This window comes from Salmo salar, chromosome ssa14 (assembly GCF_905237065.1).
Source record: "Salmo salar chromosome ssa14, Ssal_v3.1, whole genome shotgun sequence".
Taxonomy (NCBI): Eukaryota; Metazoa; Chordata; class Actinopteri; order Salmoniformes; family Salmonidae; genus Salmo; species Salmo salar.
The window spans coordinates 49,676,872-49,821,050 of NC_059455.1; the positions used below are offsets into that span (position 1 = coordinate 49,676,872).

The window sequence follows — 144,179 nt, forward strand, 5'->3', positions numbered from 1 at the left end:
TCACACACACACACGGTCGTTTGTTCACACACACACACACACACACACGGTCGTTTTGTTCACACACACACACGGTCGTTTTGTTCACACACACACACGGTCGTTTGTTCACACACACACACACGGTCGTTTGTTCACACACACACACGGTCGTTTGTTCACACACACACACGGTCGCTTTGTTCACACACACACACGGTCGTTTGTTCACACACACACACACACGGTCGTTTTGTTCACACACACACGGTCGCTTTGTTCACACACACACACACACACGGTCGCTTTGTTCACACACACACAACGGTCGTTTTGTTCACACACACACGGTCGTTTGTTCACACACACACACACGGTCGTTTGTTCACACACACACACACGGTCGTTTGTTCACACACACACGGTCGTTTTGTTCACACACACACACACGGTCGTTTTGTTCACACACACACACACACACACGGTCGTTTTGTTCACACACACACACGGTCGTTTGTTCACACACACACACGGTCGTTTTGTTCACACACACGGTCGTTTGTTCACACACACACGGGCGTTTTGTTCACACACACACACACACACGGTCGTTTGTTCACACACACACACACACGGTCGTTTTGTTCACACACACACACGGTCGTTTTGTTCACACACACACACGGTCGCTTTGTTCACACACACACACACACACACACGGTCGTTTGTTCACACACACACACGGTCGTTTTGTTCACACACACACACACGGTCGTTTTGTTCACACACACACACACGGTCGTTTGTTCACACACACACACGGTCGCTTTGTTCACACACACACACGGTCGTTTGTTCACACACACACACGGTCGTTTGTTCACACACACACACACGGTCGTTTGTTCACACACACACACGGTCGTTTGTTCACACACACACACACACACGGTCGTTTTGTTCACACACACACACACACGGTCGTTTTGTTCACACACACACACACACACGGTCGTTTGTTCACACACACACACACAGTTTTGTTCACACACACACACGGTCGTTTGTTCACACACACACACACGGTCGTTTGTTCACACACACACACGGTCGTTTGTTCACACACACACACACGGTCGTTTGTTCACACACACACACGGTCGCTTTGTTCACACACACACACGGTCGTTTGTTCACACACACACACGGTCGTTTTGTTCACACACACACACACGGTCGTTTGTTCACACACACACACGGTCGTTTGTTCACACACACACGGCACACACACACGGTCGTTTGTTCACACACACACACGGTCGTTTTGTTCACACACACACACACACGGTCGTTTTGTTCACACACACACAGGTCGTTTTGTTCACACACACACACACACACGGTCGTTTTGTTCACACACACACAGGTCGTTTGTTCACACACACACACACACACACACACGGTCGTTTTGTTCACACACACACGGTCGCTTTGTTCCACACACACACACACGGTCGTTTTGTTCACACACACGGTCGTTTTGTTCACACACACACACACGGTCGTTTTGTTCACACACACACACACGGTCGTTTGTTCACACACACACACACACACACACGGTCGTTTTGTTCACACACACACACAGGGTCGTTTGTTCACACACACACACACGGTCGTTTTGTTCACACACACACACGGTCGTTTTGTTCACACACACACACACACGGTCGTTTTGTTCACACACACACACACGGTCGTTTTGTTCACACACACACACGGTCGTTTGTTCACACACACACACACACGGTCGTTTGTTACACACACACACGGTCGTTTGTTCACACACACACACGGTCGTTTTGTTCACACACACACACGGTCGTTTTGTTACACACACACACGGTCGTTTGTTCACACACACACACGGTCGTTTTGTTCACACACACACACGGTCGTTTGTTCACACACACACACACACACGGTCGTTTTGTTCACACACACACACACGGTCGTTTTGTTCACACACACACACGGTCGTTTTGTTCACACACACACACAGGTCGTTTGTTCACACACACACACACACACACGGTCGTTTGTTCACACACACACACACACACGGTCGTTTGTTCACACACACACACGGTCGTTTTGTTCACACACACACACACACACACGGTCGTTTGTTCACACACACGGTCGTTTGTTCACACACACACACACACGGTCGTTTTGTTCACACACACACACACACACACACACACACACACACACGGTCGTTTTGTTCACACACACACGGCGTTTGTTCACACACACACGGTCGTTTGTTCACACACACACACACACGGTCGTTTTGTTCACACACACACACGGTCGTTTTGTTCACACACACACACACACACACACGGTCGTTTTGTTCACACACACACACGGTCGCTTTGTTCACACACACACACGGTCGTTTTGTTCACACACACACACACACACACACACACACGGTCGTTTTGTTCACACACACACGGTCGTTTTGTTCCACACACACACACACGGTCGTTTGTTCACACACACACACACGGTCGTTTTGTTCACACACACACACACGGTCGTTTGTTCACACACACACACGGTCGTTTGTTCACACACACACGGTCGTTTGTTCACACACACACACGGTCGTTTTGTTCACACACACACACGGTCGTTTGTTCACACACACACACGGTCGTTTGTTCACACACACACACACGGTCGTTTGTTCACACACACACACACGGTCGTTTGTTCACACACACACACGGTCGTTTTGTTCACACACACACACACACACACACGGTCGTTTGTACACACACACACACACGGTCGTTTGTTCACACACACACACGGTCGTTTGTTCACACACACACACCGGTCGTTTGTTCACACACACACGGTCGTTTTGTTCACACACACACACACACACGGTCGTTTGTTCACACACACACACACGGTCGTTTGTTCACACACACACACACGGTCGTTTGTTCACACACACACACACGGTCGTTTTGTTCACACACACACACGGTCGTTTGTCACACACACACACGGTCGTTTGTTCACACACACACACACACACGGTCGCTTTGTTCACACACACACACGGCGTTGTCACACACACACGGCGTTTGTTCACACACACACGGTCGTTTGTTCACACACACACGGTCGTTTGTTCACACACACACACACACGGGTCGTTTGTTCACACACACGCACACACACGGTCGTTTGTTCACACACACACACACACGGTCGTTTGTTCACACACACACGGTCGTTGTCACACACACACACACGGTCGTTTGTTCACACACACACACGGCGTTTGTTCACACACACACACACACGGTCGTTTTGTTCACACACACACACACACACACACACACACGGTCGTTTTGTTCACACACACACACGGTCGTTTGTTCACACACACACACACACACACACACGGTCGTTTGTTCACACACACAGGTCGCTTTGTTCACACACACACACGGTCGTTTGTTCACACACACACACGGTCGTTTTGTTCACACACACACACACGGTCGTTTGTTCACACACACACGGTCGTTTTGTTCACACACACACACACACACACGGTCGTTTTGTTCACACACACACACACGGTCGTTTTGTTCCACACACACACACACGGTCGTTTTGTTCACCACACACACACACACACACACACACACACGGTCGTTTTGTTCACCACACACACACACACGGTCGTTTTGTTCACACACACACACGGTCGTTTTGTTCACACACACACACGGTCGTTTTGTTCACACACACACGGTCGCTTTGTTCACACACACACACACACGGTCGTTTGTTACACACACACACGGTCGTTTGTTCACACACACACGGTCGTTGTCACACACACACACGGTCGTTTGCACACACACACACACGGTCGCTTTGTTCCACACACACACACACGGTCGTTTTGTCACACACACACACACGGTCGTTTGTTCACACACACACACACACACACGGACGTTTGTTCACACACACACACACACACACGGTCGTTTTGTTCACACACACACACACACACGGTCGTTTTGTTCACACACACACACGGCGTTTGTTCACACACACACACACGGTCGTTTGTTCACACACACACACACGGTCGTTTGTTCACACACACACGGTCGTTTTGTTCACACACACACACACGGTCGTTTGTTCACACACACACGGTCGTTTGTTCACACACACACGGTCGTTTGTTCACACACACCACACACACACACACACGGTCGTTTTGTTCACACACACACACGGTCGTTTTGTTCACACACACACACACGGTCGTTTGTTCACACACACACACACGGTCGTTTGTTCACACACACACACACGGTCGTTTGTTCACACACACACACAGGTCGTTTTGTTCACACACACACACACGGTCGTTTGTTCACACACACACACGGTCGTTGTGTTCACACACACCGACACACACACACACACGGTCGTTTTGTTCCCACACACACACACACACACACGGTCGTTTGTTCCACACACACACACGGTCGTTTGTTCCACACACACACACACGGTCGTTTGTTCACACACACACACACACGGTCGTTTTGTTCACACACACACACGGTCGTTTGTTCACACACACACACGGTCGTTTGTTCACACACACACACACACACGGTCGCTTTGTTCACACACACGGTCGTTTGTCACACACACAGGTCGTTTTGTTCACACACACACACGGTCGTTTTGTTCACACACACACCCACACACGGTCGTTTTGTTCACACACACACGGTCGTTTGTTCACACACACACACGGTCGCTGACCACACACACACACACACGGTCGTTTTGTTCACACACACACACGGGTTGTTCACACACACACGGTCGTTGTTCACACACACACACGGTCGTTTGTTCACACACACACACACACGGTCGCTTTGTTCACACACACCCACACACACACGGGTTTGTCACACACACACGGCGACACACACACACACACGGTCGTTTGTTCACACACACACACGGTCGTTTGTCACCACACACACACACACGGTCGTTTGTTCACACACACACACGGTCGTTTTGTTCACACACACACACACGGTCGTTTGTCACACACACACGGTCGCTTTGTTCACACACACACACACGGTCGCTTTGTTCACACACACACACACACGGTCGTTTGTTCACACACACACACACGGTCGTTTGTTCACACACACACGGTCGTTTTGTTCACACACACGGTCGTTTTGTTCACACACACACACACGGTCGCTTTGTTCACACACACACACGGTCGTTTGTTCACACACACACACGGTCGTTTTGTTCACACACACACACACGGTCGTTGTTCACACACACACACACGGTCGTTTGTTCACACACACACGGGTCGTTTTGTTCACACACACACACACACGGTCGCTTTGTTCACACACACACACACACACGGTCGTTTGTTCACACACGTCACACACACACGGTCGTTTGTTCACACTCACACACACACACGGTCGTTTGTTCACACACACACACGGTCGTTTGTTCACACACACACGGTCGTTTGTTCACACACACACACGGTCGTTTGTTCACACACACACACGGTCGTTTTGTTCACACACACACGGTCGTTTTGTTCACACACACACCACACACGGTCGTTTGTTCACACACACACACACACACGGTCGTTTTGTTCACACACACACGGTCGGTTTGTTCACACACACACACACGGTCGCTTTGTTCAGCACACACACACACACACACGGTCGTTTGTTCACACACACACACACGGTCGTTTTGTTCACACACACACACACACGGTCGTTTTGTCCACACACACACGGTCGTTTGTTCACACACCACACACACACACGGTCGCTTTGTTCACACACACACACACCACACACACGGTCGCTTTGTTCCACACACACACACGGTCGTTTTGTTCACACACACACAACGGTCGTTTTGTTCACACACACACACGGTCGTTTGTTCACACACACACACACGGTCGCTTTGTTCACACACACACACACGGTCGTTTGTCCCACACACACACACACACACACACACGGTCGTTTGTTACACACACACACGGTCGCTTGGTTCACACACACACACGGTCGTTTTGTTCACACACACACACGGTCGTTTTGTTCACACACACACACACGGCGCGCCACACACACACACACGGTCGTTTGTTCCACACACACACACACGGTCGTTTTGTTCACACACACACACCACACACACACACACACGGTCGTTTTGTTCACACACACACGGGTCGTGTTCACACACACACGGTCGTTTTGTTCACACACACACACACGGTCGCTTTGTTCCACACACACACGGTCGTTTTGTTCACACACACACACACACGGTCGTTTTGTTCACACACACACGGGTCGTTTGTTCACACACACACACCCCGGTCACACACACACACGGTCGTTGTCACACACACACACGGTCGTTTTGTTCACACACACACACACACGGTGCGCCACACACACACACGGTCGTTTGTTCACACACACACACACACGCACACACACGCGACACACCACACACACACAGGTCGTTTGCACACACACACGGTCGTTTTGTTCACACACACACACACACACACACACGGTCGTTTTGTTCCACACACACACGGTCGTTTTGTTCACACACACACGCACACACACACGGTCGCTTTGTTCACACACACACACACGGTCGCTTTGTACACACACACACACACACGCGTTTGCACACACACACACGGTCGTTTTGTTCAACACACACACGGTCGTTTGTTCACACACACACACGGTCGTTTGTTCACACACACACACGGTCGTTTTGTTCACACACACAGCCACACACGGTCGCTTTGTTCACACAACACACACACACGGTCGCTTTGTTCACACACACACGGTCTGCACACACACACACGGTCGTTTGTTCCACACACACACACACGGTCGGCCACACACACACACGGTCGTTTTGTTCCACACACACACGGTCGCTTTGTTCACACACACACACACACACGGTCGTTTGTTCCACACACACACACACACGGTCGTTTTGCTCACACACACACACGCACACACACACACACGGTCGTTGTTCACACACACACACCGTGTCACACAACACACGGTCGTTTGTTACCACACACACACACGGTCGTTTGTTCACACGCACACACACACACGGTCGTTTTGTTCACACACACACGGTCGCTTTGTTCACACACACACGGTCGTTTGTTCCACACACACACACGGTCGTTTGTTCACACACACACGGTCGTTTGTTCACACACACACACACGGTCGTTTGTTCCACACACACACACACACACACGGTCGTTTGTTCCACACACACACACGGTCGCTTTGTTCACACACACACACACACACGGCGTTTTGTTCACACACACACACGGTCAGCTGTGCTCACACACACACACGGGCACACACACACACGGTCGCTGTACACACACACACGGTCGTTTGTCACACACACACACACGGTCGTTTGTTCACACACACACACACACACACACGGTCGCTTTGTTCCACACACACACACACGGCCACACACACACGGTCGTTTGTCACACACACACGGTCGTTTGTTCACACACACACACGGTCGTTGTCCACACACACACACGGTCGTTTTTGTTCACACACACAACGGTCGTTTTGTCACACACACACACACACACGGTCGTTTGTTCACACACCACACACACACACGGTCGTTTTGTTCACCCACACACACACACACGGTCGTTTTGTTCACACACACACACGGCGTCACACACCACACACACACGGTCGCTTTGTTCACACACACACACGGTCGTTTGTTCACACACACACACACGGTCGTTTGTTCACACACACACCACACACACACGGTCGGTTTGTCCACACACACACACACACGGTCGTTTGTTCACACACACACGGTCGTTTGTTCACACACACACACACGGTCGTTTCACACACACACACGGTCGTTTGTTCACACACACACGGTCGTTTGTTCACACACACACACAGCGTTGTTCACACACACACACGGTGCTTTGTTCACACACAACACACACACACGGTCGTTTGTTCACACACACACACACGGTCGTTTTGTTCACACACACACACGGTCGTTGTCACACACACACACACACACACGGTCGCTTTGTTCACACACACACACGTTCACACACACACACGGTCGCGTCAACACACACACGTCGTTGCACACACACACGGTCGTTTTGTTCCACACACACACACACACACGGTCGCTTTGTCCCACACACACACACACGGTCGCTTTGTTCACACACACACGGTGTCACACACCACACACACACGGTCGTTTTGTTCACACACACACACGGGTCGCTTTGTTCACACACACACACACGGTCGCTTTGTTCACACACACCACAACACACGGTCACACACACCGGCTGGCCACACACACACACGGTCGTTTGACACACACACACACACACGGTCGTTTTGCTCACACACACACACGGTCGCTTTGTTCACACACACACACACACACGGTCGTTTGCCACACACACACACGGTCGTTTGTCACACACACACACACACGGTCTTGGCACACACACACGGTCGCTTGTTACACACACACACGGTCGTTTTGTTCACACACACACACACACGCGTGTTCACACACACACACGGTCGCTTTGTTCACACACACACACACACGGTCGCTTTGTTCACACACACACACAGGTCGTTTTGCCACACACACACGGTCGTTTTGTTCACACACACACACACACGGTCGTTTTGTTCACACACACACACACACACGCGTTGCACACACACACACACGGTCGCTTTGTCACACACACACACGGTCGTGCACACACGGTCTTGTTCACACACACACACGGTCGTTTTGTCACACACACACACACACACGCGTTTGTTCACACACACACACGGTCGCTTTGTTCACACACACACACGGTCGCTTTGTTCCACACACACACACACGGTCGTTCCCACACACACACACACGGTCGGTTTGTTCACCACACACACACACGGTCGTTTGTTCACACACACACACACACCGTTGTCACACACACACGGTCGCTTTGTTCACACACACACACACACACACGGTCGTTTGTTCACACACACACGGCGCTTTGTCCACACACACACACGGTCGTTTGTTCACACACACACACGGTCGTTTGTTCACACACACACACCACACACACACGTCGTTTGGTCACACACACACAGGTCGCTTTTGTCACACACACACACGGTCGCTTTGTTCACACACCCACACACACACACACGGTCGCTTTGTTCCACACACACACACGGTCGCTTTGTCCACACACACACACACGGTCCACACACACACACACACGGTCGCTGTTCACACACACACACGGTCGCTTTGTTCACACACACACACGGTCGTTTGCCCACACACCACACACACGGTCGTTTGTTCACACACGCACACACACACACGGTGTTTTGCACACCACACACACACACGGTCGGTTTGTTCACACACCCACACACACACACGGCGGCACACACACACACACGGTGTTTGTTCACACACACACTCGCACACACACACACGGTCGTTGTTCACACACACACGGGTTTGTTCACACACACACACACTTTGTTCACACACACACACGGTCGTTTGTTCACACACACACACACGCACACACACACACCACACACACACGGTCGTTTGTTCACACACACACACACACGGTCGCTTTTGTTCACACAGGTGCCCACACACACACACGGTCGTTTGTTCAACACACACACGGTCGCTTTGTTCACACACACACAAGCTCACACACACACGGTCGGGACACACACACACACGGTCGCTTTCTCACACACACACACACACACACGGTCGTTTGTTCAACACACACACACACACGGTCGTTTGTCACACACACGGTCGCTGTGCACACACACACACACGGTCGTTTGTTCACACACACACGGTCGCCTTTGTTCACACACACACGGGCTCACACACACACGGCGTTGTCCACACACACACACACACGGTCGTTGTCCACACCCGCCACACACACACACACGGTCGCTTTTGTTCACACACAGCGCCACACACACACACACACACGGTCGTTTTGTTCACACACACACACAGTGTGTTCACACACACACACGGCGTTGTCACACACACACACGGTCGTTTGTCCACACACACACGGTCGTTTGTTCACACACACACACACACCACCGGCGTGCACACCACACACACACGGTCGCTTTGTTCCCACACACACACACGGTCGTTGTTCCACACAACACGCTTTGTTCCACACACACACACACGGTCGTTTTGTTCACAACACACACACACACGGCGGTTCCCACACACACACACGGTCGTTTGCTCACACACACACGGTCGCTTTGTTCCACACACACACACACGGTCGTTTGTTCCACACACACACACACACACGGTCGCTTTGTTCACACACACACACGGTCGTTTGTTCCACACACACACACACGGTCGTTTGTTCACACACACACACGGTCGCTTTGTTCACCACACACACACGGTCGTTTGTCCACACACACACACACACGGTCGTTTTGTTCCACACACACACACGGTCGTTTGTTCACACACACACCGGCGTTGCACACACACACACGGTCGCTTTGCCCACACACACACACGGTCGTGCCCACACACACACGTCGGGTTCACACACACACACACGGTCTTTGCACACACACACACACACACACGGTCGTTTGTTCACACACACACACACACACACACGGTCGGACACACACACGGCGTTTTGTTCACACACACACACACACGGTCGTTGGTTCACACAACACACACGGTCGCTTTGTTCACACACACGCACACACACACATCGCTTTGTTCACACACACACACGGTCGCTTGTCACACACACACACCGACACACACACACGGTCGCTTTGTTCACACACACACACACGGGTTGTTTCACCACACACACAACACAACGGTCGCTTTGTACACACACACACGGTCGTTTTGTTCACACACACACACACGGTCGCTTTGTTCACACACACGACACACACACACACGGCGCTTTGTCACACACACCGGTCCACACACACACACGGTCGTTTGACACACACACGGTCGTTGCACACACACACACCGTCCACACACACACGGTCGTTTTGTTCCACACACACACACACGGTCGCTTTGTTCACACACAAACGGTCGTTTGTTCACACACACACACACGGTCGCTTTGCACACACACACGGTCGTTTTGTTCACACACACACAACGGTCGTTGTTCACACACACACACGGTCGTGGTTCACACACACACACACTCGTGTCACACACACACGTCGTTTTGTTCCACACACACACACGGTCGTTTGTTCACACACACACACACGGTCGCTTGGTCACACACACACACACACACACGGCGTTCACACACACACACACGGTCGTTGCTCACACACACACACACACACGTCGTTGTTCACACACACACACACACACACGGTCGTTTGTTCACACACAGGTCGTTTTGTTCACACACACACACACACGGTCGTTTTGTTCACACACACACACACACACACGGTCGCTTGCACACACACACACACGGTCGTTGTTCACACACACACCCCACACACACACGGCGTTTCACACACACACACACGTCGTTTGTCACACACACACACACACACGGTCACACACACACACGGTCGTTGTTCACACACACACACACACACGTCGTTTCACACACACACACCGGTCGTTTGTCACACACACACGGTCGTTTTGTTCACACACACAACGGTCGCTTTGTTCACACACACACACGGTCGTTTGTTCACACACCAACACACACGGTCGTTTGTTCACACACACACACGGTCGCGTTTGTTCACACACACACGTGTTTGTTCACACACAGTGTTGCCACACACACACACACACGGTCGTTTTGTTCACACACACACACACACGGTCGCTTTGTCACACACACACTCACACACACACACGGTCGTTTGTTACACACACACCGTTGTTCACACACACACACGGTCGCTTGTTCACACACACACACACACACGGTCGTTTTGTCACACACACACGGTCGTTTGTCACCCCGCCACACACACACACGGCGTTGTTCACACACACACACACACGGTCGTTTGTTCCACACACACACACGTGTCCACACACACACGTTTGTTCACACACACACGGTCGTTTGTTCACACAACACACACGGTCGCTTTGTTCACACACACACACACGCAAACGGTTTGTCCACACACACACACACACACACGGTCGCTTTGTCCACAACACACACACACACGGTCGTGTTCACACAACACACACGGTCGTTGATCACACACACACACATCGGTGCACACACACACACGGTCGTTTGTTCACACACACACCGCGACACACACACACGTCGTTTTGTCACACACACACACACTCGTTTGTTCCCACACACACACACACGGTCGTTTTGTTCACACACACACGGTGTTTACACACACACACACGGGTCACACACACACACACACACGGTCGTTTTGTTCCCACACACACACACACGGCGTTTTGTTCCACACACACACACACACGGTATCACACACACACACGGTCGGTCACACACACAACACACACATTTGTTCACACACACACACACGTCGTTGTTCACACACCACACACACACACACGGTCGTTTCACACACACACACACGGTCGTTGTGCCCACACACACACACGGTCGTTTTGCTCACACACACTTGTCACACACACACGGTCGTTGTGCACACACACACCACCCCATGCCACACACACACGGTCGCTTGGTCACACACACACGCGCCACACACACACACGGTCGTTTTGTTCACACACACACGGTCGTTTGTTCACACACACACACACGGTCGTTGTTCACCACACACACACACACGGCGTTTGTTCACACACACACACCACACGGTCGTTTGTTCACACACACAGTTTGTCACACACACACGGTCGTGTGGTCACACACACACACACACACACGGTCGTTTTGTTCACACACACACACACGGTCGTTTTTGTTCACACACACACACGGTCGCGAAATGCACACACACACGGTCGTTTTGTTCACACACACACCGTCGTTTGTCCACACACACACACACACGGTCGTTTTGTTCACACACACACCACACACACACACGGTCGTTTTGTTCACACACAACACACACACACACGGTCGTTGTTCCACACACACACGGTCGTTTGTTCACACACACACCACACACACACGGTCGCTTTGTTCACACACACACGGTCGCCACACACACACACGGTCGTTTGTTCACACACACACACACGGTCGCTTTGTTCACACACACACACACGGTCGGTACACACACACACACGGTCGTTTGTTCACACACACGCACACACACACACACACACGGTCGTTTTGTCCACACACACACACGGCGTTGGTCACACACACACACGGTCGTTTTGTTCAACACACACACACACACACGGTCGCTTGTCACACACACACGGTCGCTTTGTTCACACACACACACGGCCGCTTTGTCACACACACACACGGGCACACACCGGTCGTTTTGTTCACACACACACCACGGTCGTTTTGTTCACACACACACACACACACACACACACACACACACACACGTCGTTTGTTCACACACACACACACGGTCGTTTTGCACACACACACACGGTCGTTGTGCACACACACACACACACACGGTCGTTTGTCACACACACACACGGTCGTTTGTTCACACACACACACACAGGTCGTTTTGTTCACACACACACGGTCGCTTTGTTCACACACACACACACCGGCGTTTTGTTCACACACACACACACGGTCGTTTGTCACACACACACGGTCGTTTTGTTCACACACACACGGTCGCTTTGTTCCACACACACACGAACTTGTCACACACACACACACACGGTCGTTTGTTCACACACACACACAGTCGTTTGTTCACACACACACACACACACACGGTCGTTGTCACACACACACACACACACGGTCGTTTGTTCACACACACACGGCGTTTTGCACACACACACACACACAACACCACGGCACGCACAACACGCGTTTGTTCACACACACACCGGTCGTTTGTTCACACACACCACACACACACGGTCGTTTTGTCCACACACACACACACCGTCGTTTGTTCACACACACCCACACACACACGGTCGTTTGTTCAACACCACACACACACACGGTCGTTTGTTCACACACACACACGGTCGTTTTGTTCCACACACACACACGGTCGTTTTGTTCACACACACCCCGTCGTTTTGTCACACACACACACACAGGTCCAAGGTCGTTTTGTTCACACACACACACCACACACACACACACGTGGTCCACACCACACACACGCGTTTGTCACCACACACACACACGGTCGTTTGTTCACACACACAGCTTCACACACACACACACACACGGTCGTTTGTTCCACACACACGGGGTTCACACACACACACACACACACACACACACGTGTGTTCACACACACACAGGTCGTTTGTTCACACACACACGGTCGTTTTGTCACACACACACAGGTCGTTTGTTCACACACACACACGACACACACACGGCGTTTTGTCACACACACACACACAGTGTTTGTCACACACACAAGCACACACACACGGCACACACACACACGGTCGCTTGTTCACACACACAGTCGTTTGTCACACACACACACGGTCGCTTTGTTCACACACACACACACACACACACACACACACACACGGTCGCTTTGCACACACACACACGGTCGTTTTGTTCACACACACACACACGGTCGTTTTGTTCACACACACACGGTCGTTTTTGTCACACACACACACACACGGTCGGTCACGGCACACACACAGGTTGTTCACACACACACGTCGCTTTTGTTCACACACACACACACACACACGGTCGTTGTTCACACACACACACGGTCGCCTTGTTCACACACACACACACGGTCGTTTTGTTCCACACACACACACACGGTCGTTGTCACACACACACACACGGTTCACGGCGTTTGTCACACACACACACACACACACGTGTCACACACACACGTCGTTTGTTCACACACACACACACGGTCGTTTGTTCACACACAAACACAACACACACACACACGGTCGTTTTGTTCACACACACACACACACACGGTCGTTTTGTTCACACACACACACACACGGCGGGCCCCCACACACACACACACGGTCGCTTTGGTCACACACACACGCGTTTTGTTCACACACAACACACACGGTCGCTTTGTTCACACACACACGGTCGTTTGTTCACACACACACACACACACGGTCGTTTGTTCACACACACACACACAACGGTCGTTTGTTCAACACACACACACACACCGTTTCACACACCACACACACGGTCGTTTTGTTCACACACACACACGGTCGTTTTGTCACACACACACGGTCGCTTTTGTTCCACACACACACGGTCGTTTTGTTCACACACACACACACACACACGGTCGTTTTGTTCACACACACACACCGGTCGGGCCCACACACACACGGGTTTGTCCCACACACACACACACGGTCGTTTTGTTCACACACACACGGTTGCACACACACACGGTCGTTTTGTTCACACACACACGGTCGTTTTGCACACACACACACACCACCGGCGTTTGCACACACACACACACGGTCGTTTTGTTCACACACACACGTTGTTCACACACACACACACCGGTCGCTTTGCACACACACACACACACGGCGTTTGTTCCACACACACACACACACACGGTCGCTTTTGTCACACACACACACAGACACACACACACGGCGATCACACACACACACACGGTCGTTTTGTTCACACACACACACGGTCGTTTGTACACACACACACACACGGTCGTTTGTTCACACACACACACACACACGGGTCGGCCACACACACACACGGTCGTTTTGTTCACACACACACACAACGGTGTTTTGTTCACACACACACACACGGTCGTTTTGTACACACACACACACACGGTCGTTTTGTTCACACACACGGTCGTTTGTGCACACACACACACACACGGTCGTTTTGTTCACACACACACACACACACACACGGTCGTTTGTTCACACACACACACGGTCGTTTTGTTCACACACACACGGTCGTTGTGTTCACACACACACACAAACACACCACACACAACAGGTCGTTTTGTCACACCACACACACACACGGTCGTTTTGCTCACACACACACACGGTTACACACACACACTCGCTTTGTTCACACACACACACGTCGTTTTGTCCACACACACAGGCGCACACACACACACACACACACGGTCGTTTTGTTCACACACACACCACACACACACACGGTCGTTTGTTCACACACACACACACACACGGCGTTTGTTACAACACACACACAGGTCGTTTTGTTCACACACACACACACGGCGTTTGTTCACACACACACACGCCGTCACACACACACACGGCGTGTTCCCACACACACACACACACACACACGGTCGTTTGTTCACACACACACACACGGTCGTTTGTTCACACACACACACACGGTCGTTTTGTCACACACACACACGGTCGTTTTGTTCACACACACACACACACACACACAGTCGTTTGTTCACACACCACACACACACGGTCGTTTTGTTCACACACACACACACGGGAGCACACACACACACGGTCGTTTTGTTACACACACACACACACGGTCGTTTTGTTCACACACACACACACACGGTCGCTTTGTTCACACACACACCACACACACGGGTTTCACACACACACGGGCACACACACACACACGGTCGCTTTGTTCACACACACACACACGGTCGTTTGCACACACACGGTCGGTCACACACACACACACACACGGTCGTTTGTCACACACACACCGGTCACACACACACACACGGTCGGACACACACACACGGTCGCTTTGTTCACACACACACACACACACGGTCGTTTGTTCACACACACACACACACACACACACACACACACGGTCGTTTTGTTCACACACACACACACACACACGGTCGTTTGCCACACACACGCACGGTCGTTTTGTTCACACACACCACGGTCGTTTTGTTCACACACCACACACACACGGTCGTTTTGTTCCACACACACACACACACGGTCGTTTGTTCACACACACACCGGTCGTTTTGTTCACACACACACACGGCGTTTGTTCACACACACACGGCGGTCACACACACACACAACACGGTCGTTTTGTTCACACACACACGGTCGTTTTGTTCCACACACACACACACACGGCGTTTTGTCACACACACACACGGTCGTTTGTTCACACACACACACGACACACACCACACACAGGTTGTTCACACACACACACGGGTCGTTTTGTTCCACACACACACACACACACGGTCGTTTTGTTCACACACACACACACGGTCGTTTTGTTCCACACACACACACGGTCGTTTTGTTACACACACACACACACACACGGTCGCTTTGTTCACACACACACACACGGTCGTTTTGTTCACACACACACACACGGTCGTTTTGTTCACACACACACACAGCGCTTTGTTCACACACACACACACACGTCGCTTTGTCACACACACACACACACGGCGGCCACACACACACACACACGGTCGTTTTGTTCACACACACACACAGGCTTTGTTCACACACCCACACACGGTCGTTTTGTTCCCACACACACACACACGGTCGTTTGTTCACACACACACGGCACACACACACACGGTCGTTTTGTCCACACACACACACCGGTCGTTTGTTCACACACACACACACACACACACGGTCGTTTTGTTCACACACACACACAGGTCGGTTTGTTCACACACACACACACACACACACACGGTCGCTTTGTTCACACACACAGCGTCGTTTTGCTCACACACACACACGGTCGTTTGTTCACACACACACACACCGCTGTTCACACACACACAGGTCGTTTGTTCACACACACAGCGTCACACACACGGTCGTTTTGTTCACACACACCACACACACACGGTCGTTTTGTTCACACACACACCGTCGCACACACACACACACACGGTCGTTTTGTTCACACACACAGGTCGTTGTTCACACACACACACACACACGGTCGCTTTGTTCCACACACACACACACGGTCGTTTTGTTCACACACACACACACACACACACACCACGGTACACACACACACGGTCGGTTTGTTCACACACACACACACACGGTCGTTTGACACACACACACACCGGTCGTTTTGTTCACACACACACACACGGTCGTTTTGTTCACACACACACACGGTCGTGCACACACACACACGGCCACACACACACACGGTCGCTTTTGTTCACACACACACCCCACGGTCGTTTTGTTCACACCACACACACACACACACACACACACGGTCGTTTTGTTCACACACACACAGGCGTTTTGTCCAACACACACACACACACGGTCGTTTTGCACACACACACACGGTCGTTTGTTCACACACACACACACGGTCGCTTTTGTTCACACACACACACACACACACAGGTCGTTTTGTTCACACACACAGTCGTTTGTTCACACACACACACACGGTCGTTTGTTACACACACACACGGTCGTTTTGTTCACACACACACACAAACCAGGTCGTTTTGCTCACACACACACGGTCGTTTTGTTCACACACACACGCACGCTCGTCACCACACACACACACACGTCGCACACACACACACGGTCGTTTTGTTCACACACACACAGGCGTTTTGTCCCACACACACACGGCGGGCACACACACACACGGTCGTTTTGTTCACACACACACACACACACGGGTCGTTGTCACACACACACACACACACGGTCGTTGCACACAGACACACACACACACGGTCGTTTTGTTCACACACACACGGTCGTTTTGTTCACACACACACACACACACACGGTCGTTTTGTTCACACACACACACGGGTTGTTCACACACACACACGGTGTTTGTTCACACACACACACACGGTCGTTTTGTTCAACACACACACACACACACGGTCGTTTGGTTCACACACACACACGGTCGTTTTGTTCACACACACACACACGGTCGTGTTCACACACACACACACACACACACGGTCGTTTTGTTCACACCCACACACACACACACACGGTCGTTGTTCACACACACGGTCGTTTTGTTCACACACACACACACACACGCGCACACACACACGGCGTTTGTTCACACACACACACACACACGGTCGTTTTGTTCACACACACACACACACACACGGTCGTTTGTTCACACACAGGTGTTTGTTCACACACACACACACACACGGTCGTTTTGTTCACACACAACGGTTCACACACACACACACACACACACACACGGTCGTTTTGTTCACACACACACACACACACCACACACACACACGTTGGTCACACACACAGTCGTTTGTTCCGCACACACACACACGGTCGTTTTGTTACACACACACACACGGTCGTTTGTTCCACACACACACACGGTCGTGGCACACACACACACACCACCTTTGTTCCACACACACACACGGTCGTTTGTCACACACACACACACACGGTCGTTTTGTTCACACACACACACACACACCGGTCGTTTGACCGCGTCACACACACACACACGGTCGTTTTGTCCACACACACACACACACACACGGTCGCTTTGTTCACACACACACACACACACACGGTCGTTTGTTACACACACACACACGGTCGTTTTGTTCACACACACACAGCACACACACACACACACACACGGTCGTTTTGTTCACACACACACGGTCGCTTTGTTCACACACACACACACACGGTCGTTTTGTTCACACACACACGGTCGTTTTGTTCACACACACACGGTCGCTTTGTCACACACACACAGACCCACACACACACACACACGGTCGTTTTGTTCACACACACACGGTCGTTTTTGTTCACACACACACACACGGTCGTTTTGTTCCACACACACACGGTCGTTTGTTAACACACACACACACGGTCGTTTTGTCCACACACACACACACACCGGTCGTTTTGTTCACACACACACACACACACACACACACACGGTCGTTTTGTTCCCACACACACACACACGGCGTTTGTCACACACACGGCGGCACACACACACGGTCGTTTTGTTCACACACACCACACACGGTCGTTCACCACACACACACACACGGTCGTTTTGTTCACACACACACACCACACACACACACACACACACGGTCGTTTGTTCACACACACACACACAACACACACACGGTCGTTTTGTTACACACACACACACACGGCGTTGTTCACACACACACAACGGCGTTTGTTCACACACACACGGTCGTTTTGTTCACACACACACACACACGGTCGTTTGTTCACACACACACGGTCGTTTTGTTCCACACACACACACACACAGGTCGTTTTGTTCACACACACACACACACACGGTGTTTGTTCACACACACACACGGTCGTTTTGTTCACACACACACACGGTCGTTTGTTCACACACACACACGGCGCTTGCCACACACACACACACACACACACGGCGTTGTTCACACACACCACAGGCGTGACACACACACACACACGGTCGCTTTGCACCACACACACACACACACACACACGGTCGTTTTGTTCACACACACACACACACACACACACGGTCGTTTTGTTCACACACACACACGGTCGTTTTGTTCACACACACACACACACACACGGCGTGCCACACACACCGGTGTCACACACACACGGTCGTTTTGTTCACACACACACACACGGTCGTTTTGTTCACACACACACACACACCAACGGTCGCTTTGTTCACACACACACACACACGGTCGCGTTTTGTTCACACACACACACCACACACACACACACGGTCGTTTTGTTCACACACACACACACACACGGCACACACACACGGCGTTTTGTCACACACACACAGTCGGCACACACACACACGGTCGTTTTGTTACCACACACACACACACGGTCGTTTTGTTCACACACACACACACGGTCGTTTTGTTCACACACACACACGGTCGCTTCGCACACACACACACGGTCGCTTGAACACACACACACACACACCGCGTGCACACACACACACACACACACACGGTCGCTTTGCTCACACACACACACACACACACGGTCGTTTTGTTCACACACACACACACACGGTCGTTTTGTACACACACACACACACGGTCGTTTTGTTCACACACACACACACACACACACACACACACACACACGGTCGTTTTGTTCACACACACACACGGTGGACACACACACACGGTCGTTTTGTTACACACACACACACACGGTCGTTTTGTTCCACACACACACACAAGGTCGTTTTGTTCACACACACACACACGGTCGTTTTGTTCACCACACACACACACACGGGTCGTTTTGTTCACACACACACACACACACACACACGGTCGTTTGTCACACACACACACGGTCGCTTTGTTCACACACACCACACACACGGTCGTTTGTCCACCTCACACACACACGGTCGTTTTGTTCACACACACACACACACACCGCTTTTCACACACACACACGGTCGCTTTGTTCACACACACACGGTCGCTTTTGTTCAACACACACACACACACGGTCGGTTTGTTTCACACACACACACACACACACACGACACACACAGTCGTTTGTTCACACACACACACACACACGGTCGTTTTGTTCACACACACACAGGCACACACACACACGGTCGTTTTGTTCACACACAACGGTCGTTTGTTCACACACACACACACGGGTTTGTCACACACACACACACACGGTCGTTTTGTTCACACACACACACACACACGGTCGTTTTGTTCACACACACACACGGCTCACACAAACGTCTGCCACACACACACACACGGTCGTTTGTTCACACACACACACACACAAAACGGGGCACAGTCGTTTTGTTCACACACACACACACACACACAGGTCGTTTTGTTCAAACACACACACACACACGGTCGTTTTGTTCACACACACACACACACGGTCGTTTGTTCACACACAGCCACACACACACACACACACACGGTCGTTTTGTTCACACACACACACAGGTCGTTTTGTTCACACACACACACACACAACACGGTCGTTTGTTCACACACACACGGTCGTTTGTTCACACACACACACACGGTCGCTTTGTTCACACACACACACACGGTCGTTTTGTCACACACACACACTCGTTGTCACACACACACACACGGTCGTTTTGTTCACACACCACAAACACACGGCGTGTCCTCACACACACACACACGGTCGTTTTGTTCACACACACAGGTGTGTGTTCACAACACACAACGGTGTTTTGTTCACACACACACACACGGTGTTTTGTTCCACACACACACACACGGTCGCGTTGTCACACACACACACACACACACACACACACGGTCGTTTTGTTCACACACACACACACACACGGTCGTTTTGTTCACACACACACACAACACGGTCGTTTTGTTCACACACACACACACACACACAAACACACACGGTCGTTTGTTCACACACACGGTCGTGTTACACACACACACACACACGGTCGTTTGTTCACACACACACACACACACACACACACACGGTCGTTTTGTTTCACACACACAGGGCCACACACACACACACGGTCGTTTGTTCACACACACACGGCGGCACACACACACACACACACACGGTTTGTTCACACACACACACACACGGTCGTTTTGTTCACACACACACACACACGGTCGTTTTGTTCACACACACACACACACACACCAGGGTGCCACACACACGGTCGGTTTGTTCACACACACACACACGGTCGTTTGTTCACACACACACGGTCGTTTTGTTCACACACACACACACACGCCGTTGCCCGCACACACACACACGGTCGTTTTGTTCACACACACACACACACCACACACACACACGGTCGTTTGTTCACACACACACACACACACACGGCGTTTTGTTCACACACACACACGGTCGTTTTGTTCACACACACACACACACACGCGCGTGCCACACACACACACACACACGGTCGTTTTGGTTCACACACACACACGGTCGTTTTGTTCACACACACACACACACGGTCGTTTGTTCACACACACACACGACACACACACACGGGTCGTTTTGTTCACACACACACACGGTCGTTTTGTTCACACACACACACACACACACACGGTCGTTTTGTTCACACACACACACACACACACACACACACACACACGGTCGTTTTGTTCCACACACACACACAGGTCGTTTTGTTCACACACACACACACACACGGTCGTTTTGTTCACACACACACACACACACCGTCGTTTGTTCACACACACACCGTGTACACACACACGGTCGTTTTGTTCCCACACACACACACACGTCGTTTGTTCACACACACACACACACACGGTCGTTTTGTTCAGACACACACACACGGTCGTTTTGTTCACACACACACACACACACGTCGCTGTTCACACACACACACACGGTCGTTTGTTCACACACACACGGTCGTTTGTTCACACACACACACACACACGGTCGTTTTGTTCACCACACACACACACGGTCGTTTTGTTCACACACACACACACACACACACACACACGGTCGTTTTGTTCCACACACACACACACACACACGGTCGTTTTGTTCACACACACACACGGTCGTTTTGTTCACACACACACACGGTCGTTTGTTCACACACACATCACACACACACACGGTCGTTTTGTTCACACACACACACACACACACGGTCGGTTTGTTCCACCACACACACGGTCGTTTTGTTCACACACACACACGGTCGTTTTGTTCACACACACACACACACACACACACACACGGCGTTTGTTACACACACACACACGGTCGTTTTGTTCCCACACAACACGGTCGTTTTGTTCACACACACACACACACACACACGGGTCGTTTTGTTCCACACACACACACGGTCGTTTTGTTCACACACACACACACACACACACAGGTCGTTTGTTCACACACACACACACACGGTCGTTTTGTTCACACACACACGGGCACACACACACACACACGGTCGTTTTGTTCACACACACACACACACACACACACACGGTCGTTTTGTTCACACACACACACACGGTCGTTTTGTTCACACACACACACACACGGTCGTTTTGTTCACACACACACACACACACACACACACACACACACGGTCGTTTTGTCACACACCACACACACACACACGGTCGTTTGTTCACACACACGGTCGTTTTGTTCACACACACACACACACGTCGTTTTGTTCACACACACACACACCGTTTGTTCACACACACACACACACACGGTCGTTTTGTTCACACACACACACACACACACACACACACGGTCGTTTTGTTCACACACACACGGTCGTTTTGTTCACACACACACACACACGGTCGTTTTGTTCACACACACACACACGGGCGTTTTGTTCACACACACACGGTCGTTTTGTTCACACACACACACGGTCGTTTTGTTCACACACACACACACACACACACACACACACGGTCGTTTTGTTCACACACACACACGGTCGTTTTGTTCACACACACACACACACGGTCGTGTCACACACACACACACGGTCGTTTTGTTCACACACACACACGGTCGGTTCACACACACACACACACACACACACACACACACACACGAGTCGTTTGTTCACACACACACACACACACGGTCGTTTGTTCACACACACACACGGTCGTTTTGTTCACACACACACACACACACACGGTCGTTTTGTTCACACACACACACGTTCACACACACGGGACACACACACACACACCGTCGTTTTGTTCACACACACACACGGCCGCTTTGCACACACACACACGGTCGTTGCACACACACACACACACGCACACAACACGGTCGTTTTGTTCACACACACCACACACAAGCACCACACACACACACACACGGTCGTTTTGTTCACACACACACACACGGTCGTTTTGTTCACACACACACACAGTCGTTTGTTCACACACACACACGGTCGTTTTGTTCACACACACACACACACACGGTCGTTTGTTCACACACACACACACACACACGGTCGTTTGTTCACACACACACACACACACACACACGGTCGTTTTGTTCACACACACACACGGTTGCTTTGTTCACACACACACACACGGTCGTTTTGTTCACACACACAGCTCACACACACGGTCGTTGTTCACACACACACACTGTTCACACACACACACGGTCGTTTGTTCACACACGGTCACACACACACGGTCGTTTTGTTCCACACACACACACACACACGGTCGTTTTTGTTCACACACACACACACGGTCGTTTTGTTCACACACACACACACACACGGTCGTTTTGTTCACACACACACACACACACACACACACGGTCGTTTGTTCACACACACAGCACACACACACACACGGTCGTTTTGTCACACACACACACACACACGGTCGTTTTGTTCACACACCACACACACACACGGTCGTTTTGTTCACACACACACCCACACACACACACGGTCGTTGTTCACACACACACGGTCGTTTTGTTCCACACAGACACACACACACGGTCGTTTTGTTCACACACACACACACACACGGTCGTTTTGTTCACACACACACGGTCGTTTGTTCACACACACACACACGGTCGTTTTGTTCACACACACACACACGGTCGTTTTGTTCCCCACACACACACACGGTGCTTGTTCACACACACACGGTTGTCACACACACACACGGTCGTTTTGTTCACACACACACACACACACGGTCGTTTTGTTCACACACACACACAGGCGTTTGTTCACACACACACACACGGTCGTTTTGTTCACACACACACACGGTCGTTTTGTTCACACACACACAGTCGTTTTGTTCACACACACACACACGTGTGCACACACACACACACACACACGGTCGTTTTGTCACACACACACACACACGTCCACACACACACACACACACGGTCGTTTGTTCACACACACACACACACACACACGGTCGTTTTGTTCACACACACACACACACGGTCGTTTTGTTCACACACACACCACACCGCGGCACACACACACACGGCGGTTCACACACACACACACACGGTCGTTTTGTTCACACACACACACGGTCGTTTTGTTCACACACACACACACACGGTCGTTTTGTTCACACACACACACACACACGGTCGTTTTGTTCACACACACACACCGCACACACACACACAGGTCGTTTTGTTCAAACACACACACACGGTCGTTTTGTTCACACACACACACACACACACACCCACACACACACACACACGGTCGTTTTGTTCACACACACACACACACGGTCGTTTTGTTCACACACCACACACACACCGCGCGGTGTTTGTTCACACACACACACGGTCGTTTGTCACACACACACACGGTCGTTTTGTTCACACACACACGGCGTTCACACACACACACACACACGGTCGTTTGTTCACACACACACACACACACACACACACACGGTCGTTTTGTTCACACACACACACGTCGTTTGTTACACACACACACACGGTACACACGGTCGTTTTGTTCACACACACACACAGGCGTTTGTTCCCACACACACACACACACGGTGTTTGTTCACACCAGGGTTTTGTTCACACACACACGGTCGTTTTGTTCACACACACACACACACGGTCGTTTTGTTCACCACACACACGGTCGGTCACACACACACGGGTGTCACACACACACACACAGTCGTGCACACACACACACGGTCGTTTTGTTCACACACACACACACACAACACGGTCGTTTTGTTCACACACACACACACACACGGTCGTTTTGTTCACACACACACACACACACACACACACGGTCGTTGCACACACACACACACACACACACACACGGTCGTTTTGTTCACACACACACACGGTCGTTTTGTTCACACACACACACACAGTCGTTTTGTTCCACACACACACACGGTCGTTTGTTCACACACACACCACACACACACACGGTCGTTTTGTTCACACACACACAACACACACACACACACGGTCGTTTTGTTCACACACACACACACGGTCGTTTGTTCACACACACACACACACACACACACGGTCGTTTTGTTCCACACACACACACACACGGTCGTTTGTTCACACACACACACACACGGTCGTTTTGTTCACACACACACACACGGTCGCTTTGTGCACACACACACACGGTCGTTTTGTTCACACACACACACGGTCGTTTTGTTCACACACACACACGGTCGTTTGTTCACACACACACACCCACACACACACACACGGTCGTTTTGTTCACACACACACACACACCACCACACACACACACACACACACACACGGTCGTTTTGTTCACACACACACGGTCGTTGTTCACACACACACACACGGTCGTTTTGTTCCACACACACGGTCGTTTGTTCACACACACACACGGTCGTTTTGTTCACACACACACACACGGTCACACACACACGGTCGTTTTGTTCACACACACACACGGTTGCACACACACACCACACGGTCGTTTTGTTCACACACACACACACACACGGTCGTTTTGTTCCACACACACACACACACGGTCGCTTTGTTCACACACACACACACGGTCGTTTGTTCACACACACACAGGTCGTTTGTTCACACACACACACACACTGGTCGTTTGTTCACACACACACACACACGGTCGTTTTGTTCACACACACACACCCCACACACCACACACACGGTCGTTTTGTTCACACACACACACACACGGTCGTTTTGTTCACACACACACACACGGTGTTTGTTCACACACACACACGGTCGTTTTGTTCACACACACCACACACACACACAGTCGTTTCACACACACACACACACACGGTCGTTTGTTCACACACACACACACACACACACGTCGTTTTGTTCACACACACACACACGGTCGTTTTGTTCCACACACACACACACACGGTCGTTTTGTTCACACACACACACGGTCGTTTTGTTCACACACACACACACGGTCGTTTTGTTCACACACACACACGGCGGTTCACACACACACACGGCGTTTTGTTCACACACACACACACGGTCGGTTTGTTCACACACACACACACACACGGTCGTTTGTTCACACACACACACACACACGGTCGTTTTGTTCACACACACACACACACACACGGTCACACACACACACACACACACGGTCGTTTTGTTCACACACACACACACACACGGTCGTTTTGTTCACACACACACACACGGTCGTTTTACACACACACACACGGTCGTTTTGTTCACACACACACACACACACACACACGGTCGTTTTGTTCACACACACACACACACACGGTCGTTTGTCCCCACACACACACACGGTGTTTTGTTCCCACACACACACACGGTCGTTTGCACACACACACACACGGTCGTTTTGTTCACACACACACACAAAGGTCGCTTTGTTCACACACACACACACACACGGTCGTTTGTTCACACACACACACACGGTCGTTGTCACACACACACACACGGTCGTTTGTTCACACACACACACGGTCGTTTTGTTCACACACACACACGGTCGTTTTGTTCACACACACACACACACACGGTCGTTTTGTTCACACACACACGGTCGCTTTGTTCACACACACACACGCGTGTTCACACACACACACGTTTGACACACACGGTCGTTTTGTTCACACACACACACACGGCGTTTGGTTCACACACACACACACACACACACGGTCGTTTTGTTCACACACACACACCGCGCACACACACACACACGGTCGTTGCCACACACACACACACACACGGTCGTTTTGTTCACACACACGGACACACACACAGCGGGCACACACACACACGCACACACACACACACGGTCGTTTGTTCCACACACACACACGGTCGTTTTGTTCACACACACACAGTCACACACACGTCACACACACACCACACACACACACGGTCGTTTTGTTCTCACACACACACACACCGGTCGTTTTGTTCACACACACACACACACACACGGTCGTGTTCACACACACACACGGCGGTTCACACACACACACACGGTCGCTTTGTTCACACACACACACCAGCCACACACACAAGGTCGTTTTGTTCACACACACACACACGGTCGTTTTGTTCCACACACACACACGGTCGTTTTGTTCACACACACACACGGTCGTTTGTTCACACACACACACACACGGTCGTTTTGTTCACACACACACACACAACACCACACACACACACACGGTCGTTTTGTTACACACACACACACGGTCGTTTGTTCCCACACACACACACGGTCGTTTTGTTACACACACACACGGTCGTTTTGTTCACACACACACACACACACACACACGGTCGTTTTGTTCACACACACACCGCTCACACACACACACACACACGGTCGTTTGTTCACACACACACGGTCGTTTTTCACACACACACACGGTCCTTTGTTCTCACACACACACACGGTCGCTTTTGTTCCCACACACACACACGGTCGTTTTGTTCACACACACACACACAGGTCGCTTTTGTTCACACACACACACACAGGTCGTTTTGTTCCCACACACACACACGGTCGTTTTGTTCTCACACACACACACACGGTCGTTTTGTTCACACACACACACGGTCGTTTTGTTCTCACACACACACACACGGTCGTTTGTTCACACACACACACACACGGTCGTTTTGTTCTCCACACACACACACTCACACACACACACGGTCGTTTTGTTCTCACACACACACACACACGGGTCGCTTTTGTTCTCACACACACACACACGGGTCGTTTTGTTCTCACACACACACACACGGTCGTTTTGTTCACACACACACACACACGGTCGTTTTGTTCTCCCCCACACACACACACACCGTGTCACACACACACACACGGTCGCTTTTGTTCTCACACACACACACGGTCGTTTTGTTCACACACACACGGTCGTTTGTTCACACACACACACAGGTCGTTTGTCTCACACACACACACGGTCGTTTTGTTCACACACACACACGGTCGTTTTGTTCACACACACACACACAAGTCGTTTTGTTCACACACACACACACACGGTCGTTTTGTTCACACACACACACACACACAGTCGTTTGTTCACACACACACACGGTCGTTTTGTTCACACACACAACACACACACGGTCGTTTTGTTCACACACACACGGTCGTTTTGTTCCACACACACACACACGGTCGTTTTGTTCACACACACACACGGTCGTTTTGTTCCACACACACACACACGGTCGCACACACACACACGGTCGCTTTGTTTCACACACACACACACGCGTCGTTTTGTTCCCACACACACACACGGGTCGTTTTGTTCACACACACACACACGGTCGTTCACACACACACGGTCGTTTTGTTCCACACACACACACACACACGGTCGTTTTGTTCACACACACACACACGGTCGGTTTTGTTCACACACACACACACGGTCGCTTTGTTCACACACACACACACGGTCGTTTTGTTCACACACACACACACGGTCGTTTTGTTCCACACACACACACACGGTCGTTTTGTTCTCACACACACACACACGGTCCGTTTTGTTCTCACACACACACACACACGGTCGCTCTTGTTCTCACACACACACACACGGTCGTTTTGTTCTCACACACACACACGGTCGCCTTTGTTCACACACACACACACGGTCGCTTTTGTTCACACACACACACACGGTCGCTTTTGTTCTCACACACACACACACACGGTCGCTTTTGTTCTCACACACACACACACGGTCGTTTTGTTCCACACACACACACACGGTCGTTTTGTTCTCACACACACACACACGGTCGTTTTGTTCTCCACACACACACACGGTCGTTTGTTCTCACACACACACACACACACGGTCGTTTTGTTCTCACACACACACACACACACGGTCGTTTTGTTCTCACACACACACACACGGTCGTTTTGTTCCACACACACACGGTCGTTTTGTTCTCACACACACACACACGGTCGCTTTTGTTCTCACACACACACACACGGTCGTTTGTTCTCCACACACACACACGGTCGTTTTGTTCACACACACAGCACACACACACACGGGCACACACACACGGTCGTTTTGTTCTCACACACACACACGGTCGTTTTGTTTCACACACACACACGGTCGTTTGTCACACACACACACACACACGGTCGTTTTGTTCACACACACACACGGTGGTTTGTTCACACACACACACACACGGTCGTTTTGTTCACACACACACACGGTCGTTTTGTTCACACACACACACGGGTCGTTTGTTCACACACACACACGGTCGTTTTGTTCACACACACACACACACCGTCGTTTTGTTCACACACACACACACGGTCGTTTTGTTCACACACACACACACGGTCGTTTGTTACACACACACACACGGTCGTTTTGTTCACACACACACACGGTCGTTTTCTGTTCACACACACACACACACGGTCGTTTTCCACACACACACACGGTCGTTTTGTCTCACACACACACGGTCGCTCTGTTCACACACACACACGGTCGTTCTGTTCACACACACACACGGTCGTTTTGTTCACACACACACACACACAGTCGTTTTGTTCTCACACACACACACACACACGGTCGTTTTGTTCTCACACACACACACGGTCCTTTTGTTCTCACACACACACACGGTCCTTTTGTTCTCACACACACACACGGTCGTTTTGTTCTCACACACACACACACGGTCGCTTTTGTTCTCCACACACACACACGGTCGTTTTGTTCTCCACACACACACACACGGTCGCTTTTGTTCTCACACACACACACACGGTCCTTTTGTTCTCACACACACACACACAGTCGTTTTGTTCTCACACACACACACACACGGTCGTTTTGTTCTCACACACACACACGGTCGTTTTGTTCTCACACACACACGGTCGTTTTGTTCTCACACACACACACGGTCGCTTTTGTTCACACACACACACGCGTCGTTTGTTACACACACACACACGGTCGTTTTGTTCTCACACACACACACACGGTCGTTTTGTTCTCACACACACACACACGGGTCGTTTTGTTCACACACACACACGGGTCGTTTTGTTCTCACACACACACACACGGTCGTTTTGTTCTCACACACACACACACGGTCGTTTTGTTCTCACACACACACACACGGTCGTTTTGTTCTCACACACACACACACGGTCGTTTTGTTCAACACACACACACACGGTCGTTTTGTTCTCACACACACACACACACACGGTCGTTTTGTTCTCACACACACACACGGTCGTTTTGTTCACACACACACACACGGTGTTTGTTCACACACACACACGGTCGTTTTGTTCACACACACCACACACACGGCGTTTGTCACACACACACACACGGTCGTTTTGTTCACACACACACACGGTCGTTTTGTTCACACACACACACACGGTCGTTTTGTTCACACACACACACGGTCGTTTTGTTCTCACACACACACACGGTCGTTTTGTTCACACACACACACACGGTCGTTTTGTTCACACACACACACACGGTCGTTTTGTTCACACACACGGTCGTTTTGTTCCACACACACACACGGTCGTTTTGTTTCCACACACACACACACGGTCGTTCTGTTCACACACACACACGGTCGTTTTGTTACACACACACACACACGGTCGTTTTGTTCTCACACACACACACGGCGCACACACACACACACGGTCGTTTTGTTCTCAAACACACACACACGGTCGTTTTGTTCTCACACACACACACGGTCCTTTTGTTCTCCACACACACACACGGTCGTTTTGTTCTCACACACACACACACGGTCTTGTTCCCACACACACACACACGGTCGCTTTGTTCTCACACACACACACACGCACACACACACACGGTCGTTTTGTTCTCACACACACACACGGTCGTTTTGTTCTCACACACACACACACGGTCGTTTGTTCTCACACACACACACCGTCGCTTGTTTCCACACACACACTACACGGTCGTTTTGTTCTCACACACACACACACGGTCGTTTGTTCTCACACACACACACACACACACACGGTCGTTTTGTTCTCACACACACACACACGGTGCTTTGTTCTCACACACACACACAGGTCGTTTGTTCTCACACACACACACACGGTCGTTTTGTTTCACACACACACACGGTCGTTTTGTCTCACACACACACACGGTCGTTTGTTCACACACACACACACGGTCGTTTTGTTCTCACACACACACGGTCGTTTTGTTCCCCACACACACACACACGGTCGTTTTGTTCTCACACACACACGGTCGTTTTGTTCCACACACACACACGGTCGTTGTTCTCACACACACACGGTCGTTTGTTCTCACACACACACACACGGTCGTTTTGTTCTCACACACACACACGGTCGTTTTGTTCTCACACACACACACACACACACACACACACACGGTCGTTTTGTTCTACACACACACACGGTCGTTTTGTTCACACACACACGGTCGTTTTGTTCACACACACACACGGTCGTTTTGTTCACACACACACACGGTCGTTTGTTCACACACACACACGGTCGTTTTGTTCACACACACACACACGGTCGTTTTGTTCACACACACACACACGGTCGTTTTGTTCACACACACACACGGTCGTTTTGTTCACACACACACACACGGTCGTTTGTTCACACACACACACGGTCGTTTTGTTCACACACACACACGGTCGTTTTGTTCACACACACACACACGGTCGTTTCTGTTCACACACACACACGGTCGTTCTGTTCACACACACACACACGGTCGGTTTTGTTCACACACACACACACAGTCGTTTTGTTCACACACACACGGTCGTTGTCACACACACACACACACACGGTCGTTTTGTTCTCACACACACACACGGTCGTTTGTTCTCACACACACACACGGTCCTTTTGTTCACACACACACACGGTCCTTTTGTTCTCACACACACACAGCTTCACACACAGGTCCTTTGTTCTCACACACACACACACACGGTCCTTTTGTTCTCACACACACACACACACGGTCGCTTTTGTTCTCACACACACACACACGGTCGTTTTGTTCTCACACACACACACGGTCGTTTTGTTCTCACACACACACACACGGTCGTTTTGTTCTCACACACACACGGTCGTTTTGTTCTCACACACACACACACGGTCGTTTTGTTCTCACACACACACACACACGGTCGTTTTGTTCTCACACACACACGGTCGTTTGTTCTCACACACACACACACGGTCGTTTTGTTCTCACACACACACACGGTCGTTTTGTTCCCCACACACACACACACGGTCGTTTTGTTCACACACACACACGGTCGTTTTGTTCACACACACACACGGTCGTTTTGTTCTCACACACACACACGGTCGTTTTGTTCTCACACACACACACGGTCGTGTCACACACACACACACGGTCGTTTGTTCACACACACACACGGTCTTCACACACACACACGGTCGTTTTGTTCACACACACACACGGTCGTTTTGTTCACACACACACACACGGTCGTTTTGTTCACACACACACACGGTCGTTTTGTTCACACACACACACGGTCGTTTTGTTCACACACACACGGTCGTTTTGTTCACACACACACACACGGGTCGTTTTGTTTCACACACACCCCACACACACACACGGTCGTTTTGTTCACACACACACACGGTCGCTTTTGTTCCACACACACACAGTCGTTTTGTTCACACACACACGGTCGTTCTGTTCACACACACAGACACGGTCGTTCTGTTCACACACACAGTCGTTTTGTTCACACACACACACACACACAGTCGTTTTGTTCTCACACACACACACACACACACACACGGTCGTTTTGTTCTCACACACACACACGTTCCTTTTGTTCTCACACACACAGACGGTCCTTTTGTTCTCACACACACACACGGTCCTTTTGTTCTCACACACACACACACGGTCCTTTTGTTCTCACACACACACACACACACGGTCCTTTTGTTCTCACACACACACACACACACGGTCCTTTTGTTCTCACACACACACACACGGTCCTTTTGTTCTCACACACACACACACGGTCGTTTTGTTCTCACACACACACACACGGTCGTTTTGTTCTCACACACACACACACGGTCGTTTTGTTCTCACACACACACACACGGTCGTTTTGTTCTCACACACACACACACGGTCGTTTTGTTCTCACACACACACACACGGTCGTTTTGTTCTCACACACACACACCGGTGGTTCTCACACACACACACACGGTCGTTTTGTTCTCCCACACACACACACGGTCGTTTTGTTCTCCACACACACACACACGGTCGTTTTGTTCTCACACACACACGGTCGTTTTGTTCCACACACACACACGGTCGTTTTGTTCTCACACACACACGGTCGTTTTGTTCACACACACACACACGGTCGTTTTGTTCACACACACACGGTCGTTTTGTTCACACACACACACACGTCGTTTTGTTCACACACACACACGGTCGTTTTGTTCCACACACACACACGGTCGTTTTGTTCACACACACACGGTCGTTTTGTTCCACACACACACACGGTCGTTTTGTTCACACACACACACGGTCGTTCTGTTCACACACACACACACAGTCGTTTTTTTCACACACACACACACACGGTCGTTCTGTTCACACACACACACGGTCGTTTTGTTCACACACACACACACACAGGTCGTTTTGTTCCACACACACACACACGGTCGTTTTGTTCCACACACACACGGTCGTTTTGTTCTCACACACACACGGTCGTTTTGTTCTCACACACACACACGGTCGCTTTTGTTCTCACACACACACACACGGTCGTTTTGTTCACACACACACACACACACGGTCGTTTTGTTCTCACACACACACACACACGGTCGCTTTTGTTCACACACACACACGGTCCTTTTGTTCACACACACACACACGGTCGTTTTGTTCACACACACACACACACGGTCGTTTTGTTTCACACACACACACACGGTCGTTTTGTTCTCACACACACACACGGTCGTTTTGTTTCACACACACACACACGGTCGTTTTGTTCTCACACACACACACACGGTCGTTTTGTTCACACACACACACACACACACACACGGTCGTTTTGTTCTCAACACACACACACGGTCGTTTTGTTCACACACACACACACACGGTCGTTTTGTTCACACACACACACACACACGGTCGTTTTGTCACACACACACACGGTCGTTTTGTTCACACACACACACGGTCGTTTTGTTCACACACACACACACGGTCGTTTTGTTCACACACACACACACACGGTCGTTTTGTTCACACACACACACACACACGGTCGTTTTGTTCACACACACACACGGTCGTTTTGTTCTCACACACACACACACACGGTCGTTTTGTTCACACACACACACACACGGTCGTTTTGTTCTCACACACACACACACGGTCGTTTTGTTCACACACACACACGGTCGTTTTGTTCACACACACACACAGGTCGTTTTGTTCACACACACACACACGGTCGTTTTGTTCACACACACACACGTCACACACACACGGTCGTTTTGTTCACACACACACACACGGTCGTTTTGTTCACACACACACACACACGGTCGTTTTGTTCACACACACGGTCGTTGTCACACACACCACGGTCGTTTTGTTCACACACACACACACACGGTCGTTTTGTTCACACACACACACACACACGGTCGTTTTGTTCACACACACACACACGTCGTTTTGTTCTCAACACACACACACGGTCGTTTTGTTCACACACACACACACGGTCGGTTTTGTTCACACACACACACACACACGGTCGTTTTGTTCACACACACACACACACGGTCGTTTTGTTACACACACACACACACACGGTCGTTTTGTTCTCACACACACACACGGTCGTTTTGTTCACACACACACACACGGTCGTTTTGTTCACACACACACACGGTCGTTTTGTTCACACACACACACACACGGTCGTTTTGTTCACACACACACACACACGTCGTTTTGTTCTCACACACACACACATACCCACACACACACACGGTCGTTTTGTTCACACACACACACACACGGTCGTTTTGTTCACACACACACACACGGTCGTTTTGTTCACACACACACACACACACACACGGTCGTTTTGTTCACACACACACACACACGGTCGTTTTGTTCACACACACACACGGTCGTTTTGTTCACACACACACACACACGGTCGTTTTGTTCACACACACACACACACGGTCGTTTTGTTCACACACACACACACGGTCGTTTTGTTCCACACACACACACGGTCGTTTTGTTACACACACACACACGGTCGTTTTGTTCACACACACACACACACGGTCGTTTTTTTCACACACACACACACACACGGTCGTTTTGTTACACACACACACACACGGTCGTTCTGTTCACACACACACACGGTCGTTCTGTTCACACACACACACAGTCGTTTTGTTCACACACACACACACACACAGTCGTTTTGTTCACACACACACACACACAGTCGTTTTGTTCACACACACACACACACACAGTCGTTTTGTTCACACACACACACACACACACAGTCGTTTTGTTCACACACACACACACAGTCGTTTTGTTCTCACACACACACACACACACGGTCCTTTTGTTCTCACACACACACACACGGTCCTTTTGTTCTCACACACACACACACATGGTCCTTTTGTTCTCACACACACACACACGGTCCTTTTGTTCTCACACACACACACACACGGTCCTTTTGTTCTCACACACACACACACACGGTCGTTTTGTTCTCACACACACACACACACGGTCGTTTTGTTCTCACACACACACACACGGTCGTTTTGTTCTCACACACACACACACGGTCGTTTTGTTCTCACACACACACACACGGTCGTTTTGTTCTCACACACACACACACGGTCGTTTTGTTCTCACACACACACACACACGGTCGTTTTGTTCTCACACACACACACACGGTCGTTTTGTTCTCACACACACACACACGGTCGTTTTGTTCTCACACACACACACACAGGTCGTTTTTGTTCTCACACACACACACACACACGGTCGTTTTGTTCTCACACACACACACACGGTCGTTTTGTTCTCACACACACACACGGTCGTTTTGTTCTCACACACACACACGGTCGTTTTGTTCACACACACAGTCGTTTGTTCACACACACACACGGTCGTTTTGTTCACACACACACACACACGGTCGTTTTGTTCACACACACACACGGTCGTTTTGTTCACACACACACACGGTCGTTTTGTTCACACACACACAACGGTCGTTTTGTTCACACACACACACACGGTCGTTTTGTTCACACACACACACACGGTCGTTTTGTTCACAAAACACACACACGGTCGTTTTGTTCACACACACACACGGTCGTTTTGTTCACACACACACACACAGTCGTTTTGTTCACACACACACACACACACGGTCGTTTTGTTCTCACACACACACACGGTCGTTTTGTTCTCACACACACACACGGTCGTTTTGTTCACACACACACGGTCGTTTTGTTCACACACACACACACACACAGTCGTTTTGTTCACCACACACACACACACGGTCGTTTTTTTCACACACACACACACACACACACGGTCGTTTTGTTCTCACACACACACACAGGTTCGTTTTGTTCTCACACACACACACGGTCGTTTTGTTCACACACACACACGGTCGTTTTGTTCTCACACACACACACACGGTCGTTTTGTTCTCACACACACACACACACGGTCGTTTTGTTCTCACACACACACACACGGTCGTTTTGTTCACACACACACACACACGGTCGTTTTGTTTCACACACACACACACACAGTCGTTTTGTTCACACACACACACACACACACACGGTCCTTTTGTTCTCACACACACACACGGTCGTTTTTGTCTCACACACACACACACGGTCGTTTTGTTCTCACACACACACACACGGTCGTTTTGTTCTCCACACACACACACACGGTCGTTTTGTTCTCACACACACACACGGTCGTTTTGTTCTCACACACACACACACACGGTCGTTTTGTTCTCACACACACACACACGGTCGCTTTTGTTCTCACACACACACACACACACGGTCGTTTTGTTCTCACACACACACACACGGTTGTTTTGTTCTCACACACACACACACACGGTCGTTTTGTTCTCACACACACACGGTCGTTTTGTTCTCACACACACACACACGGTCGTTTTGTTCTCCACACACACACACGGTCGTTTTGTTCTCACACACACACACACGGTCGTTTTGTTCTCACACACACACACGGTCGTTTGTTCTCACACACACACACACGGTCGTTTTGTTCTCACACACACACACACGGTCGTTTTGTTCTCACACACACACACACGGTCGTTTTTTTCACACACACACACGGTCGTTTTGTTCTCACACACACACACACGGTCGTTTTGTTCACACACACACACACGGTCGTTTTGTTCTCACACACACACACACACGGTCGTTTTGTTCACACACACACACACGGTCGTTTTGTTCACACACACACACACGGTCGTTTTGTTCCACACACACACGGTCGTTTTGTTCACACACACACACGGTCGTTTTGTTCACACACACACACACGGTCGTTTTGTTACACACACACACACAGTCGTTTTGTTCACACACACACACACGGTCGTTTTGTTCACACACACACACGGTCGTTTTGTTCACACACACACACACGGTCGTTTTGTTCTCACACACACACACACACACACGGTCGTTTTGTTCTCACACACACACACGGTCGCTTTTGTTCTCACACACACACACACGGTCGTTTTGTTCTCACACACACACGGTCGTTTTGTTCTCACACACACACACACGGTCGTTTTGTTCACACACACACACGGTCGTTTTGTTCTCACACACACACACACGGTCGCTTTTGTTCTCACACACACACACACGGTCGTTTTGTCTCACACACACACACGGTCGTTTTGTTCTCACACACACACACACGGTCCTTTTGTTCTCACACACACACACGGTCGTTTTGTTCTCACACACACACACGGTCGTTTTGTTCTCACACACACACACACGGTCCTTTTGTTCTCACACACACACACGGTCGTTTTGTTCACACACACACACGGTCGTTTTGTTCTCACACACACACACACGGTCGCTTTTGTTCTCACACACACACACACGGTCGCTTTTGTTCACACACACACACGGTCGTTTTGTTCTCACACACACACACACGGTCGTTTTGTTCTCCACACACACACACGGTCGTTTTGTTCTCACACACACACGGTCGTTTTGTTCTCACACACACACACACGGTCGTTTTGTTCTCACACACACACACACGGTCGTTTTGTTCTCACACACACACACACGGTCGTTTTGTTCTCACACACACACACGGTCGTTTTGTTCTCACACACACACACACGGTCGTTTTGTTCTCACACACACACACGGTCGTTTTGTTCACACACACACACACGGTCGTTTTGTTCTCACACACACACACGGTCGTTTTGTTCACACACACACACACGGTCGTTTTGTTCACACACACACACGGTCGTTTTGTTCACACACACACACACGGTCGTTTTGTTCACACACACACACGGTCGTTTTGTTCACACACACACACGGTCGTTTTGTTCTCACACACACACACACGGTCGTTTTGTTCACACACACACACGGTCGTTTTGTTCACACACACACACACACGGTCGTTTTGTTCACACACACACACACACACGGTCGTTTTGTTCACACACACACACGGTCGTTTTGTTCACACACACACACGGTCGTTTTGTTCACACACACACACACACGGTCGTTTTGTTCACACACACACACGGTCGTTTTGTTCACACACACACACGGTCGTTTTGTTCACACACACACACACACGGTCGTTTTGTTCACACACACACACGGTCGTTTTGTTCACACACACACACACGCCGTCGTTTTGTTCACACACACACACACACACGGTCGTTTTGTTCACACACACACACACGGTCGTTTTGTTCACACACACACACACACACACACACGGTCGTTTTGTTCCACACACACACGGTCGTTTTGTTACACACACACACACGGTCGTTTTGTTCCACACACACACACGGTCGCTTTTGTTCACACACACACACACACACGGTCGCTTTTGTTCACACACACACACACACGGTCGTTTTGTTCACACACACACACACGGTCGTTTTGTTCACACACACACACACGGTCGTTTTGTTCACACACACACACACGGTCGTTTTGTTCACACACACACACACGGTCGTTTTGTTCACACACACACACACGGTCGTTTTGTTCACACACACACACACACGGTCGTTTTGTTCACACACACACGGTCGTTTTGTTCACACACACACGGTCGTTTTGTTCACACACACACACACGGTCGTTTTGTTCACACACACACACGGACGTTTGTCACACACACACACACGGTCGTTTTGTTCACACACACACACACGGTCGTTTTGTTCACACACACACGGTCGGTTTGTTCACACACACACACACGGTCGTTTTGTTCACACACACACGGTCATTTTGTTCACACACACACACACACACACACGGTCGTTTTGTTCACACACACACACACAGGTCGTTTTGTTCACACACACACACACGGTCGTTTTGTTCACACACACACACACGGTCGTTTTGTTCCACACACACACACGGTCGTTTTGTTCTCACACACACACACACGGTCGTTTTGTTCACACACACACACACACACGGTCGTTTTGTTCCACACACACACACACGGTCGTTTTGTTCACACACACACACACACGGTCGTTTTGTTCACACACACACACGGTCGTTTGTCACACACACACACGGTCGTTTTGTTCACACACACACACACACGGTCGTTTTGTTCCACACACACACACACGGTCGTTTTGTTCACACACACACACGGTCGTTTTGTTCCACACACACACGGTCGTTTTGTTCACACACACACACACGGTCGTTTTGTTCACACACACACGGTCGTTTTGTTCACACACACACACACGGTCGTTTTGTTCACACACACACGGTCGTTTTGTTCACACACACACGGTCGTTTTGTTCACACACACACACACACACGGTCGTTTTGTTCACACACACACACACACACGGTCGTTTTGTTCACACAACACACACGGTCGTTTTGTTCACACACACACACACACGGTCGTTTTGTTCACACACACACACACGGTCGTTTTGTTCACACACACACACGGTCGTTTTGTTCACACACACACACACGGTCGTTTTGTTCACACACACACACACGGTCGTTTTGTTCACACACACACACACACGGTCGTTTTGTTCACACACACACACACGGTCGTTTTGTTCTCACACACACACACACGGTCGTTTTGTTCACACACACACACACACACAGTCGTTTTGTTCACACACACACACACACGGTCGTTTTGTTCACACACACACACACGGTCGTTTTGTTCACACACACACACACGGTCGTTTTGTTCACACACACACACGGTCGTTTTGTTCACACACACACACGGTCGTTTTGTTCACACACACACACACACACACACGGTCGTTTTGTTCACACACACACACACGGTCGTTTTGTTCACACACACACACACACACGGTCGTTTTGTTCACACACACACACACGGTCGTTTTGTTCACACACACACACACACGGTCGTTTTGTTCACACACACACACGGTCGTTTTGTTCACACACACACACACACGGTCGTTTTGTTCACACACACACACGGTCGTTTTGTTCACACACACACACACACACACACACACACACGGTCGTTTTGTTCACACACACACACACACACGGTCGTTTTGTTCACACACACACACACACGGTCGTTTTGTTCACACACACACACACACACACGGTCGTTTTGTTCACACACACACACACACGGTCGTTTTGTTCACACACACACACACACGGTCGTTTTGTTCACACACACACACATGGTCGTTTTGTTCACACACACACACACACGGTCGTTTTGTTCACACACACACACGAGTCGTTTTGTTCACACACACACACACGGTCGTTTTGTTCACACACACACACACACACGGTCGTTTTGTTCACACACACACACACGGTCGTTTTGTTCACACACACACACACACACGGTCGTTTTGTTCACACACACACACACGGTCGTTTTGTTCACACACACACACACACACGGTCGTTTTGTTCACACACACACACGGTCGTTTTGTTCACACACACACACACGGTCGTTTTGTTCACACACACACACACACACGGTCGTTTTGTTCACACACACACACACACACGGTCGTTTTGTTCACACACACACACACACGGTCGTTTTATTCACACACACACACACACGGTCGTTTTGTTCACACACACACACACACGGTCGTTTTGTTCACACACACACACACACGGTCGTTTTGTTACACACACACACACACGGTCGTTTTGTTCACACACACACACACACACACACGGTCGTTTTGTTCACACACACACACACACACGGTCGTTTTGTTCACACACACACACACACACGGTCGTTTTGTTCACACACACACACGGTCGTTTTGTTCACACACACACACACACACACGGTCGTTTTGTTCACACACGGTCGTTTTGTTCACACACACACACACACACGGTCGTTTTGTTCACACACACACACACACACGGTCGTTTTGTTCACACACACACACACACGGTCGTTTTGTTCACACACACACACACACACACGGTCGTTTTGTTCACACACACACACACACGGTCGTTTTGTTCACACACACACACACACGGTCGTTTTGTTCACACACACACACACACGGTCGTTTTGTTCACACACACACACACACACGGTCGTTTTGTTCACACACACACACACACACACGGTCGTTTTGTTCACACACACACACACACACGGTCGTTTTGTTCACACACACACACACACACACGGTCGTTTTGTTCACACACACACACACGGTCGTTTTGTTCACACACACACACACACGGTCGTTTTGTTCACACACACACACACACACACGGTCGTTTTGTTCACACACACACACACACACGGTCGTTTTGTTCACACACACACACACACACGGTCGTTTTGTTCACACACACACACACACGGTCGTTTTGTTCCACACACACACACACACACGGTCGTTTTGTTCACACACACACACACACACGGTCGTTTTGTTCACACACACACACACACGGTCGTTTTGTTCACACACACACACACACACACGGTCGTTTTGTTCACACACACACACACACACGGTCGTTTTGTTCCACACACACACACACACACGGTCGTTTTGTTCACACACACACACACACACGGTCGTTTTGTTCACACACACACACACACACGGTCGTTTTGTTACACACACACACACACACGGTCGTTTTGTTCACACACAACACACGGTCGTTTTGTTCACACACACACACACACGGTCGTTTTGTTCACACACACACACACACGGTCGTTTTGTTCACACACACACACACACGGTCGTTTTGTTCACACACACACACACACACGGTCGTTTTGTTCACACACACACACACACACACGGTCGTTTTGTTCACACACACACACACACACACGGTCGTTTTGTTCACACACACACACACACAAAGGTCGTTTTGTTCACACACACACACACACACACGGTCGTTTTGTTCACACACACACACACACACGGTCGTTTTGTTCACACACACACACACACGGTCGTTTTGTTCACACACACACACACACACGGTCGTTTTGTTCACACACACACACACACACACACGGTCGTTTTGTTCACACACACACACACACACGGTCGTTTTGTTCACACACACACACACACACGGTCGTTTTGTTCACACACACACACACACACGGTCGTTTTGTTCACACACACACACACACACGGTCGTTTTGTTCACACACACACACACACACGGTCGTTTTGTTCACACACACACACACACGGTCGTTTTGTTCACACACACACACACACGGTCGTTTTGTTCACACACACACACACACGGTCGTTTTGTTCACACACACACACACACGGTCGTTTTGTTCACACACACACACACACACGGTCGTTTTGTTCACACACACACACACACACGGTCGTTTTGTTCACACACACACACACACACGGTCGTTTTGTTCACACACACACGGTCGTTTTGTTCACACACACACACACACGGTCGTTTTGTTCACACACACACACACACACACGGTCGTTTTGTTCACACACACACACACACACACGGTCGTTTTGTTCACACACACACACACACACGGTCGTTTTGTTCACACACACACACACACACGGTCGTTTTGTTCACACACACACACACACGGTCGTTTTGTTCACACACACACACACACACACGGTCGTTTTGTTCACACACACACACACGGTCGTTTTGTTCACACACACACACACACGGTCGTTTTGTTCACACACACACACACGGTCGTTTTGTTCACACACACACACACACGGTCGTTTTGTTCCACACACACACACACACGGTCGTTTTGTTCACACACACACACACACACACACGGTCGTTTTGTTCACACACACACACACACGGTCGTTTTGTTCACACACACACACACACACGGTCGTTTTGTTCACACACACACACACACGGTCGTTTTGTTCACACACACACGGTCGTTTTGTTCACACACACACACGGTCGTTTTGTTCACACACACACACACACGGTCGTTTTGTTCCACACACACACACGGTCGTTTTGTTCACACACACACACACGGTCGTTTTGTTCACACACACACACACGGTAGTTTTGTTCACACACACACACACACACGGTCGTTTTGTTCACACACACACACACGGTCGTTTTGTTACACACACACACACACACGGTCGTTTTGTTCACACACACACACACGGTCGTTTTGTTCACACACACACACACACGGTCGTTTTGTTCACACACACACACACACGGTCGTTTTGTTCACACACACACACACACGGTCGTTTTGTTCACACACACACACGGTCGTTTTGTTCACACACACACACACACGGTCGTTTTGTTCACACACACACACACACGGTCGTTTTGTTCACACACACACACGGTCGTTTTGTTCACACACACACACACACGGTCGTTTTGTTCACACACACACGGTCGTTTTGTTCACACACACACACACACGGTCGTTTTGTTCACACACACACACACGGTCGTTTTGTTCACACACACACACACACGGTCGTTTTGTTCACACACACACACACGGTCGTTTTGTTCACACACACACACACACACGGTCGTTTTGTTCCACACACACACACACACACGGTCGTTTTGTTCACACACACACACACACACACGGTCGTTTTGTTCACACACACACACGGTCGTTTTGTTCACACACACACACACGGTCGTTTTGTTCACACACACACACACACGGTCGTTTTGTTCACACACACACACACACACACGGTCGTTTTGTTCACACACACACACACAGGTCGTTTTGTTCACACACACACACACACGGTCGTTTTGTTCACACACACACACACACACGGTCGTTTTGTTCACACACACACACACACACGGTCGTTTTGTTACACACACACACACACACGGTCGTTTTGTTCACACACACACACACACACACGGTCGTTTTGTTCACACACACACACACACACGGTCGTTTTGTTCACACACACACACACACACACGGTCGTTTTGTTCACACACACACACACACACACACACGGTCGTTTTGTTCACACACACACACACACACGGTCGTTTTGTTCACACACACACACACACACACACGGTCGTTTTGTTCACACACACACACACACACACACGGTCGTTTTGTTCACACACACACACACACACACGGTCGTTTTGTTCACACACACACACACACGGTCGTTTTGTTCACACACACACACACACACGGTCGTTTTGTTCCACACACACACACACACACGGTCGTTTTGTTCACACACACACACACACACGGTCGTTTTGTTCACACACACACACACACACGGTCGTTTTGTTCACACACACACACACACACACGGTCGTTTTGTTCACACACACACACACACACGGTCGTTTTGTTCACACACACACACACACGGTCGTTTTGTTCACACACACACACACGGTCGTTTTGTTCCACACACACACACACACGGTCGTTTTGTTCACACACACACACACGGTCGTTTTGTTCACACACACACACACACACACGGTCGTTTTGTTCACACACACACACACACGGTCGTTTTGTTCACACACACACACACACACGGTCGTTTTGTTCACACACACACACACGGTCGTTTTGTTCACACACACACACACGGTCGTTTTGTTCACACACACACACACACGGTCGTTTTGTTCACACACACACACACACGGTCGTTTTGTTCACACACACACACACGGTCGTTTTGTTCACACACACACACGGTCGTTTTGTTCACACACACACACACACACACGGTCGTTTTGTTCACACACACACACACACGGTCGTTTTGTTCACACACACACACACACGGTCGTTTTGTTCACACACACACACACGGTCGTTTTGTTCACACACACACACACGGTCGTTTTGTTCACACACACACACACACGGTCGTTTTGTTCACACACACACACACGGTCGTTTTGTTCACACACACACACACGGTCGTTTTGTTCACACACACACACGGTCGTTTTGTTCACACACACACGGTCGTTTTGTTCACACACACACGGTCGTTTTGTTCACACACACGGTCGTTTTGTTCACACACACACGGTCGTTTTGTTCACACACACGGTCGTTTTGTTCACACACACACACGGTCGTTTTGTTCACACACACACACGGTCGTTTTGTTCACACACACACGGTCGTTTTGTTCACACACACACACGGTCGTTTTGTTCACACACACACGGTCGTTTTGTTCACACACACACACGGTCGTTTTGTTCACACACACACGGTCGTTTTGTTCACACACACACGGTCGTTTTGTTCACACACACACGGTCGTTTTGTTCACACACACACGGTCGTTTTGTTCACACACACACACACAGTCGTTTCGTTGACCATTTTGAAGTAAAAATAATATATGCATTACTACAAATATCATACGTGGCGTTGAATATCTATACGTCAACCTAAAACAATATTACGATAAGTAACCGTACTAATTCTCTTCCCCGTCTCACTAACGGGAAGGAGATCTCAGCCACAAACGACAGCTTCTATTATGGGAACAGAGAGACTGTCTCTTATCCAGGGGTCAAGTGAACAAGGCCCAACAGGTCATGAGATGGCTGGCGGTGATGTTTTCATGAGACGAGGATGAGTTAATTAGCGTTTGCTCTTCAAAAGTTCCCACTAAGTCACTCGAGAACCAGACTACAGTCAATATATAAAAACACAGATCAATGCATTAGGATATAATGGAGTAAACGGCTCTGCTCCTCTTTCTCTGAGCTTGTGGTAGTTGTGGACTGGACCCTACTTTATTTTTTATTTTTTTTACAAGGAGCACTGTAGAGATTTACTACTGTGGTGGCGGTGGACTGGCGGCGGCGGTGGACTTGTCTAGTAATCCATCCATGTATGCATTTACTTGACAAAACCAACAATTGAGTCAGGTATGCATGTAGGTGGGTTAGTGGAACAATGGGATACCATCCTCAGGTGAATGACTTAAGCTTTGTTTACACAGGCAGCCCAATGCTGATCTTCTGCCAATAATTGGTATTTTTACCAATCAGATCTTTTGTCAATAACTGGACAAAAGATCAAGACTGGGCTCCTACACTTAGGAGGATTATCTCACACTGCCATCTGCCGTGCCCAAGCTGCCTCACGCTGCCATCTGCCGTGCCCAAGCCGCCATCTGCCGTGCCCAAGCCGCCTCACGCTGCCATCTGCCGTGCCCAAGCCGCCTCAAGCTGCCATCTGCCGTGCCCAAGCCGCCTCACGCTGCCATCTGCCGTGCCCAAGCCGCCTCACGCTGCCATCTGCCGTGCCCAAGCCGCCTCACGCTGCCATCTGCCGTGCCCAAGCCGCCTCACGCTAACATCTGCCACGTCCAAACCGCCTCACGCTAACATCTGCCGTGCCCAAGCCGCCTCGCTAACATCTGCCATGTCCAAACCGCCTCACGCTAACATCTGCCGTGCCCAAGCCGCCTCACGCTAACATCTGCCGTGCCCAAGCCGCCTCACGCTAACATCTGCCGTGCCCAAGCCGCCTCACGCTAACATCTGCCGTGCCCAAGCCGCCTCACGCTAACATCTGCCGTGCCCAAACCGCCTCACGCTAACATCTGCCGTGTCCAAACTGCCTCACACGGACATCTGTGGTGAAAACAAATCGATACCAAAACGGCATTATTTGTTCCTTCATAGCGTGTTTTTTAAAATAGGGAGCCTGTTTGATCAAAACTTGTTTTCTCACGGGTTTCTTGTTCCTCTGTAGCAGACATATGGTGAGCAATATGTTTGGAACATCAAATGGCAATAAATAAATAAAATACACACACACAAAAAAAAAAAAAATATCACAGTAACGAATCACAATACATATAGAAAATCAGCACCTAAGTATCGTGGTAATATCGTATAATGAGGTCCCTGGCCATTCCCAGCCCTAGCTGGTGGAAGATCATGTACTGAGTAGAAACTGAACATCACAACACTACTCTTAAAACATAGTCACTTTGTTCTTGTCTCCCATTTCCGCATTAGTCCACTTCTGAGTGAGGGTTAAAATCTGGTGTATGATATGTACGCCTTTTAATATAAATGTATGTTTTTTGATTGCAAAGCAACTTACAGTCATGAGAACATACATTTTATGTACGAGTGGTCCCGAGAATCAAACCCACCATCGTGGCATTGCAAGAGCCATGCTCGGCCAGCTGAGCTACAGCAGAGCATGGCGTATAACACCATCCTTTCCTTACAAGGCCCTGAATAGCAGTGCTTCAGGTGATTTTCTGCTATTGTAAAACATGTTATCAATTATTTCATAATCAGGTAAAGCTATAAAAAAATGTCAGTTTTACTAATGATATTGAAGGCATTAATGATAAATGAACAACCCAATTAGCCCAAAACATGGCATTATACTCATTGTGAGAGTCCAAGACGCATTGTAAGTAATTGCCATTGCTTGCCGGTCGTTACTAAAGCTTCTGATGAACTGAGATGTCAAAACTGGGACATACGTCGACTAGGTGATATGGTTGCTATTAAAACGTATGTGAATTTCTTCATATAACTGCAAGTCACTGACTGCATCAGAATCTCGAAACAAGTCAAATTGCAGTGTAATCTTGACTACAATTTTTTTTTTTTTTAAATGAAGGATAGGATCTTGATCCTTTTTTACAAGATCGAAACCGAGTGCCAATGTCTTCCCTGTGGCTCAGTTGGTAGAGCATAGTGTGTGCAACGCCAGGGTTGTGGGTTCGATTCCCATGGGGATGCCAGTACAAAAAAAATATAAAAAAAATGCATGAAATGAAATGTATGCATTCACTACTGTAAGTCGTTCTGGATAAGAGCGTCTGCTAAATGACTAAAATGTCAAATGTAAAAATGTTAACAAATGACCTGGGTCGGAGTGTAGGAGAGAGAGAGTAGGCTACTAGAAATCTTGTATTTGTTATTCCCCTCGTGTTGATCTTTGTCCAGCAGCTGCACTTGAAACTAGGAGATACTTGTGTTTAGTTCAGTGTCATTGAGTCAATGTTGTTGAGAAGGGATGATGTTTTGTGATCTAGAAGAGGAGTCGGAAAGGAACTTGGGTCTTGTGGGCCTCGTATCAAATGCCACGTCGTAGGTTGGTACTAAATATTGGGACGGCTATTACAGTAAGATAAATAAAAAAAATGCACGTAACTACTAAATACATGTAATAACATGATCATTGAAGTCAGGGTCAGAACTTATTTTAGTATATTGATGTAGCGCCATATTTGACATTCAAACCAGAATTCTGTAATTGAGCCAAATAAATGACAGTTCATGGTGTCTGCATATTTTTCAAGTAAAATATATAAGACTAGTATATAGGACTAGTTGTGGTTTTCAACATGTTTGTGATTAAGACTGAAAACCTAGGTTTCTGTAATTAAGTTCTTTATTACAGACATTTTTGCTATGCTTTTACTATTTAGGGTAGGGTTCAACACATATATTTAGTAAGAAATATGATTTTATATATAAAATTGAATTTTTAAATAAAATGTAGGCATATTTGAAACTCTATATTCATAGATTCAGTGATATCATTGCTGCCTCACTGAAAACAATAGTGTGATATTGATTCCAAACTGAATTGCACTCATTAGGCTTTACAAAATACTGCAACAGTATGGGGAGGGTAGAAATGAAATCGCCCTTGATTTGATATTTCATCATGCTTCATGGAAACAGTTCATTCTGCAACCATTGTGGCTTTAATCCTGTAAAAGGAGTTTCTTCTGCCATTGTCATGAACGAGAATGGTTTGAAGTAATTTTCAGCTATACATCTGCACTGGTGGCTTGCTTTTGCGTAGGATCTGAGTGAATATATATATATATATATATATATATATATATATATCTCTTGATACGTCCTTAACCTCTTGGGGCTAGGTGGGACGCTAGCGTGCCACCCGTGGTGCACTCCATCAACAGCAGGTGCATTTCAAGAGCGGCAAATTTGAATCCAAATAAATGTCAAAATTCAAATTTTTCAAAAATACAACTATTTTACACCATTTGAAAGATAAACATCTCCTTAATCTAACCACGTTTTACGATTTCAAAAAGGTTTTACGGCGAAAGCATAAATTTAGAGTATGTTAGGACAGTACATTTACAAGAGTTGTGTGTAATGTTTTGTCAAGTCAAAGACAGGGTCACCAAAACCATAAAACCAGCTAAAATGATGCACTAACCTTTTACAATCTCCATCAGATGACACTCCTAGGACATTATGTTAGACAATGCATGCATTTTTAGTTCTATCAAGTTCATATTTATATCCAAAAACAGCCTTTTACTATGGCATTGATGTTGAGGAAATCGTTTCCCTCCAATAACCGGCAGTCAAGTCAGCGTCACAAATTAAATAATTAAAATTAGAAAACATTGGTAAAATATTATATTGTCATTTAAAGAATTATAGATTTACATCTCTTGAACGCAATCAACTTGCCAGATTTAAAAATAACCTTACTGGGAAATCACACTTTGCAATAATCTGAGCACTGCGCCCAGAAAAATACGCGTTGCGATACAGACTAGACGTCATGTTGGGGAGATCTAAAATCGAAAATACTATGTAAATAATCCATTACCTTTGATTCTCTTCATCAGATGTCACTTCCAGGTATCACAGGTCCATAACGAATGTAGTTTTGTTCAAAAAAGCTCATCATTTATGTCCAAAAATCTCCGTCTCGTTAGCACATGATGTAAGCCAGCCGGACTTCTCGTCATGAACGAGGGGAAAAAATATATTTCCGTTCGTTCAAACATGTCAAACGTTGTATAGCATAAATCATTAGGGCCTTTTTTAACCAGAACATGAATAATATTCAAGGTGGACGAATGCATACTCTTTTATAACGTATTGGAACGAGGGTACCCAACATGAACTCGCGCGCCAGGTGTCTAATGGGACATCATCGTTCCATGGCTCTTGTTCGGTCAGATCTCCCTCCAGAAGACTCAAAACACTTTGTAAAGGCTGGTGACATCTAGTGGAAGCAATAGGAAGTGCCAAAATATTCCTCAGCCCCTGTGTTTTTCAATGGGATAGGTTTAAAGTCAATACAACACATCAGGTATCCACTTCCTGTCAGAAAATGTCTCAGGGTTTTGCCTGCCAAATGAGTTCTGTTATACTCACAGACACCATTCAAACAGTTTTAGAAACTTTAGAGTGTTTTCTATCCATATATAATAAGTATATGCATATTCTAGTTACTGGGTAGGATTAGTAACCAGATTAAATCGGGTACATTTTTTTTATCCAGACGTGCAAATGCTGCCCCCTAGACCCAACAGGTTAAGACAAAAGGTTTCCAGAGCGAAGGACGGTCACACTACAGACAGAGCTTTGTACCATCCAACACACCCCCAGATTCTTGGCTAGCTGCTGCTGCTACCGCCTGTAAGGTGTCAGATAGCGCACGTTTGAGTGTGCAGTGGCGTTTGCAAATCATTGTTGCTACAATGTGCATATTACAGATTCAAATATTTGCCACATTGTGTTTTAATTACAAGCATATGGACAGAAACGCAGCGATTTTAGTTCGCTAGCTTGCTAACTAAAGGAGAACGGTAGCTAGCTATCAGAGAATAGCATGCCTTACGTTACGTTGGGCGCAAAAAAAAGAATTAGTGTAATGTGAGCTAGCTTAGCCACCTTAAAAAAAGGACTAGCCAGTTTAAGTTTCGTAACTTGCTTTACATTAGTTGGTCAATTTACTATGCAGCATGGTATGTTTAGAGAACATTTATTATAATTTTTGTAAGGTTTTGAAGACTTAAAAAATGTATGCGTTAAGAGAACAAAACAAGCCAGTATAAAACAAAAGCCCGCTGAGGCGAATGCCCGATTAGCCTTTTTCCCCTCCCCTGTGCTAGCTAGTTACGCGTCGGCTAGCTGAAGCTGGCAAGCTAACTAGCCAGTTGTCAACCAGTTTTGCCCTCGACACAAACTCAGGCTCCCAAAACAGGCTCCCAATTCTCCATATTCTTGGCGCAAAAAAAAGAAGAAACTTAACCACAATAATGCCTGTAACTAAATATAAAAAATGTCATTTAAAAAAAATGAACAAATAATGTGTATCTAAAGCACATGACATACCCCGCTGTGTCATAACATTACATTTTATGAACGCAGTTACGTCAAAGTTAGCTACCTTGCTAATAGCTACACCAACTAGCCAGATGGCTAACTTGGGTTCTGATTATTGGCAACAACAAAAAAATCTTACTTTCTGCTTACCTTTCCAAGGTTGCTCATTCGTGTTCAGCCATGAATATGAACAACGTAGTATTATATAAACAGTAATTTTGTTTCTTCCCCCCCTACCACCCAAAAAAATAATAATAATAATAATAATAATAATTGAACATGAACAGTAGCTAGCTAGCTAAGCCTACGACTGTGTGACGTCTCTTTGCAGTTTTATCGTTGGGTTTGAAAACATCCCCCAGTCCGACCGACCGTCTCCAAGGAGAAACCCAGCGAACGGCTGTCCCATTGGCGGAGAACAGTCATGTGATCCAACTCAGCCCTGCAGAGGCTCTCTACCTACAGTCTGGTCTCTGCTGGGATAATGACTTATGTCAAGCAGATTTACCTCATTTTTTAAAAACCATTTTCTAAAAAAATAAACGGATAGAAAAAGTTTGGCATCACAAACACTTTCGTTAGGGTAAATAGCATGCACATTTATTTATAGTTTTTTTTTCTTCTGTTTGTTGACACCGGAATGGTGAGTATTTTTTGCTTTTGTGAACGAGAGAGAGAGAGATGGAGAGAGAGATACATACATACACGGTGAGAGAGAGAGAACGAGAGACAGAGAGAGGAAGGAGAGAGAGTGGCGGTGACGTCATCTTTTTCCGCTGCGGCCGGTTGGGAATGTTCTCGAAACATGGTCGGATGAAGAAATAACACAAGAGGTAATCAGACTAGTGCATTGAAACGTCGTCCTCTCTTGTAAAATTGTTTCAATACAATGATTTGTATACTAGTTCCGTAAATGTGTTGCATCATTCCTGCCGCTTTCTAGTTACATTGGATTGTTGTGGCGCAGTGATATTTGCATTAGATTGACTATTAAAGCGCATGCGCGGTGGGGGAATATTACATTGCGGAAGAAAACAAGCTGAAAAATCAGGATGGGGGAGGGGCAGTGGCTTTATGCACGGCCACCAGCATCCGGGCTTGAATGGAGAGGACATAGAAGGGGGCCCTTTGTTGGAGTAGGTTTAGGTTTATCATTTGGCATGGTTATTGAACATGAGTGCATTGCACCATATGTGTCAAGGCTATCTGCTTAAAAGAGGCACTGCATCGCAACTGTAGGTTTTACTACATACAGTTAGTTCATTGTAGAAGTGTTTGTTTACATGCGTTTTACTTTACCCTCTCAGTAGTTCAATTTTGCTCTCAATAAAATAAATCAAGTTGGTTGTAATTGCTGTGTGAGATGTAGCAGCTGACAGTTTATCCAATTCTTTCCTCAGGTTATTTTTTAAAGGAGATTAACTTTTGTCAAAATCTGCCTTGAATGTAAATCTCGGCTGTTTCTAATGAATGGTACCTCCATTTTAAGGTAAATACTGTTGTATGTATGCATGTATCCATTTATTGTCAAGAGATAATTAGCAAGTCTTTAACCTCAACTGACACACGGAATCAGTCCAACACCAAGAACAATTAAATTGGTATTTTATTTACATTATTATTAATGCTCCACTTTACATCCTAGTGAGAGAGGTCTTCCTCCCCCCCATGTTATATAGATGTACGTCCAACATACTCCCTATGTAGCGCACTAGACATGTCTCTGAATGTCCTTGAGTGGCCCGGCCAGAGCCCGGACGTGAACCCGATCGAACATCTCTGGAGAGACCTGAAAATAGTTGTGCAGCAGAGCCCTATGGGCCCTGGTCAAAAGTAGTGCACTATGTAAGCGATAAGGTGCTGTTCATATATACTAGTAGGTCTATGAATCAGTGCTCATTTTCAACCTAGCTTTAACTTTATGCGAAAGAAAATATAAAAGATGTCTTCTAATGATCTAAAATACAAATTGACACAGTCAGACACCAAAAGCACAATTAAATTGACATTTTATTTACATTATTATTAAGTTCAGACACTTTGAACATCCTAGTGAACTTAGTCCTGGGCGGCCTGTTGTTCAGGTCTTTATAAATCAGCTCTGACGCCAAAACCAGGTCCTGGAGGAGGCTCAGACAGAGATGTCAGTCCACCTGCTGGCTCACAGGAGAAACGGCCATTCCTGGAAGATAAATGACAAAGAATTATTACATTTAGGAAATGTCAACAACAATGAAAAAAATGCTCTACTTTATATTAATTTCCAGCACGACCCACAAAACATCCACAAATGTGAAAACAGCAGGTTTATGTTTTGTAGTAACAAAGAGGAAGATGTTAAAATAATTACACGTGCATTCAGAAAGTATTCGGATCCCTTGATGTTTTCCACATTTTGTTACGTAACAAACAGCCTTTTCTAAAATGGATTCAATTGTAAATCTACACATAATACCCCATAGTGACAAAGCAAAAACTGTTTTTTTTATTTTGTTATTTTTTTAGAAATGTTTGGAAATTTATGAAATATAAAAAAAATGGAAACATCACATTTAGATAAGTAGTCAGAACCCTTTACTCGTTTAAGCACCTTTGGCAGCGATTACAGCCTCAATTCTTCTTGGCTATGACACTACAAGCTTGGCACACCTTTATTTGTGGAGTTTCTCCCATTCTTCTGTGCAGATCCTCTCAAGCTCTGTCAGGTTGGATGGGGAGCGTCGCTGCACAACTATTTTCAGGTCTCTCCAGAGATGTTAGATCGGATTCAAGTCCGGGCTCTGGCTGGGCCACTCAAGGACATTCAGTGACTTGTCCCGAAGCCACTTTTGCGTTGTCTTGGCTGTGTCTTTAGGGTCGTTGACCTGTTGAAAGTTGAACATTCGCCGTAGTCTGAGGTACTGAGTGCTCTGGAGCAGGTTTTCAGCAAGGATCTCTGTACTTTGCTTCGTTCATCTTTCCCTCGATCCTGATTAGTCTCCCAGTACCTGCCACTGAAAAACATCACCGCAGCATGCTGCTGCTACCACCATGCTTCACCATAGGGATGATGCCAGGTTTCCTCCAGACGTGACACTTGGCATTCAGGCCAAAGAGTTTAATCTTGGTTTCATCAGACCAGAGAATCTTGTTTCTCATGGTCTGAGAATCCTTTAGGTGCCTTTTGGCAAACTCAAAGGGCTGTTCCTACAATCAAGTTGTAGAAACATCTCAATAATGATCAATGAAAACAAGATGCACCTGAGATCAAATTTCAAATCTCATAGCAAAGGGTCTGAATACTTTTTTTATATTTAATACATTTAATTTAAAAAATCTACCCATCTTCGCTGTCATTATGGGGTAGTACAGCCATTTTACAATAAGGCTGTAACGTAACAAAATGTGGAAAAAGTCAAGGGGTCTGAACACTTTCCGAATGCACTGCACTTTGGCGAATTTATTCAAAAAAATAAAAATAAACCTTGTTTACATAAGTATTCAGAACCTTTGCTATGATACTCAATTGTGCTCTGATGCATCCTGTTTCCATTGATCATCCTTGAGATGTTCCTACAACTTGATTAGAGTCCACCTGTGGTAAATTTAATTTTTTGGTCATGATTTGGAAAGGCACACACCTGTCAATATAAGGTCCCACAGTTGACAGTGTATGTCAGAGGAAAAACCAAGCCATGAGGTCGAAGTAATTGTCCGTAGAGCTCCGAGACAGGATTGTGTTCGAGGCACAGATCTGGGGAAGGGTACCAAAACATTTCTGCATCATTGAAGGTCCCCAAGAATACAGTGGCCTCCATCATTCTTAAATGGAAGAAGTTTGGAACCACCAAGACTCTTATTAGAGCTGGCTGCCAGGACAAACTGAGCAATCGGGGGAGAAGGGCCTTGGTCAGGGAGGTGACCAAGAACCTGATGGTCACTGACAGAGCTCCAGAGTTCCTCTGTGGAGATGGGAGAACCTTCCAGAAGGACAAACATCTCTGCAGCACTCCACCAATCAGGCCTTTATGGTAGAGTAGCCAGATGGAAGCCACTCCTCAGTAAAAGGCACGACAGCCCGCTTGAAGTTTGCCAAAAGGCACTTTAAGACAAAAACAAAATTCTCTGGTCTGATGAATCCAAGATTGAACACTTTGGCCTGAATGCCAAACGTCACATCTGGAGGAAACCTGGCATCATCCCTATGGTGAAGCATGGTGGTGGCAGCATCATGCTGTGGGGATGTTTTTCAGCGGCAGGGACTGGGAGACTAGTGAGGATCGAGGCAAAGATGAACGGAGCAAAGTACAGAGAGATCCTTGCTGAAAACCTGCTTCAGAGTGCTCAGGACCTCAGATTGGGGCGAAGATCCACCTTCCAACAGGACAACGACCCAAAGCACACAGTCAAGACAACACAGGGGTGGCTTCGGGACAAATCTCTGAATGTCCTTGAGTGGCCCAGCCAGAGCCCAGACTTGAACATCTCTGGAGAGACCTGAAAATAGCTGTGCAGCGACACTCCCCATCCAACCTGACAGAGCTTGAGAGGATCTGCATAGAAGAATGGTTAACTCCCCAAATAAAGATGTGCCAAGCTTGTAGCGTCATACCCAAGAAGATGAGGCTGTAATCGCTGCCAAAGGTGCTTCAACAAAATATTGAGTTAAGGGTCTGAATACTTATGTAAATGATCAGTTTTTTATTTATTTATAATAAATGTACTAACATTTCTAAAAACGTGTTTTGCTTTGTCATTATGGGGTATTGTGTGTTGATGGGGGGGGAACAATTTCATCCATTTTTATATTAAAACTAATGTAACAAAATGTGTAAAAATTCAAGGGGTCTGAATACTTTCTGAATGCACCCCACACACACTAGAAACAATAGTTTACTTAAATCTCTATCAATTTCTTTGCTAGATTCAACGATCAACCGGTTGTAAAAAAAGCACCAGTGTCAAAACGTTAAGTCTTCATAGTTCACTGCTAGACAAGTAACATGCTGTTACATTGTATGGATAGGCAAAGCACTAGTCCAGTACTATGTCGTCGTCGACACAGTTCAGTGCTGAACAACATGCTGTTGTATTGTATACGAGTTAGGGCCCTGTGTTTCTCGCAATCATGCAAACCCCCCTAATTCTTTGTCAGATGGTCCAGCACCATCCTCAGTCAATTGCTTACATTTTAAAATAAAAGGAAAAAAATATTACTATGCCACACAATTGCGCAAAACACAGGACCGTAAATATGATATGAGGCGATAGACATTCATACCTAGGTCCAGGCGGAGGGACTTTCCCAGCTTTCAGTTCGTCAAGGATCTGATCAATGTCTTTAGGACTCAGGTCCTCCTGTAAATCAGAGGGCAGCAATACATCACAAAGCAGATCCATATTCAGACAATGAAACTATCCTAATACATCAGAAAAAACAGTATATTTACCCAGTAAAACCAGTCTATTTACCCAGTAAAACTATCCTGACATCATAAAACCAGTTTGATAACATAAATGAGTGAAATTTGTATTGCTATATTTATTCAATTACAACAAAACAATCAGTTCTGCTTAATTCTTAATTCAGCACCATGGTTGTGGTTTACAGGGAGCCGTAGTGGTTTTCCAACTAACAGACGGTACTAACGGAGAACTAGAGACCAACTAACAGACGGTAGATACTAACGGAGAACTAGAGACCAACTAACAGACGGTAGATACTAACGGAGAACTAGAGACCAACTAACAAACGGTAGATACTAACGGAGAACTAGAGACCAACTAACAGACGGTAGATACTAACGGAGAACTAGAGACCAACTAACAGACGGTAGATACTAACGGAGAACTAGAGACCAACTAACAGACGGTAGATACTAACGGAGAACTAGAGACCAACTAACAGACGGTAGATACTAACGGAGAACTAGAGACCGACTAACCGACGGTACTAACGGAGAACTAGAGACCAACTAACAGACGGAAGATACTAACGGAGAACTAGAGACCAACTAACAGACGGTAGATACTAACGGAGAACTAGAGACCAACTAACAGACGGTAGATACTAACGGAGAACTAGAGACCAACTAACAGACGGTAGATACTAACGGAGAACTAGAGACCGACTAACAGACGGTACTAACGGAGAACTAGAGACCGACTAACAGACGGTAGATACTAACGGAGAACTAGAGACCGACTAACAGACGGTAGATACTAACGGAGAACTAGAGACCGACTAACAGACGGTAGATACTAACGGAGAACTAGAGACCAACTAACAGACGGTAGATACTAACGGAGAACTAGAGACCAACTAACAGACGGTAGATACTAACGGAGAACTAGAGACCAACTAACAGACGGTAGATACTAACGGAGAACTAGAGACCAACTAACAGACGGTAGATACTAACGGAGAACTAGAGACCAACTAACAGACGGTAGATACTAACGGAGAACTAGAGACCAACTAACAGACGGTAGATACTAACGGAGAACTAGAGACCAACTAACAGACGGTAGATACTAACGGAGAACTAGAGACCAACTAACAGACGGTAGATACTAACGGAGAACTAGAGACCAACTAACAGACGGTAGATACTAACGGAGAACTAGAGACCGACTAACAGACGGTAGATACTAACGGAGAACTAGAGACCGACTAACAGACGGTAGATACTAACGGAGAACTAGAGACCAACTAACAGACGGTAGATACTAACGGAGAACTAGAGACCGACTAACAGACGGTAGATACTAACGGAGAACTAGAGACCGACTAACAGACGGTAGATACTAACGGAGAACTAGAGACCGACTAACAGACGGTAGATACTAACGGAGAACTAGAGACCAACTAACAGACGGTAGATACTAACGGAGAACTAGAGACCAACTAACAGACGGTAGATACTAACGGAGAACTAGAGACCAACTAACAGACGGTAGATACTAACGGAGAACTAGAGACCAACTAACAGACGGTAGATACTAACGGAGAACTAGAGACCAACTAACAGACGGTAGATACTAACGGAGAACTAGAGACCAACTAACAGACGGTAGATACTAACGGAGAACTAGAGACCGACTAACAGACGGTAGATACTAACGGAGAACTAGAGACCAACTAACAGACGGTAGATACTAACGGAGAACTAGAGACCGACTAACAGACGGTAGATACTAACGGAGAACTAGAGACCGACTAACAGACGGTAGATACTAACGGAGAACTAGAGACCGACTAACAGACGGTAGATACTAAAGGAGAACTAGAGACCGACTAACAGACGGTAGATACTAACGGAGAACTAGAGACCGACTAACAGACGGTAGATACTAACGGAGAACTAGAGACCGACTAACAGACGGTAGATACTAACGGAGAACTAGAGACCGACTAACAGACGGTAGATACTAACGGAGAACTAGAGACCGACTAACAGACGGTAGATACTAACGGAGAACTAGAGACCGACTAACAGACGGTAGATACTAACGGAGAACTAGAGACCGACTAACAGACGGTAGATACTAACGGAGAACTAGAGACCAACTAACAGACGGTAGATACTAACGGAGAACTAGAGACCGACTAACAGACGGTAGATACTAACGGAGAACTAGAGACCGACTAACAGACGGTAGATACTAACGGAGAACTAGAGACCGACTAACAGACGGTAGATACTAACGGAGAACTAGAGACCAACTAACAGACGGTAGATACTAACGGAGAACTAGAGACCAACTAACAGACGGTAGATACTAACGGAGAACTAGAGACCAACTAACAGACGGTAGATACTAACGGAGAACTAGAGACCGACTAACAGACGGTAGATACTAACGAAGAACTAGAGACCGACTAACAGACGGTAGATACTAACGGAGAACTAGAGACCGACTAACAGACGGTAGATACTAACGGAGAACTAGAGACCAACTAACAGACGGTAGATACTAACGGATTACTAGAGACCAACTAACAGACGGTAGATACTAACGGAGAACTAGAGACCGACTAACAGACGGTAGATACTAACGGAGAACTAGAGACCGACTAACAGACGGTAGATACTAACGGAGAACTAGAGACCAACTAACAGACGGTACTAACGGAGAACTAGAGACCGACTAACAGACGGTACTAACGGAGAACTAGAGACCGACTAACAGACGGAGTACTAACGGAGAACTAGAGACCGACTAACAGACGGAGATACTAACGGAGAACTAGAGACCGACTAACAGACGGTAGTACTAACGGAGAACTAGAGACCGACTAACAGACGGTACTAACGGAGAACTAGAGACCGACTAACAGACGGTAGATACTAACGGAGAACTAGAGACCGACTAACAGACGGTAGATACTAACGGAGAACTAGAGACCGACTAACAGACGGTAGATACTAACGGAGAACTAGAGACCAACTAACAGACGGTAGATACTAACGGAGAACTAGAGACCGACTAACAGAAGATACTAACGGAGAACTAGAGACCGACTAACAGACGGTAGATACTAACAGAGAACTAGAGACCAACTAACAGACGGGTACTAACGGAGAACTAGAGACCAACTAACAGACGGTAGATACTAACGGAGAACTAGAGACCAACTAACAGACGGTAGATACTAACGGAGAACTAGAGACCAACTAACAGACGGTAGATACTAACGGAGAACTAGAGACCAACTAACAGACGGTAGATACTAACGGAGAACTAGAGACCGACTAACAGACGGTAGATACTAACGGAGAACTAGAGACCGACTAACAGACGGTAGATACTAACGGAGAACTAGAGACCGACTAACAGACGGTAGATACTAACGGAGAACTAGAGACCGACTAACAGACGGTAGATACTAACGGAGAACTAGAGACCGACTAACAGACGGTAGATACTAACGGATTACTAGAGACCAACTAACAGACGGTAGATACTAACGGAGAACTAGAGACCGACTAACAGACGGTAGATACTAACGGAGAACTAGAGACCGACTAACAGACGGTAGATACTAACGGAGAACTAGAGACCAACTAACAGACGGTAGATACTAACGGAGAACTAGAGACCAACTAACAGACGGTAGATACTAACGGAGAACTAGAGACTGACTAACGGAGAACTAGAGACCGACTAACAGACGGTAGATACTAACGAAGAACTAGAGACCGACTAACAGACGGTAGATACTAACGGAGAACTAGAGACCGACTAACAGACGGTAGATACTAACGGAGAACTAGAGACCAACTAACAGACGGTAGATACTAACGGATTACTAGAGACCAACTAACAGACGGTAGATACTAACGGAGAACTAGAGACCGACTAACAGACGGTAGATACTAACGGAGAACTAGAGACCGACTAACAGACGGTAGATACTAACGGAGAACTAGAGACCAACTAACAGACGGTACTAACGGAGAACTAGAGACCGACTAACAGACGGTACTAACGGAGAACTAGAGACCGACTAACAGACGGTACTAACGGAGAACTAGAGACCGACTAACAGACGGTACTAACGGAGAACTAGAGACCGACTAACAGACGGTAGATACTAACGGAGAACTAGAGACCGACTAACAGACGGTACTAACGGAGAACTAGAGACCGACTAACAGACGGTACTAACGGAGAACTAGAGACCGACTAACAGACGGTAGATACTAACGGAGAACTAGAGACCGACTAACAGACGGTAGATACTAACGGAGAACTAGAGACCAACTAACAGACGGTAGATACTAACGGAGAACTAGAGACCGACTAACAGAAGGTACTAACGGAGAACTAGAGACCGACTAACAGACGGTAGATACTAACAGAGAACTAGAGACCAACTGACGGTACTAACGGAGAACTAGAGACCAACTAACAGACGGTAGATACTAACGGAGAACTAGAGACCAACTAACAGACGGTAGATACTAACGGAGAACTAGAGACCAACTAACAGACGGTAGATACTAACGGAGAACTAGAGACCAACTAACAGACGGTAGATACTAACGGAGAACTAGAGACCGACTAACAGACGGTAGATACTAACGGAGAACTAGAGACCGACTAACAGACGGTAGATACTAACGGAGAACTAGAGACCAACTAACAGACGGTAGATACTAACGGAGAACTAGAGACCAACTAACAGACGGTAGATACTAACGGAGAACTAGAGACCAACTAACAGACGGTAGATACTAACGGAGAACTAGAGACCAACTAACAGACGGTAGATACTAACGGAGAACTAGAGACCAACTAACAGACGGTAGATACTAACGGAGAACTAGAGACCAACTAACAGACGGTAGATACTAACGGAGAACTAGAGACCGACTAACAGACGGTAGATACTAACGGAGAACTAGAGACCGACTAACAGACGGTAGATACTAACGGAGAACTAGAGACCGACTAACAGACGGTAGATACTAACGGAGAACTAGAGACCGACTAACAGACGGTAGATACTAAAGGAGAACTAGAGACCGACTAACAGACGGTAGATACTAACGGAGAACTAGAGACCGACTAACAGACGGTAGATACTAACGGAGAACTAGAGACCGACTAACAGACGGTAGATACTAACGGAGAACTAGAGACCGACTAACAGACGGTAGATACTAACGGAGAACTAGAGACCGACTAACAGACGGTAGATACTAACGGAGAACTAGAGACCGACTAACAGACGGTAGATACTAACGGAGAACTAGAGACCGACTAACAGACGGTAGATACTAACGGAGAACTAGAGACCAACTAACAGACGGTAGATACTAACGGAGAACTAGAGACCGACTAACAGACGGTAGATACTAACGGAGAACTAGAGACCAACTAACAGACGGTAGATACTAACGGAGAACTAGAGACCGACTAACAGACGGTAGATACTAACGGAGAACTAGAGACCAACTAACAGACGGTACTAACGGAGAACTAGAGACCGACTAACAGACGGTACTAACGGAGAACTAGAGACCGACTAACAGACGGTACTAACGGAGAACTAGAGACCGACTAACAGACGGTACTAACGGAGAACTAGAGACCGACTAACAGACGGTACTAACGGAGAACTAGAGACCGACTAACAGACGGTAGATACTAACGGAGAACTAGAGACCGACTAACAGACGGTAGATACTAACGGAGAACTAGAGACCGACTAACAGACGGTAGATACTAACGGAGAACTAGAGACCGACTAACAGACGGTAGATACTAACGGAGAACTAGAGACCGACTAACAGACGGTAGATACTAACGGAGAACTAGAGACCAACTAACAGACGGTAGATACTAACGGAGAACTAGAGACCGACTAACAGAGAGGTACTAACGGAGAACTAGAGACCGACTAACAGACGGTAGATACTAACAGAGAACTAGAGACCAACAGACGGTAGTACTAACGGAGAACTAGAGACCAACTAACAGACGGTAGATACTAACGGAGAACTAGAGACCAACTAACAGACGGTAGATACTAACGGAGAACTAGAGACCAACTAACAGACGGTAGATACTAACGGAGAACTAGAGACCAACTAACAGACGGTAGATACTAACGGAGAACTAGAGACCGACTAACAGACGGTAGATACTAACGGAGAACTAGAGACCGACTAACAGACGGTAGATACTAACGGAGAACTAGAGACCGACTAACAGACGGTAGATACTAACGGAGAACTAGAGACCGACTAACAGACGGTAGATACTAACGGAGAACTAGAGACCGACTAACAGACGGTAGATACTAACGGATTACTAGAGACCAACTAACAGACGGTAGATACTAACGGAGAACTAGAGACCGACTAACAGACGGTAGATACTAACGGAGAACTAGAGACCAACTAACAGACGGTAGATACTAACGGAGAACTAGAGACCGACTAACAGACGGTAGATACTAACGGAGAACTAGAGACCAACTAACAGACGGTAGATACTAACGGAGAACTAGAGACTGACTAACGGAGAACTAGAGACCGACTAACAGACGGTAGATACTAACGGAGAACTAGCGACCAACTAACAGACGGTAGATACTAACGGAGAACTAGAGACCAACTAACAGACGGTAGATACTAACGGAGAACTAGAGACCGACTAACAGACGGTAGATACTAACGGAGAACTAGAGACCGACTAACAGACGGTAGATACTAACGGAGAACTAGAGACCAACTAACAGACGGTACTAACGGAGAACTAGAGACCGACTAACAGACGGTACTAACGGAGAACTAGAGACCGACTAACAGACGGTACTAACGGAGAACTAGAGACCGACTAACAGACGGTACTAACGGAGAACTAGAGACCGACTAACAGACGGTACTAACGGAGAACTAGAGACCGACTAACAGACGGTAGATACTAACGGAGAACTAGAGACCGACTAACAGACGGTACTAACGGAGAACTAGAGACCGACTAACAGACGGTAGATACTAACGGAGAACTAGAGACCGACTAACAGACGGTAGATACTAACGGAGAACTAGAGACCGACTAACAGACGGTAGATACTAACGGAGAACTAGAGACCAACTAACAGACGGTAGATACTAACGGAGAACTAGAGACCGACTAACAGAAGGTACTAACGGAGAACTAGAGACCGACTAACAGACGGTAGATACTAACAGAGAACTAGAGACCAACTGACGGTACTAACGGAGAACTAGAGACCAACTAACAGACGGTAGATACTAACGGAGAACTAGAGACCAACTAACAGACGGTAGATACTAACGGAGAACTAGAGACCGACTAACAGACGGTAGATACTAACGGAGAACTAGAGACCGACTAACAGACGGTAGATACTAACGGAGAACTAGAGACCGACTAACAGACGGTAGATACTAACGGAGAACTAGAGACCGACTAACAGACGGTAGATACTAACGGAGAACTAGAGACCGACTAACAGACGGTAGATACTAACGGATTACTAGAGACCAACTAACAGACGGTAGATACTAACGGAGAACTAGAGACCGACTAACAGACGGTAGATACTAACGGAGAACTAGAGACCAACTAAGACGGTAGATACTAACGGAGAACTAGAGACCAACTAACAGACGGTAGATACTAACGGAGAACTAGAGACCAACTAACAGACGGTAGATACTAACGGAGAACTAGAGACTGACTAACGGAGAACTAGAGACCGACTAACAGACGGTAGATACTAACGGAGAACTAGCGACCAACTAACAGACGGTAGATACTAACGGAGAACTAGAGACCGACTAACAGACGGTGATACTAACGGAGAACTAGAGACCGACTAACAGACGGTAGATACTAACGGAGAACTAGAGACCGACTAACAGACGGTAGATACTAACGGAGAACTAGAGACCGACTAACAGACGGTAGATACTAACAGAGAACTAGAGACCGACTAACAGACGGTAGATACTAACGGAGAACTAGAGACCAACTAACAGACGGTAGATACTAACGGAGAACTAGAGACGGACTAACAGACGGTAGATACTAACGGAGAACTAGAGACCAACTAACAGACGGTAGATACTAACGGAGAACTAGAGACCAACTAACAGACGGTAGATACTAACGGAGAACTAGAGACCAACTAACAGACGGTAGATACTAACGGAGAACTAGAGACTGACTAACGGAGAACTAGAGACCGACTAACAGACGGTAGATACTAACGGAGAACTAGCGACCAACTAACAGACGGTAGATACTAACGGAGAACTAGAGACCGACTAACAGACGGTACTAACGGAGAACTAGAGACCGACTAACAGACGGTAGATACTAACGGAGAACTAGAGACCGACTAACAGACGGTAGATACTAACGGAGAACTAGAGACCGACTAACAGACGGTAGATACTAACAGAGAACTAGAGACCGACTAACAGACGGTAGATACTAACGGAGAACTAGAGACCAACTAACAGACGGTAGATACTAACGGAGAACTAGAGACCGACTAACAGACGGTATACTAACGGAGAACTAGAGACCGACTAACAGACGGTAGATACTAACGGAGAACTAGAGACCGACTAACAGACGGTAGATACTAACGGAGAACTAGAGACCGACTAACAGACGGTAGATACTAACGGAGAACTAGAGACCGACTAACAGACGGTAGATACTAACGGAGAACTAGAGACCAACTAACAGACGGTAGATACTAACGGAGAACTAGAGACGGACTAACAGACGGTAGATACTAACGGAGAACTAGAGACCAACTAACAGACGGTAGATACTAACGGAGAACTAGAGACCAACTAACAGACGGTAGATACTAACGGAGAACTAGAGACCAACTAACAGACGGTAGATACTAACGGAGAACTAGAGACTGACTAACGGAGAACTAGAGACCGACTAACAGACGGTAGATACTAACGGAGAACTAGCGACCAACTAACAGACGGTAGATACTAACGGAGAACTAGAGACCGACTAACAGACGGTACTAACGGAGAACTAGAGACCGACTAACAGACGGTAGATACTAACGGAGAACTAGAGACCGACTAACAGACGGTAGATACTAACGGAGAACTAGAGACCGACTAACAGACGGTAGATACTAACAGAGAACTAGAGACCGACTAACAGACGGTAGATACTAACGGAGAACTAGAGACCAACTAACAGACGGTAGATACTAACGGAGAACTAGAGACCGACTAACAGACGGTAGATACTAACGGAGAACTAGAGACCGACTAACAGACGGTAGATACTAACGGAGAACTAGAGACCGACTAACAGACGGTAGATACTAACGGAGAACTAGAGACCAACTAACAGACGGTAGATACTAACGGAGAACTAGAGACGGACTAACAGACGGTAGATACTAACGGAGAACTAGAGACCAACTAACAGACGGTAGATACTAACGGAGAACTAGAGACCAACTAACAGAAAACTTGTTTACTCATGGCTCTCTCTTGTTCCTGTGCAGCAGACATATGGTGAGCAATATTGTTTTTAACATCGAATCGCAATAAAAAATAAAAAATAAACAGTATTGAATCTCAATACATTTTGTTTCGGCATTTAAGTATGGTGAGGTTCCTGGCCATTCCCAGATCTGGTATACTCACGTAGTAGTTGTCGTTGATCTGGACCATGGGAGCGTTAACACAGGCACCAAGACACTCCACCTCTATTAGAGAGAACATCTTGTCTGCAGTCATCCCTCCTGCCTTGATGCCTGAGGGAGGAGGAGGAGGAAGATGTTTAGGCTTATAAGACTGATCTGATGGACGGATTGGTGAACTGGTCCCAGATCAGTTTGTGGTTTTGCCAATGACATTGTCAAGCCAAACATGTTCTGCATGACAGTTGGATAAAGAGTTGGGCAAGAGAGCAGAAACCGACTGGAAACCCGGCATCTAGACACTAGAAAAGAACAGACTTTATATTCACAAGAAAATTGACAGTAGGTTTAGCTATCGTCGTTAAGTAGTGAAATATAATTTTAATTGATTCATAGTTCTCCTAGATCTCCGAAGCTAGCTTAATGCTCTACTCTAAACAATCCATTACTGTTGTGTACACTAGGGTTGGGCGATATTACAATAGCATCATCTATCTACGACGATTGACAGCCATTGTCGATTGGTAACGAAATCGTAATGTGACAAATTATGGTTCACCCTATTTGAACTTGACTGGTGTAGAGCAGTAATGAACAGTCTCGCAGCACACAGCAGGACAGAAGAACAGTACACAGCTATCGACTATAGCCTACACCCATTCTTCATTATCTTTTTTCGGACATTAACTACACTATATATACAGCAGTATGTATGAATAACTACACTTTATATACACAGCAGTATGTATGAATAACTACACTATATATACAGCAGTATGAGGACTAACTACACTATATATACAGCAGTATGTGGACTAACTACACTATCTATACAGCAGTATGTATGAATAACTACACTATATATACACACAGCAGTATGTATGAATACCTACACTATATATATACAGCAGTATGTATGAATACCTACACTATATATACACAGCAGTATGTATGAATACCTACACTATATATACAGCAGTATGTGGACACCCCTTCAAATGAGTGGATTCGGCTATTTCAGCAACACCCATTGCTGACAGGTGTATACAAATGAGCACACAGCCATGCAATCTCCATTGACAAACATTGACAGAAGAATGGCCTTACTGAAAAACTCAGTGACTTTCAACGTGGCACCGTCATAGGATGCCACCTTTCCAACAAGTCAGTTTGTTACATTTCTGCCCTGCTAGAGCTGCCCCCGGGTCAACTGTAAGGGCTGTTATTGTGAAGTGTAAACGTCGAGAAACAACAACAGCTCAGTCAGGAAGAGGTAGGCCACACAAGCTCACAGAACAGGACTGCCAAGTGTTGAAGAGCATAGTGCTTAAAAACCGTCTATCCTCGGGTTGCAACACTCACTACCGAGTTTCAAACTGCCTCTGGAAGCAACGTCAGCACCCTAAAAATCACCATGCGCAATGCCAAGCATCAGCTGGAGTGATGTAAAGCTCGCCGCCATTGGACTCTGGAGCAGTGGAAACGCGTTCGCTGGAGTGATGAATCACGCTTCACCATCTGGCAGTCCGACGGATGAATCTGGGTTTGGCGGATGCCAGAAGAACGCTACCTGCTCGAATGCATAGTGCCAACTGTAAAGTTTGGTGGAGGAGGAATAATGGTCTGGGGATGTTTTTCATGTTTCGGGCTAGGCTCCTTAGTTCCAGCGAAGGGAAATTATTAATGCTACAGCATACAATGACAGTCTTGAAGATTCTGTGCTTCCAACTTTGTGGCAACAGTTTGGGGAAGGCCCTTTCCTGTTTCAGCATGATAATGCCCCCGTGCACAAGGCAAGGTCCATACAGAAATGGTTTGTTGAGATCGGTGTGGAAGAACTTGACTGGCCTGCACAGAGCCCTGACCTCAACCCCATCAAACACCTGTGGGATGAATTGGAACGCCGACTACGAGCCAGACAAAAATCGCTCAACATCAGTGCCCGACCTCACTAATGCTCTTGTGGCTAAATGGAAGCAAGTCCCCACAGCAATGTTCCAACATCTAGTGGAAAGCCTTCCCAGAAGAGTGGAGGCTATTATAGCAGCAATGTTCCAACATCTAGTGGAAAGCCTTCCCAGAAGAGTGGAGGCTGTTATAGAAGCAAAATGGGGGGGGACCAACTCCATATTAATGCCCATGAGTTTTGGAATCAGGTGTCCACATACTTTTGGTCATGAAGTGCATCTTGTGTCCACTAGCAGTTAAAAACAGCATATCCTATATTCCCTTCTCTCTCCATTCTATGGACTATGAATAGGACTTTGGTCCACAGGCTGCTTTCATTGTTTTATGCATGGCTTTATCCCAATCAGACAATGAATGTAACGGAGTTGCATCTCAAAGTTGTTTTGGATAGCTTAAAAACCAAAGTCACTAACTATGTCAATAGCCTATAGAAAAATCAAAATGACAAGTTTTAATCAAGTTTAAGCTTTAAGAAATAAATTATCCATGCGGCCAGGATAACCCCTCCATGTGAGGTTAAAAACCAAATGGCCAATAACCCATCCTCCTACTGGCCTATCACAAACCAAATGACCAATAACCCATCCCCCTACTGGCCTATCACAAACCAAATGGCCAACAACCCATCCTCCTACTGGCCTATCACAAACCAAATGGCCAACAACCCATCCTCCTACTGGCCTATCACAAACCAAATGGCCAATAACCCATCCTCCTACTGGCCTATCACAAACCAAATGGCCAATAACCCATCCTCCTACTGGCCTATCATAAAAACCCTTCCATGTGAGATCAAAAAACAAAATGGCCACACAGATACATGTTCATCTGACATATACACAATAATAAAAAATAAAATCAACATCTTCACTTTGATCCCCTTTCGTGTCTGGGTCCACCTGTTGATCTCTTACCCAGTTTGTTCTGGATGGCCTCCAGGATACTGTCGGAGTCGCAAAGCATGCAGGGAGTTGTAGTGCAAATCTGGATGTGGTACTTCCCCACGGGCTGCCTCAGGAACATGGTGTAGAAGGTCGCTACCTCATAGATCCTCATCGGAGGGACCTCGAGCACCTCGGCCACCTGGGAGAAGAGAGGAAAATGTATATTTAAAAAAAATACAAAATAAAATGGAGGCTCGTTAACAAAAAAAGGCGTAGCATTGAGTTAAAGTGTAATCAGTACAGTAATGGATGATGGACTCGGTTTCTAAATGGCTCGTCCCTACTGATCACGCTCCTGGTCTGCGAATAGAGATTCTCACGTAATTCTGTGGTTCAATAAATCTACATCAGCGTGTAACTCATCCATTCTCATTATGTCCATTTAAATCTGTTGCTACAAAAGCAAACCAGATTAACGTACTCTATTCTGAAGCAAACAGATGCCTCAGTCAGGATATTGATTGATTGATTTACCTTGTTCATGGCTGAGATGGGGAGCCATCCATGCTGTCTCTGAGCCAGGTCCAATACAGGGATGGTGGCGGCCTGTTTGTGGCCCTCTGGGTACATACTAATGATAGCATCAATCCTCTAAAACAAACAATCAGCTTTCCTTAGTGATGGTATATGATGTGGTTTGTTGATAAGAACAGAGAATGTGATTTGTTTATAAAAGCTTCCTTCATAAAAATGAGTTAAAAGTTGTGAAATTCATGTGATTTACACTGTAATAAACCGGTGTTTTAATAGTTGTTGTTTAGTCTTGATTTGCAGTCATTTCTTTAAATAATAATAATGATGCTCTGATATCATCCGCTCACCTTCAGGTTGTCCACAGTGAACTCAAAAGGAGTATCTGGGTTGTTGTCAGGTGTGTCTCTGTGCTACAGTGGAAAGAAAAAACAGTTTTACAGAAGTCCTACCAAAACATTGTATTTGTTCAAAATGTTCAATTAGTAAAGCTACCAACTCATCAGGAAAAGGACAATCTCCCCCATGGGAGAGGAAAGCCTAAGGCGATTGAGATATATAGGCTTTATCTACACCAATGGGAGCGCTGTATCCAACAACATAAACCGAGTTCACAGGCAGACCAATTCTGATATATTTTTCTCTTTCTTCCCTCTCACCAATTGTTTTTTTGACCAATTAGATCAGCTCTGAAAACAATTTTGTACAAAGTACTGATGTGATTGGTCAAAAACACCAATTAGTGAAAAATCTCAGAATTACGCACCTTGTGTAAAACGCAGCCAATATTGGCACTACAGGAAATGTGCCACTGCCCCCTTGGCTAAAATGGTCATCATATAAATGCACAAGCCATGGTTGTAGCTCACGTAGGTAGGGGCTTTGTTGAATCTCTTCTCTAAAGGCAATATAACATGTCTCTCTGCCAAGGGACTGTTACCATGCCCTGTTTCCATCACCTGACTAGAAGCTACAACCATGTGATGTTGTTTCAACAGTAACACCTAGTGACGGGGGAGATTGGGTTATTTGTATATACAGTAGAATATCGCAATATTTAATATATATATATATATTTGTATATACAGTAGAGTATCGCAATATATAATATATATATTTGTATATACAGTAGAATATCGCAATATATTTGTATATACAGTAGAATATCGCAATATATAATATATATATTTGTATATACAGTAGAGTACCGCAATATATAATATATATTTGTATATACAGTAGAATATTGCAATATATAATATATATATTTGTATATACAGTAGAGTATCGTAACATGTAATATATATATTTGTATATACAGTAGAGTATCGTAATATATATGCAATATATATATTTGTATATACAGTAGAGTAACGCTATATATATTTGTATATACAGTAGAGTATCGCAATATATTATATATACACAGTAGAGTATTGCAATATATATAGATTTATTTTTATTTTTAATATAACATCCAACAGTAGTTGCATGATGCAATGTGTATGAAAGGCTGGTTCATATAGTTGAGTAGGCCAGACCTTGACAACAGTGTACTTGAACATGTACGAAACAAGCCATGGTCATATTGACTTAAGGTTCTTAGTGACAGTCACATCATAGTCTTGTGTTAGCCAGTGGTGTAAAGTACTTAAGTAAAAATACTTTAAAGTACTACTTAAGAAGTTTTTTGGGTTATCTGTACTTTACTATTTATATTTGACTACTTTTACTTCACTATATTCCTTAAGAAAATAATGTACTTTTTACTCCATACATTTTCCTTGACACCAAAAAGAATGTTACATTTTGAATGCTTAGCAGGACAGGAAAATAGTCCAATTCACACACTTATCAACCAAACATCCCTGGTCATCTCTACTGCCTCTGAACTGGCGGACTCACTAAACACACATGCTTCATTCAACTTGCCAGGTACCACCCCAAAGCCGTAAAAACGGGCACCCTCATAGATATCATCCTAACCAACTTGCCCTCTAAATACACCTCTGCTGTTTTCAACCAAGATCTCAGCGATCACTGCCTCATTGCCTGCATCCGTAATGGGTCAGCGGTCAAACGATCTCCACTCATCACTGTCAAACACTCCCTGAAACACTTCAGCGAGCAAGCCTTTCTAATCGACCTGGCATGGGTATCCTGGAAGGATATTGACCTCATCCCGTCAGTGGAGGATGCCTGGTTATTTTTTTTTAAGATGCCTTCCTCTCCATCTTAAATAAGCATGCCCCATTCAAGAAATGTAGAACCAGGAACAGATATAGCCCTTGGTTCTCTCCAGACCTGACTGCCCTTAACCAACACAAAAACATCCTGTGGCGTTCTGCATTAGCATCGAACAGCCCCCGCGATATGCAACCTTTCAGGGAAGTTAGAAACCAATATACACAGGCAGTTAGAAAAGCCAAGGCTAGCTTTTTCAAGCAGAAATTTGCTTCCTGCAACACAAACTCAAAAAAGTTCTGGGACACTGTAAAGTCCATGGAGAATAAGAGCACCTCCTCCCAGCTGCCCACTGCACTGAGGATAGGAAACTCTGTCACCTCCGATAAATCCACAATATTTGAGAATTTCAATAAGCATTTTTCTACGGCTGGCCTTGCTTTCCACCTGGCTACCCCTACCGTGGTCAACAGCACTGCACCCCCTACAGCTACTCGCCCAAGCCTTCCCCATTTCTCCTTCTCCCAAATCCAGTCCGCTGATGTTATGAAAGAGCGGCAAAATTTGGATCCCTACAAATCAGCCGGGCTAGACAATCTGGACCCTTTCTTTCTAAAATTATCTGCCGAAATTGTTGCAACCCCTATTACTAGCCTGTTCAACCTCTCTTTCGTGTCGTCTGAGATCCCCAAAGATTGGAAAGCAGCCGCGGTCATCCCCCTCTTCAAAGGGGGGGACACTCTTGACCCAAACTGCTACAGACCTATATCTATCCTACCCTGCCTTTCTAAGGTCTTCGAAAGCCAAATCAACAAACAGATTACCGACCATTTTGAATCCCACCGCACCTTCTCCGCTATGCAATCTGATTTCAGAGCTGGTCATGGGTGCACCTCAGCCACGCTCTAGGTCCTAAACGATATCGTAACCGCCACCGATAAGAAACAATACTGTGCTAATCACCACATCCTCATCGGCAGACTCAACAGCCTTGGTTTCTCAGATGACTGCCTCGTCTGGTTCACCAACTACTTCTCTGATAGAGTTCAATGTGTCAAATCTGAGGGCCTGTTGTCCGGGCCTCTGGCAGTCTCTATGGGGGTGCCACAGGGTTCAATTCTCTTGCTGCTGGTGATTCTCTGATCCACCTCTACGCAGATGACACCATTCTGTATACATCTGTCCCTTTTTTGGACACTGTGCTAACAAAACTCCAAACAAGCTTCAACGCCATACAACTCTCCTTCCTTGGCCTCCAACTGCTCTTAAATACTAGTAAAACTAAGTGCATACTCCTCAACCGATTGCTGCCCGCACCCTCCCGCCCGACTAGCATCACTACTCTGGACGGTTCTGACTTAGAATATGTGGACAACTACAAATACCTAGGTGTCTGGTTTGACTGTAAACTCTCCTTCCAGACTCACATTAAGCATCTCCAATCCAAAATTAAATCTATAAAATCGGCTTCCTATTTCGCAACAATGCCTCCTTCACTAATGCCGCCAAACATATCCTCGTAAAACTGACTATCCTACCGATCCTTGACTTCAGCTATGTCATTTACAAAATAGCCTCCAACACTCTACTCAGCAAACTGGATGTAGTCGATCACAGTGCCATCTGTTTTATCACCAAAGCCCCATATACTACCCACCACTGTGACCTGTACGCTCTCGTTGGCTGGCCCTGACTACATATTTGTCGCCAAAACCACTGGCTCCAGATGATCTACAAGTCTTTGCTAGGTAAAGCCCGGCCTTATCTCAGCGCACTAATCACCATAGCAACACCCACCCGTAGCACGCACTCCAGCAGGTATATTTCACAGGTCATCCCCAAAGCCAATTCCTCCTTTGGCCACCTTTCCTTCTAGTGCTCTGCTGCCAATGACTGGAACGAACTGCAAAAATCACTGAAGCTGGAGTCTTATATCTCCCTCTCTAACTTTAAGCATCAGCTGTCAGAGCAGCTTACCAATCACTGTACCTGTACACAGCCCATCTGTAAATAGCACACCCAACTACCTCATCCCTATATTATTACTTACCCTCTTGCATCCCAGTATCTCTACTTGCACATTCATCTTCTGCACATCTATCACTCCAGTGTTAATTTGCTAAATTGTAATTACTTCGCTACTATGGCGTATTTATTGCCTTCACACTGTAAATAGACATTTTCTATTGTGTTATTGACTGTATGTTTGTTTCTCCCATGTGTAACTCTGTTGTATTTTTTGTCGCACTGTTTCGCTTTATATTTTCCAGGTCGCAGTTGTAAATGAGAACTTGTTCTCAACTGGCCTACCTGGTTAAATAAAATCGACACAATCCTGTCTCTGAGCTCTATGGACAATTCCTTCAACCTCATGGCTTTGTTTCTGCTCTGACATACACTGTCAACTGTGGGAACTTATATAGACAGGTGTGTGCCTTTCCAAATCATGTGCAATCAATTGAATTTACCACAGGTGGACTCCAATCCAGTTGTAGAAACATCTCAAGGATTATCAATGGAAACAGGATGCACCTGAGCTCAATTTCAAGTCTCATAGTAAAGGGTCTGAATACTTATATAAATAAGGTATTTCTGTTTTTTTATACATTTGTAAAAATATCCGTTTTGGCTTTGTCATTATGGGGTATTGTGTGAAGGGGGGAAAGTATTTAATCCATTTTAGAATAAGGCAACAAAATGTGGAAAAGGTGAAGGGATCTGAATACTTTACAAATGCACTCTCATATTTACACAAGTACTCACACCCGAGTCAATACTTCGTAGAAGCACCCATAGCAGTGATTACAGCTGTGAGTCTTTCTGGGTAAGTCTAAGAGCTTTCCACACCTGGATTGTACAACATTTGCCCATTATGCTTTTCAAAATTCTTCAAGCTCTGTCAAATTGTTTGGCTAGACAACCATTTTTAGGACTTGCCATAGATTTTGAAGCAGATTTAAGTCAAAACTGTAACTAGGCCACTCAGGAAAATTCTGTGTCTTCTTGGTAAGCAACTGCAGTGTAGATTTGGCCTTGTGTTTTTTCCAGTTATTGTCCTGCAGAAAGGTGAATTCCTTTCCCAGTGTCTGGTGGAAAGCAGACTGAACCAGGTTTTTCTCTAGGATTTTGCCTGTGCTTAGCTCCATGAAGTAAATTTTTTTATCCTGAAAAATGTCCCAGTCCTTAACGATTACAAGCATACCCATAACATGATGCAGCCACCACTATGCTTGAAAATATGCAGAGTGGTACTCAGTAATGTGTTGGATTTGACCCAAACATAACATGTATTCAGGCCAAGTGGTTTCCTGCCTCTTCTGCAACTGAGTTAGGAAGGACGCCTGTATTTTGTAGTGACTGGGTGTATTGATACACCATCCAAAGTGTAATTAATAACTTCACTATGCTCAAAGGGATATTCAATGTCCTCTTTTTATTTTACCAATAGTTGTCATTCTTTGCGAGGCATTGGAAAACCTCCCTGGTCTTTGTGGTTGTATCTGTGTTTGAAGTTCACTGCTCGACTGAGGGACCTTACAGATAATTGTACGTGTGGGGTACAGAGATGAGGTAGTCATTCAAAAATCTTGTTAAACACCATTATTGCACACAGAGTGAGTCCATGCAACTTATTATGTGACTTGTTGCCATAAAAGGGGTTGAATACTTATTGACTCAAGACATTTCAGCTTTTCATAATTAATTTGTAAAAAAAAAAAAAATAATAAAGTATATATATATATATATATATATATAAAACTTTGACATGATGGGATATTGTGTGTAGTAGGCCAGTGACCAAAAAAATCTAAATTTAATCAGTTTTAAATTCAGGCTGTAATATAACAAAATGCGTAAAAAGTAAAGGGGTGTGAATACTTTCTGAAGTATATGTGAGGAATGACGACAGGTGCCACTTTCCGTTTCATTTCCTTCAATTATAGGATGCAACTGAAGTAAACGTAGCTCAATTGAATCTTGTAGGCTAATATTTTTGATGATTTCTCTCTCTCATCTCTAGCCACATTGAACAACATGATCTTGTATTGACACTGCCTTCTCACGAGGGAATTATCACAGCAGATCATGGCATTATTGTTTGTTGTTCTTAAACATTCTCCTTTTCTATATTGCACCAAATTTGCACACACCCTATATTATTCCATAACGTTGTCATGGAAAATATTAATGTCGTTTCCAACTAGCAATCAACAACTGTGCCGTAAATAAGTCTGCATTATTGAACGTTAAGATTGCCGAAACGCCAGTCTCTTTGGCAAATGACAGGAATGGCAAGGAGTGGAATGTTAACTAAAGAGACTGGTACCCAGACTAGCCTTGTGTGGCCATACTTTCAAATCTCGTCTTGGTAGGTAAGAAGCAGGGCTTCTGAGGCTAGTCGCATTAAGGATATAGTACAGTAAGGCTTTCTGACTAAGCTCTCTGACGAAACGTCTGGTTGAAATCAGCGAGGCTAGAGATCCTACACAGCAGCACTCACCACAAAGATGCCCCCAGCTCCAGCTCTGGCAGCGGACTGGTGCAGACTCCTGACCTGCCTGGACTGAGAAGGTGGAACATTGACAGAACAAGAGACAGAGAAGAAGGATGTTAATGTGTGAATAAGATTTCATTCTATGGAATACCAACCCAAAACGAATTTATTAAAGACTTCAACACCAACAGGACAATTTGGCAGTGTGAGGAATGCAGCACCAGTTATAATTATGACCAGTGTGATTCAAAATAATTAAGAAGTTGCAAGGTAGCCGTGAAGCTAACTAGCCAAGGAACACTGCATGTTTGTTTACTAGTAAAGCCAGCAAACTATGCAAGGCTCTTTTACGCTAGCTAACTCAATTAGCCAGTCAGGAAGCTTTAGCTAGCGAACTGACAAGGACAAGATGTATTTTCACAACCCTTCAATCAACATTTTTGTTCAGATTAATATTTTACTAAATCATTACTCCAATGAAAGTGTAACATTGCCTGGTGTAGCTAGCTACTAGCTAGCGAACGAACGAACAATGTAACTAGCTAGCTAGCTAGCCAGTCCGCTAGCTAGCTAGGCCGCTTGCCCTTGTCAAGTGTCATGCAACATATCTCATTAAATGCTCATAAAACATAATGATTCTTAACTGATAATGTTAGCTTAACGTGAGTACATTGTTATAACCATACCGTTTGCGATACAACAGATCGAATTGCAGAAGTTAAAAACATCTTGACAGCGTAGTTTTGTCCCGTTGATAAAACACTTATCGGACGACAGCAGAGGGGCTGACATCGATTTACGGTGCTCTCGATTGAGCGGTTCTGGCTTACGCAACGTGTTTACGTCTGAAGTGAAACTAATCGATCACAGATCCCCCAAAAAATATTACAATTTATTTTCTGTCCAAATGTATCGCCATTTATGTGAACAATCACATAAGATTATTAGGCTGATTTAACGTTCAGTATTTGCATGGACATCTGTATTTTTCTGTATACTCCATTGTTCAGCAATATCAGCGTCTTTAAAAAAAAATAACTGGTGACATAGGCAGTGGAGGAACGTTAAAACGAGAGTTTCTACTGGACAAATTAAGTTAGGCCCCTAAAAAAAAGACGCAATTGTCTCCACAAGCCAGAATGTTTCAATACAATGATATGTACAGGTTGTACAAGCTGTAGGTCCTTCTGATGACAGGAGGTGGAGGTAAGGTATCCACATTAAAGTGTTGTTTACCTGACTTTTTGCACTCGCAGGTAGGTAGGTTATGTTACTTGTATTTTCAATCTCTTGACGTGATGCACAATATGTAAACAATAGCCGAATGTAACCAAACCAGTCCACCTAAGCACGTTTCCTCGCAATCAGCAAGAATTGTTTGCCTTTCGGTCTGTGGTTAGATTAGTCTCAGCCATATTGTGCAAGTGTTTGTCAATGCGAATTGCATCAGTATTGGAAATAAAAACCGGAAATAAAAACCGATAACCAGACCAGCATAGTGAAGGTTGGGTTGATAACATTTCCCTGTGGATATTTTGTATCAGATTACCTCCGACAGAGGGATAAAATCGTCAGGTCAAGTAAGTTGAAATGAAGTTTGTTCAACATTCTGATATGTAATGGGACTGTTTGGGAATGCTGAGCCTACATGTGAGAGATGAGTGTGTAAGTATGATGTAACAATGTAAATTGTTGATCTATATTTTGAATTAAAAAATATAGATAAAAAAAAATTTAATACTAAAAGATAATTATTTCACTCAGATTCTTAGAGGCTAGAAAGTGTGGTGTGTGTGTGTGTGTCATGTATGCTAGAATGGAGGTGTAAAAACGACAGCTGCATACGCATATTAGCTAATACATATACCATACCTCGCAGTACAATCTTCTCTAAAAACAGTTATACAATGTGCTCTGCAATAAGATAACCAGAGTTTGATTTCTAAATCAGATGAGTTCTCAAATAGCAGCTGCCCAATACCATGGTGGGAATGGATAATGCTGGATGTATTGAACTATAAGGTAAAGAGAATGATAAACCAATACCATGGTGGGCTTGTGTAACCGATGTGAAATGGCTAGTTAGTTAGCGGTGGTGCGCGTTAATAGCGTTTCAATCAGTGACGTCACTCGCTCTGAGACCTGAAGTGGTTGTTCCCCTTGCGTTGCAAGGGCCGCGGCTTTTGTGGCACGATGGGTAACGATGCTTCGTGGGGTGTCAGTTGTTGATGTGTGCAAGGGTCCCTGGTTCGAGCCCGGGTTGGGGCGAAGAGAGGGACGGAACCTACACTGTTACACATGGATAGTCAAATCAGATGTTATTTGTCACGTGCCCCGAATACAACAGGTGTACAGTGAAACGGTGCAGTTTTTAAGTAAAAATTAGGTAAACAATAGATAAGGGGGGAAAAAAATAGCAGTAGCGAGACTATATACAGGGGGTACCGGTACAGAGTCTATGTGGAAGCTATATACAGGGGGTAACGGTACAGAGTTAATGTGCGGGGGCACCGGTTAGTTGGGCTAATTGAGGTAATATGTACATGTAGGATTAGTTAAAGTGAATATGCATAGATGATAAACAGAGAGTAACAGCAGTGTAAAAGAGGGGTTTGGCGGGTGGGGCGTTGCGGGACACAATGCATAGTCTGGGTAGCCATTTGATTACCTGTTCAGGAGTCTTATGGTTTGGGGGTAAAAGCTGTTGAGTGGCCTTTTGGACCTATACTTGGGAATCCGGTACTGCTTGCCATGCAGTGGCGGAGAGAACAGTCTATGACTGGGGTGGCTTTAGTCTTTGACAATTTTTAGGGCATAACTCTGACACCGCCTGGTATAGAAGTCCTGGATGGCAGGCAGCTTAGCCCCAGTGATGTACTGGGCCGTACACACTACCCTCTGTTAGAGGTCGACCGATTATGATTTTTCGACGCCGATACCGATTATTGGAGGACCAAAAAATGCCGGTACCGATTAATCGGCTGATTTTCAACATCAACAAAAATATTCGTAATAATGACAATACAGAATGAACACTTATTTTAACTTAATACACTGCTCAAAAAAATCAAGGGAACACTTAAACAACACAATGTAACTCCAAGTCAATCACACTTCTGTGAAATCAAACTGTCCACTTAGAAAGCAACACTGATTGACAATAAATTTCACATGCTGTTGTGCAAATGGAATAGACAACAGGTGGAAATTATAGGCAATTAGCAAGACACCCCCAATAAAGGAGTGGTTCTGCAGTGGTGACCACAGACCACTTCTCAGTTCCTATGCTTCCTGGCTGATGTTTTGGTCACTTTTGAATGCTGGCGGTGCTTTCACTCTAGTTGTAGCATGAGACGGAGTCTACAACCCACACAAGTGGCTCAAGTAGTGCAGCTCATCCAGGATGGCACATCAATGCGAGCTGTGGCAAGAAGGTTTGCTGTGTCTGTCAGCGTAGTGTCCAGAGCATGGAGGCGCTACCAGGAGACAGGCCAGTACATCAGGAGACGTGTAGGAGGGCAACAACCCAGCAGCAGGACTGCTACCTCCGCCTTTGTGCAAGGAGGAGCAGGAGGAGCACTGCCAGAGCCCTGCAAAATGACCTCCAGCAGGCCACAAATGTGCATGTGTCTGCTCAAACGGTCAGAAACAGACTCCATGAGGGTGGTATGAGGGCCCGACGTCCACAGGTGGGGGTTGTGCTTACAGCCCAACACCGTGCAGGACGTTTGGCATTTGCTAGAGAACACCAAGATTGGCAAATTCGCCACTGGCGCCCTGTGCTCTTCACAGATGAAGCAGGTTCACACTGAGCACATGTGACAGAGTCTGGAGACGCCGTGGAGAATGTTCTGCTGCCTGCAACATCCTCCAGCATGACCGGTTTGGCGGTGGGTCAGTCATGGTGTGGGGTGGCATTTCTTTGGGGGGCCGCACAGCCCTCCATGTGCTCGCCAGAGGTAGCCTGACTGCCATTAGGTACCGAGATGAGATGCTCAGACCCCTTGTGAGACCATATGCTGGTGCGGTTGGCCCTGGGTTCCTCCTAATGCATGACAATGCTAGGCCTCATGTGGCTGGAGTGTGTCAGCAGTTCCTGCAAGAGGAAGGCATTGATGCTATGGACTGGCCCGCCCGTTCCCCAGACCTGAATCCAATTGAGCACATCTGGGACATCATGTCTCGCTCCATCCACCAACGCTACGTTGCACCACAGACTGCCCAGGAGTTGGCGGATGCTTTAGTCCAGGTCTGGGAGGAGATCCCTCAGGAGACCATCCGCCACCTCATCAGGAGCATGCCCAGGCGTTGTAGGGAGGTCATACAGGCACGTGGAGGCCACACACACTACTGAGCCTCATTTTGACTTGTTTTAAGGACATTACATCAAAGTTGGATCAGCCTGTAGTGTGGTTTTCCACTTTAATTTTGAGTGTGACTCCAAATCCAGACCTCCATGGGTTGATAAATTGGATTTCCATTGATTATTTTTGTGTGATTTTGTTGTCAGCACATTCAACAATGTAAAGAAAAAATAATTTAATAAGATTATTTCATTCATTCAGATCTAGGATGTGTTATTTTAGTGTTCCCTTTATTTTTTTGAGCAGTATATATGCAATATGTTAAAACCAGCTCCTCCCTCGACAGAGATTGATCATCTCGAGAACTAAAGCAAATATCTTGCTGCAACCCACCACCTAATATCTTCATACAATTATTGATATAAAAATTCTATTTTTATTGAATTTTTTATATCAATAATTTAACATTTTTAAGTCAATAATTAGAATTTTGATGTAAACAACGATTTATCAATATGAAAATATATTTTTTATATCTAACTGCATTTTTTTTTTATATAATGTTTTTTTAATGATAATGACTTTCATGGGGCGAGATAATTTTTGCGTGCAGTTTCTATTGCAAGTCTACACACCCCTTGTCTTCAAATTAGGCTGCCTTAAAATTACATCCTAAAAAGGGATTCAATTAGATTTTTGATTTATTTATAGATTATACAATTTACTCCTCTTTTGTCAAAATGATTTTTTTTTTTACAGTTTTCCAAGTTAATAAAAAGAAACAAGAAATTTAAAATGTATTTATTGCGTATGTCTTCACCCCTCAGAGTTAATACCTAATGGAAGCATATTTTTGGCAGCCATTACAGATTCTACTAACCTTGCACAATTCTTAGGACAACATATCCATTTTTTTTTTACTCAAGCTCAGTAAATTTAGTTGGAAATCATTGATGTACAACAATATTCAATGCTTGTCACTGATTTTCAAGCAGATTTAAGTTAGGAATGAGACTACTAGACCATTCAGGAAGACTCAACAACTCTTGGAAAGGCTATTCTGGTGTGTCTTTGGCATTAGAATAAGTGTAATTGTTCAGCTGAAAAAATACTCTATCGTCGGGTTAGGTTTTCAGAAGACGGCGGGTATTCTGTGTACATCGGTAGGAAAGAAATCCAATTTAATAATTTGTAAAATTTTCATTTTAAGGCAACAAAATGTGAAGACTGTGTCTCAATGCTCTCTCCGCCCAAAATTATAATTTTTAATATCGATACATATGTTTTATATATATAAAAAATATATATATAATTATTGATATCAAAAATTCAATTGATTATTAAAAAAAAACAATTATTGACATAAACAATTGTGAATATACAGTACCAGTCAAAAGTTTGGACGCAGCTACTCATTCCAGGGGTTTTCTTTATTTTGACTATTTTCTACAATGTATAATAATAGTGAAGACATCAGAACTATGAAATAACACAGATGGAATCATGTAGTAACCAACAAAGTGTTAAAAAAAATAAAAAAATTGTCAAAATGAAATACAGATTCAGGTAGGTCCCTCCCTGTTTGCTGAACCTGTCCAATAGAAACTCTAGTTTTCGTTGTTTGCAGTAATGACAACACACCCTGGGACCTATTGTTTACGGAAACCGTTTACCGTTTAAGAAACCAAACAGAGCAAAACGTGAGTTTTTATTGGACAAATTCATTTTGGTCCCTCCCCGTTTCTTTCCGTTTGCTTCCGATTTAAGAAACGTTTTGCAACAGAATCGGCACAATGAATACGCCCCTAGCCAAGCTTTTTCACAATGAGGAGATTCGATTATCTGTCCCGGGTTACCCCAGTGGAAGGAGTTTCCACCGAATGAAAAGTGATTGCATGCATGACTCAGCGTGAGCCAGATGCCCCGTTCAAAGCCCACAGCGAAATTGGCTCCAAAACAAAAGTGACATAGTGTAGGCTTAATTTAGAGGGAGGGGGAGGTTGGTGTTTCAGGAATACAGAATACACTGTACAGTCTGTATGTACTGTTTCTCTGTCTGTCTTTCTGTCTCTGTATGTCTGTCTGTCTGTACTGTCTCTCTAAATGTCTGACTGGCTGTATGTCTGTCTGTCTGTACTGTCTCTCTGAATGTCTGACTGTCTGTCCGTCTGTCTGTCTGTCGCTCAGCCTAGCATTCACGGTTCTGACTAGAGGAAGAACACCTACAATCGGAAGTTAGGAGAATTAGGTTAGGGAGAATTAACGTGGCAGGTTAGGGAGAATTAACGTGGCAGGTTAGGGAGAATTAACGTGGCAGGTTAGGGAGAATTAACGTGGCAGGTTTGGGAGAATTAACGTGGCAGGTTTGGGAGAATTAACGTGGCAGGTTAGGGAGAATTAACGTGGCAGGTTAGGGAGAATTAACGTGGCAGGTTAGGGAGAATTAACGTGGCAGGTTTGGGAGAATTAACGTGGCAGGTTAGGGAGAATTTATGCAGCAGGTTTGGAGAATTAGGTTAAGGTTAGGATTAGCTAAAATTCTCTCCTAACCTGCTATGAAAAAGTCACTGCTGGTTGTAGCTGTTCTTCGTCTGGTCACAACCAGCATTCGCCCAGCCTACCGATGCATTCCCCCTCATACAGAATATCTCTGAAAAGAATGTCATCAACAGACCAGGGGCCGCTCAGCCAATGAAAAGGTGGGAGTGCCATGTTGATTGTTTTGATTGGCTCCCTTGGCACTAAGCAGACTGTGGAAAGGACACAAAATCTGGCATTAGAGGTGTGGCCAGAGTGTACTGCTCCAATGCCTGAAGCTTTCTGTAGTTGTCTGTGCCTGGCCACACATCTAGTCTCTCCCCTCCTCTAGCCTTGGATGATAGACAAATCAGATCTGTGGACTGACTGCCTGGCCTCACCTCTAGTCTCTCTTTCAGACGTACTGTATATAGATCCTATCAACGATGGTGGTCCCTGGCTCTCAACACATAGAGGACAAGATGTACCATCCTCCGGAGGGTCTGCAGAAGGATGCTCATGTGCCTGACTTCAACTGTTATCTGGAACTTTACAAGAAGTCTATTGAGGAGCCGGACGGTAGGTTAAGAAGGCTGTTAGCTGCGCGTGCGCACGTGCTTGTTGCTCGCAGAATAACTGAAGACTCATCTGCAATAGATTGTGTGTGTCTCTGTCTGTGTGTCTCTGTCTGTGTGTCTCTGTCTGTGTGTGTGTGTGTGTGTGTGTGTGTGTGTGTGTGTGTCTCTGTCTGTGTGTGTGTGTCTCTGTCTGTGTCTCGTGTGTGTGTGTGTGTGTGTGTGTGTGTGTGTGTGTGTGTGTGTGTGTGTGTGTGTGTGTGTGTGTGTGTGTGTCTTTCTGTGTGCTCTGAACAAAATCTGTATGTCCTTTTTTTTCTTTTCTCTCTTGCAGTATTCTGGAAAGAGGTTGCTAGTGATTTCTATTGGAAGAAGCCTCCTACGGGTCACATTCTGCAGTATAACTTCGATGTGACTAAAGGGAATATCTATGTGAAATGCATGGAGGGAGCCAAAACAAACATGTGTTACAACGTCCTGGACAGGAACGTGAATGACAAGAACCTTGGTGAACGAGTGGCATTCTACTGGTAAGAAAAGACACAGTTGCATTTGACTGTTTCTACTTGTTCAGAAAAAAGTCAGTGAATAAGAATGAGGCCTACATTTGAGCCACTGTCTGTAGCATATAAGTCTCCCTGGAGCGCCCCAGTATGGGACAGGAAGTCCTCTAGATACTAAGGTACTACTATTCACTCAGTTTATACATCAACACCCTGGCTTGCTCTGTGTGTGGGTATAATGTAACTGATTAAGCTTTTCATTTCATACATAACCAAAGTGTGAAAATGTAACTTCTCAGACAAGTACTACCTGTTCCTCAGAGTGCCAGGGCTGGGGGGAGGGGGTTAGGTTAATGTAATGAGACCAACAGGAAACTAACACCTTGAGGGTTTCAGAGTCAGAAAATAAGCTGTTTTTAACGGCAGGTAGCTTAGTGGTTAGAGCGTTGGGTCAGTAACCTAAAGGTTGCTGGATCAAATCCCCGAGCTGACAAGGTAAAAAAAATCTGTTGTTCTGCCCCTGAACGAGGCCGTTAACCCCACTGTTCCCCGGTAGGTTGTCATTGTAAATAAGAATTTATTCTTAACTGACTTGTTGTCAGTTAAGAACTTGTTGTTGACTTGTTGTTGTTTTGGCTCTGTACTCCGGTACTTTGGATTTTAAATGATAAAATGACTACGAGGTTAAAGTGCAGACTTTAATTTTGAAAGTATTTTCATCGTTTAGCAATTACAGCACTTTTTGTACATGGTCCACCCATTTTAGGGGACCAAAAGTATTGGGACAAATTCACTTGTATGTGTATTAAAGTAGTCTTGAAGTTCAGTATTTGGTCCCATATTCCCATAGCACGCAATGATTGCATCGTGTTTGTGACTCTACAAACTTGTTGGATGCATTTGCTGTTTGTTTTGGTTGTGTTACAGATTATTTTGTGCCAAATAGAAATGACTGGTAAATCATATATTGTGTCATTTAGGAGTCACTTTTTATTGGAAATAAGAATAGAATGTTTCTGAACACTTCTACATTAATGTGGACGCTACCATGGTTACGGATAAGCCTGAATGAATCATGAATAATAATGAGTGCGAAAGTTACAGACACTACAAATACTGTATCACCCCCCCCACACACACACACACACACACACACACACACACACACACACACACACACACACACACACACACACACACACACAAATGAAGTAACGACAGAATACGGACTGTTTTGGATTACATCTGAGATCCACGACCAGACAGCCTTTATCTGGGCAGTGCTTTCACATTAATCATCGACAAGGGGCTTTCACGCATGATGGAAGAAATTGTGTACATTCTTGGAAATCACTCACTTGATATGACATAGTAACGATAGAATATGGCTGTGTGAGTTATGATGAGACTGTCATACCTGCAGGTCCTAGACTAAACACACTAGGTCTGGTCACCAGCCTGTCGTCAGACCACTGTAAAACACTACCAGGTGCCACTCTTGTTAAGGGAATTGAGACGCTGCCTTGATACTGTCACTGGCCTGTTCTCAATCATTGTATTATCAAGATAACTGTAAGGGTAGCTGTAAAGTTAGCTGTAAGGTTAGCTGTAAGGTTAGCTCTAGCTGTAGCTGTAAGGTTAGATGTAAGGTTAGCTGTAACTGTAAGGGTAGCTGTAAAGTTAGCTGTAGCTGTAAGGTTAGCTCTAGCTGTAGCTGTAAGGTTAGCTGTAAGGTTAGCTGTAGCTGTAAGGTTAGCTGTAAGGTTAGCTGTAAGGTTAGCTGAAGCTGTAAGGTTAGCTGTAAGGTTAGCTGTAAGGTTAGCTGTAGCTGTAAGGTTAGCTGTAGCTGTAAGGTTAGCTGTAGCTGTAAGGTTAGCTGTAGCTATAAGGTTAGCTGTAAGGTTAGCTGTAAGGTTAGCTGTAGCTATAAAGTTAGCTGTAGCTGTAAGGTTAGCTGTAGCTGTAAGGTTAGCTGTAGGGTTAGCTGAATGCTTGAGATGGTCATTTCTGTCTCTTCAGCATGCAGCCAGACTGAGGATTAGTCTTGCTGGCCAGCTTCACAGTCATTGGTCTGCTCTTGATCGTTGCATTATCTGGATATCTATGATATTGAAGTTTATGATATTCAAAATTGCTTTGAGGACAGATGTTCCGCTAGCGGGACCCCTAGCCAACAGCCAATGGGATAGCAGGGCGCGAAATACAAAACATCAAAAATCTAATAATTCATATTTCTCAAACATATGACTATTTTACACCATTTTAAAGATACACTTCTCCTTAATGCAACCACATTGTCCGATTTCAAAAAGGCTTTACAGCGAAAAGCAAAACATTAGATTATGTTAGGACACCACCTAAACAAGAAAAGCCACACAGCAATTTTCCTAGCAAGGAGAGGCGTCACAAAAACCAGAAATACAGCTAAAATTAAGCACTAACCTTTGACGATCTTCATCAGATGACACTCATAGGACATCATGTTACACAATACATGTATGTTTTGTTCGATCAAGTTCATATTTATATCCAAAAACAGCATTTTACATTGGCGCGTGATGTTCAGAAAATGTTTGCCTCCCAAAACTTCCAGTGAATGTGCACATTAATTTACAGAAATACTCATCATAAACATTCACAAAATATATAACAATTATTTAAAGAATTATAGATACACTACTTCTTAATGCAACCGCTGTGTCAGATTTCAAAATAACTTTACGGAGAAAGCACATTGTTCAATATTCTGAGTACAGAGCTCAGCCATCAATGCAAGCTATACAGCTACCCGCCAAGTCATGGCATCAACAAATCTCTGAATTAGTGTAATAAATCTTTCCTTACCTTTGCTGATCTTCGGCGGAATGCACTCGCAGGACTCCCACTTCCACAAGAAATGTTCATTTGTTCGATAAAGTCCATAATTTATGTCCAAATACCTCCGTTTTGTTGGCGCGTCCAGAACACTATTCCAAAGGCACGATGCGGGAGCGCAAATCAATAGACGAAAAGCTCAAAAGTTCCATTACCGTTTGTAGAAACATGTCAAACGATGTTTGCAATCAATCCTTAGGGTGTTTTTAACATAAATAATCGATAATATTCCAACCGGACAATAGCGTATTCATTACAGAAGAAAAATAAAAATGCTAGCCATGCGTGAATGCGCATGAAGTAACTACATGACCTCAGACAGTCCACTGCTTGAACTGGCTGTTATTCCCTCAAAATTCACCATAGAAGCCTCAAACAACTTTCTAAAGACTGTTGACATCTAGTGGAAGCCTTAGCAAGTGAAAAATGACCCCACAGACACTGTAGTTTGAACAGGCAATGGTTTGAAAGACTACAAGTCTCAGATTTCCCACTTACTGGTTGGATTTTTCTCAGGTTTTTGCCTACCATATGAGTTCTGTTATACTCACAGACATCATTCAAACAGTTTTAGAAATTTCAGACTGTTTTCTATCCAAATCTACTAATAATATGCATATCCTAGTTTCTGGGCCCGAGTAGTAGGCAGTTTAATTTGGGTATGTTTTTCATCCATCCTTGAAAATACTGCCCCCTATACCTTAACAGGATTATTAATGCCATACTAGGTAATACAGTCAGCCACGTCTCTTCGTCGTGCACATAGCTGATGAGGTTAATGTCAGCTATCTACAGTACAACAGGTGAGGTCAGATCCAAGCTTTACCCAGGCAGACTGCCATGGTAACTGGGTCGGGGGCTTAGGAGTTGAGACAGACTTGTGCAACAGTGTGCCACATAACTAAACAAGCAAGACAGACAGACATCGGACAAGCATTGAAACCGAATATAGACTGAACAAGCTGCTAAAGGAGAACATCCTGTCTATCAATCTATCTGAGGAAACAACAGGATGCATTGCTACATTTTGGATTGAAATTACAGAAGTTGTGTTTTAACATGACGCGACCTGAGGACTGAGGTGAAGTCGTTGGAAAGTTTTTAAAACAAAAGTCTGGATTTGAACGTAATGGCACTTGAGGTTAGTCCAAAATGACACAATAAGGGAATAGGTGTCCTTTTCATGTGTATACTCTAACTGACTGTGATGAATGACAACATGACCTAAATTGTTGACTCGGACAATAAAAGGCTTGATGTTTTATATTGTATTGATTCAGATAAAGGCTTGATGTTTTTATATTGTATTGATTCAGATAAAGGCTCGATGTTTTTATATTGTATTGATTCAGATAAAGGCTCGATGTTTTTATATTGTATTGATTCAGATAAAGGCTTGATGTTTTTATATTGTATTGATTCAGATAAAGGCTCGATGTTTTATATTGTATTGATTCAGATAAAGGCTTGATGTTTTTATATTGTATTGATTCAGATAAAGGCTCGATGTTTTTATATTGTATTGATTCAGATAAAGGCTCGATGTTTTTATATTGTATTGATTCAGATAAAGGCTCGATGTTTTTATATTGTATTGATTCAGATAAAAGCTTGATGTTTTTATATTGTATTGATTCAGATAAAGGCTTGATGTTTTTAATGTCTGTTCTCCAGGGAGGGGAACTCACCTGATCATCACGAGGCCATCACCTATGGTCAGCTGCTGGGACAGGTGTGCAGGTGTTCCAACCTGCTGAAGCAGATGGGTAAGACGGTACACCTCAGTGTGGCATATGAAAGAAATAGGCTAGCTTACCACTTTTCCCCAATTTACTGCTCTGTGAAGAACATTCATAAATGGTGCCGCTTTTCTTTTGACATGTTTTAAATACTCAACTTCCCCGTCAAAACCAGCACAACATCAACCTTTAACTCTCCTCCACCATTTTGTCTTCTGTGGTGTGTGTTAACAGGAGTGAGGAAGGGAGACAGGGTGGCCATCTACCTCCCTATGATTCCGGAGCTGGTGTACACCATGCTGGCCTGCGCCAGGATAGGAGCTGTCCACTCCATCGTGGTCAGTTCAAGGATTGACATTATGGGTTGCCTTATTGCATGGGGGGGAAAAGTTTTGTACTAGGAATCTCCAGGTGAAGAGATGAAGACAATCAGAAATCAATACCGGGTTTATTCCAAATTGCGACAGGGATACACCTCCCAGCACAGAAGCAGAGGAAAATGTCTAACTGGTCTTCTCTGAGAAGGTCTGTATATCCTAGTCAGCAGACGACTGTTGACTAGGATATAAAGGCACACACACAGTGTTTTACAGACGACAATAACAATCAGTGTCCTCTGTCCTTGTACCTTCAGTCTGGCGTCATTCACTATCAATAGATATGAGTTTAATCCAGAACATAGTCTCTAGTCTAGTGACCATCAACCAGTGTTAAAAACAACACTGGAAATCATACGTATTACAGAAAGGCAGAAATATAGAACTATGCTAAACATTCTGTTAATCACCCTAAACTGAATATGAACTTCATCTGGGCTCCCGAGTGGCGCAGCGGTCTAAGGAACTGCATCTCGGCGCAAGAGGCGTCACTACGGTCCCTGGTTCGAATCTAGGCTGTATCACAACCCGGCCGTGATTAGTAGTCCCTGAGGGCTGCGCACAATTGGCCCAGCGTTGGCCGGGTTTAGGCCGTCATTGTAAATTAAGAATTAGTTTTTAACTGACTTGGGCCAAAGGTTAAATGAATAAAATAAAATCTTAAATATTCCCATTATACAAGCGAACGGAGCAGTTGAGCTTGCCCTGCTCTCCCATTCCACAGGTGATTTTAGTATTATTTCAGTTTTTATAGTGAAAACACCCAAACTGGAAAGAATGCCAGTAACCTAAAACTTATATTTCTGGTTCCTCCCCATTGTTTAAATGAAAGACAGATAATTTATGACAGTCAGACAAGTTGAGCCTGCTCAGAGATGTTTTTTCTTTTTTTTACTGATAACTAAAATACAAAGAATTCCAGTACTGATCTTTCTGGCAATACATATCCGAAAATGTAAATGAGCTATTTACACTCAGAAAGGACAAGTGATCGTAATCTTCGAGCCAACCAAAAAAATACTCCTGACTTGCCCGATGGTCCAAGTGCCTTTTCAGACTTCAATGTCAATCCCTGCTTTAAGTTTACCGGAGGTGGTTTGATTATCCAGTGGCGCTCATGATGAGGAACCTTCTCTGAGACTTAACCTGAAGACTTGTGTTAGCTCCCTGATCTACTGCCTGTGTAGGTTTTAGCTCAGCTAGCTAATAAGACTAATGCAGTCTTAATAAGGTGTGTAGATGTTCCACACTGTAATTTTCAGTTTTTTGTTTCTGTTACCAGACTGTACTGACTGACATAAGGTACAGTGTTAATATTAGTGGGGGGGGGGGGGTCTGGAGAGAATGGGGTAATGCTTGCCCCTGTCGGTTCTGCCTGACCTTGCCTTGCAGAGCTATCAGCTGTTCAGTAGCAGTTGGGATAACACCTGCAAACAGGTCTGCATCCCAAGTGGCACCCTACATAGTGCCCCCGTAATGGCACCCTATTCCCTACATAGTGCCCTGTAATGGCACCCTATTCTCTTCCTAGTGCACTACTTTTAACCAGAGCCTCTGGTCAAAAGTGGTGCACTATGTTGGGAACATGTTTTCCGTTTGGGACGCTGCAGGGGAGGTGTAATATCACAGCGGTTCCTCGCAGGGGGGGGGAGGGGGGGGCTAACCCCTAACCCTTAAACTCTTAAAATGTGGGCCAGCCACACTAGAACTATCAGCATGCTATTTGGGACAGGATCATATCAAGCATACATGTATAGTAATTTTAGCAGCAAGTTGAGCCAGACACTATTTCAGTCATAACCTTGCGTCTCAAGTAGAGGTTATAGCGTTGTAGTTTAAAAATACCTCATGTCTTGTGTGTCCCAAGGTTACATTTTTTTTATCTAGTATGCAGGACTATATTTAGACCTATTTAAATATAAGTGACCCTATTCCTGCTGGATCATTGTTCCATGAGCTGTCTAATGTTTTATGATTCACAAACGGGACATAAGAGTTACAGAGATTGTTGGCAATGTTTGATTGTTTGGGTATTTGCAGTATCACTACTTCTATTCTGATGTAGCATGATTGATTTCTCATGTAGTTTGACACAAGGCACTTTTTTTTTTTTTTTTTGTTTTAGAAGTGCTTTGTATTCAATGCCATCACGTCCTGAAATGTATTTCATATAAAACGCTATGGTCCCATTGAGAGGTAGGGAGACACTTTTAAATGCTACACTGTGAACTATTAACCTTGTCCAATGCAGAAGTGGCCTTTTTTTTTTTTTTTTTTTTTTAAGGAGCAGGCTTACAGTAAATGTTAAAACTGTGTGCTTTGGCTAAAGTAGATCTGGGACCAGGCTAACTCTAACACCAAATACCTTTTTTTTATTGTTTTTTTTAAATATTGAACAAATGTTGATTCGGCAATAACAATCAATCATAACGTTCTGTTAAATGACTCCATTAGATGTTGGCGTCTCACCCTGTTATACATATTATACAACCTCACTGAGTTGACCTGCTGTGGTGTGTGTGTGTGTGTGTGTGTGTGTGTGTGTGTGTGTGTGTGTGTGTGTGTGTGTGTGTGTGTGTGTGTGTGTGTGTGTGTGGGGGGGGGGTTCAGTTTGCAGGCTTCTCCGCCGAGTCTCTATGTGAGAGGATCATGGATTCCCAGTGTAGTATCCTGGTGACTGCAGGTAAGAGAGTGGCTGATGTCCAGGGCTCTAAATATATATATATCTTTTTTTAATGAATTGGTAGCACTGGTGCTCCCAACATCAAAGTTAGGAGCACAACATAAAATCTAGGAGCACCAGAAGATGTATTTTGTTTTAATTGATTGAGATATAGCATATTGGGCCTATATGAATTCTAGCTGCTTTTGAAGCACACGATGTGCTCTAGAAACTAATATTTAACCCTGTAAAGACGTGTTCATTATAAAAAGCCAGAATGTTGATACAAAAAAGCTGTCATTGAAATTACAAAGAATACTAGGTTTCTACATTGGGTTAAAAGTACTACCTATTGAGATGCTTTACATTGACAATTCTACACGGTCTCTTTAAGAGCATCAAGTTTGTGAGTGACTACAGTATGTGCCAAGAGATGAGTCATTCATTCATTGCTTTAATCATTTATCTTCTAAAGAAGATATCCCTTTTCTTTCTTTCTGTGCCCCCAAAAGTAACCGGGTTGTTAGCTAGCTAGCTAGCTAATGAGGTAACATGACATAACAAGATGTACTGGTAAAGTAACCAGGTTGTTAGCTAGCTAGCTAATGAGGTAACATGACTTAACAAGGTGTACTGGTAAAGTAACCAGGTTGTTAGCTAGCTAGCTAATGAGGTAACATGACATAACAAGGTGTACTGGTAAAGTAACCAGGTTGTTAGCTAGCTAGCTAATGAGGTAACATGACATAACAAGATGTACTGGTAAAGTAACCAGGTTGTTAGCTAGCTAGCTAATGAGGTAACATGACATAACAAGATGTACTGGTAAAGTAACCGGGTTGTTAGTTAGCTAGCTAATGAGGTAACATGACTTAACAAGGTGTACTGGTAAAGTAACCGGGTTGTTAGCTAGCTAGCTAATGAGGTAACATGACTTAACAAGATGTACTGGTAGAGTAACCGGGTTGTTCGCTAGCTAGCTAGCTAATGAGGTAACATAACAAGATGTACTGGTAAAGTAACCAGCTTGTTAGCTAGCTAGCTAATGAGGTAACATGACATAACAAGATGTACTGGTAAAGTAACCAGGTTGTTAGCTAGCTAGCTAATGAGGTAACATGACTTAACAAGATGTACTGGTAAAGTAACCAGGTTGTTAGCTAGCCAGCTAATGAGGTAACATGACATAACAAGGTGTACTGGTAAAGTAACCGGGTTGTTAGCTAGCTAGCTAGCTAATGAGGTAACATGAATAACAAGGTGTACTGGTAAAGTAACCAGGTTGTTAGTTAGCTAGCTAATGAGGTAACATGACTTAACAAGGTGTACTGGTAAAGTAACCGGGTTGTTAGCTAGCTAGCTAATGAGGTAACATGACATAACAAGATGTACTGGTAAAGTAACCAGGTTGTTAGCTAGTTAATGAGGTAACATAACAAGATGTACTGGTAAAGTAACCAGGTTGTTTGCTAGCTAGCTAGTGAGGTAACATGACTTAACAAGATGTACTGGTAAAGTAACCAGGTTGTTTGCTAGCTAGTTAATGAGGTAACATAACAAGATGTACTGGTAAAGTAACCAGGTTGTTTGCTAGCTAGCTAGTGAGGTAACATGACTTAACAAGGTGTACTGGTAAAGTAACCAGGTTGTTTGCTAGCTAGCTAAGGAGGTAACATGACTTAACAAGGTGTACTGGTAGAGTAACCAGGTTGTTCGCTAGCTAGCTAGTGAGGTAACATGACTTAACAAGGTGTAAACAAATGCCTGTGAGTGGATTTGGAACGACCGGCAGAATATGGTTTATGAACAGTACCTAAAAACTAACTTTTTGATTCACCCGCCACTGTAGCAGATAAATAAAAAATATCTACTAGCCACTCAGAATTCGTACCTGCCAATACATTTATTTGCAGGTTTCGGATTTCCTCAATTTTTTTCCCTCAGGTTTTCACTCTCAATCAAACTTTTCTTTTAGAAAAACAAACAAATTGAATGTTTTAAGTCCACAAATATGCTCAAACTACATCAGGAAACCACTTTTGAGGTCTGGGGAAGAAAATAAAATATATATTTTGGAGGGTATAGTTGCACTTTCATTTCATTTGCACGCCTCGAAAGACTGGTGTTTGGCTGGCAGTGTTTCTGTTCTGCATGCACAATAGTAGAGTTTGCAAAACAAAATACCACCCAATTTGATACAAATCATCATGATATCATATTTAACTTGTACCCCCCACACATTGACTTGGTACCGGTACCCCCTATATTTAGCCTTGTTATTTTGTAACTTTTTATTTTATTTTTTTACTTTAACTTATTTAATAAATATTTTCTTAACTCTTTTTTTTTTTAACTGCGTTGTTAGTTAACCTCTATGGGCTAGGTGGGACGCTTGCGTCCCACCTACGTAACAGCCACTGGCAGCCTGTGGCGCGATTTTCAAAACGTTAAAAATCCTATTACTTCAATTTCTCAAACATATGACTATTTTACAGCTATTTAAAGACAAGACTCTCGTTAATCTAACCACACTGTCCGATTTCAAAAAGGCTTTACAACGAAAGCAAAACATTAGATTATGTCAGCAGAGTACCAAGCCAGAAATAATCAGACACCCATTTTTCAAGCCAGCATATAATGTCACCAAAACCCAGAAGACAGCTAAATGCAGCACTCACCTTTGATGATCTTCATCAGATGACAACCCTAGGACATTATGTTATACAATACATGCATGTTTTGTTCAATCAAGTTCATATTTATATCAAAAACCAGCTTTTTACATTAGCATGTGACGTTCAGAACTAGCATACCCCCGCAAACTTCCGGGAATTCGCTAACATTTTACTAAATTACTCACGATAAACGTTCACAAAAAGCATAACAATTATTTAAAGAATTATAGATACAGACCTCCTCTATGCACTCGATATGTCCGATTTTAAAATAGCTTTTGGTGAAAGCACATTTTGCAATATTCTAAGTACATAGCCCAGGCATCACAGGCTCGCTATTTAGACACCCGGCAAGTTTAGCACTCACCATAATCATATTTACTATTATAAAAGTTTGATTACCTTTTGTTGTCTTCGTCAGAATGCACACCCAGGACTGCTACTTCAATAACAAATGTTGGTTTGGTCCAAAATAATCCATCGTTATATCCGAATAGCGGCGTTTTGTTCGATGCGTTCCAGACACTATCCGAAATAGTAAAGAAGTGTCGCGCGCATGGCGCAATTCGTGACAATAAAATTCTAAATATTCCATTACCGTACTTCGAAGCATGTCAACCGCTGTTTAAAATCTATTTTTACGACATTTTTCTCGTAGAAAAGCGATAATATTCCGACAGGGAATCTCCTTTTCGGCAAACAGAGGAAAAAAATCCCAAAGGCGGGGGCGGTCGGGTCACGCGCCTAAGCCCAGTGTCCCTTGATCGGCCACTTGAGAAAGGCGATAATGTGTTTCAGCCTGGGGCTGGAATGACGACATTCTGTTTTTTCCCGGGCTCTGAGCGCCTATGGACGACGTGGGAAGTGTCACGTTAGAGCAGAGATCCTTAGTAAATGATAGAGATGGAAAAGAAGTTCAAGAAATGGTCAGACAGGCCACTTCCTGTAAAGGAATCTCTCAGGTTTTGACCTGCCATTTGAGTTCTGTTATACTCACAGACACCATTCAAACAGTTTTAGAAAATTTAGGGTGTTTTCTATCCATATGTAATAAGTATATGCATATTCTAGTTACTGGGTAGGAGTGGTAACCAGATTAAATCGGGTATGTTTTTTATCCAGCCGTGTCAATACTGCCCCCTAGCCCTAACAGGTTTTAAGGGCTTGTAAGTAAGCATTTCATGGTAAGAGACCGGTTGTATTCGGCGCATGTTATTTGATATCATTATATCATTATGCCAGATAATTTGGAAAGTTTTATGGGAAAGCCATTCATTAGAAATCACTGTTTCAGTGCGGCTTGTTTGGTTTGTGTTTCGGAGGACGCACGGCTCTCGACCTTTGCCTCTCCCGAGTCCGTATGGTAGTTGCAGCGATGAGACAAGACTGTAACTACCAATTGGATACCGTGAAATTGGGGAGAAAAAAGGGGGTAAAAAAAAATTATACAAAAATAAATGACTGTTTCGCTAACTGGCTAAACAAAGTGGCGGACACGGGCGTTCCCATGCCGTTACGTCGTCAGAAATTTGCAAGAAATACAAATCACTGATGCATTCTTTAATATTCTTTACACTGAATGAATCTGCGCTTGCTTTTTTCCCTCCAGGGCACTCTGAAACAACTGCCCAGTGAAGCCCATCATTACAACTATTATTATCTGGGGGATGTTTTCTTCCTGGTCACACTCCCAAAATAAAAAAAATGTCAGGTCACACAACAAAATATCTAGGAGCATATGTGACAAAAATGGTCACACTTTAGAGCCCTGCTGATGTCCAATAAGATGTTACCTTGCATGTGGGACGTGGCTGATGACCAATAAGATGTTACCTTGCATGTGGGACGTGGTTGATGACCAATAAGATGTTACCTTGCATGTGGACTTTAGCCCCCTTGCTAGACAACGTTCCCTAGTTGGACCAATCATCCTGGAGTTGACATCTTAAGTGGGCTCCCGAGTGACGCAGCGGTCTAAGGCACTTCATCTCAGTGCAAGAGGTGTCACTACAGACACCCTGGTTCGATTCCAGGCTTTATCACAACCGGCCGTGATTGGGAGGCCCGTCGGGCGGCGTACAATTTGCCCCAGCGTCGTCCGGGTTTGGCCGGTGTAGGCCGTCATTGTAAATAAGAATTTGTTCTTAACTGACTTGCCTAGTTAGATAAAGGTGAAATAAGAACATGTTAAAGCAATTACCTCCTATATGGGCTTGGGTCCCCCAACAGTTCAGATGAACACTCTATCTTATCAACTTGCATTTTCTCTCTCTCAAGATGGCGTGTACAGAGGGGAGAAGTTGATCAACCTGAAACAGATAGCAGACGAGGCTCTGGAGAAATGCAGGGAGAAGTAGGTTCTATTTACACCTCTATCCTGGTTCTGCTTATACCTAATGCATCCTGTCTGTCTGTCTGTCTGTCTCTGTCTGTCTGTCTGTCTGTCTGTCTGTCTGTCTCTGATACTGTTCACCTTAGACACTAGTAACGATGAACCGACACGTCCTCTATTTTCTGCTGGTGTTTAGATCTATATTATATACGTGTCTCTCTTCATGACAGACACTGTTTACCTTAACCCCTGAGATAGGAGCAGTGGCTCACACACACACACACACACACACACACACACACACACAGAGCCAGGTCCTGTTGATGGAGAGTGCTGTCTGTTCTGCAAGCTGTGGGGTTGGTGGGGCAACAACAAGGGTTTTGATTCTACAGGGAAGCCCCATCTGTCTGTTGCCCCTAGCAATCTCGATCTGTCGCCGTAGCGATTGTGTGTGTGTGAAACGGCACTTGTATGTCTATCTCAGCCAGAAGACATATGACAGAATATAAACACCATATGGAGGCTGTTCTGCTATGTAGAAACATACACTGAGTGGACAAAACATTAAGAACACCTGCTCTTTCCATAACATAGACTTACCAGGAGAATCCAGGTGAAAGATATGATCTCTTTCCCGTCCGTGTGTATCCAGAATGGTCCACCACCCAAAGGACATCCAGCCAACTTGAAACAACTGTGGAAAGCATTGGAGTCAACGTGGGCCAGCATCCCTGTGGAACGCTTTCAACACTTTGTAGAGTCCATGTCCTGATGAATGGAGGCTGTTCTGAGGGCAAAAGGGGATCCAACTCAAATGTTAGGAAGGTGTTCCTAATGTTTTGTCCACACAGTGTTTAGGGAATATTCAGCGGTGCTACATTGACTGCCCTTACAGACAGATAATACATCATGCTGACAGCTCTCCTCTTCTTTACTCCACAGAGCATCCGCCACTGTTACAAAATGTTTAGTAGTAAAACATCATGCACTGAGGACACAAAATGGAGACATTTCCAACAAATTGCAGGTAGGCCCAGATTTTGACCAGAATACGGACATTAAACTATCACTGCCCAGTGCCTAAAATATATATATATATTTTTTTTTGGCGATTTGAACAATAGTTCAATCTATTTTTTTCTTGAGTTTTAACCTGAGTTGTGTTTGTTGATGTGCTGTTCTCCTCCACCTGTATTTCCTGGTGTACTTCTACTGTAATCTGACTGTCATGTTCCCGCTGTATTTCCTGGTGTACTTTTACTGTATTCTGACTGTCGGGGTCCTGCTGTATTTCCTGGTGTACTTCTACTGTATTCTGACTGTCAGGGTCCTGCTGTATTTTCTGGTGTACTTTTTATTTACTGTGGGTCCTGCTGTATTTCCTGGTGTACTTCTACTGTATTCTGACTGTCAGGGTCCTGCTGTATTTTCTGGTGTACTTTTACTGTATTCTGACTGTCAGGGTCCTGCTGTATTTCCTGGTGTAGTTCTACTGTATTCTGAGTAAGTGGTGTTTCTGCTGTATTTCCTGGTGTACTTCTACTGTATTCTGAGTAAGTGGTGATTCTGCTGTATTTCCTGGTGTACTTCTACTGTATTCTGACTAAGTGGTGTTTCTGCTGTATTTCCTAGTGTACTTCTACTGTATTCTGAGTAAGTGGTGTTTCTGCTGTATTTCCTAGTGTACTTCTACTGTATTCTGAGTAAGTGGTGTTTCTGTTGTATTTCCTGTTGTCCAGACCTTGTGGGATGCTGCGTGTGATGTGTGATGGGAGGAGGTGATGGGACAGGTCTCAGAGCAGTGTGAACCTGAGTCCTGTTGTATTTCCTGTTGTCCAGACCCCGTGGGATGCTGCGTGTGATGTGTGTTGGGAGGAGGTAATGGGACAGGTCTCAGAGCAGTGTGAACCTGAGTCCTGTTGTATTTCCTGTTGTCCAGACCCCGTAGGATGCTGCGTGTGATGTATGTTGGGAGGAGGTGATGGGACAGGTCTCAGAGCAGTGTGAACCTGAGTCCTGTTGTATTTCCTGTTGTCCAGACCCCGTGGGATGCTGCGTGTGATGTGTGATGGGAGGAGGTAATGGGACAGGTCTCAGAGCAGTGTGAACCTGAGTCCTGTTGTATTTCCTGTTGTCCAGACCCCGTAGGATGCTGCGTGTGATGTATGTTGGGAGGAGGTGATGGGACAGGTCTCAGAGCTGTGTGAACCTGAGTCCTGTTGTATTTCCTGTTGTCCAGACCCCGTGGGATGCTGCGTGTGTTGGGAGGAGGTGATGGGACAGGTCTCAGAGCAGTGTGAACCTGAGTCCTGTTGTATTTCCTGTTGTCCAGACCCCGTGGGATGCTGCGTGTGATGTGTGTTGGGACGAGGTGATGGGACAGGTCTCAGAGCAGTGTGAACCTGAGTGGCTGGATGCAGAGGATCCTCTCTTTATACTGTATACCAGCGGATCTACTGGAAAACCTAAGGTACGGTACTCTCACACACTTACACACACACAATATATATATATATATATATATATACACTGCTCAAAAAAATAAAGGGAACACTTAAACAACACATCCTAGATCTGAATGAAAGAAATAATCTTATTAAATACTTTTTTCTTTACATTGTTGAATGTGCTGACAACAAAATCACACAAAAATAATCAATGGAAATCCAATTTATCAACCCATGGAGGTCTGGATTTGGAGTCACACTCAAAATTAAAGTGGAAAACCACACTACAGGCTGATCCAACTTTGATGTAATGTCCTTAAAACAAGTCAAAATGAGGCTCAGTAGTGTGTGTGGCCTCCACGTGCCTGTATGACCTCCCTACAACGCCTGGGCATGCTCCTGATGAGGTGGCGGATGGTCTCCTGAGGGATCTCCTCCCAGACCTGGACTAAAGCATCCGCCAACTCCTGGGCAGTCTGTGGTGCAACGTAGCGTTGGTGGATGGAGCGAGACATGATGTCCCAGATGTGCTCAATTGGATTCAGGTCTGGGGAACGGGTGGGCCAGTCCATAGCATCAATGCCTTCCTCTTGCAGGAACTGCTGACACACTCCAGCCACATGAGGTCTAGCATTGTCTTGCATTAGGAGGAACCCAGGGCCAACCGCACCAGCATATGGTCTCACAAGGGGTCTGAGGATCTCATCTCGGTACCTAATGGCAGTCAGGCTACCTCTGGCGAGCACATGGAGGGCTGTGCGGCCCCCCAAAGAAATGCCACCCCACACCATGACTGACCCACCACCAAACCGGTCATGCTGGAGGATGTTGCAGGCAGCAGAACGTTCTCTATGGCGTCTCCAGACTCTGTCACGTCTGTCACGTGCTCAGTGTGAACCTGCTTTCATCTGTGAAGAGCACAGCGCGCCAGTGGCGAATTTGCCAATCTTGGTGTTCTCTGGCAAATGCCAAACGTCCTGCACGGTGTTGGGCTGTAAGCACAACCCCCACCTGTGGACGTCGGGCCCTCATACCACCCTCATGGAGTCTGTTTTTGACCGTTTGAGCAGACACATGCACATTTGTGGCCTGCTGGAGGTCATTTTGCAGGGCTCTGGCAGTGCTCCTCCTGCTCCTCCTTGCACAAAGGCGGAGGTAGCGGTCCTGCTGCTGGGTTGTTGCCCTCCTACGGCCTCCTCCACGTCTCCTGATGTACTGGCCTGTCTCCTGGTAGCGCCTCCATGCTCTGGACACTACGCTGACAGACACAGCAAACCTTCTTGCCACAGCTCGCATTGATGTGCCATCCTGGATGAGCTGCACTACCTGAGCCACTTGTGTGGGTTGTAGACTCCGTAACATGCTACCACTAGAGTGAAAGCACCGCCAGCATTCAAAAGTGACCAAAAGATCAGCCAGGAAGCATAGGAACTGAGAAGTGGTCTATGGTCACCACCTGCAGAACCACTCCTTTATTGGGGGTGTCTTGCTTATTGCCTATAATTTCCACCTGTTGTCTATATCATTTGCATAACAGCATGTGAAATTTATTGTCAATCAGTGTTGCTTCCTAAGTGGACAGTTTGATTTCACAGAAGTGTGATTGACTTGGAGTTACATTGTGTTGTTTAAGTGTTCCCTTTATTTTTTTGAGCAGTGTATATATATATATGTGTATACACACACACACACACACACACACACATATATATATTATGTGTGTATATATACGTGTGTGTGTGTGTGACCCCGTGTCTTCCTCTTCTGCAGGGTGTTCTCCACACGGTAGCAGGCTACCTGCTCTACACCTCTCTGACCTTTAAGTATGTGTTTGACCACCAGCCAGACGATGTGTACTGGTGTACCGCTGATATAGGATGGATCACCGGACACTCCTACATCACCTATGGACCCCTGGCCAATGGGGCTACCAGCATACTGGTCAGTAGAACAAACAACACATTTTTATTTTTTGAATTTAACCTTTATTTAACTAGGCAAGTCGGTTAAGAGCAAATTCTTGGTCTGATGGTTGATACGTTGGGTTGGTGTGTGGGAATACTCCTGGTCTGATGGTTAACACGTTGGGTTGGTGTGTGGGAATACTCCTGGCCTGATGGTTAACACGTTGGGTTGGTGTGTGGAAATACTCCTGGTCTGATGGTTGATACGTTGGGTTGGTGTGTGGGAATACTCCTGGTCTGATGGTTAACATGTTGGGTTGGTGTGTGGGAATACTCCTGGCCTGATGGTTAACAACACGTTGGGGTGGTGTGTGGGAATACTCTTGGCCTGATGGTTGATTACCACGAGTTACAGTTTCATACGTTGTAATACTAGCACTTTCTTTGTATTGCCTGACTGAACCAACGGGGTGTGTGTGTGTGTGTGTGTGTGTGTGTGTTCTCCAGTTTGAGGGTATTCCAGTCCACCCTCACGTGGGGCGTTTCTGGGAGGTGATTGAGAAGTACAGAGTGACCAAGTTCTACACAGCTCCCACAGCCATACGCCTTCTGATGAAGTACGGATTAGATCCAGTACAGAAGTAAGACACACACACACACACACACACACACACACACACACACACACACACACACACACACACACACACACACACACACACACACACACACACACACGCTGTGTGTTTCTCAGTGTAAGATTCAATCTGTCCTTTTTTTGTTGTTGCTGTTGCTATGCATCTTTGAAAGGTGGTGTTCCCGGCATTCGCAGAGACCTCATACACGATAAACGTTGCATGTGTCAGCTCAGTAGGAAATTACCTTTTAAATGTCAAGCAAACTATTACCGCTGGATCTACTGTCGATCAGATTGAACGCCGGCCTTTCATCTTTGCTGATCTGAGCTATAGCACTTCAGCTATAATTTTTATTTATTTTTATTTCACCTTTATTTAACCAGGTAAGCTAGTTGAGAACAAGATCTCATTTACAATTGCGACCTGGCCAAGATAAAGCAAAAGCAGTTTGACAACATACAACAACACAGAGTTACACATGGAGTAAAACAAAACATACAGTCAATAATACAGTAGAAAAATAAGTCTGTATACAATGTGAGCAAATGAGGTGCGATAAGGGAGGTAAAGGCAATAAATAGGCCATGGTGGCGAAGTAAATACAATATAGCAAGTAAAACACTGGAATGGTAGATTTGCAGTGGAAGAAAGTGCAAAGTAGAAATAATGGGGTGCAAAGGAGCAAAATAAATAAATAAATAAATACAGTAGGGGAAGTAATAATAATAACGCAGTGTCATTCTGTCCACTAGCGCCATCTGTTGGACAAAAAGAGAACCAACACTCTGGTTTAACAGACTCAGCATTTTCATCACTTATTCACCCTAAACCTGTCACTTCCTGCAGGTACGACCTGTCATCGCTGAGGATTCTGGGTACTGTAGGTGAGCCCATCAACCCGGAGGCGTGGCATTGGTACCACGAGGTGATTGGTCAGAAGAGATGCCCTGTGGTGGACACCTTCTGGCAGACGGAGACGGTGAGAGACGCTGAGTGAACAATGAACCCAACCGGTACCATTCCATAATGTCTGTTTTTGAAATCGTCCTTTTAATTCTTTAATTGTTTTCTATTACATCTATTTGACTGAAAATAAGTTAGAAAATACAGTTCAAATAAAGATTTTAATACATTTTGAAAAATATACTGAGCAACAAAAAAAAATGAAGATTTTACTGAGCTAGAGTTCATAATCTATGGATTTGAAATGACTGGGAATACAGAAATGTATCTGGTCACAGATATAAGGTATCTTAAAAACAAAGTGGGGTCGTGGATCAGAAAACCAGTCAGTATCTGGTGACCACCATTTCTCTCATGCAGCGTGACACATCTCCTTTCGCATAGAGTTGATCAGGCTGTTGATTGTGGCCTGTGGAATGTTGTCCCACTCCTCTTCAATGGCTGTGCGAACTTGGTGGATATTGGCGGGAACTGGAACACGCTGTCATACACGTCGATCCAGAGCATCCCAAACATGCTCAATGGGTGACATGTCTGGCCATGGAAGAAGTGGGTCATTTTCAGCTTCTAGGAATTGTGTACAGTTCCTTGTGAAATGGGGCCGTGCATTATCATGCTGAAACATGAGGTGATGGCGGCGGATGAATGGCACGACAATGGACCTCGTCACGGTATCTCTGTGCATTCAAATTGCCATCGATAAAATGCAATTGTGTTCGTTGTCTGTAGCTTATTACTCTCCATACCATAATCCCAATGCCACCATAGGGCACGTTGTTCACAATTGGCAAACCGCTCGCCCACACGATGCCATATACACGTGGTCTGCGGTTGTGAGCCCGGATAGACGGCCTCCCAAATTCTCTAAAATGATGTTGGAGGAGGCTTATGGTAGAGAAATTAACATTACATTCTCTGGCAACAGCTCTGGTGGACATTCCTGTAGTCAGCATGCCAATTGCACGCTCCCTCAAAACTTGGGACATCTGTGTTGTGAGACAAAACTGCACATTTTAGAGTGGCCTTTTATTGTCCCCAGCACAAGGTGCAACTGTGAAATGATCATTCTGTTTAATCAGATTCTAGATATGCCACACCTGTCAGGAGGATGGATTATCTTGGCAAAGGAAAAATGCTCACTAACAGGGATGTAAATACATTTGTGCAAAATATTTGAGTGAGAAAAAAGCTTCTTTTTTTTTATACATATGAAACATTTCTGTGATCTTTTATTTCAGCATGTCGCGTTTATATTGCTGTTCATTGTGTGTGTGTTTAATGACTTGTGTTCTTGCATAGGGTGGCCATGTTTTAACTCCTTTACCTGCCGCTACACCTCTGAAACCTGGATCAGCTGTAAGTTACCATCATATATACACAGTGTACATTTTTTTTATTGACCCCCCCCCCCCCCTTTGCCCTCAGAACAGCCTCGATTTGTCGGGGTGTGGACTCTACAAGGTGTTGAAGGCGTTCCACAGGGATGCCGGCCCATGTTGATTCCGATGCTTCTCATTGTTGTGTCAAGTTGGCTGGATGTCCTTTAGGTGGTGGATCATTCTTGATACACACGGGAAACTTGAGTGTGAAAAACCCAGTAACGTTGCAGTTCTTGACACAAACCGGTGCGCCTGGCACCTACTACCATACTCCGTTAAAAGGCACTTAAATATTTAGTCTTGCCCATTCACCCTCTGAATGGCACACATACACAATCCATGTCTCAATTATATCAAGGCTTAAAAATCCTTCTTTAACCCGTCTCTTCCCCTTCATCTACACTGATTTTGAAGTTGAGGACAGACGTTCCGCCTGCGGAACCCCTAGCCAACAGCCAATGGCATCGCACGGCACAAAATACAAAACCAACTAAAATACCAAAATTCAATTTTCTCAAACAATCAACTATTTTACACCATTTTAAAGATAAGACTCTCGATAATCTAACCACATTGTCCGATTTCAAAAAGGCTTTACAGCGAAAGCAAAACATTAGATTATGTTAGGAGAGTACATAGACAAATAATCACACAGCCATTTTCCAAGCAAGCATATATGTCACATAAACCCAAACCACAGCTAAATGCAGCACTAACCTTTGATCTTCATCAGATGACACTCCTAGGACATTATGTTATACAATACATGCATGTTTTGTTCAATCAAGTTCATATTTATATCAAAAAACAGCTTTTTACATTAGCATGTGATGTTCAGAACTAGCATACCCACCGAAAACTTCCGGTGAATTTACTAAATTACTCATGATAAACGTTGACAAAATACATAACAATTATTTAAAGAATTATAGATACAGAACTCCTTTATGCAATCGCTATGTCCGATTTTAAAATAGCTTTTCGGCGAAAGCACATTTTGCAATATTCTGAGTACATAGCTCGGCCATCACGGCTAGCTATTTTGACATCCGCCAACTTCAGGGTCACCTAAACTCAGAATTACTATTAGAACAATTGGATTACCTTTGCTGTTCTTCGTCAGAATGCACTCCCAGGACTTCTACTTCAACAACAAATGTTGTTTTGGTTCCAAATGATCCATAGTTATATCCAAATACCTCCGTTTTGTTCGTGCGTTCAGGTCACTATCCGAAGGGTAACGCGCGAGCGCATTTCGTGACAAAGAATTTCAAAATATTCCATTACCATACTTAGAAGCATGTCAAACGGTGTTTAAAATCAATTTTTATGCTATTTGTCTCGTAAAATAGCGATAATATTCCAACCGGGCAACGTTGTATTCATTCAAACGCTGAAAGAAAAAAATGGAGTAGTCTCGTGAACGCGCATCTCCAGTCTCACTGTCCCCAGGCTGACCACTTACAAACTCTGCTCCTATACTTTGCCCAGAGACAGCAGACACCCCATTCCACTTTCTGGCGGCTTTAGAGAGCCAATGAAAGCCTTAGAAAGTGTCACGTTACAGCACAGATGTTGTAATTTCGATAGAGATATAACAGAAGGACAACAAATTGTCAGACAGGGCACTTCCTACATGGAATCTTCTCAGGTTTTGGCCTGCCATATGAGTTCTGTTATACTCACAGACACCATTCAAACAGTTTTAGAAACTTTAGAGTGTTTTCTATCCAAATCTACTAATTATATGCATATTCTAGTTTCTGGGCAGGAGTAGTAACCAGATTAAGTCGGGTACATTTTTTTATCCGGCCGTGAAAATACTGCCCCCTATCCCAAAGAAGTTAACAAGTGACATCAATAAGGGATCATATCTTTCAACTGGATTCACCTGGTCAGTCTATGTCATGGAAAGAGCAGGTGTTCTTAATGTTTTGTCCACTCAGTGTATATACTAGCACAGAAGCGTGCAAGTGAAATATTTCCCATATTACCTGTGATAGGATCCTTACTCCTTGTCTGAGGTATACTGTAGTTACAGACGTCTAACCCCAGTGTTCTCAGATGGTAATCTGGAATGAGGAGTTCTGCCCCAGTAGAATCTGTCTTGTTATTGAAGAGTTTATAGCAGGGGTAAGGCAACCGACTTCCTGGAGCGCTGCAGGTTCTGACCACCTGAGCTAATTGATCAGTGATCGTCTAAATTGAACACACCTGGTTTACCAGGTCGGTTAATTAAAAAAAATAAAGAAAAAAAAAAGTGTGTCAGTGTTGCCCCAGGACCAGGGTCGCCTACCCCTGGATTATAGCATCTAATCAACCTTGAATCCTATAGATTTGAATCTGTCTGATGTTCCAGACGTTTCCTTTCTTTGGCGTGGAGCCCACCATACTGAACGAGCATGGAGAGGAACTGGAGGGAGAGGCAGAGGGCTATCTGGTCAGTATTATAACACTATAATAGAGAGGCAGAGGGCTATCTGGTCAGTATTATAACACTATAATAGAGAGGCAGAGGGCTATCTGGTCAGTATTATAACACTATAATAGAGAGGCAGAGGGCTATCTGGTCAGTATTATAACACTATAATGGAGAGGCAGAGGGCTATCTGGTCAGTATTATAACACTATAATAGAGAGGCAGAGGGCTATCTGGTCAGTATTATAACACTATAATAGAGAGGCAGAGGGCTATCTGGTCAGTATTATAACACTATAATGGAGAGGCAGAGGGCTATCTGGTCAGTATTATAACACTATAATGGAGAGGCAGAGGGCTATCTGGTCAGTATTATAACACTATAATAGAGAGGCAGAGGGCTATCTGGTCAGTATTATAACACTATAATGGAGAGGCAGAGGGCTATCTGGTCAGTATTATAACACTATAATGAGAGGCAGAGGGCTATCTGGTCAGTATTATAACACTATAATGGAGAGGCAGAGGGCTATCTGGTCAGTATTATAACACTATAATGGAGAGGCAGAGGGCTATCTGGTCAGTATTATAACACTATAAGTAGAGAGGCAGAGGGCTATCTGGTCAGCATTATAACACTATAATGGAGAGGCAGAGGGCTATCTGGTCAGTATTATAACACTATAATAGAGAGGCAGAGGGCTATCTGGTCAGTATTATAACACTATAATAGAGAGGCAGAGGGCTATCTGGTCAGTATAATAACACTATAATAGAGAGGCAGAGGGCTATCTGGTCAGTATAATAACACTATAATAGAGAGGCAGAGGGCTATCTGGTCAGTATAATAACACTATAATAGAGAGGCAGAGGGCTATCTGGTCAGTATTATAACACTATAATAGAGAGGCAGAGGGCTATCTGGTCAGTATTATAACACTATAATAGAGAGGCAGAGGGCTATCTGGTCAGTATTATAACACTATAATGGAGAGGAAGTGGAGGGAGAGGCAGAGGGCTATCTGGTCAGTACACAACACATTCTATGGTACAATCACTTCGAGTACAGTGTTATACATGTTTTTTTTATTCTCTCTCACTATCCTTATAATATGGGTTTCATATAAGGTTATTACCGTAATGTATCTAAACTAAGAGCCATGGTCTGTAATGTTGTTGCTGGTGTTTCATTATGTACCTGTAGGATTATTACCATAATATTTCTAAACTAAGAGTCATGGTCTGTAATGTTGTTGCAGGTGTTTCATTATGTACCGGTAGGATTATTACCGTAATATTTCTAAACTAAGAGTCATGGTCTGTAATGTTGTTGCAGGTGTTTCATTATGTACCGGTAGGATTATTACCGTAATATTTCTAAACTAAGAGCCATGGTCTGTAATGTCGTTGCAGGTGTTCCGTCGGCCCTGGCCTGGTATCATGCGTACCGTGTACGGAAACCAGGAGCGTTTTGAGAACACATACTTCAAGAAATTCCCAGGATTCTATGTGACCGGGGATGGTAAGACTTTTGAAACAGCACCTTGCATTCTCTGATTGATTTAGATTTGTGTTTTATTAGATCAGATTCATCATAATCATTGACGATCACAATCACATTGTAACGGTGACATCGACGTTAAACATATGGCACTGTTGTTTTCTTTTAAAAGGTTTAATAAAGTGAATTAATGAATTCTTTCTTTCCCAGGCTGCAGGAGGGATAAAGATGGATACTACTGGATCGCAGGCAGGATAGATGACATGATTAACGTTTCAGGTCATTTGTTTTCCTACAGTTTGGCCACTGCTGCTGCTGCTGCTGGCTTAATTTTGCGGGTCAAAGCCAGGTTACTGTGAAGCACTCTGTGATAAATGTTGCTGTAAAAACAGGCTATAGATAGATAGATACAGTAAATTAGATGGATACAGTAGATAGATAGATGGATGCATTACATAGATGGATGCATTAGATAGATAGATACTGTAGATAGATACAGTAGATAGATAGATACTGTAGATAGATAGATACTGTAGATAGATAGATATGATAGGTACAGTAGATAGGTACAGTAGATACAGTATTTTAGATGGATACAGTAGATGGATAGATATGGATAGATGGATACAGTAGATAGATGGATACAGTAGATAGATAGATACAGTAGATAGATAGATATGATAGGTACAGTAGATACAGTATTTTAGATGGATAGATACAGTAGATGGATAGATAGATACAGTAGATAGATAAATACTGTAGATAGATAGATACTGTAGATAGATACTGTAGATAGATACAGTAGATAGATGGATACAGTAGATAGATAGATAAATACAGTAGATGGATAAATACAGTAGATAGATGGATAGATACAGTAGATAGATGGATAGATACAGTAGATGGATAGATACAGTAGATGGATAGATACAGTAGATGGATAGATACAGTAGATGGATACAGTAGGTAGATAGGTACAGTAGATAGATAGATGGATGATGATAACCCATAGTGTTGTCTTCCCTATAGGCCACCTGATGACGATGATGTAAGTGGGAACCGATAGTGTTGATAACGTTGTCTCCCTCCAGGTCACCTGTTGAGCACAGCGGAGGTAGAGTCATCTCTAACAGACCATGGAGCGGTGGCCGAGGCTGCAGTGGTCAGCAGACCCCACACGGTCAAGGGGGAGTGTCTCTACTGTTTCGTTACTCTGAAGGACTGCAGAGAGTTCAACCGCACTCTGGTGGACGAACTCAAGAGACAAGGTGTTTGACCAGGTTACCCCTTGTAGAACTAACACTAGATTACAGGTTACCCCTTGTAGAACTAACACTAGATTACCCCTTGTATAACTAACACTAGATTACAGGTTACCCCTTGTAGAACGAACACTAGGTTACAGGTTACCCCTTGTAGAACGAACACTAGGTTACAGGTTACCCTTTGTAGAACTAACACTAGATTACCCCTTGTAGAACTAACACTAGATTACAGGTTACCCCTTAGAGAACGAACACTAGGTTACAGGTTACCCCTTGTAGAACTAACACTAGATTACAGGTTACCCTTGTAGAACTAACACTAGATTACAGGTTACCCCTTGTAGAACTAACACTAGATTACAGGTTACCCCTTGTAGCATTTGGCTACACAAGCCTATTATCGCACTGCATATCAGATATGTTTATACTGCATTCTATTCCACTGTATCTTAATCTATGCTGCTCTGACATCACTCGTCCATATATTTATATAGTCTTAATTAGATTCCTTTACTTATAGTTGTGTGTATATGTTGTGTAATTTGTTAGATATTACTTGTTAGATATTACTGCACTGTCGGAGCTAGAAACACAAGCGTTTTGCTACACCTGCATTAACATCTGCTCAACACGTGTATGGACCAATAACATCTGCTCAACACGTGTATGGACCAATACAATTTGATTTGATGTAAACAATAGTACATAATGAGTGTTTTGTTGGTTCTTGATTTAACACAACAACAAAACATGTCTTATGTCTTGTTAGTGAGAGAGAAGATTGGTCCGATCGCCACACCAGACTTCATCCAGAACGCTCCTGGACTTCCTAAAACACGATCTGGTAAGTGTTACCTCATTCCTGATTTTTACCACATTTTGTCTTTACATTTTCATTTATTATTTTTGTTTTATTTATCAAAATATCTCATCCTCAGGTAAGATCATGAGGCGGGTCCTGAGGCAGATCGCCCGGAACGAGAAGGATCTCGGTGACCTTTCAACCCTGGCTGACCCCAAGGTCGTAGAGGTCCTGTTCAGCCAGCGCTGTGAAACGGCCGCATGAGGGGCTGCATGTCAACACTCTACAGTAGCTTCCTCTCCTCGACGCCTCGTCTCCTCTCCTCGTCTCCTCATTTCCTCTCCATCATCTACACTGATCTGAAAACTATGGAAGCCCATTCCTGCCACCAACTCTTAAAAAAAAAATAGTAGAACATACAGGATATATTTCTTAATTTGTAGAAGTATGTGTACATTTATTTCCATCTATCCACGTTGCAGAGATCAGCACAGCAGGGTCGCCGGCTAAATGTGTGACGAGTTGGCATTTGCCTCAACAATTTTTTCAATTCGGTTTCATAAAAATATTGACACAAAAAAGCATTGAAAATTACTGTTGTTTAGACTGATTTGCCTTAGGATTTGTTAACTCGTGCTTCAGTCTGATCAACTGTAGCCTACTGATACCAGCTACAGGTGACCTAGAGAAACCTATGCACTCTGTTCTCCTCTGGCCAGGGGAAACGAAGAGGTAATGTTGTGTATTTTATAGCCAAAGCTATGTATTTATAGCCTAAAATAGGCCTATTTTATTTGTGTTAAGAGAAAATGTGATCAAAATTTTGATTTTTATATTCAGACTTCGGGTGGCTAGTCGACCCAGACCTTATCAATCCAAAATGGTTGACTGAAATTAGTCAACGAAGACACAATAGTGATGATATTCTGTGTGAGTCACTTTATAATTACAGATGTAACCGTGGATACAGTCAGCCCTGTTCGTTCTATTGTCCAATCACAGTTGATGATTAGTATTGTTTTTTTAATATATTTGTTTTAAACCATATGACCTGATTTTTGAAAAAATAAATAATAATCTGGTCCCATCATAGCCCATATGCAACCGTTTTACAGCTGATTCTATTACTATGTCATACCCTACGACTTAGGGTCTGGAGTTTCACCTGGTTGGGTTAGTCTACCAGATCAGGAAAAAATCTCTGGGCCCCTAGGAAAACTCTCCTGTGGTGCCACCTCCTGAAATCACCTCCACAGAGAGACAGATGGAAGAAGCATGTCCTACAAAATACTATCTCAACATTTTTTTTTTAAGTATCTCATCATCATAAAAATAAATGTGGTTGTCGAGAATGGGCTTTTGACAGAAAACACCGGTTATAAAATATACAACAGGAAACATGGCAGATGAGGTATTTTCTTTCTCTCACTTATTCAGCGTCGTTCTAGGAAGATTGAGACGAGGTGAGGAGGCTATGTTAGACATACCCAGAGAGTCCCCCTTCTAGTCCCTTTCTGATGGTGCAGATTAATTCAGAGTCCCTAAGCGCTGATCCTGAATCAGTCTTAAGTTGTTTTGTGTGCACTGTTTTGGGGATGGGATTAGTGGTTTGAGGACAGATCCTAGATCAGATCTTATGGGAACGACTGACTTCGATGACGGTCTATGTAAGGGAATACAGTCAATTAACCATTGAATTCAGTTTGTTTGTACCCTTTTCTAAACCGGTCAAAAAGGACATGAAACAATCCCTATTCTAAATGATTATTTATGCCACAGTGGTGTCATTTGCATGTAATAATGGGTGGGCCATGTAATAATGGGTGGGCCATGTAATAATGGGTGGGCCATGTAATTAATGGGTGGGCCATGTAATAATGGGTGGGCCAATGTTGAGGTAAACTGGACATGGAATCAGAATCTTTCCCTTGTTGCCTGGTCAGCAACCGAACCTCTAACATTCTCTCCGTGTTCTGATTGATCCGCTTCTGTCTTCCATCTTGCTTTTTACAGCTAATTTCGCCTTTTAAAGCTATGATAACTATTCCCAGGGAGACCAGTCAGCTTTGCACAGTTCTTCCACAAACATGACTTGCATTTGTTTGGATGTCTATGTATATTATAACTTTGAGATTTTATGATTTGAGAATAAAACTGTTTAATTTATTTGGTTGTTTTTGAAATTATTAAAACATTTTTGTTGTTGAAATTACCCTTTTTTTCTAATGTTACGTTCCCCAGTTTCTGTGTTGCGGTTTGTGTATTTGTATGTATTTCAGGAAATGGCTTCTTGAAATTCTCCAAGCAGCTGATTGGTCGGCCCCATTACTGATTGGAGAGCTGACCCCGCCGCCTCGTTAGGACGCAGCTGTCTCCCATTAACAACTCCTTCTCCAGCTATATAAGCCAGTGTTCTGTTGCTCAGAGAGAGGAGGCTAATGGTTGGTTGGTTGGTTGGTTGGTGTGTGTGTGTGTGTGTGTGTGTGTGTGTGTGTGTGTGTGTGTGTGTGTGTGTGTGTGTGTGTGTGTGTGTGTGTGTGTGTGTGTGTGTGTGTGTGTGTGTGTGTGTGTGTGTGTGTGTGTGTGTGTGTGTGTGTGTGTGTGTGTGTGTGTGTGAAGACATTTGGTATGTACTGTGTTTGTTGTTGCTGAGGGTGCTGATTGGTTATGTCTGTTGTGTGTCAACAGGACGCAGTGTTTTGATTATTGAGTTTATTTGTGTTATTCTGTTTCATTTGCTCCCAGGGGGGAAGGGGAAGGCACCTAGGGAGTACTTAGGCAAGAGGCCCACGGGCATACATTACCCGCAGTAGTTTATTGTCTATGCACACTAAGACCTGGGTGGACCATCCCCTGTATTTTGGTTAGTGCACCAGGTGGTGCTAGGTAAGTAGTGGGTAGGAAGGTAAGGTAGGAGAGGGGGCTTTGATATTTACTTTCTTTGCTTTGGTTCCGTCCAGCCCCTTTTCCCCAAACTTACCGTGCGAAGGAATAAATTCCCTGTAAATGGTAAATTCTCTGCCTTTTTGTCATCCTTACTCACACCTACAGTCCCATACCTCTTTCACACCACGGAGAGTTGAGTTGTAGCAGGGTGTTGCGTTCCCTCTTCTGAGAGGCGTGCGTAACATCTAACAATACTTGAAGAGGACAGAAAGTCTCCAAGTCTCAGATGTCCTCTTGGGAAGTTAAAGTAATACTCTGAAGAAATTCACCCTCTAGTGATATCAGATAGGAGCTGTGCTTTACTGTAAAAGCCTCTATCCTTAAGCAAAGGCTTCTCGCTGTGCTTTACTGTAAAAGCCTTCATCCATAAGCAGGCTTCTCCCTGTGCATTACTGTAAACGCCTCTATACTACAGCAAAGGCTTGTGCTTTACTGTAAATGCCTCTATACTACAGAAAAGGCTTCTCCCCACGTGCTTTACTGTAAAAGCCTCTATCCTATAGCAAAGGTTTCTCCTCACGTGCTTTACTGTAAAAGCCTCTATACTACAGAAAAGGCTTCTCCCCATGCGCTTTACTGTAAAAGCCTCTATCCTATAGCAAAGGTTTCTCCTCACGTGCTTTACTGTAAAAGCCTCTATACTACAGCAAAGGCTTCTCCCCACGTGCTTTACTGTAAAAGCCTCTATACTACAGAAAAAGCTTCTCCCCGTGCTTTACTGTAAAAGCCGCTATCCTACAGCAAAGGCTTCTCCCCACGTGCTTTACTGTAAAAGCCTCTATCCTATAGCAAAGGCTTCTCCCCACGTGATTTACTGTAAAAGCCTCTATACTACAGCAAAAGCTTCTCCCCACGTGTTTTACTGTAAAAGCCTCTATACTACAGCAAAGGCTTCTCCCCACGTGTTTTACTGTAAAAGCCGCTATCTTACAGCCGCTTTTCCCCGTTGATGTATGTTTTTCAGATGTTGGGAGATCTTATCCATCTAGTAGAGAGAGATATGAGAGAGATGAGGGACAGAGCGATGAGGGAGAGAGATGAGAGAGACCTTATCTAAAGTCCCTTGTTTTTTGTTGTTGTTGAAATTGCAGCCCTTCCTGTTTGTATTATAGTCGGTTGGCTATAGTAGTGATTACTCTTGGTCACACGTGGACACAATGACTGTGTCCTAAATTGCATCCTATACTCTATTGAGGCACCTGTGTTTGTCCTTCAAACAGCAACAGGAAGAGAAGCCTTGGCTGTAGTGTAGAGGCTTTTACAGTAAAGCACATTATATATTAATTGGAAAAGAACAATCAAATGCATTAAAAACACTTTTATTCTCAAGCCATAAAAACATTTCTTAAAGCATGTGGACAGGACCCTTATCAAAAAAGATATAAAAAATATAGTTTGGGTTGTGTACACATATCTTTCAGATGTTGTCGGAAGTGAATGAAAAAATATATATGTAAATGATGGTGATCCAAAAGTTGTTTTTGGCTGTAGGCAACATAATTCAAGAAATGCTCTGAGCAAATTAAGTAAGAAAGAACACTGACAACAACAAAATACTGCAAAGTTGGCTAGGAGATAGAATCAGGACACCATATCTGTTAGCGCCATTTTGTAATTTGACCTGTATTCCCCCATGGTCACCATGAAACACCTCATGGTACAGTAGATCTGATCTGATTTGACACATAAACTGTGATGGTGAGTCCTATCAGGTTGTCTCCTGGCCCAACCCTCCTATCCGTGCCCTCTCCCCTCTCGCACCGTTGACCTTCAGACCTCTTTCGGGTTCTGTCTTAGTATCTCCATCTCTTCATCTTTTTCCTTCATCTATCTATCATTCTCCATCCGTCTATCCTTAACGTCCGTCTTTCTAATCTTCTCGTCCATCTGTCTGCTGAACAACCCTCTGAATCGTTCTCTGTGAGACTATGATGTTCCTCTGTATCTCAGAACAATCTTCATCAGGTTTCTCTCTGCTTCAACTCTGACCTCTCCATAGTTCTCTATGATCTCCTCAATCTCTTGCGTGTGTCTCTCCTCCGCCTCCCTCCTCCTCTCTCCTTCTCTCTCCTCCAGCTCCCTCATCTCCTCCTTTCTCCTCTCAATCTCTCCAGCTTTCTCTCCAACTCCTCCATCCTATCAGACTCCCTCTTTAACTCTCTCTCCATCTCTCTTTTCTTCTCTTCTTCTTTCACCTGTCTCTCCAGTACAGTGGCTCTTTGGCTGAGTCTTCTGATATCTGTCTCTCCAGTACAGTGGTTCTTTCACTGAGTCTTCTGATATCTACCTCTCTCTCTCTCTTTTTCTCACCATCTCTCAGCCCATTGGGCCCTGCTCAAAAGTAGTGCACTATAAGGTGACAGGCAAAGGTTTCCCTGTTTTTCCAAAACCTTTTTTTTTTTGGTAACAGCTGAATACATTATACAATTATCTGCAATAATATTTTGTTCAGGGTAGATTTTTTATTCTTGATATAATACTAAAAAAGGAATGGCGACCTGTCAACATGCTCCTTTGGAGTTCCGCTGCCCAAAATCTCCCCCCCCCCCCTCGCGTTCTTCATGAGATTTCTGCTCTTCACTCTGTTGTCAGTTTAGCCTACATTTCACTGATCTTAGTAGCAGAAAGCATTTTCTGTCTGCAGTTTTCAGGTTTGGCTGTTTGTTTCAGCGTATGTGGCTGTTCTAGCTTTTTATGGTGCCCTGAGCGACCTTAGTCCACCCATTCACCCAGTCCAGTCACTCGGCCCTATCCAGACCATTCACCCAGTCCAGTCACTCGGCCCAATCCAGAACATTCACCCAGTCCAGTCACTCGGCCCTATCCAGACCATTCACCCAGTCCAGTCACTCGGCCCTATCCAGACCATTCACCCAGTCCAGTCACTCGGTCCTATCCAGACCATTCACCCAGTCCAGTCACTCGGCCCTATCCAGACCATTCACCCAGTCCAGTCACTCGGCCCTATGCAGTCCATTCACCCAGTCCAGTCACTCAGCCCAGTCACTCGGTCCTATCCAGACCATTCACCCAGTCCAGTCACTCAGCCCTATCCAGACCATTCACCCAGTCCAGTCACTCAGCCCATCCAGCAGATGGCAGTAACCCACCTTCAATAATTGAGCAGCCTAAGTGAGTCGGGGCAGAGAGCTGGGGCAGAGAGCTGGGGCAGGAAGTTTAGACTGGAGATCCAAAAGCCTTTTTAATTCACACAAAATCTGCCTTTAATCCAGGGTTTCCCAAACTCGGTCCTCTGGACTCCAAGGGGTGTACGTTTTGGTTTTTGTCCTAGCATTACACAGCTGATTCAAATCACCAACTAGTTATCAAACTTTGATCATTTTCATCAGCTGTGTAGTGTTAGGGCAAAAACACAAAACGTGCAGCTCTTGGGGTCCCAAGGATCCGAGTTTGGGAAACGCTGCCTATAATCCACATCTAACAGCTTGAGGGTCATTACTCAGTGTTGGTCATTAAACCCACAGCTTGAGGGCCATTACTCAGTGTTGGTCAGGAGAGCAGAGAATTGTGAACAGGCGCAGCCCTTTATTTCGGCAGGAGAGATATACAGATGGACGCAGCTGCGTCAAAAACCTCCTCCGGCCAACAAGGGAAAGTGTATAGCGCGCACAATAGTCACACAACATAAATGTATAGTAATACAAATAAGCTTTATGAAAACACACGGAAAATAACAAACGCTTAGCCTAACGCGTACAACACGTAACACACAAAGACATGAGGGGGGAACAGAGGAATAAATACAATTAGTGTGATTGGGGGAATGAAAACCAGGTGTGCAGGGAACAAGACAAAACCAATGGATCTATGAAAAATGGAGCGGCGATGGCTAGAAAGCCGGTGACGTCGACCGCCGAACACCGCCAGAACAAGGAGAGGGGCCGACTTCGGCGGAAGTCGTGACAACCTGCTGTACTCTGCTCACTATACTATCAACCTATCAACCTAATGCCTGTAATCCATGGCTTCTGGTTGGGAAATGTACGAACGGTCAGTCACTGTGGGGATGACATCATCGATGCACTTATTGATAAAGCCAGTGACAGATGTGGTGTACTACTCAATGCTATCTGAAGAATCCCGGAACATGTTCCAGTCTGTGATAGCAAAACAGTCCTGTAGCTTAGCATCTGTGACCGAGTCACTTGTACTTCTTGCTTTAATTTTTGTTGTTGCTTATAAGCAGGAATCAGGAGGATAGAATTAAGGTCAGATTTGCTAAACGGAGGGCGAGGGAGAGCTTTGTACGCGTCTCTGTGTGTGGAGTAAAGGTGACAGTGGTGGATCTACACATATCTGCCATCACTGAGTTGTTACAACGCATCATGATATGGCCATATTGTAAGGGCTGTCTTCAGGAATGGACCAAAATGCGGCGGAGTTAGGGTTCGTCATATTTAATGTCACGAACACTATGCATTTACAAAAACAACAAAAACTGACAGCCAACACAGTCCTGTCAGGTGCTACCACATTGACAAGCACAATTACCCACCAAACACAAAGGAAACGTAGGCAACTTATGTGTGACTCCCAATCAACCACAACCCTCTACAGCTGTGCTTGATTGGAAGTCACACGGCCAAAATCAATGAAACAATAAAAAACACACTCCCTTCTGCCACGTCCTGACCCAACTACACCCTCTACTGGTCAGGACGTGACAGTACCCCCCCCTCAAGATGCAGACCCCGGGATGCACCTAAAAAAAGAACACACAAGAAAATCCCCAACAAAAAGGAACACCTAAACAATAAGGGAGGGAAGGGAGGGTGGCTGCCGTCACCGACGGCACTGTGCTACACCCTCCCTCCCCAACCCACCTATCCTGGAGGTGGCTCAGGTGCAGGACGTGGACCTCGCTCCACCTTCGGCGTCGCCCACTTTGGTGGCGCCGATAGCTGCGCCGGGCAGACGGGCCACTCGGGCTGGGCCGGAGGACTGGAGGGCCACTCGGGCTGGGCCGGAGGACAGGAGGGCCACTCGGGCTGGGCCGGAGGGCAGGAGGGCCCCTCGGGCTGGGCCGGAGGACAGGAGGGCCCCTCGGGCTGGACCGGAGGGCAGGAGGGCCCCTCGGGCTGGGCCGGAGAGCAGGAGGGCCCCTCGGGCTGGGCCGGAGGGCAGGAGGGCCACTCGGGCAGGGCACCCTGGCAGATCCTGGCAGGCGGGCACCTCTGGCAGCTCCGGGCAGTCTGGCCACTCCAGCAGCTCCGGGCAGTCTGGCCACTCGGGCAGTTCAGGGCAGTCTGGCCACTCTGGCAGTTCAGGGCAGTCTGGCCACTCGGGCAGTTCAGGGCAGTCTGGCCACTCGGGCAGTTCAGGGCAGTCTGGCCACTCGGGCAGTTCAGGGCAGTCTGGCCACTCGGGCAGTTCAGGGCAGTCTGGCCACTCGGACAGTTCAGGGCAGTCTGGCCACTCGGGCAGTTCAGGGCAGTCTGGCCACTCCGGCAGTTCAGGGCAGTCTGGCCACTCCGGCAGTTCAGGGCAGTCTGGCCACTCCGGCAGTTCAGGGCAGTCTGGCCACTCCGGCAGTTCAGGGCAGTCTGGCCACTCCGGCAGTTCAGGGCAGTCTGACGACTGTTGACTGGCGGGCAGCTCTGACGACTGTTGACTAGCGGGCAGCTCTGACGACTGTTGACTGGCGGGCAGCTCTGACGACTGTTGACTGGCGGGCAGCTCTGGTGACTGTTGACTGGCGGGCAGCTCTGGTGACAGTTGACTGGCGGGCAGCTCTGGTGACTGTGGCAGTTCCGGGCAGTCTGGCCACTCTGGCAGTTCCGGCTCAGGATTCACCAGGCTGGGGAGACATAACGGAGCCCTGGCTCTGGGCGCAGGCCCTGGACTCACCAGTCTGGGAAGACCCGCTGGAGGCCTGGTTTGAGGAGGTGGCACAGGAGAGACCAGGGTGGAGAGACCCACTGGAGGACTGGTCTGCGGAGGAGACACGGGCTTGACCAGGATAGGGAGACCCACTGGAGGACTGGTCCGTGGAGGAGGCACGGGCTTGACCAAGATAGGGAGACCCACTGGAGGACTGGTCTGTGGAGGAGACACGGGCTTGACCAGGATAGGAAGACATGCAGGAGGCTTGGTTCTGGGCGTAGGCACAGGACGTGCAGGGCTGGGAAGACATACAGGAGGCCTGCAACCACATTGACAAGCACAATTACCCACCAAACACAAAGGAAACGTAGGCAACTTATGTGTGACTCCCAATCAACCACAACCCTCTACAGCTGTGCTTGATTGGAAGTCACACGGCCAAAATCAATGAAACAATAAAAAACACACTCCCTTCTGCCACGTCCTGACCCAACTACACCCTCTACTGGTCAGGACGTGACAGTACCCCCCCCTCAAGATGCAGACCCCGGGATGCACCTAAAAAAAGAACACACAAGAAAATCCCCAACAAAAAGGAACACCTAAACAATAAGGGAGGGAAGGGAGGGTGGCTGCCGTCACCGACGGCACTGTGCTACACCCTCCCTCCCCAACCCACCTATCCTGGAGGTGGCTCAGGTGCAGGACGTGGACCTCGCTCCACCTTCGGCGTCGCCCACTTTGGTGGCGCCGATAGCTGCGCCGGGCAGACGGGCCACTCGGGCTGGGCCGGAGGACTGGAGGGCCACTCGGGCTGGGCCGGAGGACAGGAGGGCCACTCGGGCTGGGCCGGAGGGCAGGAGGGCCCCTCGGGCTGGGCCGGAGGACAGGAGGGCCCCTCGGGCTGGACCGGAGGGCAGGAGGGCCCCTCGGGCTGGGCCGGAGAGCAGGAGGGCCCCTCGGGCTGGGCCGGAGGGCAGGAGGGCCACTCGGGCAGGGCACCCTGGCAGATCCTGGCAGGCGGGCACCTCTGGCAGCTCCGGGCAGTCTGGCCACTCCAGCAGCTCCGGGCAGTCTGGCCACTCGGGCAGTTCAGGGCAGTCTGGCCACTCTGGCAGTTCAGGGCAGTCTGGCCACTCGGGCAGTTCAGGGCAGTCTGGCCACTCGGGCAGTTCAGGGGCAGTCTGGCCACTCGGGCAGTTCAGGGCAGTCTGGCCACTCGGGCAGTTCAGGGCAGTCTGGCCACTCGGACAGTTCAGGGCAGTCTGGCCACTCGGGCAGTTCAGGGCAGTCTGGCCACTCCGGCAGTTCAGGGCAGTCTGGCCACTCCGGCAGTTCAGGGCAGTCTGGCCACTCCGGCAGTTCAGGGCAGTCTGGCCACTCCGGCAGTTCAGGGCAGTCTGGCCACTCCGGCAGTTCAGGGCAGTCTGACGACTGTTGACTGGCGGGCAGCTCTGACGACTGTTGACTGGCGGGCAGCTCTGACGACTGTTGACTGGCGGGCAGCTCTGACGACTGTTGACTGGCGGGCAGCTCTGGTGACTGTTGACTGGCGGGCAGCTCTGGTGACAGTTGACTGGCGGGCAGCTCTGGTGACTGTGGCAGTTCCGGGCAGTCTGGCCACTCTGGCAGTTCCGGCTCAGGATTCACCAGGCTGGGGAGACATAACGGAGCCCTGGCTCTGGGCGCAGGCCCTGGACTCACCAGTCTGGGAAGACCCGCTGGAGGCCTGGTTTGAGGAGGTGGCACAGGAGAGACCAGGGTGGAGAGACCCACTGGAGGACTGGTCTGCGGAGGAGACACGGGCTTGACCAGGATAGGGAGACCCACTGGAGGACTGGTCCGTGGAGGAGGCACGGGCTTGACCAAGATAGGGAGACCCACTGGAGGACTGGTCTGTGGAGGAGACACGGGCTTGACCAGGATAGGAAGACATGCAGGAGGCTTGGTTCTGGGCGTAGGCACAGGACGTGCAGGGCTGGGAAGACATACAGGAGGCCTGCAACCACATTGACAAGCACAATTACCCACCAAACACAAAGGAAACGTAGGCAACTTATGTGTGACTCCCAATCAACCACAACCCTCTACAGCTGTGCTTGATTGGAAGTCACACGGCCAAAATCAATGAAACAATAAAAAACACACTCCCTTCTGCCACGTCCTGACCCAACTACACCCTCTACTGGTCAGGACGTGACACATATTGACTACCGTCAAACACATTTAGATTTCTACTGTAGCTGTACAACTGTAGGACTGTATCCTATTGTGTACTCAACTTTCAAAAACCTTAACTTTCAGAAACATTAACAAAATGGGGACAAAAATGGTTTAGAAAAGTGTCAGGGTAGCTGATCCTTCATCACTGCCAGTGCTGCCCCCCAGACCGACCACCCGCTGGGTTTCTGGTGGACCTTCTGCCCAGCACTTTAGGCACCGTGATGAGTTCTGTGCCCACTATGTCCCACGGACCTGACGTTTTGCTTCTCGTCGGGGTGTTGTAGGAGGAAGTCAATAAGCGCCCGCCAGACAGAAGATCTAGCTAAGTTAGCTACAGAATGTAATGTAGAAATCTCACGTTTCTGCAGCACGTACCTCTGGCCGTGCCACTTCCTCTTGATTGAGGGACTAACGTTAACTTACTTCCACTAGCTAGTATAACTATATCCAGTAGCCAGCTAGCTAGCCAGCCTTATCAGTTACCAAGTGTCCCCCCCACCCACAACTTCTCACCTGAATGCATTTTTTAAATTTAAATTTAAAGACATAGGGCAAAAGCTGAAATTGGGGTTGAGAGTTTTCCTTTAAATGTAAAAAACTCTCAAACAGCAAGGTCTCTCTATAAAAATCTCTGGACACACACCAATACATGGATTTGACAGTCAAACTCACTTAAATAGCAGCCAACTATTGTCACTGTCTTGTTTTAATGGACTTATATAGCCCTCTGCAGCACTGGGCCTTAACTAGTCCTGTATTAATGGACTGATATAGCCCTCTGCAGCGCTGGGCCTTAACTAGTCCTGTATTAATGGACTGATATAGCCCTCTGCAGCGCTGGGCCTTAACTAGTCCTGTATTAATGGACTGATATAGCCCTCTGCAGCGCTGGGCCTTATTAACTAGTCCTGTATTAATGGACTGATATAGCCCTCTGCAGCGCTGGGCCTTATTAACTAGTCCTGTATTAATGGACTGATATAGCCCTCTGCAGCGCTGGGCCTTATTAACTAGTCCTGTATTAATGGACTGATATAGTCCTCTGCAGCGCTGGGCCTTATTAACCAGTCCTGTATTAATGGACTGATATAGCCCTCAACATAATGTAACTTATCAGAGCTGATTGTGTTCTGCAGGTTGTCCTCTAACCAGCAATGTAAAAATATCTCCAGTTTCTGAGTGTTGGTGTGTCCAAACTTTTGAATGCTACTGTATAGTTATACTCTGGACTCCGACATTGCTCGTTCTAATATTTATATATACTGCTCAAAAAAATAAAGGGAACACTTAAACAACACATCCTAGATCTGAATGAAATAAATCATCTTATTAAATACTTTTTTCTTTACATAGTTGAATGTGCTGACAACAAAATCACACAAAAATAATCAATGCATATCCAATTTATCAACCCATGGAGGTCTGGATTTGGAGTCACACTCAAAATTAAAGTGGAAAACCACACTATAGGCTGATCCAACTTTGATGTAATGTCCTTAAAACAAGTCAAAATGAGGCTCCGTAGTGTGTGTGGCCTCCACGTGCCTGTATGACCTCCCTACAACGCCTGGGCATGCTCCTGATGAGGTGGCGGATGGTCTCCTGAGGGATCTCCTCCCAGACCTGGACTAAAGCATCCGCCAACTCCTGGACAGTCTGTGGTGCAACGTGGCGTTGGTGGATGGAGCGAGACATGATGTCCCAGATGTGCTCAATTGGATTCAGGTCTGGGGAACGGGCGGGCCAGTCCATAGCATCAATGCCTTCCTCTTGCAGGAACTGCTGACACACTCCAGCCACATGAGGTCTAGCATTGTCTTGCATTAGGAGGAACCCAGGGCCAACCGCACCAGCATATGGTCTCACAAGGGGTCTGGGGATCTCATCTCGGTACCTAATGGCAGTCAGGCTACCTCTGGCGAGCACATGGAGGGCTGTGCGGCCCCCCAAAGAAGTGCCACCCCACACCATGACTGACCCAACGCCAAACCGGTCATGCTGGAGGATGTTGCAGGCAGCAGAACGTTCTCCACGGCGTCTCCAGACTCTGTCACGTCTGTCACGTGCTCAGTGTGAAGCTGCTTTCATCTGTGAAGAGCACAGGGCGCCAGTGGCGAATTTGCCAATCTTGATGTTCTCTGGCAAATGCCAAACGTCCTGCACGGTGTTGGGCTGTAAGCACAACCCCCACCTGTGGACGTCGGGCCCTCATACCACCCTCATGGAGTCTGTTTCTGACCGTTTGAGCAGACACATGCACATTTGTGGCCTGCTGGAGGTCATTTTGCAGGGCTCTGGCAGTGCTTCTCCTGCTCCTCCTTGCACAAAGGCAGAGGTAGCGGTCCTGCTGCTGGGTTGTTGCCCTCCTACGGCCTCCTCCACGTCTCCTGATGTACTGGCCTGTCTCCTGGTAGCACCTCCATGCTCTGGACACTACGCTGACAGACACAGCAAACCTTCTTGCCACAGCTCGCATTGATGTGCCATCCTGGATGAGCTGCACTACCTGAGCCACTTGTGTGGGTTGTAGACTCCGTCTCATGCTACTTCTAGATTGAAAGCACCGCCAGCATTCAAAAGTGACCAAAACATCAGCCAGGAAGCATAGGAACTGAGAAGTGGTCTGTGGTCCCCACCTGCAGAACCACTCCTTTATTGGGGGTGTCTTGCTAATTGCCTATAATTTCCACCTGTTGTCTATTCCATTTGCACAACAGCATGTGAAATTTATTGTCAATCAGTGTTGCTTCCTAAGTGGACAGTTTGATTTCACAGAAGTGTGATTGACTTGGAGTTACATTGTGTTGTTTAAGTGTTCCCTTTATTTTTTTGAGCAGTGTATTTCTTCATTCTATTATTTTACTTTTAGATTTGTGTGTATTGTTGTGTATTTTTTTATATTACTGCACTGTTGGAGCTAGAAACACAAGCATTTCGCTACACCCACAATAACATCTGCTAAATATGTGTATGGACTAATGACATCTGTTAAATATGTGTATGGACCAGTGACTTCTGTTAAATATGTGTATGGACCAATGACATCTGTTAAATATGTGTATGGACCAATAACATCTGTTAAATATGTGTATGGACCAATAACATCTGTTAAATATGGACCAATAACATCTGTTAAATATATGTATGGAACCAATAACATCTGTTAAATATGTGTATGGACCAATAACATCTGTTAAATATGTATATGGACCAATAACATCTGTTAAATATGCGACCAATAACATCTGTTAAATATGCGACCAATAACATCTGTTAAATATGTGTATGGACCAATAACATCTGTTAAATATGGACCAATAACATCTGTTAAATATGTGTATGGACCAATAACATCTGTTCAATATGCGACCAATAACATCTGTTAAATATGCGACCAATAACATCTGTTAAATATGTGTATAGACCAATAACATCTGTTAAATATGTGTATGGACCAATAACATCTGTTAAATATGTGTATGGACCAATAACATCTGTTCAATATGTGACCAATAACATCTGTTCAATATGTGACCAATAACATCTATTAAATATGTGACCAATAACATCTGTTAAATATGTGTATGGACCAATAACATCTGTTAAATATGTGACCAATAACATCTGTTAAATATGTGTATGGACCAATAACGTCTGTTAAATATGTGTATGGACCAATAACATCTGTTAAATATGTGACCAATAACATCTGTTAAATATGTGACCAATAACATCTGTTAAATGTGTCTATGCGACCAATACGATTTGATTTGATTTGGATAAAAGCATCTTCTAAATGACTAAAATGTAAAAGTTTTACATACAGATCTCATATTACTGTATAAATGTAAAATAAATAATAATATTGATGTCACAAATGTATATTATTACTGTATAAAACCTAGCAGTACTACTGATTTCTCTGAGAGTGAGGCAGATATATATTATTACTGTATAAAACCTAGCAGTACTACTGATTTCTCTGAGAGGCAGATATATATTATTACTGTAAACCTAGCAGTACTACTGATTTCTCTGAGAGTGTGGCGGATATGTAGCATTTTTGCAAAAAAAACACACCAATCTCTTTCATAATTTAATCAAACACTGAAAGCTAATGTACCAACATTTCAGAAAATGTATATATAGTGTTTTTGAATTAAACTCTTTAATTAAATACTGCCTGTAAATTCCCCTATCAAATGAAACTGCAGGCAAGGTGAAAGCCTCATACACAATTCATAGGATATCCACAGAGTTATCACCAGCCTAATGACCATGTGCATCACATACCTTAGCTGTTGATCTCCTGTCTACGGGCTACGACATAACCTCAGGGAGTGTTGTTTAGCCTGTCTACGGGCTACGACATTACCTCAGGGAGTGTTGTTTAGCCTGGGTACGGGCTACGACATTACCTCAGGGAGTGTTGATTAGCCCAGCTATAGGCTATGACATTACCTCAGGGAGTGTTGCTCTCCCGTCTATGGGCTACGACATTACCTCAGGGAGTGTTGTTTAGCCTGGCTATGGGCAACGACATTACCGCAGGGAGTGTTGTTTAGCCCGGCTATAGGCTATGACATTACCTCAGGGAGTGTTGCTCTCCCATCTATGGGCTACGACATTACCTCAGGGAGTGTTGTTTAGCCTGTCTACGGGCTACGACATTACCTCAGGGAGTGTTGATTAGCCTGGCTATGGGCTACGACATTACCTCAGGGAGTGTTGATTAGCCTGGCTATGGGCTACGACATTACCTCAGGGAGTGTTGATTAGCCCTGCTACGGGCTACAACATTACCTCAGGGAGTGTTGTTTAGCTCAGCTACGGGCTACGACATTACCTCAGGGAGTGTTGATTAGCCCTGCTACGGGCTACAACATTACCTCAGGGAGTGTTGATTAGCCTGGCTATGGGCTATGACATTACCTCAGGGAGTGTTGATTAGCCCGGCTTCGGGCTACGACATTACCTCAGGGAGTGTTGTTTAGCCCGGCTACGGCTACGACATTACCTCAAGGAGTGTTGTTTAGCCCGGCTACGGGCTACGACATTTCCTCAAGGAGTGTTGATTAGCCCGGCTATGGGCTACGACATTACCTCAAGGAGTGTTGATTAGCCCGGCTATGGGCAACCACATTACCTCAGGGAGTGTTGATTAGCCTTGCTATGGGCTACGACATTACCTCAGGGAGTGTTGTTTAGCCTGGCTACCGGCTACGACATTACCTCAAGGAGTGTTGATTAGCCCGGCTATGGGCTACGACATTACCTCAGGGAGCGTTGATTAGCCCGGCTATGGGCTGCGACATTACCTCAAGGTGTGTTGATTAGCCTGGCTATGGGCTACAACATTACCTCAAGGAGTGTTGATTAGCCTGGCTATGGGCTACGACATTACCTCAGGGAGTGTTGATTTGCCCGGCTATAGGGTATGACATTACCTCAGGGAGTGTTAATTAGCCCGGCTACGGGCTACGACATTACCTCAGGGAGTGTTGTTTAGCCTGGCTACGGGCTACGACATTACCTCAGGGAGTGTTGTTTAGCCTGTCTATGGGCTACGACATTACCTCAAGGAGTGTTGTTTAGCCTGGCTATGGGCTACGACATTACCTCAGGGAATGTTGTTTACCCTGGGTACAGGCTATGACATTACCTCAGGGAGTGTTGTTTAGCCTGTCTATGGGCTACGACATTACCTCAGGGAGTGTTGATCTCCCATCTATGGGCTACGACATTACCTCAGGGAGTGTTGATTAGCCTGGCTACGGGCTTCGACATAACCTCAGGGAGTGTTGTTTAGCCTGTCTACGGGCTACGACATTACCTCAAGGAGTGTTGATTAGCCTGGCTATGGGCTACGACATTACCTCAGGGAGTGTTGATTAGCCCGGCTATGGGCTACGACATTACCTCGGGGAGTGTTGTTTAGCCTGGCTATGGGCTACGACATTACCTCAGGGAGTGTTGATCTCCCGTCTACAGGCTACGACATTACCTCAGGGAGTGTTGATCCATGTCAATCAAATGACTCTAGTCTACACACTACAACACTGGGGCTGGGGCTATTGCCAAAAGTAGTGCACTAAATAAGGAAAAGGGTCCCATAGGGCTCTGGTCTAAAGTAGTGCACTACATAGGGAATAGGGTCCCATAGGGCTCTGGTCTAAAGTAGTGCACTACATAGGGAATAGGGTTCCATAGGGCTCTGGTCTAAAGTAGTGCACTACATAGGGAATAAGGTCCCATAGGGCTCTGGTCTAAAGTAGTGCACTACATAGGGAATAGGGTTCCATAGGGCTCTGGTCTAAAGTAGTGCACTACATAGGGAATAGGGTCCCATAGGGCTCTGGTCTAAAGTAGTGCACTACATAGGGAATAGGGTGCCATTTGGGATGCATCCCTGGGACTATTTCTACAAGCGTCAGGCGTCACTGTTGACTTGTGTAACCGATGTGAAATGGCTAGTTAGTTAGTTAGTTAGTTAGCGGTGGTGGAACCTACACTGTTACACTTGTTGTTCCAGTAAATCAAACATTTATCATAATTACATTTCAACTGAGGAACCATACTTCAGCATCCCCACTAATCTAGTTGTCAAAACCAGAGAGAGAGAGAGAGAGAGAGATTTTTACAGAATATATACATAGGGTTTATTCTACAGACTTGAACATTAGATACTGTTAACATCCTATGCATTGGTTTATTCATTGAATGACAGATTTTGATTTCAAGAGTGTGTGTTTGTGTGTTCGTCTGTGCATTTGCGTGTATGCGTGCATGTGTGTGTGTGTGTGTGTGTTAGTCTGAAGAGTTATAACTTGTATTGAGAGAAGACAACGAGGGGCCTAATTCACTGAATAGTTAATAAAAACCCAGTCTATTGAGAGAAGACAACTAGGGAGCTAATTCACTTTGGGGGTGTCTTTCTGATCCTTTCATTAAAGGGACTCTATGGTATTATAAGACACCATGTAATTTCTGGGATCAAATCAATTGAGTAATGTTGTTAGTCAATTTATTCCTATGTTGTTGATGTAAAGAATATTTGTTGGTCTGTAGTGTGTAATGAGGAGCAAACAGACGCTGCATTTGACACATTTATGTAATTGCTTATTCCAGTTACTAATAAGCATGCACCCATTAATAAGAAAATGACTGTAAAAACTGGTAAATCCATATGGCTTGATGAGGAATTGAACAATTTGTATGGTTGATAGGGATGAGGCAAAACAGATGACAAATAGGTCTGGCTGTACAACCAATTAGCAAACGTACTGCAAATTGAGTAATAACGTGACTAAGCTGAATTTAAAAAAAAAAACTACACTATGAAACAAATATAAATGACATAAAGAATGATAATAAAAAGCTTTGGAGCACCTAAAATTACATTTTTGGGGAAAAAAAAGGCAAACTCCATCATTCATTGAATCAAATGGCTCATTCATCACAAAACCAACTGATATTGCCAACTACTTTAATCATTTTTTTAAATTGGAAAACAATTTACGCATGACATGCCAGCAACAAACGCTGACACTACACATCCAATTATATCTATCTCAAATTATGAAAGATAAGCATTGTAATTTTTGAATTCCGTAAAGTTAGCGTGGAAAAGATGAAAAAAATGTATGTTGTCTATTAACAATGACAAATCACCGGGGTCTGACAACTTGGATGGAGAATGACTGAGGATAATAGCTGACGAAATTGCCACTCCTATTTGCCACATCTTCAATTTAAGCCTACTAGAGAGTGTGTGTGCCCTCAGGCCTGGAGGGAAGCTAAAGTCATTCCTCTAGTAAAGCCCCCTTTACTGGCTCAAATAGCCGAGCAATCAGCCTGTTACCAACTCTTTGTAAAGTTTTGAAAAAGACAGTGTTTGACCAGATACAACACTATTTTACAGTAAACAAATTGACAACAGATTTTCAGCACGCTTATAGGGAAGGACATTCAACAAGCACAGCACTTACACAAATGACTGATGATGATTGGCTGAGAGAAATTCATGACAAAAAGATGATGGGGGCTGTTTTTTTAGACTTCAGTGCGGCTTTTGACATTATCGATCATAATCTGATGTTGGAGAATCATGTGTTATGGCTTTACACCCGCTGCTATATTGTGGATAAAGAGTTACTTGTCTAGTAGAAAAGCCAGTGTGTCTATGATGAGTCAACACTATACACGTCAGCTACTACAGCGACTTAACAAGGAGCTGCAGTTAGTTTCAGAGTAGGTGGCAAGGAATAAGTTAGTCCTAAATATTTCAAAAACTAAAAGCATTGTATTTGGGACAAACTTCAACTAAATCTTGTCATAAATGATGTGGAAATTGAGCAAGTTGAGGTGACTAAACGGATTGGAGTAACCCTGGATTGTATTGTGGATAAAGAGCTACTTGTCTAACAGACACACAGAGGGTGTTCTTTAATGGAAGCCTCTCCAACATAATCCAGGTAGAATCAGGAGTTCCCCAGGGTAGCTGTCTAGGCCCCTTACTTTTTTTCCATCTTTACTAACGACACGCCACTGGCCTTGAGTAAAGCCAGAGTTTCTATGTATGCGGATGACTCAACACTATACACATCAGCTACTACAGCGAGTGAAATGACAGCAACACTTAACAAAGAGCTGCTGTTAGTTTCAGAGTAGGTGGCAAGGAATAAGTTGTTCCTAAATATTTCCAAAACTAAAAGCATTGTATTTGGGACAAATCATTCACTAAACCCTAAACCTCAACTACATCTCGTAATGAATAATGTGGAAATTGAGCAAGTTGAGGTGACTAAACAGCTTGGAGAAATTGTAAACTATCATGGTCAAAACATATTGACGCAACAGTAGCTAAGATGGGGAGAAGTCTGTCCATAATAAAGCGCTGCTCTGACTTTTTAACAACACTATCAACAAGGCAGGTCCTACAGGCCCTAGTTTTGTCGCACCTGGACTACTGTTCAGTTGTGTGGTAAGGTGCCACAAAGATGGACTTATGAAAATTGCAATTGTCTCAGAACAGGGCAGCACGGCTGGCCCTTGGATGTACACAGAGAGCTAATATTAATAATATGCATGTCAATCTCTCCTGGCTGAAAGTGGAGGAGAGATTGACTTCATCACTACTTGTATTTATCAAAGGTATTGACATGCTGAATGCACCAAGCTGTCTGTTTAAACTACTAGCACACAGCTTAAACACCCATGCATACTCCACAAGACATGCCACCAGGGGTCTCTTCACAGTCCCCAAGTCCAGAACAGACTATGGGAGGCACACAGTACTACATAGAGCCATGACTACATGGAACTCTATTCCACATCAAGTAACTGATGCCAGCAGTAGAATCAGATTTAAAAAAACGGATAAAAATACACCTTATGGAACAGCAGGGACTGTGAAGCAACACAAACATAGGCACAGATACATGCATACACACACAATAACATACGCACTATACACACACATACACATGGATTCTGTGTTGTAGATATGTGGTAGTGGAGTAGGGGCCTGAGGGAACACACTTAGTGTGTTGTGAAATCTGTTATCAATGTAGTGTAATGTTTTAAAAAATGAATATATAATTTAGCTGGTTCCCAGGAAGAGTAGCTGCTGCCTTGACAGGAACTAATGGGGATCCATAATAAACCCCAGGAAGAGTAGCTGCTGCCTTGACAGGAACTAATGGGGATCCATAATAAACCCCAGGAAGAGTAGCTGCTGCCTTGGCAGGAACTAATGGGGATCCATAATAAACCCCAGGAAGAGTAGCTGCTGCCTTGGCAGGAACTAATGGGGATCCATAATAAACCCCAGGAAGAGTAGCTGCTGCCTTGGCAGGAACTAATGGGGATCCATAATAAACCCCAGGAAGAGTAGCTGCTGCCTTGACAGGAACTAATGGGGATCCATAATAAACCCCAGGAAGAGTAGCTGCTGCCTTGACAGGAACTAATGGGGATCCATAATAAACCCCAGGAAGAGTAGCTGCTGCCTTGGCAGGAACTAATGGGGATCCATAATAAACCCACAGGAAGAGTAGCTGCTGCCTTGGCAGGAACTAATGGGGATCCATAATAAACCCCAGGAAGAGTAGCTGCTGCCTTGGCAGGAACTAATGGGGATCCATAATAAATAGAAAATGCATAAGAAACAACCTCTTGTGTATCATCTAGTGGGTCAACTTCTACCGTTTCTCCTTGCATCTTCCCTATCCTGTTACTCTATAATTGATGTCAAATCAAGGTTGACTCAGTTTGATGAAGTGGAACAGACAGATGGACAGTAGTCTGAGGTCTCCCTCAATCTTGCTCTCTCTCTCTCTCCTCTCACTCTGAACAGATTCACTGCTGTCTGTGTGAATTATTTAGTGGTTGCCCGTCCTTTTCTCCTCTCTCCTCCCTTCATTGCTTCCTGTGGTGGAGGTAAAAGCCACCGTCTCCTCTCTTTCCGTCTCCTCTCTCTCCCCCATCTCGCTCCTCACTTTCGCTCCCTCTCTCTCCGTCTCCTCTCTCTCCCCCTCTCGCTCCTCACTTTCCCTCCGTCTCTCTCCGTCTCCTCTCTATCCCCCCTCTCGCTCCTCACTTTCCCTCCCTCTCTCTCCGTCTCCTCTCTCTCCCCCTCGCTACTCACCAGTGGTGTAAAATACTTAAGTAAAAGTAAAGTACTACTTAAGTAGTTGATTGGATATCTGTACTTTACTGTACTCTCTCTCTCTCTCTCCCCCTCCCTCCCTCCCTCATCTCTCTGTATCCATCATCATCACTCTGTATCCATCATCATTACTCTCTATCCATCATCACTCTCTATCCATCATCATCCCTCTGTATCCATCATCTCTGTATCCATCATCTCTCTGTATCCATCATCATCTCCCTGTATCCAACATCAACTCTGTATCATCTCTCCTCCTCCACTCCTCTCTCCTCATCCCCTCCTCTCTCCTCTACCTCCTCCATCATCTCCTCTCCTCCTCTAATCTCCTCCTCCACTCCTCTCCTCCTCTCTTATCTCCTCCCTCCTCCTCCCCTCCTCTCCCCTATCATCTCCTCTCCTCTTCCCCTCCTCTCTCCTCCTCCCCTTCCTCCTCTCCCCTATCATCTCCTCTCCTCCTCCCCTCTACGCTCCTCCTCCTCTACCTCCTCTCCCCTATCATCTCTTCTCCTCCTCCCCTCCTCTCTCCTCCTCCCCTTCCTCCTCTCCCCTATCATCTCCTCTCCTCCTCCCCTCTCCTCTCCTCCTCTACCTCCTCTCCCCTATCATCTATTCTCCTCCTCCCCTCCTATCTCTTCTCCTCCTCCACTCTTCTCTCATCTCCTCCTCCCCTCCTCTCCTCTCTCCTCCTCCACTCCTCTCTGTATCCATCAGCATCTTCCTGTGTACATCTGGAGCCTCATTCATTATTAACACCAATAGCTCCAAAAAGGGTCACCCCTGCAGCCCTCTCTGTCATCCCTCTCTTCCTTCTTCACATCTCTCTCTCTCTCTCTCTCTCTCTCTCTCTCTCTTCCTTCTTCACCTCTCTCTCTCTCTTCCTTCTTCACCTCTCTCTCTCTTCCTTCTTCACCTCTCTCTCTCTCTTCCTTCTTCACATCTCTCTCTCTCTCTCTCTCTCTCTCTCTCTCTTCCTTCTTCACTCTCTCTCTCTCTTCCTTCTTCACCTCTCTCTCTCTCTTCCTTCTTCACCTCTCTCTCTCTCTCTCTCTCTCTTCCTTCTTCACCTCTCTCTCTCTTCCTTCTTCACCTTTCTCTCTCTCTCTCTCTCTCACTCTCTTCCTTCTTCACCTCTCTCTCTCTCTCTCTCTTCCTTCTTCACCTCTCTCTCTCTCTCTCTCTCTTCCTTCTTCACCTCTCTCTCTCTTCCTTCTTCACCTTTCTCTCTCTCTCTCTCTCTCTCACTCTCTCTCTCTTCCTTCTTCACCTCTCTCTCTCTCTCTCTTCCTTCTTCACCTCTCTCTCTCTTCCTTCTTCACCTCTGTCTCTCTCTCTCTCTCTTCCTTCTTCACCTCTCTCTCTCTTCCTTCTTCACCTCTCTCTCTCTCTTCCTTCTTCACCCCTCTCTCTCTCTCTCTCTTCACCTATCTCACTCTCTCTCTCTTCCTTCTTCACCTCTCTCTCTCTCTTCCTTCTTCACCTCTCTCTCTCTCTCTCTTCTTCACCTCTCTCTCTCTCTCTCTTCCTTCTTCACCTCTCTCTCTCTTCCTTCTTCACCTCTCTCTCTCTCTTCCTTCTTCACCCCTCTCTCTCTCTCTCTCTTCACCTATCTCACTCTCTCTCTCTTCCTTCTTCACCTCTCTCTCTCTCTTCCTTCTTCACCTCTCTCTCTCTCTCTCTTCTTCACCTCTCTCTCTCTCTCTCTTCCTTCTTCACCCTCTCTCTCTCTCTCTCTCTTCCTTCTTCACCTCTCTCTCTCTTCCTTCTTCACCTCTCTCTCTCTCTTCCTTCTTCAACCGTCTCTCTCTCTCTCTCTCTTCCTTCTTCACCTCTCTCTCTCTCTCCCTTCTTCACCTCTCTCTCTCTCTCTCTCTCTTCCTTCTTCACCTCTCTCTCTCTCTCTCTCTCTCTTCCTTCTTCACTCTCTCTCTCTCTCTCTTCCTTCTTCACCTCTCTCTCTCTCTTCCTTCTTCACCTCTCTCTCTCTCTCTCTCTATCTTCCTTCTTCACCTCTCTCCCTCTCTCTCTCTTCCTTCTTCACCTCTCTCTCTCTCTCTCTCTCTCTCTCTCTCTCTTCCTTCTTCACCTCTCTCTCTCTCTCTCTCTTCCTTCTTCACCTCTCTCTCTCTCTCTCTCTCTCTCTTCCTTCTTCACCTCTCTCTCTCTCTCTCTCTCTCTCTCTCTTCCTTCTTCACCCCCTCTCTCTCTCTCTCTCTTCCTTCTTCACCTCTCTCTCTCTCTCTCTCTCTCTCTTCCTTCTTCACCTCTCTCTCTCTCTTCCTTCTTCACCCCTCTCTCTCTCTCTCTCTCTCTTCCTTCTTCACCTCTCTCTCTCTCCCTTCTTCACCTCTCTCTTTCTCTCTCTCTCTTCCTTCTTCACCTCTCTCTCTCTCTCTCTCTTCCTTCTTCACCTCTCTCTCTCTCTCTCTCTCTCTTCCTTCTTCACCTCTCTCTCTCTCTTCCTTCTTCACCTCTCTCCCTCTCTCTCTCTCTTCCTTCTTCACCTCTCTCTCTCCCTTCTTCACCTCTCTCTTTCTCTCTCTCTCTTCCTTCTTCACCTCTCTCTCTCTCCCTTCTTCACCTCTCTCTCTCTCTCTCTCTCTCTCTCTCTTCCTTCTTCACCTCTCTCTCTCTCTCTTCCTTCTTCACCTCTCTCTCTCTCTCTTCCTTCTTCACCTCTCTCTCTCCCTTCTTCACCTCTCTCTCTCTCTCTCTCTTCCTTCTTCACCTCTCTCTCTCTCTCTCCCTTCTTCACCTCTCTCTCTCCCTTCTTCAACCCTTTCTCTCTCTCTTCCTTCTTCACCTCTCTCTCTCTCTTCCTTCTTTCCTTCTTCACCTCTCTCTCTCTCTCTTCCTTCTTCACCTCTCTCTCTCTCTCTCTCTCTCTCTCTCTCTCTCTCTCTCTCTTCCTTCTTCACCTCTCTCTCTCTCTCTCTCTTCCTTCTTCACCTCTCTCTCTTTCTCTCTCTCTCTCTCTCTCTTCTTCTTCATCTCTCTCTCTCTCTCTTCCTTATTCACCTCTCTCTCTCTCTCTCTCTCTCTCTCTTCCTTCTTCACCTCTCTCTCTCTTCCTTCTTCACCTCTCTCTCTCTCTCTCTCTCTCTCTCTCTCTCTTCCTTCTTCACCCCTCTCTCTCTCTCTCTCTTCACCTATCTCACTCTCTCTCTCTTCCTTCTTCACCTCTCTCTCTCTCTTCCTTCTTCACCTCTCTCTCTCTCTCTCTTCTTCACCTCTCTCTCTCTCTCTTCCTTCTTCACCTCTCTTTCTCTCTCTCTCTCTTCCTTCTTTACCTCTCTCTCTCTTCCTTCTTCACCTCTCTCTCTCTCTTCCTTCTTCACCCGTCTCTCTCTCTCTCTCTTCCTTCTTCACCCCTCTCTCTCTCTCTCTCTTCACCCCTTTCTCACTCTCTCTCTCTTCCTTCTTCACCTCTCTCTCTCTCTTCCTTCTTCACCTCTCTCTCTCTCTCTCTTCTTCACCTCTCTCTCTCTCTCTTCCTTCTTCACCTCTCTTTCTCTCTCTCTCTCTTCCTTCTTTACCTCTCTCTCTCTTCCTTCTTCACCTCTCTCTCTCTCTTCCTTCTTCACCCGTCTCTCTCTCTCTCTCTCTTCCTTCTTCACCTCTCTCTCTCTCTCCCTTCTTCACCTCTCTCTCTCTCTCTCTCTTCCTTCTTCACCCTCTCTCTCTCTCTCTCTCTTCCTTCTTCACCTCTCTCTCTCTCTCTTCCTTCTTCACCTCTCTCTCTCTCTTCCTTCTTCACCTCTCTCTCTCTCTCTCTATCTTCCTTCTTCACCTCTCTCCCTCTCTCTCTCTCTTCCTTCTTCACCTCTCTCTCTCTCTCTCTCTCTCTCTCTCTCTCTTCCTTCTTCACCTCTCTCTCTCTCTCTCTTCCTTCTTCACCTCTCTCTCTCTCTCTCTCTCTCTCTCTTCCTTCTTCACCCCTCTCTCTCTCTCTCTCTCTCTTCCTTCTTCACCTCTCTCTCTCTCTCTCTCTCTTCCTTCTTCACCTCTCTCTCTCTCTTCCTTCTTCACCCCTCTCTCTCTCTCTCTCTCTCTCTCTCTTCCTTCTTCACCTCTCTCTCTCTTCCTTCTTCACCTCTCTCTCTCTCTCTCTCTTCCTTCTTCACCTCTCTCTCTCTCTCTCTCTCTCTCTCTCTCTCTTCCTTCTTCACCTCTCTCTCTCTCTTCCTTCTTCACCTCTCTCCCTCTCTCTCTCTCTCTTCCTTCTTCACCTCTCTCTCTCCCTTCTTCACCTCTCTCTTTCTCTCTCTCTTCCTTCTTCACCTCTCTCTCTCTCTTTCTTCTTCACCTCTCTCCCTCTCTCTCTCTCTTCCTTCTTGACCTCTCTCTCTCTCTCTTCCTTCTTCACCTCTCTCTCTCTCTCTCTTCCTTCTTCACCTCTCTCTCTCTCTCTCTCTCACTTCCTTCTTCACCTCTCTCTCTCTCTCTCTCTTCCTTCTTCACCTCTCTCTCTCTCTCTTCCTTCTTCACCTCTCTCTCTCTCTCTCTTCCTTCTTCACCTCTCTCTCTCTCTCTCTCACTCTCTTCCTTCTTCACCTCTCTCTCTCTCTCTCTTCCTTCTTCACCGCTCTCTCTCTCTATCTCTCTCTTCCTTCTTCACCTCTTTCTCTCTCTTCCTTCTTCACCTCTCTCTCTCTCCCTTCTTCACCTCTCTCTCTCTCTCTCTCTCTCTCTCTTCCTTCTTCACCTCTCTCTCTCTCTCTTCCTTCTTCACCTCTCTCTCTCTCTTCCTTCTTCACCTCTCTCTCTCCCTTCTTCACCTCTCTCTCTCTCTCTCTCTTCCTTCTTCACCTCTCTCTCTCTCTTCCTTCTTCACCTCTCTCTCTCTCTCTCCCTTCTTCACCTCTCTCTCTCCCTTCTTCACCCCTCTCTCTCTCTCTTCCTTCTTCACCTCTCTCTCTCTCTTCCTTCTTCACCTCTCTCTCTCTCTCCCTTCTTCACCTCTCTCTCTCTTCCTTCTTCATCTCTCTCTCTCTCTCTTCCTTCTTCACCTCTCTCTCTCTCTCTCTCTTCCTTCTTCACCTCTCTCTCTCTCTCTCTCTCTCTCTCTCTTCCTTCTTCACCTCTCTCTCTCTCTCTCTCTCTCTCTTCCTTCTTCACCCTCTCTCTCTCTCTCTTCCTTCTTCACCTCTCTCTCTTTCTCTCTCTCTCTCACTTCTTCTTCATCTCTCTCTCTCTCTCTTCCTTCTTCACCTCTCTCTCTCTTCCTTCTTCACCTCTCTCTCTCTTCCTTCTTCACCTCTCTCTCTCTCTCTCTCTCTCTCTCTCTCTCTCTTCCTTCTTCACCTCTCTCTCTCTCTCTCTCTCTCTCTCTCTCTTCTCTCTCTCTCTCTCTCTCTCTCTGATTAATGGTAGAGACACACGTATGACGTAACAAGAGGATTTGACTTCAGAGACAATCTTCTTATCCTCTGTGTGGCCCGGCCCCTCTGACCTATGCAATCCTATGGTTTGTCTACTATAATCCATACACTGTTACGCGGGGCGGTGCAGGTGAACCCAAATGCAGACTCAGACGAGGAGACGAGGTTAGGTAACCAATGTATTTATTATCAGGAGAGGAGATGGGGTGGGTAGTAGGGAATCCGGACTGAGGCTGAGGGCAAGGAGATTAGGAACCAGGTAAGCAGGTCTGGAGAAGAATCCAATGACGCAGTAGAGCGGGGATCCAGGGCAAGGAAGCAGGACTGAAGAGACGAGGGACTGGAGACAGGTACCAGAGTCAGAGCAGACGGGACTGTAGCAGAGAGAAAAAGCAGCGTGAGGCTAGGAACAAACAGCTAGAAATGCAGACTGACTGAGTAGAGGCTACGATCTGGCAGCGTGGAAGTGGCAGGGCTGAGTATTTGTAGAGGTCTTGATTACGGAACAGGTTGCAGCTGGTGGGATTTGGTTACCACAGGGTTAACAGGGTTACCACAGGGTTAACAGGGTTACCACACGTTACCACAGCGTTACCACAGGGTTAACAGCATTACCACAGGGTTAACAACATTACCACAGGGTTAACAGGGTTACCACACGCTACCACAGCGTTACCACACGTTACCACAGGTTACCACAGCGTTACCACATGGTTGCCACAGGGTTTACAAGGTCACCACAGGGTTAACAGGGTTACCACACGCTACCACAGCGTTACCACAGCGTTAACAGGGTTACCACAGAGTTACCACAGGGTTACCACAGTGTTACCACAGGGTTTACAAGGTTACCACAGCGTTACCACAGCGTTACCAAAGGGTTAACAGCATTACCACAGCGTTACCACAGCGTTAAGAGGGTTACCACAGCATTACCACAGGGTTAACAGCGTTATCACAGGGTTACCACAGCGTTACCAAAGTGTTAACAGTATTACCACAGCGTTACCACAGCGTTACCAGCGTTACCACAGCGTTAACAGGGTTACCACAGCGTTAACAGGTTTACCACAGCGTTAACAGCGCTAGCACAGCGTTATCACAGTGTTAACGCAGAGTTAACAGGTTTACCACAGCGTTACCACAGCGTTAACAGGGTTACCACAGCGTTAACAGGGTTACCACAGCGTTACCACAGCGTTAACAGCATTACCACAGCGTTAACAGGGTTACCACAGTGTTACCACAGCATTAACAGGGTTACCACAGCGTTAACAGGGTTACCACAGCGTTACCACAGCGTTAACAGGTTTACCACAGCGTTAACAGCGCTACCACAGCGTTATCACAGTGTTAACGCAGAGTTAACAGGTTTACCACAGCGTTACCACAGCGTTAACAGGGTTACCACAGCGTTAACAGGGTTACCACAGCGTTAACAGGGTTACCACATCGTTACCACAGCGTTAACAGCATTACCACAGCGTTAACAGGGTTACCACAGTGTTACCACAGCATTAACAGGGTTACCACAGCGTTAACAGGGTTACCACAGCGTTACCACAGTGGTAACAGGGTTACCACAGCGTTAACAGGTTTACCACAGCATTAACAGGGTTACCACAGCGTTAACAGGGTTACCACAGGGTTAACAGCGTCACCACAGGGTTAACAGGGTTACCACAGCATTACCACAGGCTTACCACAGGGTTACCACAGCGTTACCACAGGGTTAACAGTGTCACTACAGGGTTAACAGGGTTACCACAGCATTACCACAGGGTTAACAGCATTACCACAGCGTTAACAGGGTTACCACAGCGTTAACAGCATTACCACAGGGTTACCACAGCGTTAACAGCATACACAGATACATTTTCAGTTTAAAGATCAAATGTAGCAGTTGTCAGTCTTGTAAATACACATTCATGTTTATTACCAATTCATCTGACTATACATCATTACACTTTTAGACATTTGATTTAAAACATTCATTTTTTTTCCCCACAATCTTGCTTTTTCTTCTTTAAAAGAAAAACATTTAATTATATTTATCTCATAGTAACAACTGTACAAGGACAGTAAAGTAGTACAATCATCTACTTAAACATGGATCTTAATTTAAATTAAATTGTGACAACAAAATGACAGCTGAAGATAGCTCACCATGGTTCTTTTCGATCGCGGGTTTGGACAATGCGCAATTTAAAGGTTATTTTTTTGATTAAGTCGACATATGGAGCATTGAATGTGTCTCTGCAAAACGCAGGAACATTACCTTTTAAAAACGCGCATTACGGACAAAGTGCGATCGGAGTAAATCCCGTCCCTTTAGGGGTCTATTCAGTCTGTAAAAGGTAAAGCAGTGACACATTCCATGAAAGAAATGTAAAGGTAATTTTCCGATTGGACCGACACGTGGAATGCAGTCTCCGTTAAAGCGGGAAACATGGCCTTTACATTTCAATCACGCTGCGAAGCTGAAGTTACGCGATGCGGATTGAATAGAGCCCCTTAGTCGAGTGTTTACATCCCAGCGGCATGACAGAGCACAGTGACAGCAGTAGCTTGTATGTACATGCACTAAAGTGCTAGAGTGTTGTTGTTTTTTTACAAAGGCATGCAGAGCAAATACGATTGCATCCCAAATAGCACTCTATTTGCTACATAGTGCATTACTTTTGACCAGAGCCCTATGGTGAATGCATTCAGTTGTATAACTGACTAGGTATCCCACCCACCCCCTCCCCCCTTTCCCTATGTGAATAGGATGCCATTTGGGATAACAGCCTATGTAACTGATAATTGTTACAACTTCCTTCCACATATGCATAAGGGTTATTCAGTTGCTATCTTCCCTCTCTTCTTCTACACGTTTACAGAGTTGAACATTCATTTCAAACATATAGAAATACATATATTAGCATCGTAACTGACATCATGGATTCACCTGCCTCAGCCAA

At 45.8% G+C, this 144,179-nt stretch overlaps 2 protein-coding genes across 6 annotated transcripts; one reads left to right on the top strand and one right to left on the bottom strand.

Annotated features, from left to right (window-relative positions):
* Positions 1–57,050: 57,050 nt before the first annotated feature.
* On the bottom strand, positions 57,051–81,292 carry LOC106592348 (NADH dehydrogenase [ubiquinone] flavoprotein 2, mitochondrial). Its single transcript, XM_045694517.1, has 8 exons — positions 80,964–81,292; positions 80,284–80,346; positions 73,949–74,011; positions 73,602–73,718; positions 73,098–73,266; positions 70,220–70,329; positions 60,319–60,395; positions 57,051–57,240 (listed from the first exon to the last, which is right to left on the bottom strand). The coding sequence occupies exons 1-8, from the start codon at positions 81,003–81,005 to the stop codon at positions 57,147–57,149; spliced, it is 735 nt and encodes a 244-aa protein (XP_045550473.1). The 5' UTR covers positions 81,006–81,292; the 3' UTR covers positions 57,051–57,146.
* Positions 81,202–116,319, top strand: LOC106595379 (acetyl-coenzyme A synthetase, cytoplasmic). Of its 5 annotated transcripts, XM_045694513.1 has the most exons (20): positions 81,570–81,857; positions 83,811–83,814; positions 87,514–87,677; positions 88,008–88,203; positions 92,725–92,816; positions 93,024–93,127; positions 95,777–95,849; positions 100,781–100,856; positions 101,778–101,862; positions 103,168–103,305; positions 105,053–105,223; positions 105,694–105,827; positions 106,671–106,803; positions 108,087–108,143; positions 110,526–110,606; positions 111,999–112,107; positions 112,297–112,365; positions 113,178–113,354; positions 114,121–114,195; positions 114,290–116,319. In XM_045694513.1, exons 3-20 carry the CDS (start codon positions 87,545–87,547, stop codon positions 114,415–114,417), a joined length of 2,031 nt encoding a protein of 676 aa, XP_045550469.1. In that variant the 5' UTR covers positions 81,570–81,857; positions 83,811–83,814; positions 87,514–87,544; the 3' UTR covers positions 114,418–116,319. The 5 variants fall into 5 exon arrangements, with proteins under 5 accessions (XP_045550471.1, XP_045550469.1, XP_045550470.1 ...); XM_045694515.1 differs by lacking the exons at positions 81,570–81,857; positions 83,811–83,814 and adding an exon at positions 81,202–81,483 and having other exon boundaries at positions 87,518–87,677; XM_045694514.1 differs by lacking the exon at positions 83,811–83,814 and having other exon boundaries at positions 81,576–81,857; positions 87,518–87,677.
* Positions 116,320–144,179: the final 27,860 nt, after the last annotated feature.

Excerpts from the sequence above, each read along its gene's own strand:
- LOC106595379 (XM_045694515.1), top strand. The coding sequence starts at position 87,545 with ATGGTGGTCCCTGGCTCTCAACACATAGAGGACAAGATGTACCATCCT. Across the intron at positions 92,817-93,023 it reads CAACCTGCTGAAGCAGATGG|GAGTGAGGAAGGGAGACAGG; the intron begins GTAAGACGGTAC and ends GTGTGTTAACAG. Across the intron at positions 114,196-114,289 it reads ACTTCCTAAAACACGATCTG|GTAAGATCATGAGGCGGGTC; the intron begins GTAAGTGTTACC and ends TCTCATCCTCAG.
- LOC106592348 (XM_045694517.1), bottom strand. The coding sequence starts at position 81,005 with ATGTTTTTAACTTCTGCAATTCGATCTGTTGTATCGCAAACG. Across the intron at positions 73,719-73,948 it reads TCACTGTGGACAACCTGAAG|AGGATTGATGCTATCATTAG; the intron begins GTGAGCGGATGA and ends TGTTTGTTTTAG. Across the intron at positions 73,267-73,601 it reads CCATCTCAGCCATGAACAAG|GTGGCCGAGGTGCTCGAGGT; the intron begins GTAAATCAATCA and ends CTCTTCTCCCAG.